Below are 129,993 nucleotides of genomic sequence, written 5' to 3'. Positions count from 1 at the left end.
GAGGCAAAATCACAACTGACTGCAAACCACTGCTCTAGACAATAGTTCCCATCCAGAGATTTTTCTTCACTATGGTCTTGAATTGGACTATTTCGTGGATCCTGTGTTTGTCCCTTTTGTGATTTACTCCTATATTAGTCCATTTTCACACTGCTATAAAGAACTACCTGAGACTGGGTAATTTATGAATCGAAAAGGTTTTATTAACTCACGGTTCTATAGGCTTAATAGGAAGCATGACTGAGGGGCCTCAGGAAACTTACAATCATGGCGAAGGTGAAGGGGAATTAAGCACGTCTTAGCATGGTGGGGCAGGAAACAGAGTGAGAGAGCAAAGTGGGAAGTGCCACACACTTTTAAACCATCAAATCTCATGATAACGCACTATCACAAGAACAGCAAGAGGGAAATCCACCCCCATGATTCAGTCACCTTCAACCAGTCTCCTCCTCCAATTAGAGATGAGATTTGGGTGGGGACACAAATCCCAACCATGTCATTCCACCCCTGGCCTCTCCCAAATCTCATGTCCTTCTCACATTGCAAAATACAATCATCCTTTCTCAACAGTCCCCCAGCCTTAACTCATTTCAGTATTAACTCAAAAATCCACAGTCCAAAATCTCATCTGAGTCAAGGTAAGTCCCTTCTACCTATGAGCCTGTAAAATAAAAAACAAGGTAATTACTTTCAAGATACAATGTGGGTATAGGCATCGGGTAAATGCTTCCATTCTAAATAGAAGAAAGTGGCCAAAACAAAGGGGCTACTGGCCCCTTGCAAGTTTGAAACCCATTAGGACAGTCATTAAATCTTAAAGCTCCAAAATAATCTCCTTTGACTCCATATCACATCCAGAGCATGCTGATGCAAAAAGTGGGCTCCGAAGGCTTTGGGCAGCTCCACCTCTGTGGCTCCGCAGGGTACAGGATATGGCTGCTTTCACGGACTGGTGTTGAGTGACTGAGGCTTTTCCAGGTGCAGGATGCAAGCTGTAAGTGGATCTACCATTCTGGGGTCTAGAAGATGGTGGCCCTCTTCTCACAGCTCCACTAGGCAATGCCCCAGTGGGGAGTCTGTGTGAGGCCTCTGACCCAACATTTTCCCTCCACACTGCCCTAGCAGAGGTTCTCCATGAGGGCTCCAGTCCTGCAGCAGACTCCTGTCTAGTCATCCAGACGTTTCCATACATCCTCTAAAATCTAGGCAGAGACTTCCAAAGCTCAACTCTTGCCTTACATGCACCTGCAGGCCCAACATCATTTGGAAGCCTCCAAGGTTTGGGGCTTGCACCCTCTGAAGCAATGGCCCAAGCTGTACCTTGGCCCCTTTTAGCCACAACTGGAGCTGGAGCAGCTGAGATGCACGGCGCCATGTCCCAAGCCTGCAGAGAGCGGTAGGGCACTGGGTCTGGTCTATGAAACCATTTTTCCCTCTAGGTCTTTGGGCCTGTGATGGAACAGGCTGCTGTGAAGGTCCCTGAAGTGTCCTGGAAACATTTTCCCCATTGTCTTGTCTATTAACATTCAGCTCCACTTTAGTTATGCAAATTTCTGCAGCAGGTTTGAATTTCTCCCCAGAAAATGGGTTTTTCTTTTCTACTGCATGACCAGGCTACAAATTTTTCAAACTTTTGTACTCTGCTTCCCTTTTAAATACAAGTTCCAATTTCAGACCATCTCTTTCATCATGCATATGAGCATACACTTTTAGAAATAGCCAGGTCACACCTTGAATACTTTGCTGCTTAGAAATTTCTTTTGCTAGATACCCTAAATCATCTGTCTTAAGTTGAAAGCTCCACAGATCTCTAGGGCAGGGACAAAATTCTCTTTGCTAAAACATAGCAAGGGTGACCTTTGCTCCAGCTCCCAATATGTTCCTCATCTCCATCTGAAACTACCTCGGCCTGGACTTCATTGCCCATATCACTAACAGCTTGTTGGTCAAAACCATTCAACAAATCTCCAGGAAGTTCCAAACTTTCCCACATCTTCCAGTCTTCTTCTAAGCACTCTAAACTACTCCAGCTGCTGCCTGTTACCCAGTTCCAAAGTCACTCCCACATTTTCAGGTATCGTTATGGCAGTACACCACTTCTCATACCAATTTTCTGTATTAGTCACTTTCACACTGCTATAAAGAACTACTTGAGACTGGGTAATTTATGAAGAAAAGAGATTTAATTGACTCACAGTTCTGCAGGCTTAACAGGAAGCAAGACTGGAAGGCCTCAAGAAACTTACAATAATGGCGGAAGGTGAAGGAGAAGCAGGCACATCTTATTATGGTATATCTGGAGAGTGAGAGAGAGAATGAAGGGGGAAGTGTCACACACTTTTAAACCATCAGATTTTGTGAGAGCTCACTATCATGAGAACAGCAAGGGGGAAGTCCACCCCCATGATCCAGTCACCTCCCACCAAGCACATTCTCCAATTTGACATGAGATTTGGGCAGGACACAAGTCAAAATCATATCAACTCCCTTGATTCATTGGAACACATCATCAAAGAACTTTCTTAGCCTAGACATATGGTAAATAGATTTTCTGTCACCTTTATTCTCACTAACACTTTCTTGGTAGTTTGGATTGGCATAGAATTCTAGGTTGAAATGATTTTCTTCAGGATTATGAAGTCATTGTTCCGTTGTCCTTTAACGCCTGTCAGATTTTTTTTGTTTATTCTGTCATAATTTTTAGTCTTCTAGTTTTTTTTTCTCCCATTTATTTATTTTATTGCATTTTAGGTTTTGGGGTACATGTGAAGAACATGCAAAATTGTTGCATAGGTACACACATGGCAGTGAGATTTGCTGCCTTCCTCCCCATCACCTACATCTGGCATTTCTCCCCTTGCTATCTCTCCCCAGCTCCCCACCCCCACCGTCCCTCCCCTATTTCCCCCCAACTGACCCCAGTGTGTAGTGCTCCCCTCCCTGTGTCCATGTGTTCTCATTGTTCAACACCCGCCTATGAGTGAGAACATGCTGTGTTTGATCTTCTGCTCTTCTGTCAGTTTGCTGAGAAGGATGGTTTCCAGGTTCATCCATGTCCCTACAAAGGACACAAACTCATTATTTTTGATGGCTGCATAATATTCCATGGTGTATATGTGTCACATTTTCCCTGTCCAGTCTATCATTGATGGGCATTTGGGTTGGTTCCAGGTCTTTGCTATTGTAAACAGTGCTGCAATGAACATTCGTGTGCATGTGTCCTTATAGTAGAACGATTTGTAATCCTTTGGATATATACCCAGTAATGAGATTGCTGGGTCAAATGGAATTTCTATTTCTAGGTCCTTGAGGAATCACCACACTGTCTTCCACAATGGTTGAACTAATTTACACTCCCACCAACAGTGCAAAAGTGTTCCTATTTCTCCACATCCTCTCCAGCATCTGTTGTCTACAGATTTTTTAATGATCGCCATTCTAACTGGTGTGAGATGGTATCTCAATGTAGTTTTTATTTGCATTTCTCTGATGACCAGTGATGATGAGCATTTTTTCATATGTTTGTTGGCCTCATGTATGTCTTCTTTTGTAAAGTGTCTGTTCATATCCTTTGCCCACTTTTGAATGGGCTTGTTAGTTTTTTTCTTGTACATCTGTTTTAGTTCTTTGTAAATTCTGGATATCAGCCCTTTGTCAGATGGGTAAACTGCAAAAATTTTTTCCCATTCTGTTGCTTGCCAATTCACTCTAATGACTGTTTCTTTTGCTGTGCAGAAGCTGTGGAGTTTGATTAGGTCCCATTTGTCTATTTTGGCTTTTGTTGTCAATGCTTTTGGTGTTTTGGTCATGAAGTCCTTGCCTACGCCTATGTCCTGAATGGTTTTGCCTAGATTTTCTTCTAGGGTTTTTATGGTGTTAGGTCTTATGTTTAAGTCTTTAATCCATCTGGAGTTAATTTTAGTGTAAGGTGTCAGGAAGGGGTCCAGTTTCTGCTTTCTGCACATGGCTAGCCAGCTTTCCCAACACCATTTATTGAACAGGGAATCCTTTCCCCATTGCTTGTTTTTGTCTGGTTTGTCAAAGATCAGATGGTTGTAGATATGTCGTGTTGCCTCTGAGACTTCTGTTCTGTTCCATTGGTCTATATCTCTGTTTTGGTACTAGTACCATGCTGTTCTGATTACTGTAGCCTTGTAGTATAGTTTGAAGTCCGGTAGTGTGATGCCTCCCGCTTTGTTCTTTTTGCTTAGAATTGACTTGGCTATGCGGGCTCTCTTTTGATTCCATATGAAGTTTAAGGTGGTTTTTTCCAGTTCTGCGAAGAAGGTCATTTGTAGCTTGATGGGGATAGCATTGAATCTGTAAATTACTTTGGGCAGTATGGCCATTTTCACGATATTGATTCTTCCTAACCATGAACATGGAATGTTTCTCCATCTGTTTGTGTCCTCTCTTATTTCGTTGAGCAGTGGCTTGTAGTTCTCCTTGAAGAGGTCCTTTACGTTCCTTGTTAGTTGTACTCCTAGGTATTTTATTCTCTTTGTGGCAATTGTGAATGGAAGTTTGTTCTTGATTTGGCTCTCTTTAAGTCTGTTATTGGTGTATAGGAATGCATGTGATTTTTGCACATTGATTTTGTGTCCTGAGACTTTGCTGAACTTGCTTATCAGTTTCAGGAGATTTGGGGCTGAGACGATGGGGTCTTCTAGATATACAATCATGTTGTCTGCAAATAGAGACAATTTGACTTCCTCCTTTCCTATTTGAATGCCCTTTATTTCTTTTTCTTGCCTGATTGCTCTGGCTAGAACTTCTAATACTATATTAAATAGCAGTGGTGAGAGAGGGCATCCTTGTCTAGTGCCACATTTCAAGGGGAATGCTTCCAGTTTTTGCCCATTCAGTATGATATTGGCTGTTGGTTTGTCGTAAATAGCTTTTATTATTTTGAGATACGTTCCACCAATACCTAGCTTATTGAGGGTTTTTAGCATAAAGGGCTGTTGAATTTTATCAAAGGCCTTCTCTGCATCAATTGAGATAATCATGTGGTTTTTGTCTTTGGTTCTGTTTATGTGGTGAATTATGTTTATAGACTTGCGTATGTTGAACCAGCCTTGCATCCCCGGGATGAAGCCTACTTGATCATGGTGGATAAGCTTTTTGATGTGGTGTTGCAATCAGCTTGTCAGTATTTTATTGAAGATTTTTGCATCTATGTTCATCATGGATATTGGCCTGAAGTTTTCTTTTCTTGTTGAGTCTCTGCCGGGTTTTGGAATCAGGATGATGTTGGTGTCATAAAATGATTTGGGAAGAATTCCCTCTTTTTGTATTGTTTGGAATAGTTTCAGAAGAAATGGTACCAGCTCCTCTTTGTATGTCTGGTAGAATTCAGCTATGAACCCATCTGGACCTGGGCTTTATTTAGGTGGTAAGCTCTTAATTGCTGCCTCAACTTCAGACCTCGTTATGGGTCTGTTCAGGGTTTCGGCTTCTTCCTGGTTTAGGCTTGGGAGGAGGCAAGTGTCCAGGAATTTATCGATTTCTTCCAGGTTTATTAGTTTGTGTGCATAGAGTTGTTTGTAATAATCTCTGATGATGGTTTGAATTTCTGTGGAATCTCTGGTGAGATCCCCTTTATTGTTTTTTATTGCATCAATTTGGTTATTCTCTCTTTTCTTTTTTATTAATCCGGCTAGTGGTCTGTCTATTTTGTTGATCTTTTCAAAAAACCAGCTCCTGGATTTATTGATTTTTTGAAGGGTTTTTTGTGTCTCTATATCCTTCAGTTCTGCTCTGATCTTAGCTATTTCTTATCTTCCGCTAGACTTTGAGTTTTTTTGACCTTGCTCCTCTAGCTCTTTCAGTTTTGATGATAGGGTATCAATTTTTGATCTCTCCTTGCTTCTCATGTGGGCACTTACTGCTATATATTTTCCACTAGAGACTGCTTTAAATGTGTCCCAGAGATTCTGGTATGTTGTGTCTTCATTCTTGTTGGTTTCGAAGAACATCTTTATTTCTGTCTTCATTTCAATGTTTATCCAGTCAACATTCAAGAGCAAGTTGTTCAGTTTCCATGAAGCTGTGCAGTTCTGGGTTAGTTTTTGAATTCTGAGTTCTAACTTGATTGCACTGTGGTCTGAGAGACTGTTTGTTATGATTTCCATTTTTTTGCATTTGCTGAGGAGTGATTTACTCCCAATTATGTGGTCAATTTTAGAGTAGGTGTGATGTGGTGCTGAGAAGAATGTATATTCTGTGGATTTGGGGTGGAGAGTTCTGTAAATGTCTATCAGGTTTGCTTGGTCCAGGTCTGAGTTCAAGTCCTGGATATCCTTGTTAATTTTCTGTCTGGTTGATCTGTCTAATATTGACAATGGGGTGTTAAAGTCTCCCACTATAATTGTGTGGGAGTCTAAGTCTCTTTGTAAGTCATTAAGAACTTGCCTTATGTATCTGGGTGCTCCTGTATTGGGTGTGTATATATTTAGGATCGTTAGCTCTTCTTGTTGCATTGATCCTTTTACCATTATGTGATGTCCCTCTTTGTCTCTTATGATTTTGTTGCTTTAAAGTCTAGTTTATCAGAGATGAGAATTGCAACTCCTGCTTTTTTTTTGCTCTCCATTTGCTTGGTAAATCTTCCTCTATCCCTTTATTTTGAGCCTTTGTGTATCCTTGCATGTGAGATGGGTTTCCTGGATACAGCACACCGATGGGTTTTGTCTTTTTATCCAACTTGCCAGTCTGTGTCTTTTGATTGGGGCATTTAGTCCATTTACATTTAGGGTTAATATTGTTATGTGCGAATTTGATACTGCCATTTTGGTGCTAGCTGGGTGTTTTGCCCTTTAGTTGAGCTGGTACTTGTTGTTCCTTTATATGTGTAGAGCCTTTTTCAGGAGCTCTTGTAGAGCTGGCCTGGTGGTGACAAAATCTCTGAGTACTTGCATGTTTCCAAAGGATTTTATTTTTCCTTCACTTATGAAGCTTATTCTGGCTGGATAGGAGATTCTGGGTTGAAAGTTCTTTTCTTTAAGGATGTTGAATATTGGCCCCCACTTTCTTCTGGCTTGTAGGGTTTCTGCTGAGAGATCTGCTGTGAGTCTGATGGGCTTCCCTTTGTGGGTAACCCGACCTTTCTCTCTGGCTGCCCTTAGTATTTTCTCCTTCATTTCAACCCTGGTGAATCTGACAATTATGTGCCTTAGCGTTGCTCTTCTTGACGAATATCTTTGTGGTGTTCTCTGTATTTCCTGGACTTGAATGTTTGCCTGCCTTGCTAGGTTGGGGAAGTTTTCCTGGATGATATCCTGAAGAGTATTTTCCAGCTTGGATTCATTCTCTTCGTCGCATTCAGGTACACCTATCAAGCGTAGATTAGGTCTTTTCACATAGTCCCACATTTCTTGGAGATTTTGTTCATTCCTTTTTACCCTTTTTTCTCCAGTCTTGCCTTCCCGTTTTATTTCATTGAGTTGATCTTCGACCTCTGATATCCTTTCTTCTGCTTGGTCAATTCGGCTGTTGATACTTGTGCATGCTTTGCGAAGTTCTCGTGTTGCATTTTTCAGCTCCATCAATTCACTTACATTCCTTTCTATTTTGTCCATTCTCGTTAGCATTTCGTCAAATCTTTTTTCAAGGTTCTTAGTTTCTTTGCATTTGGTTAGAACATGTTCTTTAAGTTCACAAAAGTTTCTTACTACCCACCTTCTGAAGTCTGATTCTGTCATTTCATCACACTCGTTCTCCCTCCAACCTTGTTCCCTTGCTGGTGAGGAGTTGTGATCCCTTGTAGGAGGAGAGGTGTTCTGGTTTCAGGTGTTTTCATCCTTTTTGCGCTGGTTTCTTCCCATCTTTAAGGATTTATCCACCTGTCGACTTTGTAGTTGCTGGCTTTCAGATTGGGTCTCAAATCTTTCAGATTGACGTTCTGTTTGTTGATGATGAGGTTATTTCTGTTTCTTGGTTTTCCTTCTGACAGTCTGGCCCTTCTGCTGTAGGTCTGCTGAGGTTCACTCCAGGCCCTGCTTGCCTGGGGTTCACCTGCAGCAGCTGCTGAACAGTAAGGGTTGTTACCAGTTTTCTTCTTCTGCTATCTTTGTCCCAGAAGGATACTCGCTTAGTGTCAATCTGATCTCTCCTTTATGAGGTGTCTCTTTGGGTATATAGGGGTCAGGGAGCTGCTTGAGGAGACAGTCTATTCTTTATAGGAGCTCAAATGGTGAGCTGTGAGCTCTGTTGTTGTTCATTCAGAGCTGCTGGGCAGGTACATTTAGGTCTGCTGTAGCAGAACTCATAAACTGCTTTTTGCTCCCAGGTGCTCTGTCCCAGGGATTTAGGGCTTTATTTATGAGTTTCTGTTATGCTGCTGCCTTCTTTTTTTTTTCCTTCAGACCTGCCCTGCCCAGCAAGGAGGCAGCCTAGTCACTGTCTGCCTGTAGAGGCTTTGCTGAGCTGCTGTGGGCTCCGCCCAGCTGCTGAGTGAACTTCCCTGCAGTCCTGTTTATATGGGTGTAGTTAGAACTGCTTTGGCGATGGTGGCCCGCCTCTGTTGAGGCGGAGTCTCTCTGCTGTGGCGGGTTGCCTTGGCAATGGCAGACTGCCTCAGCAATGGTGCGTTGCCTTGGCAACGGTGGGCTGCCTCAGCATTGGTCTACTATCTCCGTCGTGGCGGGCTGCCTCGGTAATGGTGGACGCCCCTCCCCCACAGAGCTGGACCGCCCCGGGTTCAGCTGCGCTTGCTGTGAAAGTCTCAATCCAGAGTTTCTGATTGCTGTTCTTTTGTGGGGGTGGGACCAGCCGAGCCTGATCGCCTGGCTCCCTGCCTCAGAACCTTTTTTAAGTTGGTGTTCCAGTCGCCTGTTGAAGAGGCACTGGGGTTTGTTTGTTTTCCCTTGTGGCCACTCACTGCACTGGCTTAAACAGAGGCACTGAGGTTTGTGGCGGTTTTTTTTTTGTTTTTTTTTTTTTTGCCCTGGAATCTACTGTCCTGGTTCTCTGCTCAGTCCCCTTTTTAAACAGATGAATGGGCGACTTCCCGTGGCTCCAATCGCCAGCAAAAGGGCACCCGGACTGGTGTATTTTGTACGGAGAACCGCAGCTCCGGGGCGCCAACAAAGCAGCCGCGCGGGGCAAAGCAGCGGCGCCGGCCGAAACAGCCGCGCTGGCGACCTGTGGAGCTCCTCCGCCTGGGAATTTCCTAGTCTGTGGTCAATAAAAATGCTGCGTCCACTCACCCTCTGCGCTTTCACTGGGAGCTGCAATCCTGAGCTGTTCCTAAACGGCCATCTTGGATCCTCCCCCTAGTCTTCTAGTTTTTAATGATATCTTAAAATTTTACAACGTTTCTACAGTTGTAAGTTTTTGTTTGTTTATTTGTTTAAATTTAGTATGATGAGCTTTCAAAGGACACTTCCAATCTGGAATCTTGTGTCCTATTTTGGGAAATTGTCTTGTATCACTTGTTTGTAGTTTCTTCCCTTCTGTTTCCTCTGCTGCCTCTGTAACACCTATTATCTGGATACTGGGCATTTTTGATTGATTCCCTATTTTTCATGGGCTTGACTAGTGTAAATCAATTATGGTTATCTTCTTCCTCTTGCTAGTGATTGGTTTAGGAACCTAGGCTTAAGCCAATCAGAGGTGGACAATCCTAAAGTTATATTAATAAGTTGAGGGGTAAACAGCAAGCAATGGAGACCCCAGTGAGACTGAATGAAGGATTTTTAGCTTTAGCTTGGAGGAGAGGCTGTATCTCTCCTTCTCATTGGATGCAAATAAGCATGCATATAGTAATTACTGCAGACAGCTTCCTTAAAACCATAAAAAAAAAAAACAAAAAACTAGGATGAATGGGACTTTTTAGATGGCAGAAAAACGGCCCAAAGAACCTGTGTTGTTCGTGAGATTATCTAGTTGCTGAATCAACTAACCTTGCGGCATGCATTAGGTCTGGATGTCCTATATATAAGATAATACATTATATTTTATTGTTTAAGCCAAGTTGTGGCAAGATTTTCTGTTAACAGACAGTCAAAGCACTCTGACAAATCAACCCAAATGCCCATCAATGATAGACTAAATAAAGAAAATGTGGTACCTGTATACCATACAATACTATGTAGCCATAAAAAGAAACAAGATTATGTCCTTTGCAGGGACATGGATAGAGCTGGAAGCCATTATCCTCAGTACTCTAATGCAGGAATGGAAAACCAAAAACCGCTTGTTCTCACTTATAAGTGGAAGCCGAACAATGAGAACACATGGACTCAGGGAGGGGAACAACATACAATGCGGCCTGTCAGTGGGGTGGGGGGAGAGTGCATCAGGATAAATAGCTAATGCATGTGTGCAGCAAACCACCATGGCACATATTTACCTATGTAACAAACCACCATGGCACACGTTTATCTATGTAACCAACCTACACATCCTACACATGTATCCTGGAACTTAAAATTTAATTTAATTTAATTTAAAAAAACACTCTGATACCAATATTTATACACTTTCCCTTTAGTTTAATCCTTGCATAAAGAAATTAAATTGAAACCTTATGAAACCAAGCATGTATCTCCAGGGTTCATGATCTTTTGTCTGGAAAGTTGGAAAAAATAAATGTCTCACTCCTGAATCCTTTACCCTATGACCTGAGATAATTCTCTCTGGTCAGTAACATTTTTTTTTTTTTTTTCTGAATCAGGGAGGAACTGGAATGTCCATTTTTATGGAGTGATTATTAAGTGCTAGGCATTTTGCCAGAGGCTTTAACCACTCTGTGCCAATTATATAGGTGAGGAAACTGAGGATTGAAGAGGTAAAGTAATTTGCTCAAAGTCACTAACTAGGAAGTGGCAGAGTTGGGATTCAAACCAAAGGAGTCTGTGTCAAAGCTGGTGCCCTTAATTAGGGTACTATACTGTCTCTTTCCTTTTCCTTCACTCACACCATTAGGTGCAAATCTCTCTCTGAGTTTCCTTTTTCCTCAGGGAATTATCGCATATCCCACTGATTATATCACATCTGAGATTTCTCTCCTTCAAGCAAAGTTCTTAACTGTACTCTCCTTTCTGCCTTGACATCCAGAATCACTCAGGCTCCACAATCTAATGGGAGAAGGAAGAACATCCGACATGTATTTCTGGCCAATTTAGCTTATTCTGCACATAGCAATACAGTTCACTAATGTTTGAGTATCTTTCCTCTGCAACTTTCCCAAAATAAATAAAAGGTATTTACAAAGTCATGCAACTAAAATTTGTCATTACAGGGTGTTTCTCGAGGGGCATATTGGAGTATCTCTCAACCACCCCTTCTACTGGCCATCCACTTGGATTATTCCCGAAGAGAAATTGTTTTCCTAGGTGCAGAAAAAGCTTTTAACATCATCTCGTGAAACATATTTTTGATTAAGTAAAGGGACTTCCCCACTGTGTGGCAAGAAGACTTCTCCAGTAGTTCTTACAATATGTTCTTCAAAATCATGCTGAGTGCATCAATAGAATCAAGGATAAAAACCACACAGTCATCTCAAAAGACCCAGAAAAAGTATTTGAAAAAATTCAATACCCTTTTCATGACAAACACACTCAACAAACTAGGAATAGAACAGAACTTCCTCACCCTGATAAAGGGCATCTATGAAAACCACACATCATCAATGGTGAAAGACTGAAAGCTTTTCTAGGATCAGGAACAAGACATTTCTATTCAACATTTGCTGAAGGTTCTAGTTAGGACAATTAGGCAAGAAAATGAAATAAAAGGCACCTAGATTAGAAAAAAAGAATAAGCAAAATTATCTTTATTTACAGGTGACATGATCTAGTATATAGAAGATCCTAAGGCATCCACAAAAATATCTATTAGAACTAATAGTTCAGCAATGTTGTAGCATACATGATTAATATACAAAAATCAATTGTACTTCTATACACTAGCAATAAATCCAAAATCAAATTAAGAAAGTAATTTTATTTACAGTAGCATCAAGAATAACATACTTACAAACAGGTTTAACAAAACAAGTGCCAAACATATACTCTGAAAACTATAAAACATTGTCAAAAGAAATTAAATAAGACCTAAATAAATGGAAAGATATTCCATATTCATGGATTGGAAGACTTAATATTGCTAAGAGGACAATAACCCCCAAATTAATGTATATATTTAATGCAATTCCTATCAAAAATTTCAGCTGGATTTTTTTTTCTGTAGAAATTGACAAGCTCTTAAGTGTTTTCTCAAACTACTAGGAAAAAAATTTTTTTGACAAGTGTATCCTAAAATTCATATGGAAATGCAATAGTCAACATAGCCAAAGCAATCTTGAAAGAGAAGAACAAAGTTGGAGGACTCACACTTCCTGATGTCAAAACTTACTACAAAGCTGCAATACACAAGACAGCATGGAACTGGCAAAAGAATAGACATGTAGATCAATGGGATAGAATTGACAGTCCAGAGGTAACCCTCATATTTATAGTCAATTGATTTTTTTATAACAGTGTTAAAGACCATTAAATGGGGGAAAGAAGAGCCTTTTAAGCAACTGGTGCACAACTGGGTATACGCCTGTTGGACAATGAATATATGCAGGCAAAATAATAAATTTGGGTCTATACCTCAAACCATATACTAAAATTAACTCAAAATGGATCAGTGAGCTAAATATAAGAGCTAACACAATAAAATTCTTGGAAGAAAACAGGAATAAATTTTCAAGACCTTGGGCCAGGTGCAGTGGCTCATGCTTGTAATCTCAGCACTTTGGGAGGCCAAGGTGGGTGGGCTGCTTGAGCTCACCAATTCAAGAGCAGCCTGGGAAACATGGTGAAACCCTGTCCCTACAAAAAATATAAAAATTAGCCAGGCGTGGTGGTGCATTCCTGTAGTCCCAGCTACTTGCAAGCTGAGGTGGGAGGATGGCTTGAACCCGGGAAGCAGAGGTTGTAGTGAGCCAAGATTGCAGCACTACACTTCAGCCTAGGTGACAGAGCAAGACTTAATCTCAGAAAAAGTGGGAAGACAACCCACAGAATGGGAGAAAAAGTTTGCAAATCATAAGTCTGATAAGGGACTTGTATCTAGATCATGTAAAGAACTCTTACAATTCAACAATAAAAAGACAAATGCCCAATTCAAAAATGGACAAAGGATCTGAATAGACATTTCTTCAAAAAAGAGATACACATGGCCAATAAGCACATAGAAAGATGTTCAACATCATTAACCATCAGGTAAATGCAAAGCAAAATCACAATGGGATACTAGTTCACACCCACAGGATAACTGTAATTAAAAAGTCAGATAATAATAAGTGTTGATGAGAATGTAGAGAAATTGGAACTCTCATAGACTGCTGATGGGAATGTAAAGTGATGCAGCCACTTTGAAAACACCTTGGCAATTTCTTGAAATGTTAAACATGGAGGACCACATGACCCAGCAATTCTACTCCTAGTTATATACTCAAGAGAAATGAAAAAATATGTCCACACAAAAAATTTTTATTTCATTTTTATTTTTATAACATCAACTTTTATTTTACATTGGGGGTTACATGTACAGGTTTATTACTTGGGTATATTACATGTTGCTGGGGTTTGGGATATAATTGATCCTGTCACCCAGGTACTGAGCATAGTATCTAATAGTTTTTCAACCCTTCCCCCCATCGAGTAGTCACCAGTGTCTATTTTTGCCATTTTCATGTCCATGAGTACCAAATGTTCAGCTCCCACTTATAAGCGAGAACATGTGCTATTTGTTTTTCTGCCTTTGCATTAGTTATCTTAGGGTAATGGCCTCCAGCTGCATTCATGTTGCTGCAAAGGACATGATTTCACTTTTTTATGGCTGTATAGTATTCCATGGCCACTTGTACATGAATTTTCATAGCACCATTATTCATAATAGCCCAAAAGTGGAAACAGCCCAAAAGCCCATCTACTGATTAATGGATAAATAAATGTGGTATATCAACACAATAGAATATTATTCAGTCATAAAAAGGAATAAAATACTGATACATGCCACAAAATGGATAAACTTTTAAAATATTGTCTTAAATGAAAGAAAGCAGTCAAAAAGGACCACAGATTGTATGATTCCACTTATGTGAAACTTCCAGAGTAGGTAAATCTGTAGACAGAAAGCTGTAAACAGAAAGCAAATTAATAGTTGCTAGGAGCCAGAAGTGGGTGCGGGAGGGAGTGACCAGTAATGAATATAAGGCTTCCTTTTTTTCTTCTTTTTTTGAGACAGAGTCTCACTCTGTTGCCCAGGCTGGAGTGTGCAGTAATGCGATCTTGGCTCATTGCAACCTCTGCATCCCAGGTTCTAGTGATTCACCTGCCTCAGCCTCCTGAGTAGCCAGAACTACAGGTGCCTGCCACCATGCAAGGCTAATTTTTATTTTAGTAGAGACGGGATTTCAGCATGTTGACCAGGCTGGTCTCAAATTCTTGACCTCAAGTGATCCACCTGCCTTGGCTTCCCAAAGTGCTGGGATTACAGGCATAAGCAACTGTGCTGAGGCTTCCTTTTAGAGTGACAAAAATGGCATTTAAATCCATGAGAATGGGCTGAACATGATGGCTCAGGTTTGTAATCCTAGCACTATGGGAGTCTGAGGTGGGCAAATCACTTGAGCCCAGGAGTTCGAGACCAGCATGGACAATATGGTGAAGCCCCATATCTACAAAAAATAAAAACAAAAACAAAAACTAGCCCGATGTAGTGGCGCATGTCTATAGCCTTAGCTCCTTGAGAAGCTGGGGTGGGAGGATCTCTTGAGCCTGGGGGGCAGAGGTTGCAGTGAGCTGGGATGGTGCCACTGCACTCCAGCCTGAGAGATAGAGTAAGACCCTATCACAAAAATAAATAAATAAATGCAATACATTCGTGAGAATGGATGAGATCACCCAGTGAAAGAATGTAGTGAAAAGAGAAGGGAATGGGGTAGATCACTGAAGATTACTAATATTTAAACATAAGGTAAAGGACGAACAGGTAGCAAAGAAGAATGAGGAGTGGCTAACAAATTAGGAGGAAAATCAAAAGGTTATGGTGTCAAGAAAGGCAAAAGGAAAGTGTATTTCAAAATGAAAGGAATGGTCAACAATGCTGAATGCTGCTGGGAGTGTGAATAAAATGAGGGCAGATAAGTGCCTATTCAATTTGGCAACATGTAGGTCATTGGTGACAATAACTGTTTTGGTGAAATGATAGGGGGTGAAGGTCTGACTGAAATGGACTGAGAATTTAATGGGACAGCAGGAAATGGAGAAAACATATGTTGACAAATTTATATATGAGAAGCTGGTAATATAGAGGAACAAATAGATGGGATGGATGTTGGAGGTAGATACATCGTGGTCAAGGAATGGTGTTCATTTTTTAAGATTAGCGTAGTATAGCTTGCTTGAACTCTGATGGAAGTGATCCAAAGGAGAGGGAGAGATTGCTATTGCAGAAGAGAAAGAAGATAACCGAAGGAACAGATTCCTTGAGGAGAAAAAGAGGGATGGGATTCGGAGCACAATGGAGGAACTCTTGAGCTTTGTGTTTAAGGGGTTTTAAGATCCATTCTCATGGATCCAACTTAAAGTGAAACCAATCAGCTCAGTTGTATGATATTCTCCTGCACTATTCGGCAGTTTGGGTGCCGGATTCAAAAACACAAATTACAAAGTTCATGTAAGGTTGGAGCTTTGCCAGTAGAGTAAAATGGAGAAGTGGGCAAGGGAGTTGAGTGTGTATTTGCAAGGGTGAAACATGGATTCAGAATGGTTAAGTAAACAGATAATTGACAGAATGGGAGAAAATATTTGCAAACTAGGCATCCAACAAGGGTCTAATAACCAGAATCTATTATATACAGCAGTTAAACAATTCAACAGGCCCAGAGTGGTGGCTCCCGCCTGTAATCACAGAACTTTGGGAGGCTGAGACAGGCATTCAAGAGCACAGGAGTTTGAGACCAGCAAGGGCAACATGGTGAAAACCCATCTCTACAAAAAATATAAAAAATTAGCCAGATGTGGTGGCACGCACCTGTATGCCCAGCTACTCAGAAGGCTGGGGTAAGAGGATCACTTGACCCTGGGAGGCTGAAGATGCAGGGAACCATGATTATGCTGCTGCACTCCAGCCTGGGTGACAGAGTGAGACCCCATCTCAAAAAAGAAAAAAAAGTTCAACAAGCAAAAACCAAATAACTCCATTTAAAAATGAACAAAAGACATGAACAGACACTTTCTCATCACCAACAGTGAGAAATTTGACTCCTGTTATCCACAATATGTCATATTCACTTCTATGAGTTCTTGTTATGTTGCCCTGGCAGGTCTTGAACTCCTGGGGTCAAGCTATCATCCCACCTCTGCCTCTTTAAATGCTGAGATTACAGGCGTGAGCCACCGCACCTGGCTGCAGTCTCTTCTTAGGTGAATTTATCTGCTGTCTTAGTTCCAGTGTGCATGCTCATGACATCCACATCTATGTCTTTAGTTCTTACCTCTCTTCTGAGCAACTCATTCACATATCTGTCTTCTCAACAATTCTACTTTGCTGTTCCATATACTACTCAAACTCAATGTGTCCACAATTGATCTATCTTTCCCCACCCCCATTTCTTTTTAAAATTCTACTTATCTTATTTTTATTGTTTCCCATCCCCATTTATTCTGAAAGTCTGCTCCTCTGTTTGCATTCCCTATCCCAATTAGTGGCACCACTGTACTCCAGTGCCCAATCAGAAAACTAACTCTTCACTTTTCACTTATTTATTTATTTATTTATTTTCAGACAGAGTCTCACTCTATCTCCCAGGCTGGAGTGCAGTGGTGTGATTTCCGCTCACTTTAACTCCTGCCTCTTGGGTTCAGTGATTCTTGTGCCTCAGCCTCCCAAGTAGCTGGGATTACACGCGTGTGCCACCATGTCTGGCTAATTCTCGTATTTTTAGTAGAGACAGGGTTTTGCCATGTTCACCAGGCTGGTCTTGAACTCCTGACCTCAAGTGATCCACCCACCTTAGCCTCCCAAAATGCTGGGATTATAGACATGAGCCACCGCGCCCGGCTTCCCTCACTTATTATGTTGCAAAATTCTATTCAACTTTTCAAATTTCTTTCAAATGTATGTTCTCCTTTTTATCTCTTGCTTAGTGCGTTTCTCAACAGCTTTCCTGCTTCATTCGCATTCCTTTCAAATTCACCCTTCCCACAGCTGAGTAATTTTTTAAATACAAATTTCATGATGCCATTTTCCTATTTAAAACCATTCGAAGATTCTGGATAATGTTCATACTCATTGAAATTTCATAATTCTGTCCATAGTTACTGGATAATGCCCATACTTTTGGAATGGCATATAGAAATAGAACCTTTGTGATCTATCCTTTGAATACTTTACTACCTTTTCTCTTCATTTCACTCCATACTCAGCCTATGTTCGTACAATATTATCAGAAGTTATTACATTCTCTTTGGCCTTTGTGTTGCTGGGCATGCTGTGCTTTCTTTCTGAAATGCCCTTCTTCCCTCGGATAACTGCTACTCTACTTCTAGAACTCATCTTTCCCTGACCGCCCTCCTGCTACTTTCATGGCCTATTATGACACCATCCTACATGTTCTGTAGCAGCTTGTATTGACATCTCAGTATTTCATCACACTTTATTGCAATTGTCTGTTTACTTATCTTTTCTGTACTAAAATATGGGCTCCTTGAAGATAGGGATCCAACATATATTGAACAATTAAACTTCAGAAAAATGAGTTTGATTTATGTAAGGCATCCATGAGAACCAATCAAATTGCTTTGGAGTCACAAGCTTATATCTTGTTTTATTACATATGTATACATTAAAAATTCTTTGAAATGAAAGATTGATACATTGTCATATTTTTGATATACTGTATTTTCTAATCCTCTGATTCTGTCCATCTGCACTCCATTTTCACTCCTTGAAGCTTTTATTTCCTTAGAAAGAAAGTCCCTTCTAAATTATTATCATCAGTGAACAGTTAAGTATTTGTTCATAGTCGCATATAACTGAATTCTTCATCTTCCCCTTGAAAATGTGTCAGAAATTAGAGACTCTAAGGGCTGAAAAAGAACCTTATTGTTCTAATTTTTAGTGTTTCACAAACTGATAGTTCATCAAAAGGAGCCTGTAAATACATAGATTTTCAGGCCCCACCCCAGAGATACAATACTTTGCAACCTGAGACCAGTATTTCTAAATTTCCCCTGGTAAGTTCAAATGAACACCTGATTTTTAGAAACCTCAGCCAATCTAGCCATCCTGCCAGGGCTTACATGCCCTAAATAGCAGTACAGTCAGCCTTCTATATCGGTAGTTTCCACATCAGTGGATTCAACGAACCACAGATCAAAAACATTTGAGGGCCAGATACAGTGGCTTACGCCTATAATCCCAGCACTTTGGGAGGCCGAGGCAGGAGGATCACTTCATCCCAGGAGTTCAAGACCAGCCTGGACAACATAGGATGACCCTATCTCTATTAAAAAATATATTTGAAAAAAAATTGTGTCTGTACTGAACATGTACAGAATTTCCGTGTCATTATTCCCTAAACAGTGCAGTGTAACAATGATTTATATAGCATTTACATTGTATTAGTTATTATAAGCAATCTAAGGATGATTCAAAGTATACAGAAGGATGTAAGTCAGTTATATACAAATACTACACCATTTTATATCAAAGATTTGAACATCCACAGATTTTGGTACCTGCAGGAGGCCCTAGAACCAATCCTCCACGATACCTGAGGGACAACTGTATAGCATATGCAATTCTTCTCAAACTTTAATGTGGAATTTCATTTAGTAGGCCTGAGAAAGGGCCAGATATTCTGCATTTATGGGAAACTCTCCCATGATAGGGTGCTGGTGGTCCTTGGATCACATTTTGAATAGTAAAGGCATTAAAAGCATACAACAGTGGAGTAAGAAAAACCTGGGATTAAATCCTACTTCCTCCAATTAGTAGATGTTCAGTCTTTACTTCATTTGTCTCATCCTCAGTTTCCTCATTTCTTTTTTTGTTTTGTTTTGTTATTTTTAAAATTTTTTTGTTGAGACAGGACCTTCCTAAGTTGCCCAGGCAAGTCTCCAACTCCTGGGCTCAAGCAATCCTCCTGCCTCAGCCTCCCAAAATGCTGGAATTACAGGCGGCAGCCACCATGCCCAGATGCTTTTCCCATTTCTAAAACTGATACAATAGTGCCTCATCTAGCGGTCAAAATATATAAAATGACACACACATATTCTTCTGAAAATTATAGCAATTCAAACAAAGTGAACTCTCTCTTCATCTTGATTATCCAGACTAGTTTGTAAGAGATGTCTTTACAATACTGTCTCTTTTTTCTTTTTTTCTTTCTATACTTTAAGTTCTGGGGTACATGTACAGAACATGCAGGTTTGCTACATAGGTATACATGTGCCATGGTGGTTTGCTGCATCTATTGCTCCATCATCTACCTTAGGCAATTGTGTCTTTTAATATAGGAATATGTCTGTGCTGTGTCTTTTAATACAGGAATAAGTCTCTTTTTATTTAGGTCTTTAAATGAGATAATGCTTTAAAAGCACTTAGCATGGTTCCTAGAACATCACAGGTGCTCAGTACATGGTAGCAGGTAACGTTTTTTTTTTTTTTTTTGAGACAGGTGTCACTCTGCCGCCCGGGTACCGGAGTGTAATGGCATGATCTCAGCTCACTACAACCACTCGGGCTCAAGCAATTCTCCCACCTCAGACTCCAAAGTAGCCGGGACTACAGATATTCACAACCACGCCTGGCTAATTTTTTGTGTTTTTACTAGAGACTGGGTTTTGCCGTGTTTCCCAGGTTGGTTTTGAACTCCTGGGCTTAAGTGGTACACCCGCCTTGACCTCCCAAAGTTCTGGGATTATAGGCATGAGCCACCATGCCTGGCTTCAACCCTACCTATGAATCACTTCCCCTGGAAACAGAGGCATGGATGCAGCCACACTCGTCAGAAGATGACCTGTAATTGCTGCTCAGGGTCCAACATTGGAGTGTGATTGCAAGCCCATCTGTCCCCTAACCTATCTTTGCTGGTCTGCCCTTGTGCCACATGCCTCTCGGAGGGAGCCAGGGATGAAGCAGTATATGTGCATGGAAATTTGCAGGTTGAGCAGTTATGTCCAAAAAGGCACCTTCAAAATATGCATGTGGCTCCCAGGTGCCCCCCTCATCCTCTACCATCTGCCCATTGTTATGGGAGTCCCTGTGCTCCTCAATCTGGGGTGTGAGCCCCCCAGAGTATGTGACAATATGCTGGCAAACACAAAAAGCCAGTTACATTGTGGCCCATACTCCTCACACATTTGAATTTTTCTGCAAGATTTTGGAGGAAAATATCATTCTGATGACAAATTAAATATTTTTGTCTGAAAGTATCATGTGAAGAATGCAAACATTGAATGCCTTTTGAAGAATACATCTGCCTCAATCTGCCCATCTTGGCCTCCCAAAGTGTTGAGATTACAGGTGTAAACCACAGTGCCTGGCATCCTCTGAATTACTTTAAAGCAAATGCTAGACACACGTATAATTTCCTCCATGAAATCTTCAGTGGGTATCTTTAAAAGATGAGGCCCCTCCCTCTTTTTTCTTACTCTCCCTCATTCTCTCCTTATAACCATTTTACTATTATTTTCACCTAAAATTAACACAAAATCTTTAATATAGTCAAATATCCAATCAGCATTCAAAATCCCCAATTGTCATAAACATCTTTTCTAGGTTGGGTTGAAAAATGTGTATGTCAATTGGGGATTTTTGAATCAAGAAAAGATGTTATCAATATTATTACTGATCACATTATCATTATAACCTTTGCCAAAGAAACTTCTAGCCTATACATGGACCTCTAGTGACACGGAGCTTGCTGGCTTCCATGGCAGCTCATTTTAATATTTGGATAGCATGACTATGATGACTATGAGGTTTTCATTCAACATAAAAAATATTTTGTCTCCCTATATCTCCCATCCATTGGGTGTTACACAGAACAAATCTGCTCCGTCCACTGCATGACAGCCTATATTAGTTTCTTGTGACTGCCATAGTAAAGTACCACAAACTTAAAACAACAGAAATTAATTATCTCACAGTTCTAGAGGCTGGGCTGGAAGTCTGAAATCAAGGTATCAGCAGGACTATGTTCCCTCTGAATGCTATAAAGGAGAATCCTTCCTTACCTCTTCCAGTTTAGGGGGGTGCTCCCATTCTTTGGCCTGTGGCAGTATAATTCTAATTTCTGTCCCCATCTTTACATGGCTGTCTTCCCTCTACGTCTGTGTCCCAATTTCTTTCATGAAGACACCAGTCATACTGGCGTAAAGGACCACCCTATTCCAATATGACCTCATATTAACTAATTATACCTGCAAAGACCCGATTGTCAAATAAAGTCACATTCTGAGGTTCTGGGAGTTAAGACATCAGCATATTTTGCAGGTGGCACACAATTCCACTCATAACATAGCCCTTCAGATATTTGAAAAAAAAACCATCAAACACCTCACAGTCTTCCCTTATCCTGGCTAAACCTTCCCTGTTCCTTCAGCCATTTTTTTTTTTTTTTTTTTTTGAGACAGGATCTCACTCTGTTGCCCAAGCTGAGTGCAGTAGCATGATCATGACTCAGTATAGCCTTGAACTCCCAGGCTCAAGTGATTCTCCCACCTCAGCCTCCCAAGTGGCTGGGACTATAGGCACGTCCAGTTACTTTTATTATTATTTGCAGAGCAGCTTGGGTCTCACTGTGTTGCCCAGGCTGCTCTCAAACTCCTGGGCTCAAGCAATCCTCCCACCTTGGCCTCCAAAAATGCTGGGATTAGAGGCCTGAGCCACTATACCCAGCCCCTTCAACCATTTCTGAGGTTTAGCTTTATTTTTTCTAAATCAGTGCTATTTATTGAATAATTCAACTTACCTGTTATTCAGTTGCAGTTTGGCCATGCAGAATGGATCCACACTATTTCCTCCCTGGATTTGTATACTCTATTTCTATTACTGCTGCCTAAGTTTGAATTCGTGTAGTGTCTGTATCTCCTCTTCCTTCCATTCCCCTCACCTCAGGCCAAGTTAGGTGGCCATTTTCTGTGGTTTTGCTTTACCTCTATCATTGCACTTACCACACTATGTAATAATTACTTGTGTGAAAAAGAATTAAGATTGTTCTAAGTCAACTAAATGAGGAAATAATGTATGGTGGTCATAAAATAGCTGATTCATTAAGCATTAATTGAATTCTCTCTATGTGCCAGGCATTGTGCATAACACTGTGGGTACAGCTTTGGATAAGGTGTAGTTGCTGCTCTCAGGAACTCATAGTCTAGTGAGGGATAGAGACATAAGAACAGGCAAGAAAAATACAGAAGTATAAGTGCTGTGATAAAGTCAAGTTTAGAATGTCTCAACTGGGCATGGTGGCTCACACCTGTAATCCCAGCACTTTGGGAGTCTGAGGTGGTAGAATCGCTTGAGCAGGGGAGTTCCAGACCAGCCTGGGCAACATAATGAGACTCTGTCTCTACAAATCATAATTTAAAAAATTAGGTGGGTGTGGTGGCGCATGCCTGTAGTTCCACCTACTCAGGAGGCTGAGACAGGAGGGTCTCCTGAGCCCAGAAGTTTGAGGCTGCAGTGAGCTAGATTGTACCACTGCACTCCAGGCTGGGTAACAGAGGGAGACCCCATCTCCCAATCCCCCAAAAACGGATGCCTTGAAAGCATAAAAGAGTGATACCTATGGGGTCATGTTAAGGAAATGGGGCATGTTAAGGGAAGCCTTCTTGGAGGAGATGGTGCCTGGGCTCAATCTGAGAGGATAACAAGAAGTCAGCCAGGCAAAGTGGGAGTAAATGGTAAGGGTTGGGATGAGCCTCAGTGCAGAAGCTATGGCATAAAGAAAGGCACAGAAGTACCTGTATGGAGAATTGCAATGTTGCATGCAGTTTGGAATTGTGAAAACAGTTGTGAGTGAACTAGTGTAACCACCCAGCAGATTCTCCCTGCTCACTGCACAAACAAAATCAATTCACGGAGCCCATGGCATTACAGTGAAGAAAGTTTAATTGATGAGAGGCCAGCTATGCCACCTGGAAGACAGAGTTATTATCTAAATCAACCTCACCGAAAACTCAGATCTTAGGAGTTCTCAAAGGTAGTTTGGGGAAGGGGGTGGGAGTGGCTGGACAGTGGGTGCTTACTGTTGGTTGGTTGGGGATGCAATCATATGGGTGTGGGAAATGGTCCTCTTGCAACTTGAGACACTTCCCTGTGGGGTCACAGGAGCAGTTGGGGGTTCAGGTGGAGCCATCCGTGGTCAGAGCTGCAAAACACCTGAAAAGATATCTCAAAAAACCTACAATAGTGGTGTTGTCTGCAGGAATAATTAGGGAAGTTGCATACCTTGTGACACCTGAAATAATGACTTGCAATCGTTTATGTCTACACCTTAGTGGAATTTAAGCTCCTCTATCCTCCTAAACTATTGGTCTCTCATTAACTTTACAAAGGTGGTTGGCTGAGTTTTGGAGAAGTGCTATTATCATTTAAACTATAAACTAAATGTTTCCCAAAGTTAGCTTGGCCCAAGTCCAGAAGTAATTAAGGGCAACTTGAAGGTCAAGATGGGGATTGGCCAGATCAGATGTCTTCCACTATCATAATTTTCAAAACATTATAATTTTTGCAAAGGCAGTTTCAATAGTAGCTGGCAAGTTTGAGATTTATATGGTCCTGATGTAGTTTGGACTCCATCTTGTAGGCAATGAGGTGTTACATGATCATGTTTTCATTTAAAAATTCTGGTGGCTAGTGGCCGGGCGTGGTGGCTCACGCCTGTAATCCCAGCACTTTGGGAGGCCGAGGCGGGTGGATCACGAGGTCAAGAGATCAAGACCATCCTGGCCAACATGGTGAAATCCCGTCTCTACTAAAAAGATACAAAAATTAGCTGGGCATGGTGGCGTGCACCTGTAGTCTCCGCTACTTGGGAGGCTGAGGCAGGAGAATTGCTTGAACCCGGAAGGCGGAGGTTGCAGTGAGCCGAGATCGCGCCACTGCACTACAGCCTGGCGTCTGGCGACAGAGCAAGACTCTGTCTCAAAAAAAAAAAAAAAAAAATCTGGTGGCTGTCTGGAGAATTGGATAGGATCAAAACAAGAGGCAGAGAGGCCAGCTAAGAGTAGGTCATGGCTAGTTGGTGTGTGATGAGTTGAGAAATATTTGAGAAATAAAAATCACTAAATTTGCATCAGTATTTAGATATGGGGCGAGTGAGAGAGGTGAGGAGGCAAACATGACTTTCAGGATTCTAGTGTGGGGGTGACTGAGTGATGTTATTGAGACTGGGAATATAAGAAAAGGAATAAATTTGAGGAAGATACAATGAGTTTGGTTTTGGACATGTTAAACTTGAAGTGCCTGTGTGACTTTTTAAGCTTGGAGTAAAGTTCTGGCCTGGAGTTATAGACTGAGGTGTCATCAAGATGAGGATAAAAATGGAAACATTCACATTTTAGGGGCTGATAAAGGAGGGGGATCACATGAAGGACAAAGTAAGAACAGGAAGATGTTCAGGGAACTAGGAAAGTGAAGTGTCATGGAAATCAATAAAGAAAGCATTAAACTTAACAGTATTAAATAACAAAGAATGTTCTAGTAAGAAATGGGCTTGAGAAATGCAAATCAAAACCACAATGAGATACCATCTCATGCCAATCAAAATGGCATTTATTAAAAAGTCAAGAAACAGCAGATGCTGACAGGTTGCAGAAAATAAAGGAATGCTTTTGCACTGTTGGTGGGGATGTAAATTAGTTCACCCACGGTGGTAGACAGTGTGGTGATTCGTCAAAGATCTAGATGCAGAAATACCATTTGACCCAGAAATTCCATTACTGGGTATATACCCAGAGGAATACAAATCATTCTATTATAAAGATGCATGCATATGTATGTTTATTGCAGCAAAAAACAATAGCAAAGACATGGAATCAACCCAAATTCCCATCAACAACACACTAGATAAAGAAAATGTGATACATAAACTCCATGGAATACTATGCAGCCATAAAAAAGAACAAGATCATATCCTTTGCAGGGACATGGATGGAGCTGGAAGTCATCCTCAGCAAACTAATGCAGGAACAGAAAACCAAACACCACCTGTTCTTGCTTATAAGTGGGAGCTGAACAATGAGAACACATGGTGGTGGGGGGAACAACACACACTGGGGCCTGTTGGGCAGGGGGCAGCCAGGGGAGAGCATCAGGAAGAATAGCTAATGGGAACCGGGCTTAATACTTAGGTGATAGTTTGATCTCTATCAAACTATCATGCAGCAAACCACCATGGCACACATTTGCCTATATAACAAACCTGCACCTCCTGCACATGTACCCCAGAACTTAAAAGTTGAAGAAAAAGAAAAAAAAAAGGTTGCAGGAAAGATTTTGTTTAATGCTTTGCTAAAATCCAAAGAAATGTGATTCTATTCCCATTTCCTTGTTCCCCCTATCTATTAACCCCATCAAAGAAAGAAATTAGTTTAGTCTGACTCATTCTTAGTAATATTGTCTCCCTTTAGTAATCTGAGTGTCTTGGAATTTTTATTAAATTGTCAAATATTTATTGAGCACTTATTATATGCCAAACATTCTTCTAGGCTGTGTTCTAGGGTCCTCAGTAAACAAGACAAAATTTCTGCTCTTGTGGAGCTTATAATTGAGATGTAGTATAGCACAATGCTTATGAGCCTGGGCCGAAATCCTGCAGTCACCGCTGGCTAACCTATGTGGTTGTGAATAAATTAGTTAATCTCTCTGCCTTTGTTTCCTCATCTATAAAATGGGGAGATTAAGGATTATTGTCAGGAGGTTATTATTAAAATGAAAAGAGTTAATATATAAAGTGCTTAAAACAATGCCAGGCACATATTAAGAGATTAATAAATGTTAGTTATTATTCTGGTTTGTGTGTGGGAAGGAAACAAGTCAATAAACAAGAAAATATCAGTTAGTGATATGTGCAGTGGTGATAATTATAACTGGAATATTCGAAAGGAGCTAAATGTGTAATTGCTTTAGATTGGGTGATATAATCTGAGAAAATGATGTTTGAGCTGAATTCTGAACAAAAAAGATTATTCATGTGAGGGTCCTGGCAAAGCACACTCCAGATGGAACAGCTATGGCCCTTAAGCCAAATCTGGTCCACAGCCTGTTTTTGAAAATAAAGTTTCATTGTTTATGTATTGTCTATGGCTGCTTTTGCACTCAACAACAGAGCTAAGTAGTTGGGACAGAGATCATACGGCCCACAAAACCTAAAATATTTACTATTGGCTTATTACAGAAAATGTTTGCTGATTCCTGCTCTATGCAAAGAGAATAGCAAATGCAAAAGCCCTAGGCAAGGATGAGCACAGACGGATCAAGGAAGAGAAAGAAGCCCTGTAATGGGTAAGAGGACAAGTACTATGAAACTTGTCTCAAATCAACATTAAGCCCACTGCACTGGTCTTTAGTTTGTAGAATTCACCTTTCCCCTTTTGAAAGCTGCTCATTTGTAGTCTGGGGATCTGATACTGATACCTCTCCCAGTTGTATCTTGGAAGTAACTAACTTGTTTTTTATTTCATAGGCGGAAGGGACTAGCCTTATCCCAGATGAGACTTTGGACTTTTGAGTGAATGCTGGAAAGAGTTAAAACTTTGTGGACTGATGGGAAGGCATCATTGATTGTATTTTGTAATGTGAGAAGGATATGAGATTTGGGTGGGGTCAGGGGCAGAATAATATGGTTTGGATCTGGGCCCCACCCAAATCTTGTATCACATTGTATTCCCCAATATTGGCAGTGGGGCCTGGTGAAAGGTGATTGGATTATGAGAGTGGATCCTTCATGAATACTTCATTGTCATCGCTCCAATTGCACTGCCCTGGAGATAATGAGTTCTCATGAGATCTGGTCCTTTAAAAGTGTGTGGCACCTCCCTCTTCACTCTGTCTTCCTCCTGCATCCAACCATGTGAGATGCTTCACTTCCCTTTTGCCTTTTGCCATGATTGTAAGTTTTCTGAGGCCAAGCGGATGCCAGCATCATGCTTCCTTACAGACTGGGGAACTGTAGGCCAATTAAACCTCTTTTCTTTATAAATTATCCAGTCTTGGGTATTTCTTTGTAGCAGTGCCAAAATAGCCTAATACACGGGGCATGGCATTTCTTCATACTGGGGACATATTTATTTTAAACCGCTCTCTCTTAAGCAGCCTGTAGGGCTTGTTCACAAGTAGTTTTAGAACAATGTCCCATTGATGAGTCCATGGCAAAAGTGCTTTTCTTCTCACCATCCTGTTAAAAGCCCTGGTTAGAAAAGCCTTTGGTCAACCTCTGGATTTCAGACAACTAGCTTCTTCTTTTGAAAGCAGTATGAAGGTCTCCTGCAGATCCTCTTGCACAACAAAATCATACTTCTGTAGTTTTCCTTCTGGAACAGACTGGGCTCTGTGGTGCTGTCCGTAGAAAGTATCTGGAGCCGTTCTTCTGACACCCGCCAAACATTATTAGCAGGAAAAAGCAGCCCATGAGCTAGCTGTCCCTTTCATACTGCAGGTCTGTGGTGCGGTGAGCCTGCTTCAGATTAATTCGATTAAAAGACCTCAAGCTGTATCTGTCAAATGTCTTTTTTTCCTATGGGCCAGATTTATTTTGCTAATAGGATCAACATATGTTATATACAAACGTAATCATTAAATAATTATAAACAAGTAGTTTCATGACATACTCCCAGCCAATTTTGCATCTCTTGCCAGATACAAAACATCTACTTTTCATAAATTTACAGTGAGTAATTTGCATAAAACCAGTGAAAGTCGGGGATATTTTCAAAGCAGCTGCTTATGTGATATGATTAGCAAAATCTCCCCTCCTCACTCCATCATCCCCACCCACACACGCTATTAGTCATTCCTTTGAATTAATACATTGAAGGCCTGTGTTAAAATTAAAATATTATCTGCTAATAGGGAGACAAATGAAGCTATTAACAGTTAGCTAAAATAGGTTGATTAAATTCCTTAATCATTTAGTAAGGTCTTTTGTGAAAAGGATCCAGAAGCAGTTAAGTTTTGACAAGGGAAAGGAAAGGTCCAGAACATGGGCTGCAGCTTGAGAGGGAAGATGGGGTTTGGGAGCTCAGTATAGAGCGCTGGAAAGCCAGAAACTAGTTTGAAAGCATTGGCAGCTCAGGTGAAAGGGAGACTGATAACAAGTGAAGGCTAAGATGATTTCTAATTGATGGTAAAGGTCATTAAAAGCAAATCTCCTTTACTGTCTGTTTTGCTAAGAGCCAGCTAGCTTTGTTCAGGTATGCCCATGATGAAAGAGATCACTTCTTCACATTTTTAGAAAATTTTCCAGCTCTCTGTGGGGATCACATAAAGTAAGATGGAAGAATTCTTAGAGATCAATTGACTTCTGACTCAACTTTGGGTTCAACTTCTTTTTGGAGCCATACCTTGAAACATTTTTTTCAAACTACAAAGGAAAGTGCCATTGCAGAATATTCAAAGTTACTAAATAAATAGAATCAAAATGGAAACATCCTTTCACACGCTCACCCCAGTTCCAGGCCCACACTATTTACAGGATGCTCCTTACAGATTCTTTTCTTTTCTTTTTTTGAGGCCAAATCCTGCTCTGTTGCCCAAGCTGGAGTGCAGTGGTGCAATGGTGCAATCTTGGCTCACTGCAGCCTCTGTCTCCTGGGTTCAGATGATTCTTGGGCCTCAGCCTCCCCAAATAGCTGGGATTACAGTCACCCACCACCATGCCCAGCTAGTTTTTGTATTTATAGTGGGGACAAGGTTTCTCTGTGTTGGCCAGGCTGGTCTGGAACTCCTGGCCTCAAGTGACCTGCCTGTCTCAGACTCCCAAAGTGCTGAGATTACAGGAGTGAGCCACTGTGCCTGGTCCTTACAGGTTATTTTCTCTGCATTTGCCAGCATATAGATATGTTTTTTTTTTTTAATTTTTTTTGTAAAAATAGAAGAAGATGGGTTCTCACTATGTTGCCCGAGCTAGTCTCAAACTTCTGTGCTCAAGTGATACTTCCACCTTGGCCTGTGAAAGTGCAAGGATTACAGGCATGGGCCACTGTGTCCAGCCTATATGCAATATCTGTTTCTTACACAAATAGAATAATCTATAGACCTCCTTTTAATTTTTGTTCTGTAGACCTCCTCCTTTTAATTTTTGTTTTTAAATTTGTTCTATAGTGGTAAATATACATAGAATAAGATTTACGTTTTATTTTTTCGTGAGACAGGGTCTAGCTCTGCCACTAGGCTGGAATGCAGTGGCGCGATCTCAACTTACTGCAACCTCCAACTCCTTGGTTCAAGCGATTTTCCTGCCTCAGCCTCCTGAGTAGCTGGGATTACAGGAATGCACCACCATGCTCAGCTGATTTTTATATTTTTAGTAGAGACGGGGTTTCACAATGTTGGCCAGGATGGTCTCGATCTCCTGACCTCATGATCTGCCCGCCTCAGCCTCCCAAAGTGCTGGGATTACAGGAGTGAGCCACCATGTCTGACCAAGATTTACCATTTTAACCATTTTTGAATGTAAAATTCAGTGGCATTAAGTACATTCACAATGTTGTATAACACTATTTTCAGAATGTGTTCATCATCCCAAATAGAAATTCTGTATTCTTTAAGTAATAATTCCTCATTTCCTCTCCCCTCAGTTCCTGGTAATCTCCATTTTACTTTCTGTGTTTATGCTCCTTGCTCGTAATTGTCTTTGAAAAGGCGATACATGAATATTACAAAAACTCAAGCAATACAAAAGAGCATATGCAATGTTAAATACTTCCTCCTATGCTTGACCCCCAAACAACCAATGTAATCAGTTTCTTAGGTATCTTTCAAAAGAGTCTATGATCATATAAGCATTCATAGACATGTGCCTCCCTGCTTTTCTACACGACTAGTAGGAAATCATACACAGTTCTCCACTTTGCTTTCTTCATGTCACAATATCTGAGATTGTTATATATATATGCATATCAAATATAAGCATATATATAATTATTTTAATGACTATCTTTTTTATTTATTCGCTTTTCTATTAGTCTGGGATCAGCAGACTTCTGAGTCATTAACTTAAAAAAATTTTTTTTTGTGCCAAAAACCACATAACATAAACTTCATCCTTCCAACAATTTTCAAGTGTACAGTACAATATTGTCAACCACATGCACATTGTTGTGCAACAGATCCCCAGAACATCCCCCTCATCCTGCATGACTGAAATTCCACACCCACTGAACAACTCTTTCGTTTTCCCTCCTCACAGTCCCTGACAACCAGCATTCTACTTTCTGTTTCTATGAGTTGACTATTTTAGACAGTCATATAAGTAGAATCATGGAGTATTTGTCTTTTTGTGACTGGCTTATTTCACTTAGCATAATGTCCTCAAGTTTCATCAACTTCGTAACACGTGACAGGATTTCCTTCTTTTTTGAAGCTGAGTAATATTCCCTTGTGTATATATACCATATTTTCTTAATCCATTCATCCCTTGATGGACATTAAAGTTGCTTCTACCTCTTGAATGATACTGTTATAAGCATGGGTTTGCCAGTATCTTTTTGAGATCCTGTGTTCTATTTGCTTGGATATATATCTAGAAGTGAGACTGTTTAATCATATAGTAGTTCTATTTAATTTTTGATGAACCTCCATACTATTTTCCATAGCAGCTACACCAGTTTACGTTCCCCTGTAGTGGCTGTACCATTTTACAATGGTGTGCAAGGGTTCCAATTTCTCCACAACCTTTTAACACCTTACTATTTTCTGTTCTAATTTTATTTTTTGTAGACACATGTTCTCTTCATGTTACCCGGGCTGATCTGTAACTCCTGGCCTCAAGTGACTCTCTTGCCTCAGCATCCCCTCCTGAGTAGCTGGGATTATGAATGTGAGCCAGACTTTGCCGTATTTTCTGCTTTCTTTCTTTCTTTCTCTCTTTTTTGATAGTGACCATCCTAGTGGATGTGAGGTGATATCTCATTGTGGTTTGATTTGCATTTCCATGACGATTAGTGATGTTGATCATCTTTGCATATGCCTGTTGGCCACTTGCATATTTTCTTTGGAGAAATATCTATTCAAGTATTTTGTCTATTTTTAAGAGGTATTTTTTTTTTAATTGAGCTATAGAAGTTCTTTATACATTCTGGATATTAGCACCTTATGCAATATATGGTTTGCAAATATTTCCTTCCGTTTTGTAGGTTGCTTTTTCACTCTGTTGATTGTGTCTTTTCCCCTGCAGATGTCTGAAAGTTTTATGGTCCCATTTACCTATTTTTGCTTTTGTTGCCTGTGCTTTAGGTGTCACTCATTAACTTTTACTTCTCTTAGGGGCCAGACTTTCATTAGGGTAGCCGGGTTGTGATTTTTGCCTTGGTTTCCACCTCAGTGCTCTCTAGCACATGAACAGAAGTATTGACTGATTACTATTGGTTCCCTGAAGGGATACACCAAGAGCTACCTCAATTTTTCTGGACTTGTTACTATGCACAATAATGGGAGGTAGCGGTGTGTGTGTGTGTGTGTATGTGTGTGTGTGTGTGTGTGTGTGTATTGGGGTGGGTCCTCCCATTTTCTCATTTCTTTTTTTTTTTTCTTTTTTTGAGATTGAGTTTCGCTCTTGTTACCCAGGCTGGAGTGCAATGGCGCATCTCGGCTCACCGCAACCTCCGCCTCCTGGGTTCAGGCAATTCTCCTGCCTCAGCCTCCTGAGTAGCTGGGATTACAGGCACACACCACCATGCCCAGCTAATTTTTTGTATTTTTAGTAGAGATGGCGTTTCACCATGTTGACCAGGATGGTCTCGATCTCTTGACCTCGTGATCCACCCGCCTCGGCCTCCCAAAGTGCTGAGATTACAGGCGTTAGCCACCGTGCCCGGCCCCCATTTTCTCATTTCTTTCCTTTTCTCCCTTTTTGCTCCAAGTTAGAAACAGAGTCTTTTCTGGGGCTTCCTGCTCTTTCCCTCTCCCATCTGTCTTTTGAGTAGGACCGTGATCTCTGAGCCAATGACAGGTCAGCAAACAGGCTGACTCCAGACCAATGGGAGAATCCTGGATTCCAAATGGACCAATTAGCTTATTAGGGACCTGGAATACCTAGATAGCTAGCATCTGCCTCATTGTCCTTGTGGTAATGACCCTCTTGTTTTACTGGTAAACAATTTGAAGGTACAAGAGAAATCCTACTTTTTTTTCTTTTGATGGTTTTAATCCACCTCCACAACTTCTGCCCGAGGCCAATAAAACACAGCCATTCTCCCTTTGTAAAAAGAAAGAGGGGTTGGGTTTCCTTCAATTGTCTGCTCTTTTCTGTCTCCTCCACTATTTTTGTTTTACTCTGTAGTTAACTTTGCATAGAGCAGCTTCACCAGGAGGATCTGTGCGGTGGACCCGGGCACTTTCTTCTTACTACCGGTTGCAAAGGCCTCTTCCTTGTTGTAACCCGGGGGTTTGTGGGGCCGGGGGACTCGGGGAGTGGCGGGTGGGAGAAGAGTTTAACCATAGTCTTCCTTTTGCATTTCACACACGTTCTGCTCTCTCTGTTGCTCTGTCTGTCACACACACACACACACACACACACACACAGGCACGCTCGCGCGCACATACACACACACAACACACACACACGCACACACACATACACAAACACACACACCCGCCCGGGTCCCTCTCGGTGTGTCTTCCTTCAAGATGACAGGGCGCTGGAGAAAAGGCTGCTGGAATCAGCTGGTAGGTACAGTAGTAACCCGAGCCCCACCCACCGGCTGCCTTTGCTTGCTCAGGTTTCTCCGGTCACTCCTGCCGGGGAGAAGACATGTAAACGTGCCTCCAGAGGAGGGGCTGGGGGAGCTGGGAGTGGCGGGGGTGGCGGAAGGTGAGCCTGGGAAGGTGGCGGAGCGCCGCTTCAGTTGGGGCCCTTCCCAGTGCTCCCTTGGGGTGACAGCCCCAGCCCCGTTTGCCCCCACTCCACCTCCCCTTTGGAAGGGTTTGCCTTTTTTTTTCCTCTGCGGCGGCGGAAATGACACTGTGGTGCTGCCGTGGTGTCATGGTGCTGCCCCTGGACTGAGGGGCGAAAACTCTTTAAGTTTAGCTCGGGAGACCCAGCCGCGGTAGCATTGCGGCCGCCGTGCTGTCCCCTGCGGGGCGCGCGGGCTGGCGGATCCCGACTGCTACGCGGCGTCGGCGACGGTAGCAGCAGCGGCGGCAAAGGCGGGCGGCGGCCTAGAGTGGTGGCGGCGGCGGCGGCGGCGACCGGGGCCCGGGAGCTCTCGCAGGAGCCCGAGCCAGCCCGCTGCGGAGGCAGACGAGCGCCCAGCGCCCTCGGGCGCGCGGAGGAGATGGCTGGCACCTGGGAACGCTATGGGTAAAACGCGCCCTCTCGCCGCGGCCCTGGGGGTCAAGCGTCGTCGCCCTCGCAGGGCTCGGCCCCGGCTCTGGCCGTTCTTCAGGTGCCGCCGGGGCCCGGGGTTGGCCGAGGGCTCTCGGGCTCGGCGGGGCAGGGTGATGGGGCCCGCGAGGCTCGAGACCGCGACGGGGCCCCCAGCCCAGCTCCGGCTCACAGTCATGCTCTTGGGGCCCGGGCTCCTGCCACAGCCCTCCTGGGACGGAGTTTGCACTCTGGGGTGCAGGGCGGGGGCGGCCGAGGCCTCCTGCGCAGCCGGGCCGGGCCGTGCGCGGGCAGTCGAGCGACTCCCCGGGCGCCTGGGCGCGAGTCTGGGAAAGGGCACTGCCGCCTTCCCACGCTCCCGCAGCCAGCAGCCTCCTCGGCCCAGGCGTCGCCCCTTGGCCGGCCGTCTGCCGGGCGGTGCTGTCGTAGCAGCCGGCGTGGCTGCGGACGCCCTGCCGGCGGGGAGGCCCGGTGAAACTTAATCCCTTTTCTGCCAGGGTAGTGATCCTCGAGTCTCCGTCTGGATGGTTCCTTATTTCTGGCCTAGCTGTGAAACCAGCTTTGTGGGGAAGAGGGAAAACTTACATATGTCCACAGGACAGACTGCTACGCAACCAGGGAGAGGTGGGGATTTTCCATTCCTGCCTTGTAAGAATTAAGTAAATAACGGCGGAGTACATTTACAGAAACATTATAGGTGATGATAAGGTTTAGGTTACTTAGCACTTCGTGTGTTGCACATTATTTTTCAGAGATGTTTACAACGACCCTAGGAAATTGAAATCCTAGGGTCGTTGTACTCTTTACTTTCTCTCTCTCTTCCACAGTCCCCTACCCGTTTTCATGATCACTTACCTTCCTATGTCACAGCACTTACTTGCCTACCCAAATTCCCCACCAGGGGCCCTTGGATCCCAGCCTTTCACCCTCAACCTGTGCACTCCCAGCCTCCCAGCCATGCAACCTCTCACTTCTCAACCACTTTGCCTTTTTGAGATTTCTGAGTGTAGGGCAGGTAGATGGTGATGCTTGTGTGTCTCTGAAGAGGAGCCCTTAAAAAGGAGTATATTGGAAACTAAATAGAGAAGTACTGTGTGGGGGTTGATCCCTCTGATTCTCAAGTTGGGCCAGAAGGGCTGCCTTTAACCCCATTCTGCTGCCTCCCAGTATAATCAGTTCTCTGGCAATATTCCAATAGAAGGAAATTGCTGAATAGGGAGTTCTCCTCTCCTATTTTGCTTCTGTTTGGGGAGTGGTTTCATTCTACCCCAGATGGTTAGCTTCCCCTACTCCACCCCCGACCCTCACATCCCCCTGTCTACTTCCTCTCATGACTGTACTGATGGATAAACTGTCTTTGCTATTTTTATATATTCCTGCTCAATCAATGAACTTAACATGGATATATAATGTGAGATTTCTCCTGATTGTTCCTCACAACTTGATTTGTGTGGTTGATATGGTTTGGATATTTATCTCTGCTCAAATCTTATGTCCAAAAGTAATCCCCACTGCTGGAGGTGGGACCTGGTGGGAGGTGATTGGATCATGGGAGCAGATTTCTCATGAATGGTTTAACATCATCACCTTGGTTGACTGTGAATCCTCGTGATAGTGAGTAATCTCTCCTGAGATCTGGTCGTTTAAAAGCGTGTGGCACTTCCCCCCAACTCTCTTTCTCCCTTGCTTCTGCTCACACCATGTGAGAACCTCCTGCTCCCCATTCACCTCCCTCCATGATTATAAGCTTCCTGAGTCCTTCCCAGAAGCAGATGCTGGCATCACACTTCCTGTACAGCCTGAAGAGCCACGAACCAATTAAACATCTTTTCTTTCTTTCTTTCTTTCTTTTTTTTTTTTTTGAGACAGGGTTTTGTTTTGTTACCCAGGCTCTGGACTGCAGTGGCATGTTCACAGCTCACTGCATCCTCTACCTCTCGGGCTTAAGTGATTCTTTTACCTTAGCATCTCCAGTGGTTGGAATCACAAGTGCATGCCACCACACCCAGCCAATTTTTCTATTTTTTTGTAGAGATGAGGTTTTGCCGTGTTGCCCAGGTTGATCTCGGACTCCTGAGGTCAAGTGATCTGAAAGCCTTGCCAAGTACTGGGATTACAGGCGAGAGCCACAGTGCCCGACCTACCTCTTTTACTTATAAATTACCCAGTCTCGGGTATTTCTTGAAGGCAGTGCAAGAATAGCTAATGCAGTGGCTAAAACACAGGTCCAGGAGTCAAGAAGATCGGCATTCATCCCAAATCTGATGTTACATTGGCTTATGGCTTTCAGACATTCCTATGACTTTTCTTTCATAGTTGGTGCACTTGTGTAAAAACTGTAATATTGTGTACTGGGTATTGTTAGTCTTGACTTGGTCCTTTGAAGATGAAAGGGTTCTGTAAACCCTCAGCATTATACTTTTTTTTCTTTAAGACAAAGTCTCACTTTGTCGCCCAGGCTGGAATGCAGTGGCTTGCTCATGGCTTGCTGCAGTCTTGACCTCTCTGGCTCAAGCAATCCTCCCATCTCAGCTTCCCTAGCTGGGGCTACAGGCACACACTACCACACCTGGCTAATTAAAAAAATTTTTTTTTAGACAGGATTCACCATGTTGCCCAGTCTGGTCTCAAACTCCTAAGCTTAAGGGATTCACCTGCCAAGGCCAAGTGTTGGGATTACAGTTGGGAGCCACCAGAAAGTAAAGGAAATGCTTTCTTTACCCTTTTACCTTCTAAAGTAGGAATCTTAGCTTCCTGAAAACCTTACTTTAGCATTATTAGCCCCCCCACTGCCCAGAGCCAAATCTTATCATTATAATTAGGTCCTAAATCTGTTTTTTCTCCAATACATGTACAACTGAATGAAAACATACAGAGTAATGGTGATCATTTAAGTTGAGGCTTGAATCATATCTAATGCACTCTAACCTAACAATCTGAGTCAGACTTACTTGAAGACATAACCTCACCCATATTTAGCCTATATGGGGGCAGTTTGTTAGTTTCTAATGAAAAGTGGCATAAATAATTTGGGGCATGGCTATATAAGCATGATTAGCACCTAGTAGCAGAGCCAACAATATTTATTTAGCACCTATAATGGTGCAGCAGAGAACCTCTGCTGATTGAGCTGAGGCCCCAGATTTAGCCCAGTATTTTGGCCTCCTGCTACTTCCAGGCCAAACTCCATACTTGCAGCTCCAGGATTAGGTTAGGGAGGGGCTGCGAAGGACAGAGGTAGAGGCTAGGGACATGAAAGGGTGGCTGTGTCCCTCTTATTTGTTTTCATGACTACTAGAATTCTCATCTGGTATGTTGTATCTTTCAAGACTACCTCTGGGAAGTACTCCTGTAAATCAGAGTGACTTGGTTGCTTTATGAACATATCACCTGAACAGTGCAAATTGATTTAGATAAAATTGATTTAGTTAATCCCTCCCCTAAGAGCAGGGCAACTTGCTCCAACTTGTAGATCCTAAAGTAGTGCCAGTGGGGTCTCAAAATTGCATTCAAATATTGCTCTAGGTAGTGAGCCTGTCCCTTCCTTCATCCCTCCTCCCATTAAATCTGCTGACAACACAATAATTGACATGGGATCTACACAAGCAGTATGTCTGTCTTTATCACTCGCAAACCTCATTGGCTTGGTGAAGAGGACAGAATGTTGTCTTCTCATTATATCCTGTAGAACTCAAGTTCTGTCTTTTCCAACAGGGACATAGAGCCCTTAAAAGGGTGAAGACAGGGCTGTGGGCACAGAATATGTCTCAAATAGCTGCTCTTGGAAGTACCTGCTTGGCCTTGTGTGTCTGTAATTAGATCTTTATGAATATTGATAATATCCCTGCTGTTGGGCCATGGAGCTCGGCTCCTAGTGGAGGCCAGGGGGTGCTTCATTTCCATTTAGCATTAAGTTTTTATTCTCTCTTAGGCACAAAGGTAAGAATGAGGATCTGTGTTCATGAAGCACTCCTTACTTAGTAAGCAGGGTGTATTGACTTACAACATTGCATCATCAAAAATATGAGATGTAACATGTTGATACTGGATATACAACAGTTTAGGATAATTCAAAATTGTTCACATTTTGATGAATGAGATTTTGGTACCAAGGTGGAATATTGCACTAACAAACATCTGTATTTCGGGTCTCAAAAAAATATTGTGTTCATCACTAAGCAGTGTACAGAAGAGACTAGAAAAGTGTTTCTCAACCAATGTGTTGCGTCATGCTAGCAAGTGAGAAGACCAGATGAGTGGTGTTGAGACAAGAAATTCCAGCTGTAATTATCTTCTTGTGAAGACGGTAATCTACTTTTTATTTCCCTACTCATCCAAGGATCAATATATTAAATGTGTTCCTTTCTTAGAAGGGGACATAATTGGAAAAAAATATGAAATATTAAACAAAATAATAAATATGTTCCCTTCTCCACTTTCATATATTAAAACTCTGCTAAGAGTTTTCTGTGGGCTCAGGTAGTCTGTGGCTATTTTTGTTTGCTTCTCTTTCTGTCTTCCCCTTCTTTATGGCCACAGGCAGATATAATACTTTTGATGATGAATCTCCCAGCTTCTGAGTTTTCTTTTAGAAATCCTATAAATTATGAAGACTACTAGATAGCATAAGATGTTTAAAGTATGGGTGGTGGAGGGATTTTGAGTAATGTGTCAACATCCCATCATCCTCTTTTCCATGTAAGGTTCACCTGAATACACTCTAGGATGCTGGCTCAGCCTAAGTGGGTTGGCAAAGTATCATTTGTAAGCGTTATCTTACTTGGGTTCTGATCTCCCTGCAGAGCTCTGGCTGGGCTTTGTCTAAGCTTCTTTCCCGTAGGTCAGACTCCTCTGGTCGATGAACAGCATCCCCAGTCTCTGGATCATCCTCTTACAGAGAGCAGACAATCTGATAAACCCATTATACAATCTGAAATTGTCCTGAAACATGAAATCTCAGTATTTCCAATTTGCCTGGATAGGAGCATAATGTAGGGACATGGCAGACAATGCTAATTCATGACAGTGAAGTGTCTTAATATATAGAGCACAGAGATAGAAAAATGGTTTACAGTCCAGAATCCTCGATCACTTTTTCTATAGCCCTTTGTTCAGTGTTGCTAGGATCCATGTGGTTCCCAGGGAAGTAGAAGCTTGATTTCAAATGGGCCTCTGTTCTCTGTCGCTTGTTTCTAACCTGAACTTGGGATCCTCTCAGCCTAACATTTAACATGTCCTATATACATATATTGCCAATTTTATTGTGTAGATGACTGCCTATCCAGGTGAACCACTGAACGTTAAAAAAAAAATTACAAAGATTTCGTTGGGTAACAGAGGTTAGGAAAAGCAATCCTAGAGGAGATGGAAAGCTGTACCAGTAGCTGTAGGTAAATTAAGTTTGTTCTCCATTTGTTTCTCAGCCTTGCAACTGCCAGTGTAATCAAGATAAAGGTGTTATGAATTATATTTAGGATTCCTGTCAATTATCATGTGTTACTTTGGCAAATTCATTTGTTGGTTACTTGGATTAATCTTTTGTGTCTGTAGCAGATTTAGGACTTTCAGTTTTGCTATTTTGATACTCATTTTAATGTTTATATGATGACTGTATTGTATAAAATACCCAATGTTTGGATTTAAGAGCTAATTATTGAAAAGAACAAACATTAATTTCATGTACTATAAAGTATTAGGTAGGCTTTAATAACCTATTAGACAGGAGCTGGCTCTGGTGCTCTCTGCCAGTCGGTAATCAGCCTCCAGTACTGAGCTCTCCCTGTGCGGGAGGAAAGCTTAAGAGAAGAGAAGAGAGACAGCCCTTCACTTGGAGAGGGGTGGGGATCCCAGTCTAAAAGGGAAGACATGAACATAAGAAGTACCACAATCAATCCCATGATCTGCCAGAAGTCTTGTGGAGGAGTGTGATTGTCTACCATTATGTCAACCATATGTTTGGGATGAATTTCCAAACGTTTTTGGCTTTTCTTAATAACTTGCTTTTTATATATAATCTGTGAATGTATGATGAGAATACCTGTATTTTTAAAGTAAATTGATACTTTTATTTTATTCTTATCTGATCCTCACAAGACCCCGTGAGATGGGCAGGACAGGTATTTTTCATTTGATAGATGAAAAAGCTGTGGCTCAAAGAGTTTAAATGTACCTAGGATTGCTCAGTTAATTTGGTTTAGATCCAGGACTACAACAGGCTCTGTTATGAGGGTCAAATGAGATAGTGGCTTTGAAATAATTTGAAAAGTATAAAGTAATATACAAATGTAAGGTGACTATTATTAATTATGATTACTGACCACCTAGCCTCTTTTGTCTACGTTTCTATTTTCAGTTCTTATCCTACAGAGTGTGAATTTGATGCATTGGCTGCCTTCTGTGTTCCAAAATGGTCTGTTTTGAGCTTCAAGTCGTTCTTTTCTAATCATGGTGTTCTTGGATTTGGATTTTGGTTTCTTTTTCAGTCCCCAAATATGTTTTCATTAGTTTATATTCCCATGGGACTCCCCTCCTCTTTAGCTGTCCTCCGGAACATCCATTATATCTTTTTTGAGTTACAACAGGCAAAACCACTGTATTTGAGCACCTTGGCTCAGCCAAGGTAAAGTAATGCATTTTGTTTATTTCCAGCTCCTGTGGCTATGATGTCCATCACTTGTTAGCCTTCCTAGTCACACTAATAAATTAGAGTTGTGTTTTTAGGTGCTAGTTTATAATGATCCCAGGTGTCTTTTTTTGTGGTATCAGATAGCAAGAGCTCTATAATAATAGGATGTCAGAGCTGGAAAGCATCTTAAAGAGATCATCTGGTGATTCTAGTTTAGCTTGAACATTTTACAGTTGAGGAAACATCAGACTAGCCCAGTATTCATTTGCTCGTTCCCCCAAGGCAGGGAGACAGTTTATAGTACTTTAAGGAAGAACTCATGGGACATTAATTTTAATATCCTGAAGAACGTTTATTTTATATTAATTTGTTGGGTTTTTTTAAACCTACAGCTCAGCTCAATTCTTAATCTATGGCCCAGAGATCAGGCTTGGTTCCACACTCATGGATCTTCTGTGAAGGGGATACTGTAACTCCTCGGGAAAGTAGTGAGAGCCCAGAGCCATGCTCTGCAGACCTGGAAGAAAAAAGAACTAGATAGAATAGTAGTTGTTAATTATGCCCAAGTAACATTCGAAATAATAGAATTATGCAAAGTACAGGTTACGACTTCTCTCTTAATCAGAGTTAGCTAAAGGCTAGATTTGGAGGACAAAGCTGAAATCAGTCTTTTATTTCATAAGTGTAGGATGCATTGTTTTTATGTTTTTTAAAAAAATTTAATTTTACAAATTAATTTTTATTTTTATTTATTTATTTTGAGACAAAGTCTCACTCTGTCACCCAAGATGGAATACAGTGGCACAATCACACTCACTGCAGCCTTGACCTGCTGGGCTCATGCAATCCTCCCACCTCAGCCTCACAAGTAGCTGGGACTACAGGTGCACGTCACCACACCCTGCTAATTTTTGTATATTTGTAGAGATGGGGTCTTGCCCTGTTGCCCAGCCTGGTCTTGAATTCCTAGGCTCAAGCAATCTGCCTGCCTCTGCCTCCCAAAATGCTGGGATTACAGGTGTGAGCCATCATGCCACACCCATTACTTTTTATTTTGATCACTTTCATTGGAACTCCTTTTGTGTTTCTACCCAGTTACACATCCTAATGATACTTCTTCTAGTTTATGCTCCTCGACTTCTTTTTTCAGAGGTTTTACCCTATAGCAGAGTGCAAGGTGAAGAAAAGCCACACAGAAACAATTAAACATACTTATTTGACTATATATGGCAGTAACTAAATGATTTGGAAGGGAACTAATCAGGGTGTGTGGATGTGGGCATTTGTTTCTTAATATGGCAATTGGTTCTGCCCTCTCAGGCATTTCATCAATGCATTTTTATGACAAATCGTAAAAACTTTCACGATTACCTGTCATTGAGTCACACCTTATCAGATTCACATCTTGTCTTCATCTCTAGCATAGTCTCTAACTCTGCATAGGTTAGTGATTCACAAACTTTTTGAAATTGCAACAGTTTGCCATTGTTTAATTTTTGTCATGCCACTTCCTCCTGCTAAAAGTATTTCATGATAATGGGAGTCAAATACTTTTCAAGAGTCACTTATATACTTTTTAAAGTGAATAAAAACTGGGAGCTGAGAACTTTGTGACACTCATGGATCACTAGAGATATCCCAGGGTATTGCAAAACCTAAACAGGGAATCACTGACCTAGAAAAACAATTGAAAGGAACAAGCAATCCAATAGAGTTTATAAATACTACATAACCACACAGTTGGTAGTATAGTATAATGATTAACTGTTTACATCGAGTCAGACAGACCTGGGATTGAATCTCTTCTTTAAAAAATTGAGATGTAATTCACATACCATAATATTCACTATTTTAAAATATATAATTCAGTGTTTTTTTGTTTCTTCAGTGGTTTTGATATATATCACATTTTGTTTATCCTTTCATCAATTGATGGACATTTGGGCTGTTCCCTTTTGGCTACTATGAAGACAGCTGCTATGAACATTTGTATACAAGTTTTTGAGTGAACACATTTTCAGCTCTTTTGGGTATATACCTAGGAGTGGAATTGTATGGTAACTCTACATTTAGCCTTTTGAGGAACTGTCGAACTATTTCCCAAAAGCAGCTGCACCATTTTTTATTTCCACTTGCAATGTATGAGGGTTCTAACTTCTCCAAATCCTGGCTGACATGTGCTGTTTTCCAGTTTTTGTTTGTTTTGTTTTATTATATTATAGCCATCTTAGTGTGAAGTAGTATCTCAATGTAGTTTTGATCTGCATTTTCCTACTGGCTAATTATGTTGAGCACCTTTTCATGTGATTATTGGCCATTTGAATACCATCTTAGGAAAAATATCTACTGAAATCCTTTGCCCACTTTTAAATTGAGCTACTTACCTTTTTTATTGTTGAGTTGTAGGAGTACATTTCTAGAGACTAGACCCAAATCAGATATATTAATATTATTTGCGGATATTTTCTCCTAGTCTGTGGGTTGTCTTTTTACTTCGTTGATGGTGCTATTTGCAGCATTCAAGTTTTAAATTTTAATAAAGTACCGTTTATGTATATTTTCTTTGGTTGCTTATGCTTTTGGTGTCATCTGAGAAACTGTTGCCTGCCTAACCTAAGTTCACAAAGATTTATGCCTATCTTTCCTTCCAAGTGTTTTATAGTTTCAGCTCTTACATTTAGGTCATTGATCTGTTATGACTTAATTTTTGTATATGATATGAGAAAGGACTCCAGCTTCATCCTTTTGCATGTGGATATCCAGTTGTCCAAGCAACATTTGTTGAAAAGAGTATTCTTTTTCCATCAAATGGTCTTCGAACCTTTGTTGAAAATCAGTTTACCATGGAGATACATATAGATTTATTTCTGAAGTTTTATCCTAAGTTTGGCTCTTAGTTTTGCTACTTAGAAATAAGTGTGACCTTGGACAAATTACTTTTTTTTTCTTTTTTTTGTGACAGAGTCTCACTCTATTGCCAGGCTGGAGTGCGGTGGTGCGATCTTGGCTCACTGCAACCTCTGCCTCCCGGGTTCAAGCGATTCCCCTGCCTCAACCTTCCCAATAGCTGGGACTACAGGCGCACGCCACCACACCTGGCTAACTTTTTGTATTTTAGTAGAGATGAGGTTTTACCATGTTGGCCAGGATGGTCTTGATCTCTTTACTTCATGATCCACCCACCTCAGCCTCCCAAAGTGGTGTGATTACAGGCGTGAGCCACCACGCCCTGCCTACTTTTTTTTTTTTTTTTTTTTTTTTTTTTGTATTTTTAGTAGAGACAGGGTTTCACCATGTTGACCAGGATGGTCTCGATCTCTTGACCTCGTGATTCACCCGCCTCGGCCTCCCAAAGTGCTGGGATTACAGGCTTGAGCCACCGCGCCCGGCCTTTTTTTTTTTTTAATTATTTTTTTTAACAATGATAGTACCTACATTTTAGAGAGTTGTTGTGAAAAGTAAGTGAGACAGTGCACATAAAGGGTATTGTAAAGGTGCTTAGATAATAAGAAAGGTAGGAAAAATGGGGGATAATTGAAAGGATTCTAAAATATTAGGAGTACCCAGAAAAAGAAAGCCTCATAAATTAGAGATGATTGAACATGTTTGAAGAAATTCATAAAAGTATTCAGTTCCCGAAAATTGGCCAAAACAATTACTATATGATAATTAAAAATCAAACAGATTAGAAACAGTATAGAAAAGTTCTAATAAGCAACAGAGAGTACCTTATAATATTCTTTATAGAGGTGAAATCAACTAATGTACTAATCAACTAGAGTACTAATCAACTAGAGTACTAATAATTGGCTTTTTTTCTGTTAAAGATTCTTGAGAATCTTTTGAAAGCTATGGCAACCTTTTCCCCAGGGGAAAAAAAAAAAACAAAAAAAACATGTATATATGACATAAAAACCACATTCTGCAAACAGTTCTAGGAAGTTCAGAAGTCCCTGGTTAATAAATCGTATTTTGATCTTACCCAAGGTGATCCTGACCCATAGCATGCTTTCCCAGGCTTAATTTCAGAGTGAGGTTCAAGTGTCACACTAACTTGGAAACAAATTTTAGAGTTCCAGGCAAAATTTAAGAGCTTTTCCTCTGTGCAGGACAATATATATGGCACCCTCTTAAACCTTAGGAAAGCTTTGGTACTCTAATTGTTCTATATAGGTTTCAACACACATAGGCATGGCTTTCAGCAGTACTTCTGACTAAGCCAGGTAGCTTCCGACACAGACATTGAGGAATGCAGGCATACAGTTCTAGAAGAGATAGTAATAGAAGTGCAGTGTGAGGTGGAGATAGGCCTAGAAGACAGAGATATGATTCTGGAAGGAACTCAGAATGAAATAGGCGGATTCAGAGAAAGTCAGAGAGACTGAGGGAGATAAAAATAGAAGTGGAAACATGCTGTTTAGAAATCCTCTTGTAAATAGTCAAGATAAACCTCAGTGAAGGAGGTGAGATGAATGAAATAAAAGTGTAGGGAAAAGAGCACAGGCATTGGCGTTATACTGACCTGTGCTCTGGGTCTGTATGTTCTTGGTTGATTTATTTAATGACTCTAAGCCCCAGTTTCCTAACTGTAAGGTGGATAGAGTAATAGTAACTTCCTCATAAGTTTCCTGAAAGAATTAGTGAAATAATGTGTACAGTGTTGAACATAGTAGTCAGAATACAGGAGGTGCTCAATGAATGCTAGTTAATCTTACTCCTAGTTTAAGTGATACTTCATTAACTATTATTGAATATAGTTTGTGTGAAGCACAAACTTGTGCTATGAATGAAAATATAAAATAGTTGCTACCCTTAAGGAGAAGGAAGAGTTAGATGGAGATACAGCTATGTAAGTGAAATAAAACAGAATATTCCAGAAGCCACCAGTGGTTGAGGTGATAAAAACGTATAGATGAGAGACCTCTTAGATTTCTAGGCTTGGATGATAATATTCACCAGATAGGGAAAATCAGAAGAGGAGCAGGAGTCTTTTGTTTGTTTTGTTTTCTGGAGTTGGGGGGAGCACAGCAAGTTCATTTATAGTCATGTTGAATTTGAGTATCTGAGGAATATATCAAATGGAGCTATCTAAGGCAATATTCGTGCTGTCAGTAGAAGTTGGAATCTTCATCTCTCAAGTCTCTTCCAATACTAAGATTCAATGATGTGTGTACATTTTAGTTGTTGACTTTTTCCTCTGTATAGGTGAACGTTGATAGATGTTATAAGCTACAAAATACTGACCAACAGCTTTCAAGCACCTGTTAATTCTAGAAGAAAAATACTATGTATCACTTTTTTAAAAAGTGACTGTATAAAGGTCTGAACCTGCTAAACCAACTGACAGAGTGATTTACAAAAAGATTCTTCACTCTTATAGCCCCATTTCATATAGATTTTCATTAAATAGGTAGTTGAGTGCATTTAAAAGGTTTGATTTAGAAACAGCTTTTAGGTATACATATATTGTACTTAGGCATAAAATATAATTGTACTCAGTATTTATGTATCCTGTGAAGTATACAGATATCACTAACAAATTACAATATCTGAACAAATATCAATGGCAAAGTGAAATTTTGAAGCCCTGATGAGAGTCTCCAATGATGACAAGATGATGAACAAAAGATACTCAAAAGCAAAAATTACTTTTTTTGGGCTCTGTGCCATGGCTCACTCCTGTAATCCCAGCACTTTGTGAGGCTGAGGTGGGTGGATCACTTGAACCCAGGAGTTCAAGACTAGCTTGGGCTACATGGCAAAACCACGTCTCTACAAAATAAATAAATCAATAAAAATTAACAGGACTTGGTGGCATGCTCCTGGAGTTGCAGGAGGATTGCCTGAGCCCAGCAGGTGAACATTGCAGTTAGCCAAGATTGTACCACTGCACTCCACCCTGAGCAACAGAGGGACACCTTGTCCAAAAAAAAAAAAAAAAAAAAGAAAAAGAAAAAGCAAGAAAGATACGCTTTTTCTTTCCTATACACAGGTTTAACATTTTCAGTCAATAAGATATGTTTTATATTTTTCCTTAGTTAAGGCCAACTTATAATATTTATCTGTGTGTATTTTAATTAATGGAAGACCCAAGGCAATTAAGAATTAAGTACCTGTGTGTTCAGAACAGAAATGCCTGTGGGAGAATAGATAAATTTACCAACAGGTTGGTTTCTTGTCAGTTGGGTGACATCTTTTACTCACTGATGCACACTAAATTGAAGGTTATGAGATCTGAAAATTTCTGGCACTTTGCTAATTTCTATCTAGATCTTGATTTGCATCCTGCTATGCTTTAGAAAGTATGAAAATACACATGGGCGATGAGCTTCATAGCAGGTTTGTGCTAGTTCAGCAGGTGTTTAGTAATAAAACCAAACTGAAGACACAAGGCAATATGACTTTATCATTGATCAGCAACTATTGCTGAGTAAGTTGAAAAGTCTGAAATCATTCCTCATTCAGCTTGATGAAATGAAGGGGTTTCTAAAGGTGAGGGAAGAAGATGACAGTGAAAAGTATCATCTTTTGTCTTGAGTAACTCAGTTTACTAGGAATGGAATGGAACAGAAATTTCCATGTGTGATAATAAGAAGTAATTGAAGTTCAGACTCTGAGGAAAAACTTATCCAGTACCAGAATCTTCATTTTCCTAAAGCTCTCTCTTTTTAATGCAGGCTCTCGGAATGGAATCATTTCAGAAAGTAGAGAGTTACTTTATGGCATTGTTTTCTTTACACCGGATGTGACATAGAAGCAGCCCCTACAGTTTACCTTGAAGTGAAATAGAGAACAATATTGGAGAATAGAGATTGGGAATTTTGCAGGGCCTCAGCCTCATTTTAGCCTGGGAAAGAGATGTCAGTGGAGAATATGTGAGAGAATGATCCATGCCAATATTGTGAGCTGAAATGGTAATGCTAATCAGTCTACCAGGATTCAGAGGTGACCATTTGATTTTATCTATTAGTGCATGAAAATAAACACAGGCATTTTTCTAAAACAAGGTTTGAAGGGGGAAAAAGTCTTCCTGATTAATTCCCAAATTGCTTTCCTATTGCTTAAGCATCCCTGGGGAATCCAGCATGTAAACGCTCCCATTGGTTAGTGCATAATTATGTTATATCCATTTTCCTTTGGAAATGCATAATGACTCTTGCTTTGTATTTCTTGCAGGTGAAAGCCCAGCCTCTGTGGTTCTTAATGCCTCAGGAGGATTATTTTCACTAAAGATGGAAACACTGGAGTCTGAATTGACCTGTCCAATCTGCCTAGAGTTGTTTGAAGACCCCCTTCTGCTCCCTTGTGCTCACAGCCTCTGCTTCAGCTGTGCCCATCGCATCTTGGTCTCAAGCTGCAGCTCTGGTGAATCCATTGAACCCATTACTGCTTTCCAGTGTCCTACCTGCAGGTATGTTATCTCGCTGAACCACCGGGGCCTGGATGGCCTCAAGAGGAATGTGACCCTGCAGAACATTATTGATCGCTTCCAGAAAGCTTCAGTCAGTGGGCCCAATTCCCCTAGTGAGAGCCGCCGGGAAAGGACTTACAGACCCAGCACCGCCATGTCTAGTGAGCGAATTGCTTGCCAATTCTGTGAGCAGGACCCGCCAAGGGATGCAGTAAAAACATGCATCACCTGTGAGGTCTCCTACTGTGACCGGTGCCTGCGGGCCACGCACCCCAACAAGAAACCTTTCACCAGCCACCGCCTGGTGGAACCAGTGCCAGACACACATCTCCGAGGGATCACCTGCCTGGACCATGAGAATGAGAAAGTGAACATGTACTGTGTATCTGATGACCAATTGATCTGTGCCTTATGCAAACTGGTGGGTCGTCACCGAGACCATCAGGTCGCATCCCTGAATGATCGATTTGAGAAACTCAAGGTAAGGGATCTGGGGAACAGCCCTTACACAACTTTGTCTCATAATAGAGTTATGCAGTTAGTAAGTTCTCTAATAAAACGGGTGACTTTTCCTATATGACAAGTGAGTTAACTTTAAGTTGTTCTCATGAGGATTAACCTGCTCACCTGCAAGTTCTCCCTGGAACCTGTCTCATCTGTTGCATAAACATGCTTGCATTCATACACTTTTGGCTAACTTTTGTGGAGTCAGCTCATGGCCTGCGACACCAGTAGTTCATCCAGGGAAACAGCACCCTCTCTCCTCTGTCAGTGACATATTGCTTATTATATATCTTTGCTATGATCTTTCCACCTCTTCTTTTAAGTATGTGAGTACTTGTGTAGGTGTTCTACAATTAGCATATGTCTCGATTTGCATATGTAGGTATATGGCAATGGGAAGGCAGGGTGTGTCTCTGTGTAGGTGTGGGTGGAGGTGTCTGAGTGTATCGAGGTAGCTGAGAGATTTTTGTGGAGGACAGTAGTGTATGTTTGTGTTTATGTACTCAATACACTAAAGAAACAAAAGTTTCACATTGGCCATTACAAATTGCCATTAAGCATTTAACACAGGGCCAATTCTAACCCTGCCTTTAAAAAAAAAAAACAAAACAAAGAACTGAAGAAACTTCAGTATACCATGAAATCGGGAGGGATAATTAAATATCTGAACTAAAAATTTAAACTGAAAGCAATAAATATTTAATCCACTATCAAATTTTGTGACAGTGCTTGCTATTATAGGCTACAGACTGAAGCATTTGTTTATAGTTCCTACCTTACAAGTTCCTAGTTTTTTATGTGTGTTCTGTGGACAGAGTTTTCTGAAGTCATTGTGTCACATAATATTTATGTAGAAGTCTAAGTGCCCATTTAAAAAAGTCCTCCTGCCTTACACTGATGATCCAGCAAATTGTTTTATTCCCATTGCTTGCCTGTTATGTGGTATAATTTCTTTTAAGAAGTGAGCTATTTAGCGGCTATTCTAGAAAAATAAAATGTTTAAATGGATAGTAAAATTGCCACTCCAAATAGAACCTGAGTACATAAGCCAAGCTAGAAGAAAGGCCTAGATTGGATAATTTGTGGTAAAATTTCTTTTAAGAAGCCAGCTACTTAGCAGCTATTCTAGAAAATACAATGGTCTGTGCCTCTTTTGGTTATTATTTATATCAGATCTGTATAAATGTGTACAAAATTCAATTTTTTTATTTCACTCAAGGTGATACTCTTATTCATATCAAGGCTGCAGAGGGCAATAATCTTGTTGACTTCAATTTTTAGAATCATAAAATGTTAGGCCTTTGACTTGGTCTAGTCAAGGCACTATACTTTAAAGTTGTATAAACAGATCTTGATAGATTAAGTGATTAGGTCAAAATCAAAGAAATGATTAGTAATGGGAAAGCTAGAACTGGAACTCAGCCTCTAGACTGAGTTAACTATCCTTTGCACTGTAGCCGGCTGCCACTTTGTTTTGGATCTAAGTTTTCCCCATGAAATGTGATTTGAAACTTAACTTTATGCTTCTGCAACTGTACATTTCATGGTCATAGATAAGTGATTAATGACATCAAAGAAGGGACAGATTGTTTAAACTTACAGCCATATAATGACAAAAGATAGGAGTGGGGCTATAGGAAGAGTGGGGGATGTGACGAGGACAGAACAATCTTTGCCAAATATTTGCAGGTGTTGGGACTATAATAAGTCATTGGCCTTGAGAAATATTCCAAACAGAAAAATCTGTGTCCATATGCACTGTTGAGATAACAAAAAGACTGGCTAGTGTAAGCTTGTATCTACAGAAAACTAGCTATTTGAAAACATCCGAAAACATGAAAACATTGGATGATTGATTAGATATTTGGCATCATGAAGCTACAGCCCTCATCTCCAGGGATGGATGGAACATGGACATATTTTACCAAAACATACTTTAGTCTGTGACTAATCAGTAATTTTTGGAGAAAGAAAGCTAGATTTTGAATAGTTCCCCTTTAATATTTTAGGAAATGTGCAGAAAATTCTGATTATAAATTAAGTGGAAACTATTTTTGCTCATTTTTGGAAGGAGAGTGGAAACATATGAATCATTCCCAACCTTGTGGTTCGTTATGTTGTCTGGAACATCTTGGAGTTTTGGGAGGGTGAGAGAGGTACTGCTTGTGCGTGCATGTTGTGGGGGTGGAGGGGTCACTTTGGTTTGGTGCCAAGTATAAAAGGATATTATTTCTCCATGTTAAGCAGAGAGGAAGTCTGGCTTTTAGTGTCACATACACTCACTTCTTTGGGTTAATTTTAAATTGGAAAACCATTTAGGATTACCCCCTTAATCTGCTTGATTCTTCCCCAAGGGAGAAAGCTGGCCAGCAGGAGCTATGCGAGACACTGCCTGAGTATATTCCCCTAGCCCTTGCCCTGAGAGCACAGGAGTCTTGTAGGAGATAGCACCCATACTATCATTATTTCCTTGTATCTATAGCCAGTAGCTGATATAGTGTTTATTTTTACTTTTTGGTTCTTGAACTTCACTGTTGACATTTGTAACTACTTTTTATATACGAACCTCCCTGATTAGGATTAGTGGCTTCTAATATTTATTTGTTCAATAAAGAATAAACAAACCATTATGTTGTAGATGAAAGGTCAGAATAAACAGAAACTAGCCTGTCTTTTTAACATGTACTCAAAATGGATTAGAGGGCTTGGGGTACTTAGCAGAGTTTCATGATCTCATTTAGTTGTCTAATCTACCAATAGGATTGAGATGCAGGACACTTGTCTTTCAGCAGGCTATCAGTAGTTCAATTAATTATTCAATTTTAAAGAATATCTTTATTCATTACAGTTATTGAAGTAGTAAGGCCTATCTGAGTAATTATTTTCTCCATCACCTCTCACTTTTCACACCCTAGTCCCAATATATATCTTAGTTTATGATATATGGGACCTTTCTATAAAACGGCTTCACATTTTAGAATTTTCATTATCACATGAGTTTCTATACTTATAAAAGATTGTTGTTATTGTTTTAATAAATTTTGGCTTCATAAAAAGAGGTCAAATTTCGGTGACTGTCTATTGCTGATATACTTCAATGTTCTACGTTCTGTACAACTTCTTTCTTATGCTGCCCATGTATTTTCCCCTCTACTCCTCTCAAACGTGTTACCTTCATCTACCCAGGTGAGCCTCTTAATCACCTGCAAAACATACCATTCTCTTTTCTGATTCTTAACTCTCACTAGTGTTCTTCTCTTGGCCTGTTTACAAATCCTCCCTATTCTTTTTTTTTTTTTTGAGATGGAGTTTTGCTGTTGTGGCCCTGGCTGGAGTGCAGTGGTGCAATCTTGGCTCACCCCAACCTCAGCCTCCCGGATTCAAGCGATTCTCCTGCCTCGGCCTCCTGAGTAGCTGGGATTACAGGCATGCGCCACCATGCCCAGCTAATTTTGTGTTTTTAGTTGAGATGGGGTTTCTCTATGTTGGTCAGGCGGCTGGTCTCGAACTCCTGACCTCAGGTGATTCACCTGTCTCGGCCTCCCAAAGTGCTGGGATTACAGGCGTGAGCCACCGTGCCTGGCATAAATCCTACCTATTCTTCAATGCATAATTCAAACCCCATAAGACCACTCCAAAACATCACAGCTACATCATAATCTCCTTCAGGTCAGAAATAATGTCTTTTATTTCTTTGATATTCTCCTTAGTATCTTGTACACATAGTATTTGCTCAAGAAATCTAAATGAATTAAGTTTTCATAATGGATTTGCAGGAAATATACCAGTATCTATAGCTTGCTTTAAATCTCATCTTAGAAGATATAAATCTGTCTTGCCATAATGTATACCCTGAAAGTCTGAAAAAAGATCTCCTGTGAACTACTGACAATATTCAAAACCAGAGTGCTAGTAAAAGTAAGGCATGTCCTTAATTTTAAGTGCCTATTCATTTTGATCACTGGATTTTCCAACTGCCTAACCCTATGGTGACATCTGTATAAATCACATGTGATTATTATAATTCTCTTTGAGAGTGATGTCTTCACATTCCATGCCCACAGCCTGCCAAAAATATAGCTGATGAAAACCAGGGGGAGTAAAGGAATTTCCTGAAAGGAATAAATAAGCATATTTTCTTTTTCTCATTTCATTTCCACAAATTCATTACTACAAATAATTCTTAAATGCAGTTACATTTACATATCAGGGATCTTGTTATGAAATATTACCCAGCACTGGAGTATGCCTTTTATCATGGGAAAGTAACACACACACACACACGAAGCAAGACTGGAAAAGAGAAAGCTAAAGGTTGCCAGACAAAGAGAAGGGACATATGAGACTTGGAGGATGTTCAAAGGAAAGCCACATTGAGAATTAAAAGGTTGGAAAATATAATATTCTAGAATCTTATCACAGTTGATTACTTGTCCTTCTTCCTACTCAGTCACTCTGTCATCCACCCACCCATTCTCATTCTCACTCGGTCACCCCCTTCTCTCAGTCATTTATCTACTTATCCACTTGACACCCACTACTGTCTGCCAAGACAGATACCCTCTCAACCAGTGTACTAATGGGCATATGACTGTTTCTCAACCAGCATAAGTATAAATATGAGAGAAAGAAACCGAAATATAAGAGACTGGGTTGAGTGTATATTTGCATACACATGTATGCATCACTATACATGAGTGTGTATACTCCTGCATAAATATGTGGCTGAGAATGACTCTGTGCCTGTGTATGAAAGTATATCTATAAAATGTGTGTCATTGTATGTGAAGATGAGAGAGTGTGTAAATCTTCTGATAAGTTGGGTAGGAGGGGGCTGTGAGTGTAAGGCAAGCTTTCTGTTGCCACCCTAGGGAGAGTTAGAACCTCAGTAGAACCCATCCTGAGGCTAGGGATCAGTCTAATAAATGAGCCAGATCAAAGTCATGATAAGAAAAATCTTCAGTGGAGGCCAGGGTGGGTTACTATAGGTGAGGGAAAAGAAAAATGTTGTTTCTCACTCTCAGTCAGGTACTAAATCACAGTAGCTAAATATAATAAGAGCAAAACTTTTGAGACCAGATTAATGCTCTCTAAGGTCTGGTGCTGATGGCAGTGAACATGTGAATATGGGGTTGGGGACAGTATCTGACAGGTTTCTCAGCTAAACCAGCTTTCAACTCATGCTCATAAAATTATTCTTGCTTGTAGATCTTCCTTCTCTGTGGTCTCTTAAGTGTTCCAGACTTGCTCCCATCACATATAATATGTATAAATCTGTACATGTTTCATGTGTGTATGTGGATAAAATAAATTTTATTTCATCTCTACTCAAACTGTGCTTTAAGACTCATTTGAACCCCTATTCTTTTCTCTGTAAGATTTATATTGATTTCTGTCTCTGAACTCATTTATTATTAACAGGCCCCTGTGTTGGAAGATGTTTTCCATTGTTTCTTTGGTTTGAGAGCAAGTTTAGCAAGTAGATACTCCTATTATCTGTACTCTTATCTTTCTGTTTTTCTGTTATTTCTTTTGACTCAAGTTTTCTCTTCACCAGCATTTGAAAGGAGCTAACAGTCATTTGTTTGAGAACAATTTACAAAATGTTGACTCAGAGATTGTTATTGGGTGGATGGAAATCCTCTCTGTTATTGTTGGGCAAAGAAACATATTACAGAAATATAATATAGTTGAGCAAAGATTAAGGAAACAAGAATTACTGAACCCAAAGAAGTGAGGTTTAAAGGGAAATATGTGATAATGGTCTTCAAGTTCATGAAAGGTTGATATAATGAGGTAATGCCTTGTTCTTTGTCTCACATGAAGCTAGAACTGACAATGACTTAAACTATAGCATCAGGGATTTAGGCTAGGGAATTCATTCATTTATTTAACAGACAATTAATGAACATTCACCTTGTTTACTGAACACTTTGACCACTGTGGTAGGAGCTGGGACACAGGAAATAAGGCACAGTCCCAGTCCTAAAGGGACTTTGGGCTTAGCAGGGGAAATAGACAAGTAAATGAAAAATTCCAATTCAGTATGGTAAGTGCTATGACAGAGGTTTGCACAGGATGCTCTGAAGCACAGAGGAGGGATCAGGGAAAGGATATAATTGAACTTAAAAACAGGGAATCATGAGTGAATTTGTTGGAGAAGAAGGACCAAATGGGAGAGACTCCATGCAGAAAGAATGGACAAAACTTGGTGAATGACTATCGTGGTTATAGACAAGAGAATGAATTAAAAAGGACTGTTGAGGCAGAGATGTCTTGAAGGATGCTGGAATTGAGGAGGACAAAATTGAAATTAGGAAGGGGTGGCAGTTTTTTTTGGATGCATTGACTTTAATTTGGGTTTGATGTGATTGTGGGTCATTCAACAATCATTCATTCATCAAACATTTCTTGAACATCTATTAGGTGACAGGCACCAGGAGATAGGTGTTCGGGGTACAATGATTAAGACAGCACAGTCTCAGTCCTGATGGAGCTCTCAGGTTAGTGTGGGGAGGCAGATAATTAAGGACACAGTTACAAGATAGTGTGATAAGTGCTATGTCAGTGGAAGAACAGGGGTTGTTACAGAGCATAGGAGGAATAGCAAGATAGAATTTGAGTGAGTTATCGAACTCCGTTAGGGGACAGGAGTTGGGGCAGGAAAGGAGAATGCTCTAGTCAGGAGAAAAGAGTTTGTTGAAACATCTGGAAGACAGAGAGCATACCTGAAAGGGAAAGTGTCCTAGAAGGGGTTAAAATTCAGGCTTTTCCAGTGGCAGAATGATTGAGGCTGGAGAAATAGATTTGGGAATCCTCAGCATGCTGGTAGAGCCATGCAGTAGTGAGCTGAGCAAGGGCCAAGGATTGAGTCTTCCAGAACACTCATGGTCTAGAAATTAGGCATGAAGTAATAGCAGTTGAAAGAGAAAGGGGGATGTGTGTGAAAGGCAGGAAGTGAAGAGCAATAGCGCAAGTGGAATGCAACCCGGAGTCCTCCAGGAAAGTAGAGTTGGCTTTGGCTCACTAGTCTGAGTATTATCAAAATACACACTAGATTTAAGTTGTTAGTACAGGTTTGCTTTTAGAATATCCAAATAATAATGTATGCATTTGAGCTAAAGATGTAATCATGCTATGCACCTGAAGCAGGTTGGGGGGTTGGGAGGGAAGAAACGAATATGGGAGGGTTTAGTTAGCATTTCTGATAAGGGGAGTGGGGGAGATATGGTGGGTCTTGGCTGGAAGATCGCAGAACCTTTTGAAAAGATGGCAACTCTTTCACCTGACTGGAGGATTGGGTTATTTGTAACAAACCTCAAGTACAGTAGACCTATGTGATATACATCCAGTATATCACCTTCATCTCATTCCGAGACGTAGCCTGTGTCTATACAACAGCAAATAAATGTTTATGGAAAGAATAAATTCTGGCATAAGGATGTGGGCTTCAGTTTGTGAACCAGATGGCGTGTTCTGTTGTTGAGAGGCCATATGTAATTGATACATAAAGTGACAGACTGAGCAAAAGCAAAGTAAGTATTTTAAGACAAGCAGTTAAAAAAAGAAAGCAGACTGTGACCCTAAAAGCATGAGAAGATTCTGGCTTCTGGCTTTTGGAAGAGCTGGAAATGTTGGTGTACAGACAGGATGTCAAAAAAGAGCATGTCAAAGAATAGTAATGGGGTCATTGGCTCAGATTATTTTTAAAGATGAAGTTGTCTTCTGTCAATCAGGAAGATTCAGGTTTGGGGTGAATTGGCCTTTCTGCCCTATTTCACTTCTCCCCTTCCTATGCTCACCCCAAGGCTCAATTCCCACATAAAAGCAGTCAGGATGCTGTTTAGGTTTAGATAATGTTCCCCTGGTACCTTTTTGAAAGCAAGAGAGAATACAGACATTCTATGACAGTGCCATGCTTCAATGGAAATTATATGCTTCAATAGAACTAATATAGATTACACCCCCTTGTAGGCTTCGGTACTTACTGTGTCAGGTTGGTGTGTGTAAGTGTGCTCATATATGTGTGAATACATATGCCTTCATGGAGTATGACAAATGGAAATCATGGTCTGGTTTGTGCCATAACGGGGTAATCTGCCTCTCTTTCATAAAGAGGTGGTGTTTTGATATATGACTAGGTTTCTTGAGGGAGCCAATGAGAAAGTTACCTGAAATAATCTGTGTCTAGAGAAGTGACAAAAAGAAAAAAACAACCAGCAATTATTTGAGAGGGTTCAAGAAGCCGTTTCTGTTAGTGGGATTTTGTCTGGAAGAAGAATAGCCTGTGCCCAGCTTTCTCAGATGGCAAAACATTTTCCTCTTTGGGAAAGGAATACGAGAGCACAAAGAGGCCTAATCTATACAACACAAATGAAGTAAAACTTGGGTAAAAATGGAATCAGTGCAGACTGCCAATTTAGCTAACTGAGGCATTTTAAAATCTGTTATGCAAATCAGCCAAATTTTTCCCTTACTTTGTGCTGTTCAGACACATGTACAATTTTGTGTGAGCTAGCATGACGTAGTCATCTGGAGGTGAAGAAGGTCTCACAGTTTCATAAACTAAAATGGCTTCTGTGACATCCCTAAAAGGGAAGCACACAAGGACCCAGAGGTAACCTCCTGCAGCAGGAAATGGGAGCTTCATCCTGCCCCCTGGCTGCCAACCTCCTGTCCTGTTTCCTACCAGCAGATATCTCCATTCCAATCTCCCCTGCCACTTTGGCTCTTTAGCTGTCACGGTTCAACTATCATGAGAAAGTTGCACTAACTGGCTTGAACATAGGGAACCTGGCCCAGTCATTAACTACATTGTACAAGAGAAGAGCAAAACAAACCAATTTTTCAAAACTGAACAACGAAGAGACATGTTTACTTTAATATAAAGAGATTTTACACACACACACACACATACACACACACAAACCCTCTTTGTTTACTCAGCCAGAGTACAGACAAGATAATTATTTGGCCAAATCAATCAAATAATTCAAACCTAGAGTGGCCCAGAATTTTTTGTTCTAAATGATTCGTCAGTGCTAGGCATGATACGGAAAGAGTGACTTCCTTAGACTGCATAATCACTTCAATTCTCTGCTTCCCTTTGCATATGTTCATTATTGAGAATCAATTTCAATTTGAGAGGAGGCTTTAATTCCTTGTAAATGAATAGGAAATGAGTAAGTAAATGTTCGGTGTTTTCCTCAAATTATGTCTCATAATGTAAGAAAACAGTGGCAAAAAGCCATCAACAGATGGTGTTTTCATTAGCCAAAGATTTATCTTTCAGAGCATTTTCATATTAATGAAGTAAGGTTGAAATTAGAGTCATCTTGTCAGTTCTAGCTCTGTGTTGTTAAAATGTGCTGGCATTCTGCAAATTGCTAGGGGGCCAGAGCAAACTAACCATTTGCCATAATTTTGTGATAGTAACACAAGGCCCATAGTCTAACCAGACCCCAAATTATGTGTTCAGTCCTAATTTTTGTTTTCGGTGGCTTTATAGAAGCCGCGAGTCTCAGTTCAGGGCCACAAAAGAGAAACACATAGCAAAGATTTTAGTCCTGCTCTGTACTGTGAATTATTTATGAGATATCAGTTTCGTGACCAGTGTTGCAGTGGTTGCAGGTACTTGTTAAAAACGTTCTCCCCATGGAATCCCATGTTTGAATGGAAATGCATTACAGTTGGAAATGCAAATTTCTGATATTGTATTTGCTCAGTGTTCATCAATCTACATTATATTTGCCTAATATATCAATATATTCATTTATGATACATGGAATTTCCATTGATAAGAATTTGGGTCACTACTATAGGAAATCATTAGCTGGGTTCACTACCAATTCCCACTGTCTAACTCAAGCTAGACCCTTTCATCACACTACAGTGCTATTGTATTCTCCTTATGGCCAAACTTTTGAAGAGGAGGTTAGACTTACAGCCTCTACCTTGTTACTACACCATATTCTAACCTCATGATTTCACATATGCTTCCAAAACCCTACAGAAACACCTTTTCAAAAGGTCATCTGTGACCCTCTAATTACCAAATCCACATGCCTTTTATCAATCCTCATATTTCTTGCATTCTCCGCATATTTGACAGTGACAAATCCTGTTTTGAAACATGTTTCTTTCAATTATCCTCAGTTTGGCCCTACAGGCTTGAATATTGCAGCCTTCTTTTAAGCAGTGTCCCTGCCCTCTGGGCTTTCCTATTTCAATCAGCCCCACGTATTGCTAGGTTAATCTCCTAAATGCAGCCCTGATTATGCCATCACCTTGTTTAACAGCCTTTGGTAAACTCTCAGTGCTCCAAAAAAAAAAAAAAAAAAAAAAAAAAAGAAAGAAAAAAAGTACAAACTTCTCTCATTTAGGCACTTAAGACCTTTATAACAGGACTTTGGTCTCCATTTCCAACTGCGTCCCCTACTACTGTCTTTCTACCCTCTGTTCTAGCCTAACAAAACTACTGTTCCCTGAACATGCCATATATTTTATTTATTTCTACGTTTTTTTTGAGAAGGAGTTTCACTCTTTTTGCCTAGGCTGGAGTGCAACCTTTGCCTCCGGGGTTCAAGCAATCTGCCTGCCTCAGCCTCCCAAAGTGCTGGGATTACAGGCATGAACTGCTGTGCCTGACTGATGTCCTCTTGATAGAGTCAGGCTTTGCATTTTGAAACCTTGCCCCTCTTGTGGGTGAAGCCTTGGTAGCAAAGAAGGAAAGCTGTGAGATACAATCCTAGATTTTGATGAATTCCTCACTCAAAATACTATTTTTTCCTGAAGGATCCTACTGATAAATATAAAATACTATAAGCAAAAACAAAAAAAAAATCATGAAACACTGGGGCAAATCTGTGACTGAGGGCTGGATACCTGGGTACCAGGCCTAGCTTTGCATATGCCAATAATATGACTGTGCAAAATACTTTAACTCCACTTTGAAGCTTGGTACTCCCATTTGTAAAATACTGACATTTTCTACTTTGTGGCATTGTTATGGTTTTTAAATAGTATATATGAAATTGCCTGGCATAGTATCTGGCAATAATTCAATAATTACAGATGGTCTCTAACTTACCGTAGTTCAACTTAGATTTTTCAACTTTACAGTGGTGTGAAAGTGATATGTGTTCAGTATGCTTCTCGACTTATGTTGGGGTTACATCTGGATAAGCCCATCATAAGTTGAAAATTTCTTCCATTAAAAATGCCCTCTCTTGGACGTAACTGCATCATAAGTTGAGGAACAAGTGTAATAGTTTTCTTAGTCTACTCATCCATAAAATAAAATAATAATATCTGTTCTTCATATGCTGTGGAATTACTACAAGGGCAAAATGAGATATTGCCTATAAAATACTTTGAAAAGTTAAAGATACTATCTAAGACATTAGGTTTCTTTAATGTCAATAAATTCCTACATCCACAAAGTCATGAATGTTATATTTTCCCCAATAATTAGCAAATGTGCAGCATTTTAATTTGTACCTAAATTAGTTGTTGGCCCATGGCAGATGCCAAATGAATTCTCTGAAATATTTGTCTACTGACTAACAAATTTTCACATGACATTGGTTCTTAAGCTCACTGTTCTTTTTTCCTCTCTTCTCTGTTTCCCTCTGGATTCATACTCTCTGCGATGACAGCAAACTCTGGAGATGAACCTCACCAACCTGGTTAAGCGCAACAGTGAACTAGAAAATCAAATGGCCAAACTAATACAGATCTGTCAGCAAGTTGAGGTACGTAACAGAAATATTTGTGATTGTTCAGAGGACCTGGACTGGGTGACCCTTTGGGGGGACTTCAGTTTTGTCAGAGTGTAGCCCAGTCATTTGGAATGAAGGATTGAATGGCAGTTCTAGAAAGTCTCATTCCTTTAGGATGCTTGTTCCAAAAAAAGTGTCAGAAACCTACGGTTTAAAAAGAATAGAAAGATGGTGGTGATGGATTGGGGAGATAATAGTTCAAGGGTCAACCTATTCTCCTTTCCAAACAGCAGGCAGTATGAGAATCAGACATGAAGTGTGCTTCATCCATCATGAAACTGGACATTATCACTCCTTAAAGAGATTACTGGGGTGTCATAGGGAAGTTGGGAATCCTGGGTGCTTGGGGATAGGGTGAGGTTCATTCAGCACGATATTGTTCCTGTAACAATATTATCAGGACCGCTTCTCCTCTTTCTAGCCCCTCCCCATGGTCCTATCTATACCATGCACCCCACCTGGTCCTCACTCATTACCTTTCCACTTATTCTTGTCATCAACAAATCATATCTATCTTAAAGTTGTAAATTATAAAGTGCCGTCTAATTGTGAGGTTTAAATCAATTGTCATCTACATCAAATCTTAGAGCAGAGCTTAGAAGAGGAGTTGACCTCTTCTTAAGTGGACATAATATAATAAAGATGTTATTTCTCTTTCTCAAGAGGATGAAACTTATACCATTTTGTTTTGTGTTGATTTTGTTGAAGAGCTGATGGTAGGGCTTCAAGTGTAAACAGGGCTGGGCAAAATATTACAGGATTCCTCATGGGCAGTGGTTGTATAAAAATGTTTAATTCTATTTAGAGCCTGATAGTCTTGTTCTAATCTTACTTGCATGACAGATAAATGTAACAGTTCGAGTTTATTTTATTTGAATTTTATTAAGATCTCATCTCTTAATCAAATCTATGGATTCCTATTTAAGAGACTGTGGAGAATCTTCTTGTAAGGCAAAGAATCCTCTTATTGTATGAGTAAACTTCTGACCCCCAATCATTTGGATTCATAAATTATTGAGTTTCTTCAACTAGAGTGTACTTGTATGATGATCATAACATAGAAATTTAATCCCTTTTGGGCACTCCATTTGTAGAAGTGAGTGGTGCTGTATGTAAGGTCCATAGAGTATTGGTTAAACTCAGATGTGAGACTATAAAATGAAGTGGGGGATTAGGGGAGAAGCATAAGGAATGAAAAGAAAGAACACTAGAGTGTGATTTGGAAAATTGTGTTTTAGACTTGGCTCTTCCATGAACTGGTGTTATGAATGTAAGTCATTTAGCTTCTCAATTTCAGTGTTCTTACCTATAAAATGAGGAGTTGAACTGATGACCTTTGACTCCTTTCTAGATATCACAGGTCATGATGCTGTGAATGGCTACTTTTTAGTCTGTTCTTTTTCTCTCCTGGCTCATTCTTTCCAAGAAGGGAGGAACAAAATATAAAGTATTTCAAAGTGGCTTTCAGCTAACTGGAATCCCCTATGTTCCACTCTGTCAAAGTTTCTCATTATGCTTTTAGATTACAGTATAAGAAATCCACACTGGCAAAGGGACAAGGGAGCATTGTAAGCAGGAGACAAGATAACAGATCCCTTGATTTAGAATTTGCATGATTGAAGGTAGAGTAACAGCTAATAGTGAATAAAATGTGGTTAGAAATTATAATCACCTTCCTTGTTCTCATGAAAAAGACTGTTAAGTACAGAACAAGTTGTAGTGAAAATAGCAAAGTAAGCAGTTTATTTTCATTGCTTATTCACTTTAAGATCTCTCTAAGGACTCATCTTCCCACTCTGAAGAGCTTATCACCCTGGCCAGCCTCACCCAAACATAGCCTATTCTAACCTCTCCCAGCCCATCCTGCCAATCAAACCTTTATGTTCAGGGCCCTACTCTTTTTTTAAAGTGGCAAGTCTCATAAAACAATCCATCATTGTGTTAATAGGGAAGGCCTCACTTTGGCTTTTTAGGTAACAGGCTGTGTTTTAACAGTGCCTTCCTGAAGTTGTTATTCTTTCCTGAGTCTTAACGAGGTGACACTAGTGCTGCCACATGTAAATGCAGTAAGAGGAAAGAGTACCCCATAAAGTAGATATTCAAGAAGCATTCTTTTATGGATGCTTGTTAAACCCCATCATGTAGGCCACTGTTGGCTCTGGCTACACAAAAGGCCAACTTTTACTAATCCTTTTTTATGCCTGACATTGTACCAGGTACAAAGAAAACAGCATAGGCACAGTATCTACCCTCTAAGGGCTTACATGTTACAAAAATCTACCCTAATATGGATATACCTGTGCAAGAAATACAGACAATTGAATAAAAACATTAATTGAGAACTGGGAAAGAGTAGTGAGATACTGTTGAGAGTGAGAATGTGTTTTGGGATTTAACTTCATAGTCTATTGAGTTTAAGATTCTCTGTTTGATGACAGGGACCCTATAGGATGACTTATGGAAGACCATTTCTGTCTTCTGTGATGTCATCCATTCTGAAAGGTTAGGGATGTGCCCTTAACTTCCTCTTTTTTTTGAGATGGAGTCTCGCTTTGTTGCCCAGGCTGGAGTGCAGTGGCACGATCTTGGCTCACTACAACCTCCGCCTCCCAGGTTCAAGAGATTCTCTTGTCTCAGCCTCCCAAGTAGCTGGGATTATGGGCGCATGCCACCATGCCCGGCTAATTTTTTGTATTTTAGTAGAGACGGGTTTTCGCCGTGTTTCCCAGGCTAGTCCCGAACTCCTGAGCTCAGGCAGTCCACCTGTCTTGGCCTCCCAAAGTGCTAGGATTACAGGTGTGAGCCACGGCGCCAGGCCAGCTTACTCTTAATAATAGGGTGAATCCAGGTTACTTATTATCCTCATTCCACACAGAGCCTGTGTCTCCAGAAGCCTCCAGGACAAGCCTCAGGATTAGAAATCGAGTTAATAAAGGGACTTGAGACTTCATAAATGCTTATAAATACTGTATAAAACGAAATGTATGGTAGAATACTCTCTGTCATGGGAGCCAGATACTGATGAGTGATTTGGAATTTTTTCATTTTATGTAATCCAGATTCATATATGGGGAATGACTATATTCTCAGTGTATACCAGGCATTTCACATTGGGCGGGGGTGGAGGATACCAGCTAAGGCACTTCTGAGAAAACTGGAATAGGGTATTTTCCTGTCAAACCTGTTCCCCTTCTTTATTGTCTGCAAATGTTTTTGTCACAGATTGACTTTTCATAAAGGGGCCATAAATACTGCTTCCCTATTGTGGTTCTTTCTCCCTGTTCTCTATTCTCCTCAGAAAGTAAACAAAACTGCAGTCTTCCTATTATAACAGAAACAGAGATTAAGATCACCACAGATTTGTTAGCTGACTTCTGTCATAATGCAGCTTGTTATAGTTGCTGCTGAAGGTTTCAGAATTCAGTAGATGCGTAGTTGGAAAATGTTTTCTGTTGGGGCTGGAGAGCATGGGAAGGAGGTAGAGGCAGCTCTAAGACTCCCTTTAATCTAATTAAGGAAGGGTATGCTTTGACCTTGCTACTATAGCGACTTGATCCCTATATATAGTTCTTTGTCCTAGCTCATCAGGCATCCTTTGTTTACATTTCCAAAGGAAACCTCTGTATAATGCATAGCCAAGGGAAAATGTATACCAACAGATGAATACTTCCTTTTCGCTTGCAATACTCCATGGTTCTGTGAATAATAGGCATTCTAAAACATAATGAGAGGCAAATATAGTTAAATACTTAGTAATCAGTTGGTCAACAGCATTTATTGAGCATACACTGTGTACTCAGTGTGCTGGGCAATTTGGGGGCTACAAAAGAAATATATGTGTTTGATGACCTCCAGGAACTTTTGGTGTAGTTGGGGAAAACACAGTATGTAGTGAGAAAGAGTATTTATAAAGCAGAATGCTGTACAGAAAGTACAATTGAATGTAGTATAGTCCTTTCAATTTTATTTATTTTGTCTTATTCTTAGCTTTTAGGCCACTGACCAAATTAAAACACTTTCCTGGATATTTTCTGTGCCACCTTTTTTTTCTTTCCAGAACTGCTGTGATACAATGGGTTAATCCATCCTAGAAGCTTCATGGGCAGGTTGATTTCTTTCTGGCTCTTCTCAATCCTTTTAAGGAGCTGGATGACACTGCTCTTTAGCATTAGGAGAAAGAAGAAAGAAAGGAGATGAGTTGGAAGTGAGGAAGAGGTTTCCCTTAGTTTGGGGAACTTCAGCTTTCTGTCTTGCTGCTAGGTCTTAGCTTCATTCACTTCTTAAAGTCTTTCTCTTTGGAGTTCAAACTTTAGATGGGTTAATATTCTCTTCTTTCTGCTCCTATTGCTTATTGGAAGGATATTTGGTTTGGGAAGAGCAAGAATCTTGGAGTCTATGTAATAGATGTCTTGCTGCTTCTCCAAGCATAAAATATAAATATTTTATAATAAATTTATTTAAAAAACACTGCTATGGGTGATTTCAGTAGATCCTTAAATATTTTAAAGTAGTTGAGCCAATAGAAGGAATGATACTAAATCATTAAAGCACAAATATGTTTGTTGGTGGAGCCCTCTTTAAGGAGCAGTCAGTGAGATTAGCATAGTTGGAAAATTTAATGGAGAAAATTCATTTTAACCAGATGTTGAAGGAGAAAAAAAAGCTACTCCCTCTGGAGAGACAGAAAGCAGAGGTATTAGTAGAGGTGTAAATCAGCACATTTTATGGGGAAAATGGTGCCGTAAGGACTGGATGTATAGAGATAAGTAGGATATGATATGGCACCTGTCCTCAAGAAACACACAGACTGGCTGCGCACCTGATAGGTAAAATGGCAAATAGAATGTGGTGATAATTACTTTAATGAATGTAAATGCATGATGACGAATTGGCATGGAGGAAGAAACACTTAGGCCTGCCTGAGAAACTTAGGAAAGGCTACAGAATGGAGATAAAAATTGAGTTATCTTGAAATAAGAGTAGAATTTTGCCAATAAAAATGAGATAAGGGAGTGAAGGGGACCACATGCGAGAACACAGAAGGGTGATCAGCATGGAGACATTCAGGGAACCATCAGAAGTTTAGTTTGGCCAGAATGTAAGACATGCGATTGCGAGAGGTAAGTATGGAGAAGTAAGTAGCTTGGGCCTGGATAAAGAAGAGCCTTGTAGACCATGTATAGGTGTTTCCACTTTAACCTGAGAAGTCTGGGGAGCCATGAAAGGATTTTAAGCAGGTGAATAACTGAATAAAATCTACATTTAAGAAGGATTGCTATGGCTGGAGTGTGGAGCAAATGTCAAGGGTCCAGGGTAAAAAGTGAGGGCAAAGAGATGGGTTAGACTTTTACTGATCCAAGGCGAGATGAAGGCCCAGCTTGAGACAGTGGTGGTAGGATTAGGGAAGATGGGACAATTTCAAAACATTTCTAGGAGGTAGATCAGTATTAATTTGTGATCAGTTAATGGGTGAAGGAGTGAGGGAGAAGAAATACTACGATGTTCCACAGGGTTCTGGTTTAGATGACCAAATGTGTCTATGGCCTTTAACTAGGTTAGGAAATATAAAAGGAGTTCTTTTTAGACCTGCAAGGTTTATTGTGCTCTGGGTCAGAAAGGCAGGTAGGAAATGTCCAGTAGAAAGCTGGATAGCTGGATTTAGAGGTCAAGAGAGAGGTCTGGTCAAAGGATATACTTGGAAGTCATTAGCAGCCTCGTAGCACTTAAAGCCATGGAGAATGTATAGATTGAAAAGAGGGCCTGGGACAGATCTCTAGCCCAACTGTTTGTCACTCACAATACAATAACCAATTGACTTTCCAAAAATAAATAGACTGTGGTGCTTTTGATGAGATTACTGAAGAATGCTGTGCATTTTGAAAATTAAATATCAAAAGTAAATTATTCATTTGTGGAAAAAAAAATCTAAGGTTTACACGTTATTATCTTAAAGACTACAATAATAAGTAGCCCTTACTGAGGATTTCCTCTGTTCCAGCTGAGTGCCTAATATGTGTTAACTCATTTGATCCTCACAACAGCTCTGTGAGATAGACACTGTTAATACTCCTACTTTACAAATAAACAGGGATAAAGAAATATTTAAGTGTTTTGCCAAGGTCATGCCACTGGTAGATAAGAGAGTGGGGATTTGAGTACAGGCACTTTAGCTCCAGAGCCTGTGCCCCTGACCACTCCATAACGCTTCATTTTGAAAGACCAAGGTACACACCACTTGGATGTCTCTTGTTCATCACCGGTGGTTCCTGGACCCATTGTGAGGATGACTTGTAGTGAGGAAGCGGGGGTGTGAGACAGGGATGTGAATTCTGAAGGAGAGCAAAGGAGAAACAGAAACAGCAGTCAAGAAATGAGGAAAACCAACAAAAACAGAGGATCAAAATATCAGAGGAAGGAAAGGCCTTCAAAATGTGGAAGATTTGATGAGTCCGTTGAAGCAGAGACATAGAAGAAGATTTCATTAGTGATCTTTGAGGGAGAAGGTTCTGTGCAAGTATGAAGATGGAACATAAACTGAAGGAGGTCAAGGAGAAAGTAAATTATAAGGAAATGCAAGTCTGAGTGTGGTGGCTCATGCCTGTAATTCCAGCACTTTGGGAGGCCAAGGCGGGTGGATCACCTTGGGTCAGGAGTTCTAGACCAGCCTGGCCGATATGGTGAAACTCCTTTTCTACCAAAAATACAAAAATTAGCCAGACGTGGTGGTAGACACCTGTAATCCCAGCTACACGGGCAGCTAAGTCAGGAGACGGAGGTTGCAGTGAGCCAAGATCATGCCATTGCACTCCAGCTTGGGTGATAAGAGTAAAACTCCGTCACACACACACACACACACACACACACACACACACAGAGAGAGAGAGAGAGAGAGAGAGAGAGAGAGAAAGAAATGCAGATTGCAAGAAGTTTGATCACAAAGATGAAGCAAGAAATAGGGTGGTAGTTATTATCCTTTCAAAGGGCAGAAAAGTCAGACTCATAAATGCTCTGGTTACGTATTATTCTGCTACTGATGAGTTAACAATAGGAATCAGTAGATCCACTGCCTTCATCCACATATGCTTCACTTCCCTTCCTGACTTGGTATCCAGCTTCGTCTCCAACCCAGGACACTGTAGCCTCAGTTTCTACAGCTTGCCTCTCCCAAAAATGGTATGTAGGTCCTGGGAGGCAGTGTGCTACGACAGCTTTGGAGTTGGACAGACAGGAGTCATGTTAGCTGTGCAGCCTTGAAGACATAATTTTTCTGAGCCTCAGTTTCACCATCTATAAAACTTGAACTAATAGTACCTTGAAGGGAAAGGCAATACATGTAAAGTACCTGCTACTGTGCCTGGCATATATAGTCAAAGCTCAATAAAGGGTGGTGGTGGTAGTACTAGTCATAGTAGCAGGACGAGGAGAAGGAGGGAGAGACCAAGAAAGAGGAAGATAAGGAGTAATAGAAGGAACAGTGGCTGGTAGTAAATTACTGCTAGTAATTACTAATAGTAATTTACTACTAGTAGTAGTAATTTTGGACACTAAACATTTTGCCAGAGATTCCTAGCTCTGACCTCAGGACTTCCAAAGCCTTTTATCACTACCTCTGAGAGTAGGGAGAACAATCATTCCCAAATACTCATAACCAATTTCAAAATTTACATATATTAACTAGAACTTTTTTTGCAAAGAGAGAGGTAATGAAATTGCAGCAGCAAAAGTGTTCAGTATCTCAGCCATGTGACTCTACGTAGCCCACCAGTAACTCTGCAAAAGTGATAGACTAAAAAGGGTTATTGTGCTTACTAAGCTGCTAGTTTGTAGTTACTAACTTAAACAAATTTTATTTAGTAAGGAAACATTCACTGCCCTTCTGCAAGAATATCCAAAAGATTCTTTGTGTTGATACTTAAGTAAATTTGCCCACGTTCCTGCCCAAATTCTTCTGGATTACTGCCTTTAAGCAAAGGCAAAAGGAAAGTTTTAAGGAGGGTCACATGCTTTCATCTCTAGTAGTTTTAAAAAGAGAGAGAGTTCTATAAGATTTTTGTATTTGTGATTTAAGATTTTTATTAGCAAAAATATTCTGTGAATACTTTTGTGACAGATGGAAGAGTAAGGAGAGCAGACTTAAGAGCTCCTGAGAAAGATTTGGATTACTAGTGTCTTGTGAAAATATAATATGTAGTTTGAAATCACTGTGGAATTATACGTGGAGAAAACTGTTTCCACGAAAAATGGAAAATAAATGCAGTGATCCAGTCAGTCTATTCATTTATGCCATTTATACATTCAATAATATTAAGTATATAACAATTGACATTTAATATAGATAAGAAACCTAAGTTAACTGTGCAGTCCTATGTGTGGACATAGCCTGTGTTTATACTAGAAAAGAAAGTGCTTTATAGTTTTTGAGACACCTAATGCATTCAATCCTTTCTCAAAAATACTTTGTGATCATTTTTCATATATGCCAGTAAAGTAACATTTTTGAGGTCATTAAATGTTACAGTTGAACTATTTGGAGGGTATGAACACATGACAGGGTTTAATGATAAAATTAGTTAGGATTAATATTGTTTTCCTCTCCCTCCTCCCTCACATCTGTAGGGCAGGTAAGCTTTCAGGTTTGGTCATGTCTTCATAACCGAAACAGTTCACATAGGAATGCACTTTCATCCCACTTTTGCACTTTTCCTTTAGCACAGTGAAACTCGCAGTCCCATTTCCCACCTGCTGTTTTCCTCCTCTAGTTCTCATTTCTGTGTTCAAATTCCTGGTTACTCACTAAATGACCAGAACACTTGATTAATTCTGGCCCCTCTTGTTTGTTCCACTATTTTCACAATCCACCCAAGTTCCCCATTTCCAATGTGCTCTTGGAAAGTTAATGGAATCCTAATAATTCAGCTAAAGCCCTATCAAGCTTATATACCTTTAAATGTTTCCAGTTCCACTTCTACCTCTAATCCCTCCTTCCATCAACCCAACCAAAACCAAGCAAATTTTTAAAAAACCCGAACTTCAAACCAAACGACCATCACCACAACAGATAGACACACAGCCATTGAGATGTCCTTACTGTTTCTGCCTGTCTAGAGGAGTCCAGCTGTGTGGTATGGTAAGCAAAGATTGGGAGGAAAAGAATCTTATTTGAATAATTTTTTCTTGGCGCTGTGCCAGAGACGACATTTCTAATCTCACTTTGTGTTTATGACAACCGTGTGATACAGCCGGCTAATATATTCCCATTTTGCAACTGAGGAACTTGAGGGCCAGAGATACTAGATGCCTTACTCAAGGTCACACATACATAAGCTGGGATGCAGTTCTACATTTCTCTGACTCCAAAGTCCATGTTCTTTCCATTGCACTGTGCAGTCTAGTGGAAACGTTGTTGGTTTACTTGCCACTGATTCTTTTGTGCTCCAACAGGTAGGAGACAGCTCCAGAAAACCCTTTGTTTTTTTCCACTAAATAGCTCTGCCTCTAGAAAAACATACAGTCTATTTTGGGACCTGGCGTTCCTGAATCCGTGGTAAGCCTCTTATGTACTCCTGCCATTGGCCTACCTTTGATAGCCCAGAGCAGCTCTCCATATTCTGACAGCTCTTCATGGGGCACAGAGGAGAGAGAGTTGCCTAGAGTTGGCAGAAGGAATCAGTAGTGCCCACAATTAGGCATTTACTTGCTCAGATTATTTTTGTGCCACAGAGGGGTGAAAATAAGGCGGGCAGCTTCAGGTATCAACATTGTCCTCAGCCATAGCGTTTACGCTGGGTCTCATATTTCCTTGCTGAGACTTCTGGGATAGGTCCTCATTCTAGGGCTGTGAATGACCATGGTTCAGGGTAAAAGTAGTCTCCATGAGACACAGGTTTTCTTAACAGTTACGAAGAGTTTGACAGTAAAGATGTATTCTCAAAAGTATACTGAATGTTCCCACATTTAAACCAGGCTATAAATAACAAACATAATACCACAATGACTGCAAATATATAGATTTCCTCAAAAAAGAGTGAAGGCATTGCTACCCTTAATGGTGTCTTTTGATGGAATTATTACTCGGAGGTAAATATACAGCCAGGAAATCAGCTATTTACTACCTCAAGACGGAAAGAGAAGCCAGCACCTCTGTCTATTCCCACTACCTCTCCTCTCACCTAAGTCAAATCTTAAATCCAAGTTTACCCTATCTCAGCCAGTTCTAATAACTCTTAATTACTACTAAGATCTTTAAGTACATTAGCTCATTTAATTCACAAAAGAATCCAATGAAGTATGTATGATTCTCATTCTCATTTTACAGATGGGGAAACTGAGGCACAAAGGGGTAACTTAGTTGTATAAAGTCACAGGTGGCAAATTAGGAGTTTGCATCAAGTTTTACTCAGTTCTATGCTCTTAATGACTATGCTGTATTAAAAATGACGGGCAAAACTAACAACCCATGGCTCCATGTGCGATGTTTTGCAAGTTGCTGATTATTGTGCTTATGGTCTGAATAAGGACAGATATCCAGTATTATGTGAGCGTGTGTCCATGTGGGAATGATGTGGTGTGATACGAGAGCAGTATTTGGGCAAGCCTTTCTTTGTGATGATAATCCCTCCAGAGCATGTATGCTAATGCCTCTGCACGTGCTATGCATCTGTCTATCTATTTCATAGATGGCTGTGCCTGGCTGTTCATCTCTTATGTGTGTGTGGGGAGGGAGTTGTATGTGTAAAGAGGATATCTGTGGAAAAAAGGATATATGCCCAGTGACAGAATTAGTGTTTAAACTGGGTCATGAGGATTGCTTTGACCTCTGTTTTTTTTCCCCCACTCAAAAGATTCTTTTCAGTCCTTTGATGTTTTCCCCATATGAGGGAGAAACTGGGACACAACTGGAGGATGTTGCCTTTTGTTTTCTCTGATTAGAAACACTGACCCTTCTGTTGAGAGAAGGTTTTCCTCCTCTTCTCCTCCATATCCCAAACCTGTTCCAGCTTCTGCTTAATAACATCAAAGGCACAAAACAATTATTGGCTTTGGAATAATTTCTAAACCAATAAAACTCTAGCTAAAAATGTATTGTACCAACGCTAGTCGCACGGAACTACACAGTTCTACCCTGAGCACCCCCACCCCAATCTATATGTAGGTAGTTTTGCACTGGCATAGAACAGCAGGTTTACGAATATCCAAAGATGTCTTAGAAAAATCTCAGGTGCAGGGGCAAACCCAGTACATGAGGAGGATTAGAGAAGATGATGAGCAACCTAGGCAGGGAAGGATAACAATGATATGTGAAAAGGAAGGAGAAACAATCACAAATGCCAGTTTACTCTATAGTGCACATACAATGAAATTCCTGCCAAATTTGTGGTGTGTTCTAGCATCTGAAGAGCTTTGAATCTTCTAGCACCCTGGGGCTATTCTGGGATTCCAATTGCCACCCACTCAACAGCCAAGAAATTAAAACCATTTCAGGAGGATTCCATTGGCTTTAGAATGAAATGGAATTTATATTATATTGGTAGCTCAGAGAGAACACATATTTAAGAAGTAAAAATCTGATATCACAGATGAATAGGCAAATTGCATATAGTCTGCATGCCAGAGAGTAAAATTAAACACCTTCATGCTTTCGCACTCCATTTCTGTCAAAAACAGGATATTGGCAGCAAACCATCTGAAAAAAAAAATGCAACACTGACCTACAGTGAGTACTGCCAAACCCCATGCTAACCCAGTGACACATCATTAGCTCAGAAGTTGAAAGCAAATTGTGTTCCTAAGGGTTTGGTGTTTTTTATTTATTGTCTTTTAAAAAAAGCACTCTTATAAAACCTCTGTCACTTTTTCCTCTGTGGACCTTTATAAAAATGTATTAAGCTCCACTGTGGGTTTAACATAGTGTTATGTAATACAGAGGAATATAGTAGCAAGTGTGTAAGTCACTAACCTTGTCTTCAAGGACTTTATAGTCTAGTTGGGAAAGCAGAAATAACAGTATGAAGCAATGCCAAGCAATATAAAATAATTTAGCACTAAACTGTGTGACAATAACTGTAAGTGCTGTAGTAGTTCAGGAGAGAGATTGAAGAAGGCTAACATCATTAACATATACTGTTAATTAACACTCAATATGCTCCAGGTATCATGCCAGGTGCTTTACATGTATTATCTCATTTAATCCTCTCAGCTACCTCTGAGACAGGCACTATTATCATGCCTCTTTTTCAGATGAGGAAACTCAGATAGCTAAGTAATTTATCCAAGGGGAGTGTATAGATGAGACTAGAGAGGCATGGAGAGACCTGATTGCAAAAGACCTTAAAAGCCATGCCAAGAAGTTTGGAATTTATCCTAAGGTCAAAAGGAAACCAATTGAAATTTAGTATGAAGCCAACTGAAATTTAGTATGAAGCCATTTTAAGTATATGTGTAGTGTGTTTTTTAAAAGATTATACTGCCCCTCTGGTGGGTTAAGAACACATTGGGAAAATAAATGATTGGAGACAGAGGGACCAATTAGGGGACTGTAGTAGCACCGTGCTTGGCACATAGTAGGCACTCAATGTATATTTGTTGGATGTATATATTAATTCAGGGAAGGTATTTTGGTGGACAGATCTAGTGAATTATAAGAGAAGATGATAGAAAGGGATAGATTTGAATTATATTTATCAATATAAATATATATGCAATGTGATGATTAATTGGATGTGGGGAATAAGAAAGAGAAGCTAAGAATAAAGCCCTGGGTTTCTGAGGAGTCAGTGATACCCTTCATTCATTTAGGGAACATTCGAGAAGAATCAGATTTAATGGAACAGGATGTGGGAAAGAGATAAGATCAGTTTTGTTAACACTGAGTTCGTAGTGCCTGTAGTTAATGCAAATTAAATATCCAGTAAGCAGTTAGGTATATAGTTCTAAATTTCAGGAGAGAGACTTAGGATAGAGATAAATATAACTAAGGCAAATGGGGATCTTTTTGAGGTGACGGAATTGTTCTAAAATTAGATTGTGGTAATGGTTACAAAATTCTGTAAATGTACCAAAATTATTGAATTGTCCACTTAAATGGGTGAATTTTTTGGCATGGAGATTATATATCAATAAAGCTCTTAAAATTAAGCAAGGTACTGGCACATAGATAGTAATTGAAGCCTTAGAAATGGATGAGGTCACCTAAGTCAGTGTGCTAGAACTCTCAGAATACTGACATGTAAGGGACAGCCAAAGGAGTTGGAATAATCAGAAGGACAACTAGGAAAATCTGTGTCATGGAAGTCGAAAGAAGAAAGTTTTTTCAGAAGAAGTGAAGAGATGATCTTTTAAATAATGATATGAAAGACTTAAATATTTTTAACTGTCACTGGGAAGGAGTGGAACTGGAAGAGAGGTTGAGTGAAGGATAGGGAAGAAGATGGATCAAATGAGGGCCCCAAGAAAGCAGAAAAGGATGGAATGCAAAGCCTCCAGCAGAGGACTGATAAACTTTCTAGAGAGAGATATCACCTCTTCGTAATAGGAGAAAGGAAAGATGATTTTTTTTTATTGTTTTTGTGAGAATTTAAAAGAATTCCCTAGGATAAGTTTTATTTTCTCTGTGAAGAAAGAAGTAAAATCATTTGCTACGATTTTACTATGAGTGAGAAAAGAGGTGGTAGGGTTGAAGCTTTGAGGACGGTAGAGATGTGTACTGCAGAGATGTAGAAAGAGCTGTTAGGAGAAGCACAGAATTAATAAGAAACTTCATATTTTCAGTGGTTTTATTTTTTATATTTTAAGTCTTTAATGTACCTGGAATTTATTTTAGAATATGAGATTGTGAAATGTGTTTTGGGGCATGCAGTTGTGTTTCCTTCCAGATAGATAACATTATGCTAAGCCCGTTTATTAAAAGAACAGTCCTTTTCCTGTTGAGTGGATATGCTACCATTGCCATATATTGGATTTCCATATGTACTTGCATCTATTCTAGACACTATTCTGTTCCATTGATTTAATTTTCCATTCTTATGCCAATACCATACTATTTTGATTATACTGACTTTTTGGTAATATCTGATATTTCTTAAGTATTCTTAGATATTTGTTTCTCCATATGCTTACATATTTGTGTCTCCATATGAGCTGTAAAATAATTTTGTGTAGTTACAAAATACACTCAATTTGGATTGTATCATTAAATTACAGTTGTGTACTAATTTCTGGGAGAAAGACATTTCTATGATATGTCTTCCCATCCAGAATGATGGTATATCTCTGCATTTTTTCAGGTTTTATTTTTGGGACCATCCCTTTAATATTTGATCGTTTTCTTCAAATAGATACAGTATTTTTTTGTTGTTGTTGTTAAGTTGATTTCTAAGTACTTTGTAGTCTTGTCCGTGTTGTGAATGGGCTACTTTTCAGTTTCCATTTTTAAAAGCATATGGAGAAAAGCTTTTGATTTTATGCATTTTCTTGTATATAATAATCTTACCATATTGGGAATCTTATATTTTAAAAAACTAGAGTATCAGGTTTATCTAAGGCAACTATGTTTCCTTTACCAATATTTATAACAATTATTTCATGTTATTTCTCTTGCCTCAGCTAAAACACTTAAAACACTGTGATGATATCAGGCATGCTTGCCTGATTCATAATGTTACTGGAAAGGGCCTTCACATTTCACCATTTAGTATGAAGTTTGCTATTTGTTTTTACTATGTTTGAGTGCTGTCTTTTATTTAGAATTTTCACTTGGACCAGCTGCTGATTTTGTTTAAAAACCTTTTTAGAATATATTAATATAACCCTATATCTTGACATTATCTCTAATCTTGAATCATTGTTTTATTTTTGGAATAAACAGTGTTCGGTTATGATATTTTATTCTTTGTTGCCCTGCTGCTTTTATTAAGAATTTTTCTCTATATATTCAGAACCGAAATCAATCTATGGCCTTATTTCTGATATCATTTTTAGATTTCTGATATTGTAGAATTATACTAGATTTAATAAATGCATTTGAGATCTTTTTGTCTTTCTCTGTGGTCTTCAATAGTTTAAGTTTACGGAACTCAGCTCTAAAACCATCTGGACTTGAACCCTTAAAAAAATTATAGCTCGTTAATCACCCTCCCACTCTGGTCTAAAGTTATTAGACTCTTGAGGTTTCATTACTTTTTCTTGGGTAAAAGCATTTAATAGATTTTAAAATCATGTGTTATACATTGCATATGATATTCGCTTATAATTAATATCTATCTGATGGTGTACTGGTGCTGGTTTGCCAATTGTGTGCACTTCCCCCCCATATTTTGGTTTAGTGGCTATATATTGGTAGCTTAAAATCCACTAAAGTGTAAGTTTTCACACCATGGAAATCAGCAAGCACTACAAATTGTGGCTGTTTTTTGAGAGCCAATTGTTAAATGATTACCAGCATACTATTGTCTATAAGTGTATCTGCTTTTCCGTGTTAGTATTGTATTTTTGATTTATTTTCTCCCTTTTTCCTTAATATGTAATTTCAAAGAAGCAGCTTTTGATTTTAATTAATTATCCCTTGTAAGGTAATTTCATTTTGATTTTATTAATTTGAGCTTTTTAAAAGTGAATTTCCTCCTTCTATTTACTTTTATTTTATTGTCCTTTTCTAGCTTCTCGAATTGAGTGAATTCATGTATTTTCCATTTTTATATATTTTCCTGAGTAGAGCTTTAACTGTATCCCATGTATTTTGGTATTTAGTGTGTGATCTTCCATTATTTTCTATAAAATTAACAACTTTAGTTTCATTTTCCTCTTTTATTACAAGGTTATTTAGGTGTATTGAAGCAGAAAATTTCCCTGACCCCTTTGCTGGCAGGAAATGGAGTGCATGGGTGTTAGAATTAGCCGCTTCAGTGCCGGCAGGGGCAAACTCCACTTGCTTGGTCCCACTGTGTTCCACGCCTCGCAAGAGGTGGGGAGCACAGGTGAGCAGGTGAAGGAACTGGGGCAAGTGCTTTTGGGTGCTGACAGAAGCAAAAGCCCATGCTTCCCCACAGCAGAATCTAGGGGGGTGCCCATGTCCCCTGAAGTCCCAGAAAGAGTGTTACATTTCGTGCTGTTTTACCTTTGCTGTCTATGGATGGCTTAAGTGTTAACAGCTCAGTGGAGGGTCAGGGTGACAGCCTTTTGAACTCACGCTTGAGTTCTTGTTCGACATCCAGGAGGAATAAGGTCACATGAACAAATTGGAGATGGTAAATGTGGGGAATTTTATTGCCAATGAAAGTGGCTCTCAGCGGGAAGGGGAGCTGAAAAGGGAACACAGTGGGAAGACTGTCTTCCCCCAGAGTCTGGCTGTCCCTGCCCAGACTCTTCTTTGAAGCAACACCATCAAGCCGTTCGTCTGAAGTCAAGTTGCTTCTCTCCAACTTCCAACCATAGTCTCCAATGTCCAACTGCTTCTCCTCTTCTCTCTGCCGGTGAAGCCTGGGGTTTTTATGGGCACAGGATGAGGAACAGGGCAGGCCATGGGTGGTTTTGGAAAAGGCAGCATTCAAGCGGGAAAACAGTAATACATATTCTCATTTTGGGCTGCGGTTCTAGGCTTGAGGGTGAGACCGTCGCCAGTGACCTGCCCTCTTCTGCCCAAATTTCCCTGCCTCCTGTCCCTGTCATTTCCCTCCTCTGAAGAGACACATCTAACTGCTGTTAGAATATGGAAGATTATGGTTTTAGCTACTTCCTGCTGACAGAGAGTGTGGGTATAGGGAGAACAACAGTCAGATTCTTCCCTGAAGTCTACCTAAGGGTTCCTGGCAAAAGAGAGCCATTGTCCGAGGCTCTGGTTGCCTGATTGTTTGGAGTTTGATGGCCTCTAGGCGAGAAGAAACAAGTTTTGTTTTACAAGGTTAAGTATGCATGGATCAAATATATGTATTATACAAAGAGGAGTTAAAAGGAGAGAATCTAATGCCAAAGATTACAGAAATAAGTGAAATATAGTAATCATTCTGAAAACAACATTATACCCCATGGTATAGAACAGAATGAAGGTTAAAAACAACAAGCATAAGCAAGACTATAAAGAGGCTATCCATAGAAGATTCATTATTAATACTTGTCTTTTGTGAGTTTTAGCTTGAGGTCCCCAATCTCTTCACATTGGTACTTTGGGTGCTCTTCTGGGTTGATGCAGGTAACTCTGTTAGCTTTCCAGGCCTTTACTCAGGTATAGTGAATCCAAGGATCTATTCCAGTGACTTTCAGTGCGACAGGAATAGAAAGAAGTACAATTCCTATCAATCTATGTTTGTAGAGGGAGAAAGGGAAGGAAGTACCATTAACAGTACTAGGTCCCCTGGGTTGAACAGAGGTGGCCCTTATTCATGGGATTGGCCTTCAAATTGTTTCAGTTCCTTTTGAAAATGGGCCAAAGAAGTTATATGTTTAATCAAGTCAGAGGTTTTTTGGTGTAGCAAGAAATCATTGGTGAGAAAAGGCCGTCCATACATCATTTCAAAGAGACTCAAATCTAGCTTTGAAGGGGTGTTTCTAACACATAGTAGGGCTATGGGGAGAAGGGTAGTCCAGGGGCAACGAGTCTCCTGAGACAGTTTCTGAGGTGCCTTTTGATAATATTATTAGTCTTTTCTACCTTTCCTGAGGACTGTGGTCTCCAAGCACAATGAAGATGGTACTGTATGCTTAGTGCCTTTGAGACCCTCTGGATGACCGCTTCCTTGAACGAGGGGCCATTATCACTCTGTAGATACTTAAGGAGTCCAAAGCAAGAAATTATCTCATTAATTAGTACTTTTATCACCTCACAGGCTTTTTCTGTCTGACATGGAATTGCTTCTACTTAATGAAAGTATCTATCCATACTAGGAGATACTGGATGGCTCTTGCCTTTGACATATGGGGGAAATCCACTTGCTAGTCTTCTCCTGGGTAGCCTTCTGCCCTTTGGATTCCTGGGGGAAAGAAGCCGTTGATTAAGGGGATTATTTTTAAGGCAGGTCTTGTAAGCATTAACGACCTGTTTAACTATATCAGGTTTTTACCTGAGAACAATTTCTGGGCCAATTGATAGGTTTTGTCCTTACCTAGGTGGAAGTCTTGGTGAAGGATTTTAAGAACTTTCCATTCGTCAGCAGCCTATAGATGAAGCTTGCTGTCCTCCAGTTGTAGCCATCCTTAGGACTGAAAGATGTATCCCTGAAAGGTTGCCCATTCTATTTCCACAGGAGAATATTGACATTTTATTTCTCTTATGGGGTCCTCTCAGATCAGTGGGGCTTCCAGTAGATCAGAAATCTGGGGTCCTCTTGCTGATGATTTAGCTGCTTGGTCTGCCAACCTATTTTGATTTTGCTTGGCTACTTCATCCGTCCCTTTTTGGTGGCCTTTACAGTGTATTACTGCCACTTCACATGGGAGAAAAACCGAGGATAATAGTCTATTAATTTCCTGATGGTATTTAATGGGACACCCATTATCTGTAAGGAAGTTTATCTCTTTCCAGATATCAGTGCAAATGTTGACTGTTTTTCCTTTACTTAATTTGAATGCCCTTGTGGGGGCAATTAGTCTGGCTAATTGAGCACTTGTCCCTGAGGAGAGAGACTGGCTCGTAACAATATCATTCAGAGTAACTATTGCATACCCTGCTTTATGGATTCCTTGTTCTACAAAAGAACTTCTGTCTGTAAAGGGGATCCAGTTTGGGTTCTCTAAGGGGGCTTCCTTGAGATCCTCTCTGGTCGCATTGGTGTGTACTACTATCTGTTCACGATCATGTTCAAGCTCCCGAAGGTGGCTGGATTTAGGGAGGGTTAGGGCCCTTAATTTAACTTCAGATCCCTTTAATAGTAGAGCTTGATACACGAGGAGGCAGTTGTCTGTTAGTCAGAGATTCCGCTTAGAAGACAGCAGTCTTGCCACATTATGTAGAGTACAAACAGTTAAGTTATTCCCCATGGTTAACTTAGTAGCCTCTGATACCAGCAAGGCTACGCTGCATTTGCCTGGAGGCAGGCTGGCCATCCTTTGGCTACCAAATCAAGCTCCTTACTTAGGTAGACTACAGGCTGCTGGGCTGGTCTGAGCTTGTGTTAGAACTCCTAGGGCCATTCTCTTTGTTTCTGACACACAAAGATTAAATGTCTTCCCTATGTGGAGACTACGGGCTGGTGCCTAAGGCAAGGTTTGTTTTAGTTGGTCAGAGAATTTTCTAGTCTCTATTTCCCAAATTAGAGAGTTTTAGCTGCATGCGTCTCCTTTATTGGGTGATATAAGGGACAAACTATTTCACCATACCCAGTTATCCATCGTCTGCAGAATCCTGTAATGACTAAGAATCCCCTCAGTTGCTTGAGGGTTTTGGGGAGGGGAAAGGAGGAGATGGACTTAATACTTTCTTTGCCCAATGCCCTGGTCCCCTCTGACAAGATCAGGCCAAGGTACTTCACTGAAGTCTGACAGAGCTGAGCTTTAGATTTTGAAACCTTATGTCCTCTATTAGCCAGAAAATTAAGAAGAGCCTTACTGCCCTCCTGAGAGGTTTCCTCAGTTGGAGTGCAGAGGAGAATGTCATCTATATATTGTAAAACTTTAACCTGACGATAAAGAAACCGGAGAGGTCTCTTGACAATGCCTGCCCAAACAAGTGGGGGCTGTCCCAGAATCCCTGAGGTAACACTGTCCAGGTTAACTGGGCAGTTTGGTTAGAGGGATCCTCAAATGCAAACAAATATTGGGAGTCACGTGTAACGGTATGCGAAGAAGGCATCCTTTAGGTCCAGGACTCCAGGACTGTGAACCATTTAGTTCCCTCAGGTATTTGAGGCAGCAGGGTATACAGATTGGAAACCATTGGATGTAATGGAACTACAGCTTCATTAACGAGGTGGGGGTCCTGAACTACTCTCCATTCCCCATTGGATTTTTGTACTCCCAATATTGGGGTATTACAAGGGCTGTTGTAGGGTTTAAGGAGATCCTGCAATGTTGAGTTATCAATGATGGCTTCTAGTCCTTTCTGGTTTCAGGGGATTTTGTTTCTGGTTAGGAAAGGAGGTGGGATCCTTAAGGTGGACCTGGACCAGTATTATGGTTGTGGCTTGGCCAGTTTCCCTTGAATTGGCCAAGCTTCTGGGTTAATATCAGTTTTCACTAGGGGGAGACAAAGAGTTTGTCTGGGGGTCATCAGGATGGTGGTCCCCATAGCATCCAGAATATACCTGTCCAACAGAGGAGTTGGACAAAATTAGAGAGGCACGAGTGAACAAGACGTCTCCTTAACTACAACTAAGGGGTTGGAAAAAATACTGGATTAAGGGCCTTTCTGAGACACCCCTCACATTCGTGCTAAGAGAGGAGACGGGGCCTGGATTGGCGAGGAGTACCCAGAGACCAAACCCCGTGTCCAAAAGGAAGTCCACTTTCCTCCCTTTGATTTCCAGAATAACCCAGGGCTCCTGGATGGTAATGGCGGTCTGGAGCTGGGGAGAAGAGCCCAGGAACCAATCAGTTCTGCTGGACCATTTGGGAGATTAGCTCTGGACCTGGTGACCAGCTTCCCTGGGGACAGTCTGCCTTCCAGTGGTTCCCACTGCAGATTGGACTAGGTTGAGGTGGCTTTCTCCTGCTGCCTTAGCAATCCTTTTTTTTTTTTTTTTTTTTTTTTGAGACAGAGTCTCGCTCTGTCACCAGGCTAGAGTGCAGTGATGTGATCTTGGCTCACTGCAACCTCTGCCTCATGTGTTCAAGCAATTCTCCTGCCTCAGCCTCCCAAGTAGCTTGGACTACAGGTACGTGCCACCACATCCAGCTAATTTTTGTACTTTTTTTTTTTTTTAGTAGAGACAGGGTTTCACCATTCTGGCCAGGATGGTCTCGATTTCTTGACCTCGAGATCCACCTGCCTTGGCCTCCCAAAGTGCTAGGATTACAGGCATAAGCCACCATGCCCAGCCCTTGACAATCCTTTCGAAAATGCCCTAGTATACTAGATCTATGGCAGTTAACAGATGCACCTCAGGAATTCTGGGGTTTGTGGGTTCGCATGGTGGCCATTAAAGCCTCTGCCCCTTTCCTGGATTTTTCCCTCTCCCCTGAGCCTTCCTATCTCTATTACAAAAGACCAAGGTGGCCACTTTTGGGAGATTTACTAAAGTAATATCTGGTCCCAGGGCCTGTTTCTGCAGTTTCCTCCTAACATCAGGAACTTCCTGAGTAACAAATTTATCTTTTAGGATTAGTTGTCCCTCAACAGAACTGGCAGATAGAGAGGTGTGTTTTACCAAGGGCCCTGTTAGCCTCTCCAGGAAGGCAGTAGGATTCTCATCAAATCCCTGGTCTATCATGAGTAGCTTGGTTTAACTGAGAGACTTAGTTCTGGTCCTACGTAAGCCCTCCATTATGTGCACCTGAAAGTGTCTCCTCTTCCACTCTCCCATCTCAATATTGGGATCCCATTTATGGACATCCAATGGTACTACTTCTCTTCCAGTCTGATAAAGTTTGACCCCCTCCCTGACGTGATGTGCGATACTAAGCTTATCCCCAAATCCCTCTGTCAGCTGCAGAGTGGCCTGCTTCTCAGTGTTAGGGTTTGATTCAAAAGTAACATAATGTCATTCCAGGAGAGTTCAAATACTTGGGTTAAATTCTGGAAAGCCTTTATATAACTGTCAAGGTCATCTGAAAACTTGGCAAGATCACCCTTAATCTGCCTTAAGTCCTGTAGAGAGAAGGGGACTTGGACCTTACTGGGGTCTCACCAGGCATCTGTTGGAGGGGCAAGCATGAGACTGGGGCTTCTCCAGGGTGAAGATTTCTAGGAGGGGGCAAGTGAGAGAGAGAAGCTGGATAGGGAGGACCGTGTGGACCCGGAGCAGCAGGGCCAAAGGTAGCTGGCTCTCCTGCTGGAGGTGCCTCTGGGCTTCATTTCTTCAGTTCCCTGGGATTGCCCCTTGCAATCCTGGATGGCAAACAGGAGGGCTGGACCAATCCTATACTGTCAGCAAAGGTCTGGATTACCTGCAAGGTAATGAAAGTCTGCACATACGGCCTCAGACCATTTGTCCTCACGTTAACTGGAAAGGTCCAACTACACGATGGTATTGAAATGAATGGTTCCTTCCTGAGGCCAAGCCAGTCCTTCCTGCAGTTCATATTTTGGCCAAACCTTTGTGCAGAGGGCTATGAGGTGTTTTACCTCCAGAGTATGAGGGTCAAAGCAGTCCCAGTGATTCAGGATACACTCCAGAGGAGTATAGACTGGGGGTTGTGAAGATAGCTGGCTACCCATTCTGAAAGACAGGGAAATAGGTATCCCTCATTTCCCTTCCTTCTTTCAGTAAAAACTTGAGATATGAGGGAGACAAAAAGCAAGCCTCCTCTTTTTCTCTTCCGTCTTTTAATCCCCAAGACCTGGCAACCTTAGATGGATGCCACCCACATGTGCCATTGCAGCCTGCACTCAAGAAACAAGGAGGGCCTAGAGAATAGGAATTGTCTAAACTCACCTATGCCTCCATCACCCCTACTGTCAGCAACCTTTGAGTTTCCAGGGCCTTATCTATGCCATGGAGCATGGCCTCCTTCCATGAAACAGAAGCTTAATCAGCAAGAATTGGTCCTACCCATTTATACTGTGCCTGTTGCCTCACTTAGGATTCCTCACATCTGGTTTTCCTTTCTAGGGCTTTAACCCAAAGTTTAAAATTGAATTTGGGGCAAAAAGGTGTATCAGGGGTATATGGATTCATTTAGATTAAGTCCATGATGGGCCCTGCCAGACTTGCAGTAATCAGCCAGTGGGGCCACTCCTCCGTTGCTACCCTATCGTAAGTAGAGGGCTGAGGTAGTAAAAGAACCCTCTTAACGTAGAAAAAGAAAGAGAAAAGCAGCTGAAGAGAGGTAGAAGAACCCCTTGCTCTATGCAAATAGGTTCCTCTAATCACTGTATTCCTTCCCCAGTTTGGACTGAACTGAATTCCTCAGCCAGAGGAGGAAAGGTTCTGTGGGAGGGGATGGTGAGTGGGAAATGCTGGCCGGCTGGCCGTGTGGGATCCCTAGTTCCCAAGACTGCCCTGGGGCCCTGGCGGCAGCTGTGGTTTTCTCCTGCCTCCCATGGCTGTTGGATGTGGCACGTGCTTTGGATATGCCCAAGTGCCCCAGCCAGGAGGGGAGTGGGTGGGTAGGGAACCTGCTGTGTGCCACGCGTGTCTGCAGCTGTTGGGGTGGGAGTGGGGATGGCACCTCTAAGAACAAATGGAAATCACATTGTTCTGAATTGCATGGGCCAAATGTTCATTCTACTTAATAACATTTCTGCAGTTTGCAGCAATACTCTTGACATTATAAAAGAAGCAATAGGAGCCATTTCAAACCGTGAAAGAAGAAAGGAAAGATACCACCGAAAAACCTGAGCATCTTGGTGGACCAGGGACAGGGTCCAGTTCAGGGGTCTTCCAGCAACACTGCGGAGTGGCATTGCCTTCAGTGCCCCAGGACTTTATTCTGGTCCCACGCCATGGCTAGACCTCCGTGAAGGGAAACAGAGCCTTTTATCCAAAAGAGAGAGATGGCAGGGTTGCATCCTGTCCCCTGCAAGTGGCATAGCTCGGAGGAAAGTCTGAGGAGAAGACACAGATCTGCATTTTTGCATCTACTCATCCTGGCGTATCCCAGACAAGACCCTAAAATCAAGCAGGAAATTTTCCTGACCCCTTTGCAGGCAAGAACTCCAGTGCAAGGCTGCTAGAACTAGCCAGCTACTTCAGTGCTAGCAGGGATGGAGTCCACTTGCTTGGTCCCACTGCCTTCCACCCATCACAGGAAGAGGAGTGCAGGTGAGCAGGTGCAGGAGCCGGGGTTAATGCTTTTGGGCACTGGCAGGAGCAAAACTTCGTGAGGCTCTGCAGCAGCGTCTACGGAGGTGCCATGATCCCTGAAGCCCCAGAAAGAGTGTGACAGTCAGCGCTCTTTTTGCTTCGCCATCCACGGATTGCTTAAGTGTTAACAGGTCGGTGGAGGGTCAGCGTGACAGCCTTTTGCACCTGCACCCGAGTTCTTGTCTAGCGTCCAGGAGAAATGAGGTCACATGAACAAATTGGTGATGGTAAATGTGGGGGATTTTATTGCCAGTGAAAGTGGCTCTCAGCGAGAAGAGGAGCTGAAAAGAAGACAGCAGGAAGATCGTCTTCCCCCGGAAGTCCAGCCATCCCCGGCCAGACTCCTCTCTGAAGCAATGCTGTCAAGCCGTCCTTCTGAAGTCAAGCTGGTTCTCTCCAACATCCAACCATAGTCTCAGATGTCCAGCTGCTTCTCCTTTTCTCTTCTCTCTGCTGGCGGATCCTGGGTTTTTTATGCGCACAGGATGGGAGGCGGGGTGGGCCATGGGTGGTTTTGGAAAAGGCAGCATTCAAGCAGGAAAATAGGAATGGATGTTTCTCACTTTGGGTTCTAGTTCCAGGCTTCAGGGTGGGATGCTTGCTGGGAATCGACTCTCTTCTGCCCAAAATTTCCCTGCCTCCTGTCATTAGCAATATGTTTCTTAATTTTCAACTGGTTAAGGATTTGGGAGTTCATCTTTATGTTATTTTATTCTTATTTTACAAGATAATGATCAGAGATGGTAAACTATAAACTTTTTGTTTATGATCAATTTTAAATGTTCTATGAATAAAAGGGAAGAAAGTATTGTTCTGTAGGATGCAACGTTTACATGTAACTATTATATTGATATATTGATAGTTTTTTTTCTATAGCCTTGCTTATTTTTGTTTTGACTTGTTTTGTTAGTTTCACACTAAAACTGTAACCATCCAGTGGTTTCCTCTTGTCTGCTGCCCAGATAGATATGACTTATCAAGGCAGAGGAATTGGCAATAGAGAGAATTTAACTGACACGAGGCGGGCCATGCCTCTCAGAATTTGGAGGCTAGGGTTTTTATTTGTTTTTATTTATTTTTTTCTTTCTTTGAGACAGGTTCTGGCTCTTTCATCCAGGTTGGAGTGCAGTGACATGATCTCAACTCACTGCAACCTTGACCTCCCTGGCTCAGGTCAGTCTCCCACCTGAGACTCCTGAGTAGCTGGGACTACAAACACATGTTGCCATGTCTGGCTAATTTTTATATTTTTTGTAGAGATAGGATTTCACCATATTGCCAAGGCTGGTCTCAAATTCCTAGACTCAAGTAATCTACTCACCTCAGCCTCCCAAAGTGCTGAGATTACTAGAGTGAGCCACTGTGGCCAGCTTAGGGTTTTCCAAAGGTAGTTTGAAGGAAGGGGTGGGAGTGGCTAGTCATTGCCATTGGGAAGTGGTCTTCTTGCATGCTGAGTCACTTCTGGGTGGGAGCATATGAGTGGTTGGCAGGTACAGGTGGAACCATCCATGGTCAGATCTACAAAAAACCTGAAGAGATATCTCAAAAGGCCAATCTTAGGTTCTACAATAGTGATGTTATCTGCAGGAGTAATTGGGGAAATTGCATATCTTGTGAACTCTGGAATAATGGCAGGTAATCATTTATGTCTACACCTTAGCAGAATTCAGGCTCCTCTATCCTCCAAGCATGGTGGTCTCTCATTAGCTTCACAAAGGTAGAGTTTTGGAGAAGGCTGCTAGAACTAGCCAGCTACTTCAGTGCTAGAAGGGATGGAGTCCACTTGCTTGGTTCCACTGCCTTCCACCCATCACAGGAAGAGGAGTGCAGGCGAGCAGGTGCAGGAGCACCTATTATCATTTAAACTGTAAACTAAATGTCTCCTAAAGTTAGCCTGGCCTAAGCCCAGGAATAGTTAAGGGCAGCTTGAGGGCCAGAGGCAAGATGGGGGTTGGCCAGATCAGATCTCCATCACTCCCATCGTTTTCTCACTGTTACAAGTTTTGCAAAGGCGATTTCAAAATTGTGTCTTTTTTCTATCTTTTCCCTTTCTATTTTTAAGGATATTTGTTTCCTAGAAGTGAAATTGACAGTTTAAAGCCACATTTTTCAATGTATTGACACATATTGTCAACAGTCTCTATTTGCCAAGGCAATTTATACTCCCAACCAGAAATGTACAAGGGGACAGATTTTCTTTACCATGCTGTTAAGAGTGCTACTGAATTCAGTCACCTACACTTAGCCTTTTTGGTCATCTCTCGGAGAAAGATTGTTGGATGCTGGGCAGTACTTGAGAGCAGGAGCTCCCACTGGGTTAGTGTTAGGGCTGACAAAATTGATGGATATCATCCAGTGGGCATAGTATCCTGTTACAAATAAGACTGTTGAACTTTTGGAATGTGGGTTACTTCAATACAGAAAGAGGTTACAGAAATCATAAGCACTTTTGATTTAGCAGTTAAATGTCCCCATGTTCGATTTAAGTAATTCTCTCCACAGTTTCTGCTATCCCTCCATCCTCTAGATTTCTCACTCTCTTTGTTCTGCCCAGTGATGAACTTTTCTTCTCTCTGGTATCTCCTTTGAAACTTGTTTTCTGAGATACTGAAATTTACAATGCTGTATGAATGAACAGTAATCACTGTACAGGTATCTTTCTTTTCATAAAGGGCATACATTCCTGAAAGTAGAATTTTAAGCATGGATGGGGTGTATAGCACCAATGGGGTCTTCTATTTCTTGGATAGGAAACAGCACTCATTAATTATTCATTAGAAATATGGTTTGAAAACATGGTCTTCAAACACCACATGTTCTCACTCATAAGCGGGTGTTGAACAATGAGAACACATGGGCACAGGGAGTGGAACATCACACACTGGGGTCTGTTGGTGGGGTAGGGGGCTAGGGGAGGGACAGCAGGGGGTGGGAGGTTGGGGAGGGATAACATTGGGAGAAATGCCTGATGTAGGTGACAGGGGATGGAGGCAGCAAACCACCATGGCATGTACCTACGCAACAACACTACAAGATCTGCACATGTACCCCAGAACTCAAAGTATAATTAAAAAAAAAAGTGAAACATAAATCTAAGAGTAAAAAAAAAAAAAAGAAATATACATGGCCTTTGAAAAATCAGTATTAAATTCCTCTTCATAAAGTACCTGATTCAAACAAATCAACTGTAAAAGTATACCTTTTCATATAATCAGGACAATTTAAATACAAAACAAGCATTAGATGAATGATATTAAGGCATTATTTTATTCATTTTGATTCTGCAATAAGATATTGTTTTGTTTTTGAGATGCAAACCAAAGTATTAGGAGTGAAATAACATAATGTCTTGGATTTGCTTTAAAATGCCTCAGCAGAAAAAGGAGGGAGTAGATCAGATAAATATAGAAAAATGTTGATGGCTTTTGAAGGGGGATGGACACATGGGGTTTCATCATATTCTCTAGTTTTAAATATGCTCAATTTCACAACAAAAATGTCTAAAATTGCAGTAGTAACATATTTTCACTGCATCCAGTTTTTTAAAAGGCCAAAATGCATAAAGCAATAATTTTAAAGTTTTCCCTGTTCTCTTTTCAGTCAGTCTACGGCATAGCTTATTTTTATACCAAATCCATTTTTATCAAAGTCCTATATCCCCATTCTTAGGACTAGCCTAGTTTTCTTCCATGCCCAATTTATCTTCCTTTTCGTTACATAGTTTGAAGCTCCTCAGTGAGGAGAATGTGACGACAGGGAAAGATCCAGGTGTAAGAGCTCAACCATATTACTGTCTAAAGACAGTCTATGGGAAAGTGGCTGCTAAGGAGATTCTTTATTAGAAAATATATTTGGAATCTGGTGCTGAGGATGTGAGATCTGAACTCAGTAAGAGATCATAGACCTGAATTGCTACAATATATTCAGAACAAAGTAACTGAATAAGTTAGCTCACTATCTAAATAAGGACAAACTAGACTTTTAGATTCCAGATGATATTAAGAAGAATGATCTATCCAGATTTTGCAGAATGAAGTCACTTCTGAGTAAAACTTAAGTCTTTAAATTATTTAGAAACATTTTATGTACATACATATACACAAGCTATAAGTTCGAAATCTACCACAAATAGCCAAGAAAATATCGTGCAAGTATCAGTTGTAAATGATAAACTCTGAAGAATTGAAATGCCAGCCATCTCACAGTAAGATGAGTAAGTAGAGACATAAATCAAAACCTGAATTTCAGCTTTTTGGGAAAGAAGTACCAGACCAGGATAGAAGCTTGAAGTTGGAGAGGAGTGGGAATGGAAATCAGCATTTATTTAATTCCTACCATGTTCCAGGTAGCGAGCTAAGACCTTTGTCTCTGGTATCTCATTTGATTCTCACACCCGCTTGTGAGGTAGGTAACACTGTTTCTATTTTACCAGTCAGAAAGATAGCTCAGAGATGTTAAGTGACTTCTCTGAAGTCATTTGGCTTGTAAGTGTCAAAGCAGGAATTCAGATTCAGGCCAGCTTGGCTTAAAATCCAGAGTATTTTCCACTCTACTCTGTTGCCTGAGTAGAAATGGGAACTTAGCACAGGAAAATCTTCAAAAAAAGCGGAAGGTGGTTTTCCTCAAAAATAAAAAAGCTTTAGCTACGAAGAGAACAAAAAAACAGGGTAGATTAGAATGGAACATGGCAGAAGCCATGCCTTGGCCCTGGAGTTAGGATGCAAAGTTTGGGTTGTAACTCTGTCACTTGTTGGCTTATATGACTTTGATAATTTACTTTACCCCTCTAGAACTCAGTTTCCTCATCCATAAAATGCAGATAGTAGTGTGTACCTTATCTAAAAAGATTGTTGTGAAGATCAAATATAGAGATCAAATAAATCTGAAAGCACTTTACAGGCCAACCCATAACAACTATACAGGTATAATAACTATACAATATAATTGATTATTTATTTTATTAGCACTAACAATGTATTAAGATGGTCAGATTTTTGGAATTTCCCAGCAGGTTGAGATTCCTTCCTGTTTGTTTTATAATTAATTTATTCCTTTCTCTTTCTTTCTTTCTCTTTTCTTCCTTCCTTCCTTTTTCTCTCTTCTTTCTTTCTTTTTTTCTTTCTTTCTTTCTCTCTCTCTGTCTTTCGTTCTTTTTCTTTCTTGTCTCACTTTGTCACCCAGGCTGGAATGCAGTGGCACGATCTTGACTCGCTGCAACCTCCGCCTCTCAGGTTCAAGTGATTCTCCTGCCTCAGACTCCTGAGTAGCTGAGATTACGGGCATGAGCCACCACACCTGGCTAATTTTTGTATTTTTAGTAGAGATGGGGTTTCACAACATTGGCCAGGCTGGTCTAAAACTCCTGACCTCATGTGATCTGTCCACCTTGGCCTCCTAAAGTGCTGGGATTATAGGCGTGAGCTACTGCGCCCGACCCATCCTATTCAGAACCTCCGACTCCCTTGGGTTTTTCCACATAGAAACCCCTTCATTTATTTCTTGGCTCATGAGGTAGTTAAGACCCCTGGAAATATGTTCTCAAAACCTCTTTGTTGCCCAGTCACAGATTTCAGCGTTGGGTATTATTCTGAGGATTCCCTTCCCTCTGATGCTTGCATACAAAATTCCTCTGGTTCTTGTCCTTGAGGTTGTTTCCTGGTACTTCTCTGTCTTATTTCCCTACTCCCTTAGCTTGGAAGCAATATAGGCTCTTCTTCAGCTGTTTTCACTCTTCTACTTGGGCCCTTGCCTCTTTAGTGGCCTGGAAGCAGATTGTTTTCTGTCTGCCTGGAATCAGACTTTTTCCCTTTGTTCATCCAAAGTTCCCTGTCTCAAAAAGAATTACTTCTTTTTCCGAACAATGCCCTTTTCGACCTTAGCCATAAGAGTTTAAATTTCCCTGGACCTCCCAGTAGAGATTCCTTGCTCTGTATATGTATAGGGAGTATCAGGATGGTGAATCTATCTCTCAGAAACAAATGTCTTGGGAGGAGTGCTTATGTCAGACTTGAGTACAGAGAATGGCTAAAAGCTCCCCACAATCTAATCTGAGGCCTAAGAAGGCAGAAACCTTCGCTGACTTGCCTTGTTCTCCTCCCCTTCCATAATTCCATGGTGGTGAAGGCAGTGAAAAGGACAACTTTGGAAAAAGCCCTGGACTAGGAATCAGGAAACCTGGTTTCTGGTGCTGGCTCTATCACCCGCTAGTCACATGAACTTGGGCAGAGCAGCGTGTGCAGACCTCTATTAGATTGCCTGCCCTTCCATGAAGGAAAGTCTTGGTTACAGGTTGTTTTCTTGGTTGGATTAGAGGCTTCCTAAAGGTAGCAGCCGTGGCCATGCCACAATCATTTTGGAAACTGCAGGTTCTAACTGGCCTCTCTGCCCCATCCTGTTCCACTCCTATCCATTTTCCACATTGCTGTAGGAATGAACTTTGTAAAATGCAAAATCTGTCATGTCATTCTCTACCACAAACCCTTTAATGGTTCCCCATTGCCTTTAAGACCCATTATGATCTGGATCCTACCTATCTCTCTAGCATGGTCTCCCAGCCCTTTTTGCTGTCTTGGTCTTCTCTGCTGTGACTCTCCCCTTTCTCTAGCTGACTCATTTCTTAAAAGTATCACATCCTTAGGAAGCTTCCCTTGACCATCTAAAGTCCCCATTTGACAACTGTTGGTTAAGTCTCCGTCTTATAAGCACCCAAAGATTATTCTTATTATGTGATAAACCTCTTTTGTAGCACTCTTCAAACAAGTAACTGCTCAGTATTTGCTTCCCTGTTCATTATAAGATTCACAAGATTATGACAGAGGGCTTATCTATCTTGTGTATTGCTAAGTGCTTACTAGAATGCCTAGCACATAATAACAGTAAAATTTTTTCAATGGTAGTATGAAATAACCTGTATGGTATCCATATAAATGAGTGTTGACTGCTTCAAGAATTGGGCGAATCTTTCATGGTAATCCATAATCTTTGGTCTGTCTATAATCTTTGATGTTCTTATGGATTTCTGAAAAGTAGTGCTATCATTGAAACATCTCCCATAAACATTATAGAACAGTAAAACAGTTAATATCCTTTTTATCTTGTAATATAATATTACACAGATCTTCTCATGTCATGTAAAAAACATGATCCTTGTCGGTGTCTCTTTTTACTGCTAGAATATGAAGCTATGAATTTGGTATATTAGCTGAAATATTGCTAGAATGTTTTTGTTTCCTTAATGTCTCAAGTTAACAATCTGCTATTTGATCCTTTAACCTGTCTTAAAAGGCATACATATGTCTCATTATTATTTAAAGAAATTGGGTATTTAATTTGAGAATATATCAATATTTTAACTTTTTAATTGATTCTATTTTTAACATGAAAATAAATCAATTTAAAACTTTTTAAAAAGAACAATTGAGTAGATATATTTTATCTTGTTTTTGGAGGAATGTCAATATTGTGAAGCACTGTTCCAAATCCCTTTAAGCAGAATATGAGTTGACTTATTGATAGTAGTATGCTCACTTGGAGACAGCAAGTAGAAAGAGAAGTGATAGAGTTGAGTCTGTCTGGATCTGTTTTATTACTGAACTTCATTTTATTCATCTAAAAAATAGGATGATAGTGTGTACTTTGAAGAGTTGTTCTGAAAGTTGAAAATAATATATTTAAAATACTAGCACATCTAGTGATGCCCTTTTGCTATCTGTACTTGGTATGCTGTTCATTCCACAAATATTTAAGTGTATTTTTGCCTTGGGCCAGAAACTGGGAACATAATGATGGAGATGGCACCTGTCCTCACAGAACTTCAATTTTCCGTCTGTGGGAGTACTGCTCGGCTCAGGCTTCACCTTCTTCAGGAAGCCATCACCCATGCTTTAAGCCTTTCTCCCAGACTCCCTCCTCTGGTTCAGGTGTTCCTCCTCTGTGTCCTCAGAGTAACCTGTGCATACTTTCATCATAGCACTTCTACATACCTATTTGTCTCCCCACCAGACTAAGCTCTCAGGTCCAGTACGGTGCCTTATTCTCTTTTTATACCCAGCACATGGCCTGGTACACTAATAGGCACTGAGAAAGGATATTTGGATAAACAGTGCCCCCTGGTGGCCTGATGTTGTAAGTACACTCTTTTATGCATCAGAAGGATCAGTAAAGCCCATGTGAGTAAGCACCTAGGAAAGGCAACTTTTTCTTTCTTTTAACGCAGGGAAAGGAAATATTTCAGAATATGTGGTCTCCTAGGATCTCCTAGGTCTCCTAGAGATGTTTTTATTCAAACTTCTCTCCAAATCTTTCATAATTCAGAAAATAATATTTAAATGATGCAACAAATAAAACTATTTTGAGTGTACAAAAAGAAAATGAAAGAGAAATTTGTCTCATGTAATAAAGCAATGTAACATGGTATACTATACAATTCTTTATAATACCTTTATTTCAGAGCCTACACACATTTATTCATTCAACAAATATTTACTGAGCATCTACTGTGTGACAAGCACCATTCTAGGTGTTAGGGATATAGCAGTGAACAAAACAAAGTGCTTAAATGTAAGGAGCTTACATTCTAACGGGAGGAGACACACAGTGAACAAACATTTGTATTAGGGACTTAAGTGTTATGGATAAAAATAAACTAGGTTACACAGTGGGGTGAGTGTGTGTGTGTGTGTGAGAGAGAGAGAGAGAGAGAGAGAGAGAGAGGGAGAGGGAGATGATGCCATTTGAGCAAAGGCCTGAAGATGTATTAGAACTTCAGAAAACGACAGAAACGTTGGTTGACCAGGCCTGCCTAAAACATTATGGGACTTTTAGAGTTTTCTTTCTTTTTTCAAATAAGTTTAATCTTACATAAAAGATGCTAAAGTGAGACAGAGAGTTCCCACATATTATTTAACTAACCTTCCCCAATGTTAACATCTTACATAATCACATAATTATCAGAACTAGGAAACTGTCATTGGTACAATAATTCTATCAAGCAAACTTATTTGATTTTCGCCAGGTTTTGCATGCACTCAAATTTGTTTTTTTAGGGGATGGATAGTTTTATTAATCTTATTACATTAATAGATTGTTGTAATCACCACTGAAATTAGGACAGTATTGTTTTATCATCCCCCGAAACTCATTTGTGCCGCTTCTTTATAGGCACATCTGTCCCCCAGCAACCACTGATATGTTCATCATTACTATAATTTTCTCTTTTCTAGAACGCCATGTAAATGTAATCATATAGTATGTAAAATACTGTGATTTGCTTATGTCACTCATCATAATGCCCCTGAGAACCATTCAATTTGTTGTGTATATCAATAGTTTTTGATTTTTTATTGCTAAATAGTATTCTACTATGTGGATGTTTTGCAATTTGTTTATATGTGCCCACAGTGAAGAGCATTTCAGTTCTTTTCAGTTTTTTGCTAATAGAAACAAAACTATTATGACCATTCATGTAAGGTTTTTGTGTGGACATAAATGTTCATATTTCTAGGGTAAATATACAAGGATGAGAGCTAGAGAGTTTTATTTCTTCAGAAGGATTTATAAGCTAGTGCCATGCTTCACAAAACAAGCATTAGATTGCAAAGAACACTGGGTAGGACTCAGAAAATCTGGCTCAAGCCTTGCCCTGTCAGTTAGTAGCATATGATGTTGGATGAGTCTCTCCCCTCTCTAGGCCCCATGTTAAGTCTCTTAAGTGATGGAGTAGGATGTATTTCTTCAGTCTTTTTCACATCTAATTACATGGTTCCAATGAGATAGAAAGGCGGTTTCTGCCTCATTTTACACAAAATTTATAGCTATGTACATAAAATACCACATGTAAAACCTATCTGTTTCTTCCATGTTCTAGACAGTTAGAACATGTTTTTCTTCCATGTTCTAAACAGTTACCTTGGCCGGGTGTGGTGGCTTATGCCTGTAGGCGGTGGACCACCTGAGGTCAGGTGTTTGAGACCAGGCTGGCCAAACTTGTTTCTACTAAAAATACAAAAATTAGCTGGGAGTGGTGGTGCCTGTTTACGGTCTCAGCTACTGGGTTGGGGTTGGGGGTGCTGAGGCAGGAGAATTGCTTGAACCTGGGAGGTGGAGGTTGCAGTGAGCTGAGATCGTGCCACTGCACTTTAGCCTGGATGACTCCATCACAAAAAAATAAAAAATAAACAGTTACCTTGCATAAAAGAGAATATGGGGAAGACAGTAACTAAGCCTCAGGTTTTAAAGGTTTGGTTGTCTGATCCCTGAGGAGAAAGGACTCCAAAATCAACACAGAATTGCCACATAATGCCATTCCTAAGACATGTATATGGAGCAGATTGTCCTCACTCTCTGTATCCATTATTTTTATTAGACTTAGGATAAACTAAACACAGAATATATGTGTGTATATGTGTGTGTGTGTGTGTGTGCGTGTGTATGGGGGGGTGGAGAGAGAGAGAGACAGATCCTTAAAGCGTGATCTGGGTTAACATCTTAGCTTTGATGCTGACACAGCAAATGCTATGTCTGTTTCATGAACATTGTGTTTTCTTGAATGTATTATTTTAAGAAAGTAATGAATTCTTTGCAGCTCAGTAAGGTGACAAAGCTGTTCATAACAATTTCTTGAGAATTCATCAAATGTACAATTTACCTCTCACTTTTCCTTCTCATCTCCTTTGCACAGAAAGTGACTGCTTATTAAATAAAGCCCATGTCAGCCTCTTTTTTCTGTTAACTGAGTCTGAGAAGGTGGGATAGTGATCACCTGAGTGGTCCTGGGCAATAATGGGAAGGGGAAGTTTGTTGTGCCCCCTTCCATTTCTTCATGTACTGTGTCTGCCTTCTCTCTTCACCTTGTTCTCAACGAAGATGTCAATTAACAATCCTTAAGGTGTTAACTATAGTGCTGAGATCCTGACATTTTATCGAAGCACATTCAGAGACTCAAAATGACAGCACAGCTCTCCATAATATATCTCCAACCCCTGTTTCTAGCCTTATTTCCCTCCATTGCATCTGTCAGACTGATCTGCTTTAACCAAACACGTTTTCTATTTTCCTGCCTATGCATTTGTTCATGCTATTCATATCATTCTCTCTGCCTAAACTTGTCTCCACTTAAGATCCATTTCTACCTCCCCAAGTATTGCTCATCCTTGAAGACCAGCTCAGCTACATGAAATTTTATCTAATCCTCTGATTGTCCTTTTCCAAATTTTCTCTTTTCCAATGATCTCATCACCTTTAATTGCATTCTATTATATTACTTGTTTTGCTGGTCCTTAAATTGTAATTAGTTGCATTCACATTCATACTCTCTACTAGACTGTAAATGCCTTGAGGGCAGAAGCCAAGTCTTTTTCATCTTTATATCCCACTCATGGAACCCAGCACTATGCTGGATAAATGTGGGATATAATGTGGTATGTGGGAGACACTCAATAAATGTTTGTTGAAATAAAAAGTTCCCCAAATGATCTTTAATGCCAGAATTTCACAATATTCTGGCAGAAGGGAAATCTATTTGGGAAGATGATTTCAGGGAATAAACTAGGTTGGCATTTACTGTGTAGAGTGGAGAGCACTGAGATAGAGAAGCTAGTGAGGAATTCCTTGCCATATAATAATAATAATAATTAATATTATTGCATTTCCTTGAGTCTGGGTATATGGGATTGTCTACTATTTAATATGTCTTGTTCCATCTGAACAGGAAATCTCAGTGCCTTCTGAACTCTGGTGCAATGCTCTGCAGGGCTGATGGATGTGACTAAGCTGAGGGAAAAGTTATTGTGGGAGTGGGTTGGAGAGAAGGCTGATGAACTCTAAACTCAGGAATAAAATACCTATAGAATGAGCAATGGGAGATCTCTCCTGCCACCTCCTCCCCCACCAAAAAAAAAAAAAAAAATCCTAACTATCAAATAAGCTCTCTGAAAGAAAATAAGGGTAAAAAGGTCTAGCACATTTACATTTCAATACAGAAGAGAAACAACTGCCAAAATAACTTCTTGCAGTTTCTTAAATCTTTGCAACTTACATCTTTTGCGAACTCTCACCTATTTATTTTCTCCTATTGAACAGTGGTCAAATCCTTCCAAAAGGGGCCTTATGTGTTTGTGTTAAGGATAGGTGGAAATTGGGGAAGACTAGGCTTTATTCTACAGTCTATCTTTGGGCTGGGAGGTAATAGGGCAGGATGGGCAGTTGGAAAGAAATACGCAAGTCAAATTTTTGCTGCCTTTGGGAAGAAAGTAAAAGAGCAAAGAGCAGAGAGGAGGACCTGGAAACTTACTAGGGAGCCCGTGTTGCCTAGTGCTTAAGGCTTGGAAGATTGAGGCTGAGATTCTTAGTCATAAACATCACAAACTGCCTCCCAAAAGTCTTTTTGGGGTGGGTGGATTTATACAAGTAGGTTGCCAAGATTGACCTAATGGGATTTTCAAGGAGGATAGATTTTTTTCACAAACACAAAGCCATTTAGACAAACCCACTACCTAACACAAAGAGCAAATGTCAAATAAAGAGCTAGGGTCTTCCACAAACCAACCAGACAAGTATGCTTATCAAATTAACTCAGTTATTTTCAATTAAGCGTTAATAAGCAAGTGAAATACCTCAATGTATTATGTTTTCAAACAAAGAAAATACCAGGGGCTTTCAAATGCCTTCCAAGCAATTTGAGTTGTTTTAGTCACATCAGGAAGACCAGTTTTCCCTGAAGTATTTTCTTTCAGAAAACACTTAAGGACTGTGCTCTTCTGGGCTGCTTCCTGACATGAATAGATTTGAATGTCATTTGCTTTACTTTTAATTTGGAATTTTCCCTCTTCAGCCAACTTTTCACTCTACTAATTGTGCCTGGTTTTACCTCCCCTGATGAGACTGTCCAAGAAACATTCCCACCCTAGCTCCCTCACTTCACATTACAATTTCTCTACAAAATATACTTACGGGAACATATTTTCTAATGTTTGGCATTCTTATTTTGATTTTATTACTGTACTAAATCAGTCAGTAAATGTTTGTTGTAAGGCTTTGTACCAGTTATAATGGGAGAGACAAAGTAATTTAAAATCCTTCCTCAAGGAACTTGCTGTCTAATTGAAGATATGTAAGCAAAGGAGTGCTTCTCATATTTGATATTTCCTTTCTATTTTTGGTATTCTCCTTGGCTAGGCCCTGTCCACATTACAATAGCCTCCTAAATCATCCTCAGGTTTGCTATTACCCTCCATCAAATCAATCCCTGTTCATCTTCTTAAATAAGTTCACTGTGCCACTTCTCACCCCACCTTACCTCTCCTCTCCTCAAAAATACTTTTAAAGATACCATATTGCCTAAAAATAAAGTTCAATCTCATTTGCTTGGCTGGAAATTTCTCTCCTTCACACCTTTTAAATCTGAGTGTTATTCTATCTTTAAGGTTTAATTCAAGTTCCATTTCATCCATGCATCTTTCCTCCAATTACCCACCAAAAGTAATCTTTCCTTTTAATTTCTGTAGATTAGAGTCTACATCACCCATTCAGTATTTAACTTATGCTACCTTGACTGGTTTCTTTCATCTGTATATTTATTCCCCATCCAGACTGCAAATTTTTTTAGGGCAGGGCCTTAGGATAATACCTTGCATAGAAAAGATGCTTGATATATGTTTGGTAATGAAGACAGATGATTTTTCCTGAGTTCAGAGTAGAGGAAGGATTATGAGGATGGGTGGCAAAGGGAATATTTTGGAGGTAGGGAGATTAGTTAAGGAGGTTTTTGCAGCAAGAGTCCTATCACAATAGGTGGTAAGGGCTTCAACCTATTGGTTCATTGGTTCAGATTTTCACTATATTACCAAAGAACTTTGTTTAAGGGTAATCAAGTGAAGCAGTGTGAGTGGAGAAGGAACAAAGAAACCTGTAACTGTTTGTGATCAATTAGTTGTAAACACTACTGCATTTGGACCAGCCACCGAGGAAATTTAGCAAGATTAAAAAGGAAAGGAGAGAAGGACTTTGGGACTGCTATGAATTTATGTGGGGGACAAAGGAGAAGTAGCAGTCAGAGTTTACTGAACCTAACTGCCATAATGATAGTCGCATTGACCCAAAAATAGGAAATCAGAGGTGGACGCCAGATCTGGACAGAAGACGATAAGTTTGTTTTTAGATGTACTGACTTTAGGGTAACTTGAGTAACAAAGTGGACATGTCTAATAAACAGTAAAATATACCTTTTTCACATTTAATTCAATCCAACAAATAATTACAAAACATCCACTATGTGCCAGTCATGATACTGGAGATAGGTATAATCACATAAGACACAATTCTTGCCCTCCAGAACTCATGATAGAGTGAGGAAGACAGACTAATATGATAAAATATAGGAAATGGTATGATTGAACTATATATAGAGTACTTTGAGAATATAAATAGGGGATCAATTGCATGTGTCCAAGCAAGCGAGAAAAATTACAGAAGTGATGATCTTTGAGAAGGACCTTAAAAGATAAGAAGAAATGTGTTCAATAAACAGATAGGGAAATGACTTTCCAAGTAAAATGATAGTCTCAGGCAAAGGCACAGGACATGAAAGTGCATGGCATTCTAGGGGAACAACAAGGAGTCTGAAATGACTAATGAGAAAGGGATCACAGAATAAAGATGGATGATTTGAAAGAGATTATGATTCTCAGAAATTGAAGAAAAGGGTGTTGTTACACTCAACTGGAGAGCAGCATATGTGTAAGGTTAAAGGTGTCATTTCTAGTGTTGAACTCTCTGAGCCCAAATCTCATCTCTGCTACTTACTGTGCAACCTTAAGTAAGTCATTTAATCTCTCTGTGCTTAGTTTTCCTCATCTGTCAAATGCAAAAAGAAGGTACCTACTTCAGGACTATTTTGAGGATTGAGAGAGCCAATGTATTTAAAATAATTAGAGCAATGCCCAGCATATAGTAAGTGTTATGTAAAGGCTAGTCCAAGGATTACATTATAAGAAACAAGGTACTACATCATTGTGTACTGCACCAGTAGCCACCTAAAAAAGAAATTATAAATGAAAAGTGCCTAAATTTCTAGATACTGTAAGCAAGGACCCAGGGAAAATTAAATGAATCTCTTAGGCTCAGATAAAGGAGTTCTGTGAGCTGATAGGATATCTTCCTTGGAAAGATAGATCCAATTTAGGGAAAGGGTAAAGTGTCTGAGAAAAAATAAGTAGAATGGCTAGAGTGCCATTCAGAATAAGTAGAAGCCCCCATTGTGGCACCGCCTTAGAAAATGGAAAAAAGCAACATAAGATTGTCACTCACCAACAAACATATTTTATTTCAGCTAAGTAGGAAACAGAAAATTAGCCATCAGGGAGCTTCAAGGATGAGAGAGAAGGCAATTTGGTCCAGTGACAGTTATTTTGCTCAGGTTGTAGCATATGGAGGAACCATCTGAAGAGGGATAGCAATGGGAAATGCAGCCCTACTTTGCTAATGAAGCACATCTAGCCCCTTGAGTTTTGATGCTCTCAAGTAACCCATTGTCTATTCCTCAGCCTTCTAGAGCTCTGCTCGAGTGATCCTTGAATATTCTCTTGGAATGCTTGTGCTTCCCTGTGTGACTGCTCTGTGTGCTGCTGAAATGGAACTGAACCTCGCCCGCCCACCCAGCCAGCCCAGGGGTTTCACTTGACAGAACTCGGTTTGAATTCTGGTTTTACCGCTTACTAGTTGTGTGATTTTTGAGCAAGTCACTAAAATTCTAAATCTCAGTTTCCCCATCTGTAAAATGGGAATAAAAATGGTTCCTATATTGTAAAATTGTTATGATAATTACATGAAATAATTTACCTATGAAGTGCTTTGTAAGTTAAGTACTAAAAAGATGTTAGTTCCTTTCTCCCTATTTTCCCATTGTACTTGGGCAGCTCCCAAATCCCCTGCTCTCATTGTAGCCATCTAGCGTCGATAATAATAAAGATGAGGAGAAGGAGAAACCAATCCATCAAAAGACAATGAAGAATAGTGGTTGTTTTTTTTTCCAACCCTGACTTTGCAGTAAAGATGTTTTGATGTAGCCAGTATCCCAAAATAGGAAAGGTATTCAGATACTGGACAGTCCAAGGTGAGAAATATCCACTAAAACATGACAACTACATGAAAAATATATACACATGAATATATTTAATAATATATTTAATGTGAAAAATTAGAAGGGAACAAGGAAAACTGAAAACATTTTTGTTAGCACAATATATTGTTGTAATGTTATCTTAATATTGTGCCTGTGAGGAGGATACTCTTTTCTTGACATACATAAATCTCCTTACCCTCTTTCCAAAAGAACAGCAGGAGGACAGGGTACTGGAGTAAAGGGAAATGTTCAGTGGGAATAACATGCCCCCATCTCATCTGTCCTTCTGCCCAGCCTTCCATTAACCATCATGATCTACCAGAGGCCTGGAGAGCTTCCTATCTGTGGTGCTTCAATGCCCTTGCATCATTAATATCATCATCTCTACCCTTCTTCTAGGAGTGGATCTTATGAGGGAGGTATGGAAGAAGTTGTGCATGCTTAGCTGTCAGTCCGAACCTTTTAGAGCCAGCAGTAGACAAAGGCAACAATCACTGTATAATACTCTGAACTTTCTTGGCAGGTGAATACTGCTATGCATGAGGCAAAACTTATGGAAGAATGTGATGAGTTGGTAGAGATCATCCAGCAGAGGAAGCAAATGATTGCTGTCAAAATCAAAGAGACAAAGGTAAAGCACAGCACTTCAATGAAGCCAAGAAGAGTTGACTTTACAAATATGAAAGTTTGATCCAGATGATTCCGGTTTGATCATGAAAGCAAGAAGAAATGAGATTATCAAGGGAGAGGCAAAGAAGTGATGTTTGGCCTACTGCTCTGAATCCAGTGAAAATGATGGCCATTCTGGGGTGTTACAAATTTTCTATATCTTGGCCTGGTTTATGTGGGTGTATGTGTATGCAAAAGTTCACTGAGTTGTACACTGTTGCCTGTTATAACTCAATGCAAAAGAAAAAAGTAATAGTAGAAATGTGAGCCAGGATTATGGACCGTGAATGACAGGATGAGGACTTTGGGCTTAATCTGAAAAGTGTTGGGCAGCCATTCTAGTTTCTTATGAAGGGAGAAAGACTGATTGATATAGCAGAGGTATGCAGGGTAGATCAGAATGGGATGATACCAAAGTTAGGGTAGCAAGTTATGAGACTTAAGGAATGATGCTTTGTAAGAGTTGATAAAGACCTAAACCAGAGTAGTGGCAGCACAAATGGGAGGAAAGAAGACAACAGGCATTGCTAGAAAGGAAATGATAGGAATCATTGAACTTTTAAATATAAAAGATGAAGGAGAGAGAGCGAAGACTTGTAAGATATTCAGCTTTCTAGTCTAGGAACTGAAGAATCATGATCATAAGGGTCAGGTGTGAGCCTCCATACAGCTATATGGTTTTAGGCTTGTTGGCCTGCTGGTCGGTGTTAGTGGTTATAAGTTCATGCTGTGTGTATAATGTGAGATGTTTTGAGAGCCTAGAGTGATCACTAATGCTTTATGCCATGCTGGGTGGTTCCAGCTTATCCAGGAACTAAAGTTTTCAAGAATACAGATTTGTGAACACACAGGTATGCATAAAGACACTTAGAGAAATATATATGTAGAAATGTAGATACTCATAAAGAAAAAGATGGTACTTTTTAGTAAACATGTATGTGAAAATATATTGACAACAAAATGTAAACAAACAAAAATGTAAACAATGATAATCTCTAGGTGGTAGTGTTTATTTTATTCTTTTTATTTTCTGAATTTTCCATAATGGGCATGCGTTGCTTTTATAACCAGAAAAATTAATGTTATTAATACAAAGAGGAGGTAGATAACCGAGAACATATGACTGTGTTGCAGCCTAAGTATGCAAGCTTAGGAGACAAGAGAAGGAGGGGCTGGCACAAGAGACACAGTGGGTAGGGTGAGAAGGTGAGTGGTTAGTACAGGGACCACGGAATATTAATAAGCCTTATTTTTAGAATCATTGCAGCATATCTCCTTCATATTTTTTTATTGTTTTTAATTAAGCAATGAATGTTTTATCTTACTTTTTTTCTTTTACTAATTCCTTAAAGGTTATGAAACTGAGAAAGTTGGCACAGCAGGTTGCTAATTGCCGCCAGTGTCTTGAACGGTCAACAGTCCTCATCAACCAAGCTGAGCATATCCTGAAAGAAAATGACCAGGCACGGTTTCTACAGTCTGCAAAAAATATTGCTGAGAGGTCAGTTCCTTATCTTCTTTTGAAATACCTGCTCTTGTGAAAAAAGGCCAGTTTAAAGTCACTTAAAGTTCAGGTGCGTATGTAACAGCTGCCACCTGAAGATTTTACCAGTTAACTAGTTATTGAGCCTCAGTGGTAAATTACCCTGTGGATTTCTGGACCCTTGTCTCTGTCTTTGTAGCCTATCAGATCTTTTAAGGCACAGTCAAGTACTATCCCTAGCTACTGCCATAGCTCCCTGCTGCTCACTCAGCACATGCACTTTCTATCATGGTGTTGGTATAAGGGCAGAGAAACTTTTAGCTATATTGATACGTGAGTGCTCTTCTTAGTCTTCATGCAGTTTCTATTGCTTTCATTTAATTATTCTGCACATAAATCCTTTATGGCAGTAATTTTTAGGCTTTTATTTAATCACTCACCTCTTTCTGAATTAGATGAGAGTCATGAACCTTCTTCCAGAGGAAAAACAATGCATTTAATATATATACACAGAATTTTCTGTACAATTTCAGAGGACCCAAAGATCCATAGACCACTGGCAGAAATCCATGGTCAAAAGTGAAACATTATTCACTGTAGTCACCAAGGCTTCAAGGGGCTACAGAGGCTCATTAGGCCATATTTGACCTCCATATATCTCCTTCTCAGTCACTGAAGACCTGGGCTCCAGGCTCATAGTCTTCCTCCCATTGCCTCTGTCATCATTTTGGGTGACTTCAGCAACAACCACATGGCTGACTCATCTAATGCTTTAGCCATCTAGCCTCCTTAACACCCCCTCCAACAGTGACTCTCACCTCAGAGCTCCATCTCATCTATCCATTTTCATGGACCACATGCTGATCCTCACCATCACTCAGAATTGCACTGAAATCATAACTTCAAACACCCCATTTCCTAACTATAACCTCTACTTAACAACTGTTTGTTTCTTATTTTTGTTTTGTTTTGTTTGAGACAGAGTCTCCTTCTATTGCCCAGGCTACAGTGCAGTGGTGCAATCTTGGCTCACTGCAACCTCCCTCTCCCAGATTCAAGCAATTCTCCTGACTCAGCTTCCGAAGTAGCTCGGATTATAGGCAAGCACCACCATGCCTGGTTAATTTTTGTATTTTTAGTAGGGATAGGGTTTCACCATGTTGGCCAGGCTGGTCTTGAACTCCTGGCCTCAAGTAATATGCCCGCCTCAGCCTCCTGAAGTGTTGGGATTATAGGCGTGAGCCAACGCCCCCAGCCAACAACTCTTTTTTTCTTCAAATACATATATACTTCAAGTTCATTGAGTTGGCTAAGCCCTGACTCCTATAGTTTCTTCCTACCTACCAGCTATTTCCTGCCTTCACTTCTTTCTTTAGCCTATTTAGGCTCTGTGATTTCTCACTTCAGGTACTGTACTCTCTTTTCAGTATTCTCAATCTCCTTGCCCCATTATCCTTTTAGCATACCAACCTGATAAAATCCCAACCCTGAATCAGTCCCACCTTTTCCATTCCTATATTTGAATTGCAGCATCCTACTGGAGAAAATCACATAACGAAAGAGGTCGGTACTACTGCATCACAAATTTATGGCTTCTAGATCTCACCTGCGCCTTCAGTGCTGACCTGAAATCCTTCTGCATTGCTTTGGTTGGCTTTCTTTTTAACTTGTCATCATAATGGCTATTTCAAATCTTTTGTACTTATCTCAAAATTCCAACTCTGCCAATTTTCTGCTTGTGATCAGTAAGTGCCTTCCTATTTATTTTACAAAGAATAATAAGTGTGAAATAATAAATTCAACTTCTCACATCAAACTGCTGAACACATTTGGGTCCACATCCATTACTTCTGCCTTCCTTCTGGATAAAATGGAAGAGATATCTTTTCATTTGTGCTTTGGCCAAATGCCCTCTTTTTTCCATAACTTTAATTTATCCCTCTCTATAGTTGAATTCACATCCATTTTAAACCCACTCATGTCTCTCCTACCTAAAACCAACCAATCAACCAACCAAACAAAAAACAAAAAATCCCATGACTTTCCTCTACTTCATATCCCCTCCAGTCATCACCCTGTCCCTCTCCTTCCTGCACAGCAAACTTCTTAAATGACTTTACATTTCTTCGCCACTAATTTACTCTTATGAAATATTTAAAATGTATTTATATCAAAGTAATACCTTGCACAAACTAGGAAAGTAAAATATTACTATAGTCATATTGTAAGAAATAGCAATCTCCTCCTCATTCTGAATGTCTGCTATCTGATAACACTGTTATCAATAGAGTGCTTACTTTGTACTGGGCATTATTTTAAGCCTTTATAAGTATTAACTCACTTAATCCTTACAACTTTATGAGGTAGATACTACTTTTATCCCCATTTTATAAAGAGAATAATGTTCAGAGAGGTTAAATGACTTGCTTACAATTGTCCAAGTAGTAAAGGGCAGAGGCAAGATTCAAATTTAGGGAGTCTAGTGCCACAGTCTACATTTTTACAGCAAAGCCAAGCAATTTCAACTCTATCAGGTGTTTTTATCGGCATGACCTTACATTTCTAAATAACATCCTTACATTAGTAGTATTAATTTTTTTTCAACTTTAGACATTATCAATTAACTTCTGCAAATTTGGACATTTTTTTTCTGCCATTACTTCTACAAATATTTTTTATGCCACTTATTTCCTCTCTATTGGGGATTCCACTGCATGTATTTTTGGCTGCCTGAAATTGTCCTATAGCTCACTGATGCTCTATTTTTGTTTTTCAGTCTTTTTTTTTTTTTTTTGCCATTGTGAAAACACATGAAAGTGTGTTTCATTTTGGATAGCTTCTATTAATATATCTTCAAGTTCACTAGCCTTTTCTTCTGTGATACCTAATTGGCTGTTAACACCTCCAGTGTATTTTTCATCTTAGATGTTATAGCTTTCATCTCTAGAAGTTTGATTTGGGTCTTTAAAAAAATGTATTCCATATCTCAAGATATTCAGGCTGGGTGTGGTGGCTCACACCTTTAACCCCAGCACTCTGGGAGGCTGAGGTGGGAGGATTGCTTGAGACCAGCCTGGACAACATAGTGAGATTCCATCTCCACTAAAAATGAAAAAATAGCTGCATGTGGTGACATATACCTGTAGTCCTAGCTACTTGGGAGGCTGAGGCAAGATGATCTTCTGAGCCCAGGAGTTCAAGGGTACAGTGACCCATGACGGTGCCACTGCACTCTAGCCTGAACAACAGAAAAAGCCCTTGATTCTAAAAACAAAAAAAGATATTTAATCTTTCCTCTAGCTTTCTGAACATATGGAATACAGCTATAATAACTGATTTTATGTCCTCGCTTTCTAATTCTAATACCCGTGTCATATCTGGGTCAATTTCGATTGGTTGCCTTTTCTTCTTATTATGGATTCTATTTTCTTGATTTTTTTGCCTATCAGGTAATTTTTTACTGGATGTCAGACTTTGTTAATTTTCTCTTTTGGGATGCTGTATATTTTTTTATTCCTATAAATATTCTCAAACTTTGTTTTGAGACACAGTTAAGTTACTTGAAAACAGCTTGATCCTTTCAAGTCTTGATTTTCAGATTTGATAGGTGAGATCAGAGCAATGTTTAGTCTAGAGACAATTTTTTCCCCACTACTGAGGCAAACCCTTCTGAGAACTCTATCCAACGTCCTGTGAGTCATGAGATTTTCCAGTTTAGCTGGTAGGAACAGACACTATTGCTAGCCCTATGTGAGCACCAGGGATTTTTCCCTCTTATCTTTCTGGGTGGCTCTTTCCCTAGCATTGTGTAGTTTCCTCGCATGCATTTGTTGACCAGTATTCTGTTGAATACTACAGGGAAACTCTCTGAAGGTCTCTAGAATTCTCTCTACAGCTTTTTCCTCTCTGATACTATGTCCTGTGAACGCCAGCCAAATTCATCCACTTGGATCCTCAGCTCTGTCTCCTTAATTTTAGGGAATTCATGGGGCTCTGCTTGGATTTTCCCTTCCTGTACCACTTTATTCCCTTAAGTTTTCCAAACAACCTCTCTTGTAGTTTCTTAAGAAAGAGTACATGGGAAGTAAATTTTCAAGAACTTTTTGCCTAAAAATATTTTAAGTTCATTTTCACACTTGATAGGTTGGAAATAAATTTTAAAATCCAGAAACTTGAAAAAAGTTAATATTACTTCTAATTGACAAATAATAGTTGTATACATTAATGGGGTGCAATGTGATGTTTTGATATGTGCATACAATGTGGAATGACTAATTGAAGCAATTAACATATCCATTACCTCACTTACCATTTTTTTGTGTTCAGCCATTGAGATTTACTCTTTTAGCTATTTTGAAACATACAATATATTATTATTGATTATAGTCACACTGCTGTACAATAGATTCAGAAGCGTATTCCTCCTAACTGAAACTTTATACTATTTGATCAACAACTCCGCATTCCCTCCTGCTCCTATCAGCCTCTGGCAACACCATTCTACTCTCTACTTCTATGAGTTTGACTTTCTCAGATTCCACCTATGTGTGAGATAGTATGGTATTTGTCTTTCTGTGCCTGGCTTATTTTACTTAGAATATGTCCTCCAGGTTCATTTATGCTGTTGCAGATAACAGGATTTATTCTCTTTTTCGTGACTGAATAGTATTTCACTATGTATCTATACCATGTTTTCTTTATCCATTCATCCATTGATAGAAACTTAGGTAGATTCCGTATCTTGGCTATTCTGAATAATGCTTCAGTGAACATGGGAATGCGAGTATTTCTTTGACATATTGATTTCAACTTCTTTGGATATATACTCAATAGTGGGATTGCTGGATCCTACAGTAGTTGTATTTTTAGTTTTTTGAGGAAGCTCCATACCGTTTGTCATAATGGCTGACGAATTTACATTCCCATTAACAGTGTATAAGGGTTCCCTTTTCTCTACATCCTCACCAACACTTGTCTTTCCTCTTCTTAATAATAGCCATTACAATCTAGAAGCTTTAAAGATCTTATCTTTAACCCAGTTTTTCTGAAATTTCACCGAGATTTGCCTTGGTTGTGGACCTCTCCCTTCCCCTCCTCCTCCTCGTCTCTTTCTTTCTTTTATGGAGTCTTGCTCTGTCACCCAGACCAGAGTGCAGCAGCACGATGTCAGCTCACTGCAACCTCTGCCTCCCAGATTCAAGTGATTCTCCTGCCTCAGCCTCCCAAGTAGCTGGGACTACAGGTGCGCGCCACTACGCCCAGCTAATTTTGGTATTTTTAGTAGAGATGAGGTTTCACCATGTTGGCCAGGCTGTTCTCAAACTCCTAAACTCAAGTGATCTGCTCACCTTGGCCTCCCAAAGTGCTGGGATTACAGGTGTGAGCCACCGTGCCTGGCAGGTTGTGGACTTTTTATCATTCATTTTTGCTGGGCACTCTGTCTTTCTAATCTAAAGACTGGTGACCTCTAGTTCTGAGAAGTGTTCTTGTATTATTTGCTAATAATTTCCTCCCCTTTATTCTTTCTTTTCTTTGTTTATGGACTCTAATTAGTGAACTGTTGGGCATCGTAGACTTTTTTGTCTAATTTTATCTTTTCCATTTTCTATGACTTTGTCTTCTGGTTTTACTAAGATATTTCCTTAATTTTTCATTAAATCCTTTTATTGAAATTTTAATTTCAGCATTCCTATTTTTATTCACAAGAGCTCATCCTTGATCCTTGTTTCTTTTTTAGAATTCTGTTTTTGCTTTGTGGATACAAACTATTTGGTTTTCTTCCTGAGAGAATTATTTTAAAAAGTTTGCCTCTAAACCCTGCATTGTCTGGGTTTCTTCCCAGTTCCTTTTCTACGTTAGTTTAAGTTGCAGTCTTTTCCTAAATATCTGGTAAACTTATGGCTGTGTATTTGAATTTAAGCACTAAAAGATGACTGGAAACTCTTAATGGATGGGAATAATTTATTGCTTAGTGAACTTTGCTGTAGGATTATAAGGCAAGTGCCAACTTTTTACTGAGGGACTCTCAAGTGTCAGTTTTGTAGGTCTTTTCTCTCGGGTCAGTTTCCCTTGGATGGAAACCTCCAATCTCCTGCTTTTGGTTGGTGGGGCGGCAGTGTGGAGGGTATAAGCCTGGCTGCCAGCATTCTGGGAGCCAAGGAGGGAAGGGAGCTGAGAGTTTTAAGACTGCCTTTAGTATAATATCAAAGCTTCACAGAAAGTAAACCTCACATATCCTGCCAGAATGAGGGAAGGGTGGTCTCTGGTTTAGTGTGCGTGGATCTGGGGATCTAGTTGTTCCTCATGCAAACTTTCAACTTTCTGTGTTGATGTTGTTGGCTTCCTGATCTAGCTTTCTCTGGTCTGTTGTTGGTTACCACACATTCATCCCTTTCTAGCTTCCAAACATTTGTTGACAATCTTTTACTTGTTGGCATCTCTTTTCCATTCTCTTTGTCTTTGTGGGTTTATGACATTTCATTCTTTGACTGTTATTTCAGTGAGATTTCATGAAAGCAAAAATAAAACATATATTCAAACCACTATGTTTAATAATCTCTACTCTTCAACCCTCTGAAATGTTTTCTTCCACTACCACACCATTGACAGTGTTCTTTTTAAGTTCACTAAATATGATAGACACCCCTTTGTTTCATCTTACTTGATCTCTTAATAGCATTTGTCCTCCTGATCATTTTTACTTGAAATTTCTCTGCCTTTAGCTTCCATGAACACTCCTGGTTTTCTTTCTATCTGGTTATTCTTGTTTTGTTTTGCCTTTGTGAGCAATTTTTCCTTGACCTATTCTTTTAATGCTGTTGTTCTTTGTGATTCTGTCTTAGGTTATTCTCTTCTCTCATTATAGAGTCTCCTTACTGCAAACTCATTGGTTCCTAGGGCTTCAATTACCATCTAGATGGTTATGATTCCCAACTCTCTATCTGAATCTTCTTTTCACAGGCTCAAGTATAACCTGAGGTGTACGTGGAATAGATGGCTATCTATGTAGTATGACTTGAGAATCATCTACCCAACTTCAGTACTGGTCTCACACAGGGTCTGAAATTCTCCTCCACCATTATGCACTGTATTGTGTTAAGGCACCATGACTTCAGTTAAAACGAAATTTTAGCTGGGAAAGGTATGCCTTTCTCCTTACAAATGACACCTTATAATATTTGTAATAAAGACCAGGGCCTTGAGAGACTGCCACAAGATAGCTAATGTTGTCTTTTGCTTAAATAAAAAAACACAGACAGTCAGATACACACACACACACACACACATATCCCACCATGTCACTTGTAACCCATTCTTAACCTTTCAGCCACCGTTAACATTTAGGAATATAGTATTCCAACATTTCTATTTAGATGTATTTCACAAGCATGATATCATGCTACATAAACTATATCATACTCTACATTTGAAACAATATATCACAAACTTTTCTTTATGGCATTGGATATTATTATAAAACCTGATTTCCAATGGCTTCATGTTATTTTGTCTTTTGATATGTAGTACATTACTTAACTTAGTCTCCATTGTTAGACAGTTAGGCTACATATGGTGTGTTGAGTGCCCTTGTAGTTGTATCTTGGTATACATCTCAATTATTTCCATAATAAAAAAATTCTATGAAATAGAACTGTGGTGTCAAAGATTTATATTTTAAACTATTTTGAAATTTAATGCTAAATTGGCCTTCTAAATATGTCTCAATTTCAATCCTAATACAAATATGTAGGCATTATTGAATATAGGTATAAAAGCTCCTATGCTGTCATTTGTTTGTAATTTAAATGCTATCTCATTTTAATTTACATTTCTTTGATTTCTCATATAGTTAGACTTTTTAATATATTTCTTGGCCATTTGTTTTCATGCATTGTGAATTAACCTTTTTTGTTTTATTTGCCTATATTCATGCTCATTCCAAGAAACTTTAAAATCTGGTTTATTGCCTCCAATTTGGCCCCTTTCCAATCCCTCCACTGAAACCATAGTACTCTTCCTGAAACATGAATTTCAGCATATTACTTCCCCACCTAAAATGCTTAGTGACTACCATCATTCTTAGGATAAAATCCAACATTTGTAACATGACCTACAAGGTCCTGCCTGACTATCTCATTCTGCAGGCTTCAAGCAAGAGAGAACACACACACATCCACATAGTCTTTGCTTAGTTAATTCTTACTCATTATGTAGGTCATTGGTTAAAATTGACTTCCTCAGGGGAGATTTCCCTTAGATCCCAAGTCTTTTCAGATAACTCCTGTGTACACTCTACTCCCTTTGTAGCAGCAGTTCTATTGCCCATGTATTGTCTTTCTCCTCCATAATGTCTGAGCTCTTGAGGGCAAGAACCACAACAAACTTGTTCACCTTGTGTATCTCCAGTACCCAGTACAGTATCTGGCACATTAGTTTTGCTTAGTAAATATTGGATAGATGGATGGAGGAAATAAAGAAGATTGGAAAGGCCAGAAAGAAATTCCATGAGCTAATTTTCTGGATTAACTGTTACAGGTTATTGTCTCCTTATTCACCAAATCATGGAAGACTGGCTATTCAATGTGAGACCTAATGATTGTATTGAGCTAGTCTTTCATTTGGCCTGCAGCTTATCCCTGAAACATCTCTATTTTCAGAAACAAGAGATATAGTTGGTAGATGTGTAGCAGGGTATATGTACATGAGGATATGTATTTTTCAGTTCTTCATTCCCTTTACAACTAGTTCACTATAAAAGTTTCCTCTCTGGTCGTCCTACATTCAACGCCTTTTCTCTCTCCTCTAACCTACATATTGTTGCCAAGTAATTTTTTCTTTCCACACCATCATTTACATGTTCAAGGATCTTCATTGGTTCTAATTTAGAAGATCTGGCACAGAACTAAAACATGTAGAGTTTTGCAAAATTCCTCCAGATAATTCTGATGTGTAATGATGGCTAAGAATTGCTGAAGTATGTAAAATATACCTCAATTTTCTGAAGAAAAGAACAGTCTAAATGGTTAAGGGTATAGAATTTAGAATTAGATGGATATGGGCTCAATTATATTTCTGACTCTTACTGGTTGTGTGATCTTGCACAAGTTACTTAGCATTTCAATGTGTCAACTTTCTCATTTGCAAAATGAAAATAACATCTACTACATAGGGTTATGGTAAAGAGTAAATTAGATAATGTATGTAAAGTGAATGCACAGTGCATTGTATATACTAAGCACTCAACAAATGTTAGCAGTTATTTTGTTGTTAGTCATTCAATTGTTCATTCATCAATTATTCTTTCACTATGTGTTAAACGCTGTGTTAGGGGCTAGGAAGATATTAAGGGGTACAAAAATATGAACCCTGCTCTTGAGACTCTTAGAATTAGTTGGGAAGATAAAACTATCATAGCACTATACAATTGGAGGATAATAAAGTGAAATATAAATATTATAAACGATCACATAGGCTGGGCACAGTGGCTCATGCTTTTAATCCCAGCACTTTGGGAGGCTGAGGTGGATGGATCACGTGAGGTCAAGAGTTTGAGGCCAGCCTAACCAGCATGGCGAAATCCCGCCTCCACTAAAAATATAAAAATTACTTGGGCTTGCTGGCGGGCGCCTGTAAGCCCAGCTAGGGAGGCTGAGACATGAGAATCGCTTGAACCTGGAAGGGGGTCGGGGAGGTGGAGATTGCAGTGAGCTGAGATGGCACCACTGCACTCCAGCCTGGGTGACAGAGCAAGACTCCGTCTCAAAAAAAAAAAAAAATCACATAAAGGATATATTTAGGGAAGGTGTTAACCTAGCATGCTGGCTTGCTGACTAGCATAAACAAAAAAGAAAAATATCTTTCAAAGTGTTCTTACCAAGCCTTTAAAGGTCAAGTTTTGATGCTGCCTGCCAGATGGAAAATGATGCAGAGGAGAAAACATCCTATATTTACTTCTCAAAATTAAGACCGGATGGGGGAGTGTGTTTGAGGGGTGAACATATGTGAATAAATATGGTATAACTCTTCATTGGTTCCTGATGATTAAAATTTAAATGGTTTCCATTGGAAAGGCACAGATACGGTATTTTCACTTAATAAATCAAGCCTTGCAAGTCATTTATTTTCACCTTGTTAAACCAGAAATCAAACACTGGATGAAGGTTGCAACCTATTTTGATGTATATTGATGTACTTTTCTCTTTTTCAGGGTCGCTATGGCAACTGCATCTTCTCAAGTTCTGATTCCAGACATCAATTTTAATGATGCCTTTGAAAACTTTGCTTTAGATTTTTCCAGAGAAAAGAAACTGCTTGAGGGGCTAGATTATTTAACAGGTGTGAAAATACTGTGCTTTCCTTCCAATTTTTTTTTTCTGGTATGCTTTTACTTAAAAATAATTTGAAAAGGACAATATAATGAAAATGTTTTATAATTTTTAAAATGATGCATGTAAATTTTCAGACAAAACATATTTTAGTTCATGTAACAGAAAAAAAGATGATTTATGATTTGTTAACTATTTCTAGGGTCAGAATGGGTATACCATCTATACTTAAGAGTAAAACACAAGAAATTGCTGATAGATTTGTCCTTATAAATCTAAAAGCAATGTATTGTTTCTTGTTATGAGAGTAAACCCAAATGGTTTTAGGGACGGTTAGGAATTAGCAGATCAGGAAGAAAAATGTAAGAAATATATATATATATATATAATCTAAATCTATATATAGAGAGAGATTTATGTCTAAAATATATATAATAAAACTCATTCTGAAATTAAAAATAACAGTAAGTTGAAGACCATTTGTTAAGAAAACCATATAATCACTTTAATGTCTACATAAGTGTTTATACAGGTGATTAGACAGCTCGGGCAATCATCACAAAAATTTAGGTTTAGGTTTATAGCTTTGCCTAAAATATTTTCATTGTAGCAAAAGTGGTTTTAGAGAGCTTGAGGTCTCAGCATTTTGCTTCATGTTGTATGTTTCATGCAATCCAAAGCTTCTATATTAAGAAAACCACCTCTTCAAGACATGTTGGGTTAGGCAGGAAGAGTACAATTGTAAAATTCCAGAAGAGGCTGTGCTTTCCTTATTTTCTTTTCCACCTTTCCTTACAGCCCCAAACCCACCATCTATCCGAGAAGAACTCTGTACTGCCTCCCATGACACCATTACAGTCCACTGGATCTCGGATGATGAGTTCAGCATCAGCTCCTATGAGCTTCAGTACACCATATTCACTGGCCAGGCTAACTTCATCAGTAAGTCATGGTGTAGTTGGGGCCTGTGGCCAGAGATAAGGAAATGTAAGGAAGCAGTAAGCTGCTCAAGATTGGCCGGGGCGCCACGAGGCAAGTGTTTGTAAGACATGTTAGGTTGTTTAGTATAGTGTTTCATAGACAGTGTAAGCTTCCCAGGGCGTTACAAAGACGTTACTGATGGGTAACAAGCAAGTTGTATATTTCCTTGCTGGGCAGTTACTGGGGCCATTCCCATTCACTTATGTAGCCCTTAGCCTTTCCTCGATTAATCCATGTCATTCCACTTTCCCAAGGAGAGTACCACTTGGTACTTGTTCCAGGGTAGTTAAGCCACCATCATTGCTGGTTCTGTGTGTGTGAACATCTCTCTCCTTGACTCTTCTACCACTTCATTATCATGGTAAAATACATTACGTTCAAAGACTTTTCCTTTACCAAACGCACCTATATTAGTGAATATGGTGACAAGCCTCCTGCCTCTGTCGCTCTTCCCTTTACTTCTTCTTTTCCACCGAGAATTATGCTAAATATGAAAACATGTCAGTGTGCCACAAAATAAAAGAAGTTAACAAAGTTGTTGTTTAGCTCACATGTTATGGTTTCGTCTTCTGGTGAACTGGAGCAAGACAAAGCGGAGCAGGAACTTCACTCAATGCAGTCAAGAGGGGATGAGCTGAAAGTTCCCCTCAATGCCCTGGGTTGTAGGCGGGTGGAAACGGAAACAAAAGCAAAATTAAAGCTGGATTCAAGACTGGAACAGATTTCCAACCTAAAATACCATTGCCATAGCTGCAAATTAGTATTTTATCTTTTTGTTCCTGCTTTTGTGTCTGACTTCACAGGCCGACATGAGAGTAGTTTTTCTAAGTAAACCCTTCAAATAGGCTTCCTTTTCCTGTTTTGTGACAAATCTGGGGCAGAATTCTGTTTTGTAACAAGTTGGGGTGGGGAGATGAGAGGACATTTGGGGATCAAACTCTAAAAAACACTTGCCTCGTGCAGCTCCAACCTAAGCCACTTGACCCATGTAGCTATGTTCCTGGGTATTTCTTCAGGTTGTGAAGACACAAATTCTAATGCTTCACCAATTTACTTGTCTTTCCTACTCTGGAAAGTCTTAGCGCCAACAACTGTGCTGCTTTTTTCTGATATGGGGAAAGCAGTCATCTCCCAGGAATTAAGAAGTCTGAGAAGTGACAAAGATCTAAAGGTTGTCACCTCTGTTGTCAAGGTTATATAGTCCTTTGTAAAGAAAAGCTTAAAGGATAATTCTTAACAGTGATAGGCTCATAGCATCTTAGAATGGGAATGGACCTTAGAAGTCATCTAGTCTTCTTCCCTCCTGCCAGACATTCAGTAGATAATCATCCTGTCTCTGCTTGAACATTTCTAGTGATGGGTAGCTCACTTCTAACAAAACAGCCCATTTGATTTTTGTACAGTTATAAATAATGGCCAGTGCTTCCTTATAAGAGGCTTAACTCTTGCTTTTAATAAATAATAACAACAATAATAATTTGCATGTGTATTATGCTTTGCCATTTACAAATGCTCCCATACATTATCTCATTTAGTCCTCATGGGTGCTTACTTAGCTTTATGAAATAGGTGATATTAACTCTATTTTATAGATAAAGAAACTGGAGCTCAAGTTGAGTGAGTTGCCCAAGGTCACAGAACTACAAAATGATGGAGTCAACGTTGCAGCTTGAGCCTGTCAAACTTCAAAGTTTAATGCTCCTTGAAGTAAACCACAGCAACCAGTTAGTCCAAGTTCTGACCTTTTGTGTGTCATTACCAACCTAATCCATCTTTCACATAACATCGCTTCAGATAATTTTAGTTAGTTCCTATGTCCTTCTAAATTTTATCTTTTCCAGGCTAGGAATCCTCCTTTCTTTCAATTGCTCCTCATATGGCATGGTTTCAGATCTTTTGTCATCCTAGTATCATTTTTGTAGACACACTCTTGTATATCACTGTGCTTTATAAAATGTTCTGTCAATGAAGTGAATGCAGTACTCCAAAAGTGGTCTGACCACCACAGAGGATAGCTGGATTATTTTTCTTGTGCATTAACTGATGCTCCCTTGCCCTGTACATTTTTTTTCAGCAGTGACTTTGACTACTGACTATTTACTGAGCATATGGTCAACTGAATTTTCTATGCATTCCAAATCGTATTCTTATACAATTGAATGTCTAAAACAGAAACACAAAGCCTTGAATTTATCTCTATCTAGTACATTTTATCTGGTTAGTTCTGACACTTCATTTCAGCATGCTAAAATCCTTTGGGATCCAGATTCTACCTTCAAATATTCTTGCTTTCCCTCACAGCCTGCCTTCTATTTCTTCCTCTAGTTATTGATAGAAAAGTTTGTTAGAACAAGGACAAGGGCAGAGACCTGAAGCAAAATTTTGGATGGCAATGAGAAACCATTTTACTAGGAATATAAGTATTTTTGAAGATTCAGTATCCCAATCCTACCTGCCAATCTGGCCTGCTACAGTTGACTGAACCTCCGTTTTGGGAGCTACTTTCCTTTGACGTTTTTTCACATTTTCTTTATCCAGAAATTCCATTCATGTTGGTGAGGATTATTGCCCCCTCACCTTTTCTTTCGGCTTTCTTTCTTGATTTTTAACTTTCTTTCCACCTCTTCTAAGATTTGAAATGATCACAACCAATAAAGTTTCAGATTATGCTATTAGGTGAATGAGAATTCCAACAGATATTTGAGTGTGTTTGTCTTCTGATTGCTGTATTATCTCTCCTCTGTTTTAATTTTGTGTTTTGCATTGCAAAAGCATTAGCCATAAACTCTGTCTAGCCAGCAGACTATAACATACTACCAGAAAGACATAACTTCTGTTTCCCCACATTTTCACTCTCATGCGAATACTCTCCACCACACATTTACACTCAGGTTCAGGGACTTCCATATTGTAATTTTTCTGTTTTGAACAAGAAGTATACTTCCACTGCCATAATTCAATCATAAGTCTCATCTTACTAAATCTCAGTAATACCTAGAGGATCATATATTTATCTTTTTAAATTTAGAAATGATTTCAAAATTACAGAAAACTTGCAAGTCTAGCACAAAAAACACCCATTTACTCTTAACCCAAATTCACCTACTGTTAATATTTATCCCATTTCCTTTAGCATTTGCTGACATTCCCTGTTTTTTGGAACCATTTTAGAGCAAATTGCATATATCATGATCTTTCACCTCTGAATTCTTTGGTGTATATTTCCTAAGAATAAGAAAATTCTCTTACATAACCACAGTACAATTACCAACTTTAAGAAATTTAACATTGATGCAATACTTTATCTAAACTACCATTCATATTCCAGTTTTTGACATTTGACCAAATAATATTCTTTATGACATATAAAGAGCCCAATATTGTCCGTCATAGTTTAGGGTCAGGTATTACATTTAATTGTCATATCTCTTTAGCCTCTTTTAATCTGGAACATTTGCTCAGCTTTTCTTTGTCTTTAATAACATTGACATTTTACAAAAAGTGTTTCTTTAAGTCTTTATTATACTTCATTATACTCTTCCTTATTTTGATTATTTTTCTGAAGTTTTCTCATGATTATATTCAGCAGTACAGTTCTTTCTTAGCATATAATATCTGGAGGCACATGATGTCCACTTGCCTTCATTGGTGATTCTAATTTTGATCACCTAGTAAAGATGTTGTCTGATTTATTCACTGTAGTAACTACTTTTTCTTTTGCCACTAATAATCAATCTGTGTGGTATACTTTAAAACCATAAAAATATCCTGCTTCTTCATCAAACCATCTCATCTACCCCTACCCTTGTTTATTATCAGTTGATGATTATTGCCTGAGTCAATCATTAATATGATGATTGCAAAATGATGATTTTCTAGTTGAGTGCTCCCTCCCACATTTTCAAGTTAGCACTTGGCGTTCTATTATAAGCAAGAGCCCCACTCTCCATTTCCTCCCACTTGTTTATTTATCAGTATGGACTGATGAATTCTCATTTTTAATTGTTTATAATTCTTTACTGCCCTTACTTGAGTTGGTGTTCAAATTGTCCAGATTTAGCCACTAGGAGCCTTTCAAGGTGATTCCTGGGTCCTTATGATATTACCACATCATTTTCTTGAGCACTTCCCTACTTTTTGGCATAACAAAATATTCTAGGCTCATTTTGACCTTATTCTGTCCCAGCCTTGAAATCGGCCATTTTTTGCCAAGGTACCCTGGTTTCTCTTAGTGGGACAATATTAGAGACCAAGACCTGAGTGCTAGATATGCTAGATATACACACAGTCATCCATGTATGTAAGCATATGCACACACATATATATGCATATATCCTTCATATATGTATAGTTTAGGCATCATGAGTTTGCATCAATACCTTCAATTCCAGCCCATCCCCATAGGTTCTTTTCTGCCTTTCTCCATTCTGTATTTGTATGCTCCTTCTTCCACAGTATGAACCCTGGCTCCCAACATCAACACATGTGCTCATTTGCTCAATCTCGTAATATATATCAAAAATAGTTTCTGAATTGCTTTGTCATGCCACTGCAAAAACAAACTGGTTAACAATACTTCAGGATTTGTTTGAGTTTCTCCTCCCACCCCCACCACGTTGTGCTGTTCATCTGAAATGTAGTTGAGTTTGTTTCAGTTTGCCTTCAGTTTTAGTCCCCAGCTTTCCCATCTGTATTGATTTAATTTTAATTTTTTGAATTTGAAAAACAATGTGTTTCCCAAAGAGAATGCTATACAAAAAGGTACATTCAGAGAAATGTCATTTCCTCCCATATCCTTTTAATCCTATTCCTCCACCCCCACCCCTTGCAGGTAACCAACTTCATGAATTTTTGATTTATCTTTCCTGTTTTTATTGTTGTTGCTTTGTAAATTCAAACAAATATATGCATGTTTTCTTATTTTTCTTTCTCTCAAAAAAGTAGTGTACTGCATATATACTACATGTACATATTTTGGAATTGGAATTTGTTTTTTTTCAATTGATGATATTTCCTTGAAATCACTCTATGTCAGTTCATAGAGATATTTCCCTCATTCTTTTTTCACAACTGCATAGTACTTCATTGTGAAGTTTGTCTTTGTATTGTTGGGTGTGTATCTGGAAGATCATATATTTTCCTCTTTGCATTAAGATTTTGTGTGCAGCTTATGATTCATACTATGTATTGGTAACATAGGCAATTCATACTATGTATTGGTAACATAGACAAGGCCTCAAACATTGCTCCTAGCCTTTTAATCCATACTGTCTTTTCATTATAATCACTGGGCACCTCCACCAATTCTTATTCTTCTTTCTCCAGCATATCTGTTTGCCCTCCATTATGTTTCTTTTTCTAATTTTAATTTAGTCTCTTCAATTTCCCCTCAGATTAATTATAAACCCTTTTGATCAGATCTCTTGCAAAACACTCATGATTTACTACTTTCGGTTTTCAACCTTACTAAATCTTGTACTAGAGTTGTATAGAAATGACTGAATTCACTGTTTATTTTCCTTGCCCTTCCCTTTCTACCCTCCAGTAGAACTGTGGCTAAAAAGTGGTAAACTAACTGAAAAGAAGATAACAGTAGAGAGAAGTCTAGATAATCCACAAACTAGAATGTTGGTTTTCCTTTTGCTGAAAGCTTACCAAATATATGTTTTAATTATGTACATTTCTCCTGTTTAAGAACATGTTTGCAGTCTAAAAACTATCAAAAGCAGAAGCCTAGTTCTTTTATCCCTTCCTCTACTTGGAAGGGAGGAAGATTCCAGATAACGATATGTTTTTGGCCAGGCGCAGTGGCTCATGCCTGTAATCCCAGCACTTTGGGAGGCCAAGGCGGGCAGATCACGAAGTCAAGAAATCGAGACCATCCTGGCCAACATGGTGAAACCCCGTCTCTACTACAAATACAAAAATTAGTTGGATGTGGTGGTGCATGCCTGTAGTCCCTGCTACTCGGGAGGCTGAGGCAGGAGAATCACTTGACTCCGGGAGGTAGAGATTGCAGTGAGCTGAGATTGCAACACTGCATTCCAGCCTGGGCAACAGAGCAAGACGCCATCTCAAAAACAAACAAACAAAAATTCCAAATGTTCCTGGACCACCCATCCTAAAATGAAAATGGGAATCATGCAACAGAGTGTGTTGTGTAAAAGTGGGAAGATGATAGCATGTTTTGGTTATCATGTCATCTCTTTGGCTTCCCTATGGCACTGTGGAGCCAAGCTAGTTTTGGAAGTAAGGTTGAGGAAGGAGTAGGAGAGTGGAATGGTAAGCCTTGAGAGCCTCACTACCTTGCCAAGACAAAGGAACATTGTTGTTTGCCCCATGAACTGTGACATAGTAGAGACAACACTGGGCTAGCATTTAAAAAAATACCAGGGTTCTACTCTCAGCACCATCACTGACTATCTGTGGCCTTGGACAAGTCACTTTTCTTCTCTCAATCCAAGTTTCACATTTGCAAAATAAGGGAAATATAATATCTAGGTGTCCCTTTGGCTGAGTTTCCGTGTTTCCGTGCTCTGCACAGAATTGCTCCATCCATGTAAGACCAGTCTCAGCTCTCAGAGGAGTGGACGTTTGGAGTAAATATCCAGAGACTCCATAAGAGTGATGATTCTGTGAATCTATATAGTGGCCATTCCTGTGTTATCTGGCAAAAAATTAAAATAATCTAGCTTTTGCTAGTAGTTGCATTCAATTTCCAGAAGCAAGGAGCCTGGCCTAAGCCTAGTTCTGTGGGAGTAATGAAATAATGGAATCATAAGCCCTGGTTCATCTCATTTTGCCTTCTAAGACTCAAAAGGAAACAAAATAAGTTCACATTTGAGGGAGTGGCTTATGATGAATTTTCAGTGTGTTTTTCATTCTGTCTCTCTTACCTGCCGGTTAATGTCCTTGTCTTTCCCCATTTTACAGGCCTGTATAATTCAGTAGATAGCTGGATGATTGTGCCCAACATTAAACAGAACCATTACACAGTGCATGGACTCCAGAGCGGGACTCGCTATATCTTCATCGTTAAAGCCATAAACCAAGCAGGCAGTCGGAACAGTGAACCTACCCGACTAAAAACAAACAGTACGTTGTCGTGATTTCAAAAGGAAAGATCAATTTTCTTCTCCGTGCCAGGAGAATACACTTAGGCTGAGAAGGCACCCACAGCAGTGCATGAAAAGCAGTGGCAGTGGGTAGAGGAGCTATACTGCTGAGTTTGTACTTTGGGCAAGGAGTTTGTTGGTGCCCATGGAAGATCTGTGGATACAGAGCTATGCACAAAATGACTGGTAGCTTGGGAGGATGTTAGTGAAGAGTTTTCTCTGAACTCCACTCCTTATGTTTAGGGAACAATTTCATAAAAGAGCATTATTTGTGATAACCTATTAAAATCCTACTGCAGAGAAGCCGTATCTGTTAGGAATGCTTTTGACAGCAAATAACAAAAAGTGCAACTAATTTAGCTTAACAAATAGCATTTGTTAGTTGTTTACATGAATAATATATATCTTCTCTCTCTCACACACACACGTAGGAAGAAGTTTGAAGGTAGGCAGTTCAGGGCTAGTGCAGCCACTCTGAGATGTCATAAAAGATGCAGGCTCCTTCTCCCTTTGTGCATTGGTTTCTTGCCACATGGCTGCAAGATGCCCACTGCAACTTCCAGATGTCATATTTCCTCTCAAGAGGAAAGAGTTGGTACATATAATGGTGGTCCATTTTTTTCTGGAAAACAGAAACTTTCCTAGAAGTTTCCCCTGCTCTGTCTGACTTATACTTCCATCTGCTTCCATGTTATTAGCCACCCCTAGCAGCAAGGGAGGCTGGGAAATTGAATATTTAGCTTTTCCAGCCTCTATAGCATAAGTTAGTAAGAGAGAAAAAGTTGGGAATGGGTAATGTGTTAGCCAACAGTGTCTGTCACAGAAGCATTCTGTATAAGAAATCTCTCGCCATACCTAGCAACTAACAACTGGTCCCTCAGTAACAATGGTTTTGTCATATGGTTATAAATAATTATCTGTTGTGAATGATCTTACACAATGAGTGTTTTCTCTGATCATTGATGATGGAACAGTCACTCTAACAAAATTGCCTAATTAGGTCGTTTTATGGGAGATTGACCTTTATTCTTATTTTATTGAAAACTCTGGCTTCTGGCCTGTTTTCTTAATAAAATTTAAACAGCAGCCAACTTGCACTGAACCAAGAATGATCATCATATCGAGGATACCCTGGCAGTGATGATGCTGGGGGAAAAGGTAGAATTTTAAGATATTTTATTGTGCTTTTTCTTTTTTTCTACTTTTTTTTTTCAGGCCAACCCTTTAAATTAGATCCCAAAATGACTCATAAGAAGTTGAAGATCTCCAATGATGGACTGCAGATGGAGAAGGATGAAAGCTCTCTAAAAAAGAGCCATACCCCAGAGAGGTTTAGTGGCACAGGGTGCTATGGGGCAGCAGGAAATATATTCATTGACAGTGGCTGCCATTACTGGGAGGTGGTCATGGGTTCCTCAACATGGTGAGTGGATCCCATTTTCCTTTTGTTTTCTGTCCTTGGTCATTAGGTTCCTAGGATATTCAATTCTATAGCACAACCATAATACCAGTAAGTCAAGGTTAAAAGGTATGTGATGAAAACCACTCCTAGAAAAATTTGCCAGCTTTTAAATAAAATCATGGAAAATATACTGGGCTAGGAGATGGAAATTGTCACATCACTCTAATTGCTAACTTTTTAAAGCTCTGGTGATATCAGCATTATGAATCTAAATGTAAACTAAGGAATAAACATATATTCTATTTAATATATATTATATATGGTGTCTTACACAACTCAGATCATTCTTAAATGTTTATTTCTCTCTCCTCTCCACTGTCTCATAGGTATGCAATTGGCATTGCCTACAAATCAGCTCCAAAGAATGAATGGATTGGCAAGAATGCCTCCTCATGGGTCTTCTCTCGCTGCAATAGTAACTTTGTGGTGAGACATAACAACAAGGAAATGCTGGTGGATGTGCCCCCACAGTTGAAGCGTCTGGGTGTCCTCCTGGATTATGACAACAACATGCTGTCTTTCTATGACCCAGCTAACTCTCTTCATCTTCATACTTTTGATGTGACCTTCATTCTTCCAGTTTGTCCAACATTTACAATCTGGAACAAATCCCTAATGATCCTGTCTGGCTTGCCTGCCCCAGATTTTATTGATTACCCTGAGCGGCAGGAATGCAACTGCAGGCCCCAAGAATCCCCTTATGTTTCTGGGATGAAAACCTGTCATTAAGTTTCTGGAGAGCATGTAATTCTCTGGCTCTCTAGTTCAGCAGTCCTTCCCCTCCTACACCTAAGTTAGCGCTCAATATATGAGATACAAATAAAGTTGTTTGAAGCATCCAAAATAATTAGATATTGTAGATTTAATTTTTGTGCATTAAAGCTTGTATTTAAATTAATATATTGAGTTTCTCAGCACAAATTATCTGAGTAGTCTGGGTTCAAGCCATTGGAGAAAAATTTAGAAAATGCCTCTGTTGTCATTGGAGAATTAAAAATTCCCAGTGACTTAAGGATATAAATTATATTGGAAGCAATTAGGGTAATTCTAGTTAAATAATGTGGGAAGATGCCCTGAATAAGGGGCTAGCCAGCTAGAAGTGGGGGTGGTCAGCCTTTCTAGTACTGGACAGTTTGGCCATGTAGAATTTTGAACAGTGTCAAATTATCACATATTGTATTTAACTTTTCATGAAAACCTATCTTCAAGGGTTTGTTAGGAAACCCTGAATATGTATATGTAACATACAAAGTGAATATATATATACATCTTATATATATTCACTTGTGTATGTATGTATATGTATATTCACTTTATATATTATGTATACATACACAAAAAAATTTTTTTCCAAACACTAACTTGAACTAGAGCAAAAAAATTTTTAATTTGCTTATTTGAGTGAGAAATATACTGGAAGGGAAAATAAGCTACACAATCCATTTTTGTCCCCTAAAAGAAACATCAAAATCAATCAACATTTCTTTCCTCCCTCTATCCATCATTGCCCTCCTCCCTCTTGTTACACACACATACACATGCAACCATGACACAGATAATGGGACGAGCTCTATTGGATTAGGAAAGATTTGGATATAAGACTGCACAAAAGATGCTGTTGCTGGATAGAAAATTGATCCAGGTAGAAGTGATGCTACCTACGTGAAAATGGCCATCTGAATTGTTAAAAATTCTGTCATAGACTGTTTTAAATGAAAAGTTTTACTATTCCCAAATACATACAGTTATGAGAATTCAGCTTTTAAAAGCTGCACAGTGAAGGCTATTTAGGAACCTGCTTTACTTAATTAGTAAAAACAGAGTGTTATTGAGGCACCAACTATTCGCACATAACTGTACTTATATTTTCAGATCAAACACTTTTGAAGTACTTAAGATCTTCCTGAAAACAGTTTGTTTTGTTAAATAGGATAAATAATCATTCCTTTTGCAATTTTGTTTGGAGTAGTAATTTGCTCAGCCAATCCCTCCACACAAATGCAGATATAAACCTCATCCCAGTCCTAACCAGTATAGTTGAAGGGAACGGAGCCTTGTGGTCTATGATTTTTTTTAATTTCCATTGAAGGGATTGGGGATGTCAGAGAACCAGAGCTTTCTCCTCTACAGGAGTTAAGTTGGCTTCAAGAAGTCTTCTCCTGGGATTTGTGAAAATATTACTGTTGTACAATTACAAAGTGGTAGCTGTAACAACTCCCCAAGATTGGAGGCTTGAAATGTCAAAAGTTTTCCCGTCTTCCTTTCCCCTGGCTTGGTAGATGCTCATTTATTAATTCATTCAATAAAATACTTGATGCCAGGTACCAAAATACTGCCATGGGTGGGCACATATTAATAAAATACCCTACCTGCTGCCAAATGGCTTACTATTCTGTGGAAGAAACAAAGTATATAATCCTCCCCAATTACAATTGTGTATTGTTTGTTCACTAAATGTGGAAGGCAAGACTGATGCAGACACAGAAGGAAGGCTCAAAAATATATATCTAGTGGCAACATTCTGTTTTTGGTTTTAAAGACCATATGTACTTACTGTTAATCAGGAAATGAGCTACCTCAGTAAAATTCATCAGTGCTGGCAAATATCTTGCTGTAGGGGAAAGCTCATAACCTTTGGATTTAAATTATCCTAGTTTCTCTACCATTTATTAGCGGCGTGACCTAGGACAAGTACTTCACTTCTCAGGGCCTCTGTTTCCTCCTCTGTAACATAATGTCTACTTCACAAGGCTGTTTCAAAGGTTAAAAAAAGATAGGATGTGTAAACTCTGTAGCTCAGCGCCTGGCATTTCCTAAGTGTGCCATAAATATTAATCTCTTTCACTACCTCCAGCTCCAATACAGCATAGCAGTGCTGTAAAATGTGTGTCCTTCATTTCTCAGTTACCTTTGTCTCTTCCCTAGGGCCTATCCTCAAATTCTTAACAAAAAAATGATTTTTCCCCTTCATGAAACTTTTCACTAGTTCCCTTAGCACCCAGTGGAAGGTCCCAACCCCTTAGTTTGGCTTTTCATGTCCCTGTTTGCTTACACAGCTTCATCTTTTACCACTTTCCCCCTCACATTGATTAAGCTAGCCAAGTTTAACTGTTTACACAAGTTATTCTCTGGTCCTGCAGCAGAAACCTGATTAAAAATTTTAATGCCCAGAGTAAACAACAGAAATTTCTCTTAAAGGAATAGTGTGAAAATGCTGTAAGTACAGAAAATGCAACCTCCATCCCAGTAGTACAATTTCCTTTACCTTGTCCTTGGCTTTCCAAAACTGTTCATTTAATTTGGTGTCTTTTAGATTTTAGTGCCTGGGGACAAAGCTCTAATTTCCCCTTCCTACTTTCGACTCTATCCTGGACTACCTTTCCTCACCTCTATCTCTCTCAACCAAAAACTCTTTATTCCCTAGACTGGATGATGCATCCCTCTTTGGAGCTCCCATGACACCCCCAACATCCCCCTCTCTCAGCAATAATCACGTTATATAGCAGTGTGGTTTTCAACATGGTCCTCACACCACCTATGTTAGAATCACTTTTCATGTTTATTAAAACAATTGATTTTTGAACCCCACTCCTGACCTAATGCCTGAGAACATAGGCAGGAATTTACATTTTTGACAAGCTCCTCATGATTCTGATGCACATAAAATTTTAATGTATAGTCATCTTCCCTACTAGACTGAACACTTTGAGGGGAAGGACTGTGTCTTTTGTTATTGTTATATTTTTAATACCTGGCACAGTGTCTGGAACATTAGCTTGGCTAATGTTTATTGAATGAATGTATGAATGAAAAAATGAATTATGAAAGTTTCCCTCTTGTACTCTGATCCCCATAGTGATGTTTGTTACTTCCTGGGAAGAAAAGCTTGGTTACTACTCCATTCGAGTTGTATTGATACTATTTTGCAAAGGTAACAAGGCTCCTACATAATAAATGAGCACTGTCCTCCTCAAAAACTCTTTGGCAGTTGTCTTGGGGAATTGTCTTTGGAGCACATGGCACCATTCTTTTCAATAACATTTCAATCTTGTCAAACTTTGTTCTTTGAAAGTGGATTTAAATTTTGATTATAGCCAAAAACCACTCAGAGCTAAGTCTACTCAGTAAAGTGGAGAATTAAACTGGGTTTGGAGTAAGCAATGAAGTTTGACTCTGAAGTCCCAACTTCCGAGTCAAACAGTGAAAAATGGCTTCTAAGATACAACACGGTGACAAAGTATTCAGTGGGGGTGTGATGGACCCCAGATATTTATTTTAGATAACTTGGCTTTTATAGAATCCTGGCAATGCCATGGACCTTAAGAGAAGTAATTGGCTACCTCTAGCTAAACCCAGTTGGACAAAGAGAATAGGACCTGTGTTTAACATTTTCAAAGAAGGTGACTCTATAAACTTTTGTTGTTGTTGCTCTACTTGATCTGTTCTCCACAACCTTTTCTGCCAGAAGATTATTTTATGTCTGCAATTTATGCTTGTTTCCACTTTTTATATTGTCTTATTGAAGAAAGCACAAAAAAATCAAACTAAAGTTAAGCCTGTTTAGAGAATATGAAAGAAATTTTGATGCCACATTGAGGTTGTGGCTACTTGTAAGTAAGGGTAACTGCATCTGGATGTGTTTTTATTATACAATTCTACATGAATCTTTGGATGCAGTGAAATTCAGATTGCAGCAAAATCACGTATACATTCTTTTCAGCTAAAACACACTAGGTGAATTTTCTAAACTTCCATGGTTTACATATTAATATATGACTACCAAGATGGAGCAATCCATGGATGGACTTTTGAATAAAATCAAATATTTGATACCGCTTCCTTCAAGGAATGAAGAATGTCAGGCAGGTAGGTAAGAACCACTCCTACATTTATTTCTAGCTCCTGAAGCCAACTGCAGCCTTGGAGCCATGGGCTGTATTTGACTGTATATTACAGGTTGGCCAGACTGATTGCCATCAGGTCAGGCAAAACTGCCTTTTATGGTGTAGTCTGCCAGCTTCAGACATATGCTGTGTTGTTGTTATTGGCTAGACTATTTATTAGACTATTGTTGGACTATTTTTTATCAAATGCTTTACCCCACGCCTGTTTGTATTGGGAGCTCTGGACCAATAGTGTCTCTCCTAGTGACAGAAATATGAACATCTGTGGATTACACAGCCTCATCCTTCTCTACAATATCCCAGCCCATCCGAAATGCTATATTATGAATTAAATAAATATATATGTATTCATGAATTCTTGGTTGTCTCTTGCTGGAGTTTAATTGGGGTAAGACTAAAAGAAAGATGGCCACAAATTCTCCTGGAATTGGGTAAGTGACTAGGGGAAACCAAGGATTATATAATAGGTAGTGATCTGGAGAGAAAGGACCCAGGGAGTCTGGAGCTCAAAATCCAGTCAAAAAGACTTTGATTTCCGGAGCACGATATAGTCAGGAAGACCAAAGAAATGAAGGTATAAGATTCAAAGAAACATGACACATTCAGTTTTAGAGATTGGAGCAGAGGGTGAAAATTAAAGACCAAATAAAATCCCAGTGCTGGAACCCATTGATTAAGATTAGGATAGGACCAGAAGCAAGTGAGCTGATTTACTGTTAAAACATGTGGCCTGCAGGAGGAGACTGGGAGGGTTAGGAGGTCCCTCAGGGCTGGAATTGAGCATATTTTAATCATATTTGTAGCGGCACTAAGACTAAAGGGATCATGTGAAGTGAATAAAGCAGGACAGTCAAGGGCAGCAGCTAGAGAAGTGACTTGAAACAGGTCATCAGACCAGGGGCCTATAAGAACTACAGCCCAAAGGCAAGAGGAGTAAAATATTAAAGGAGAAAAGAATTTGGAACATTGTGTGTTTAGTGGTTTAATTGAAGAGCAACCTAGGCAAATATCAAATATGGGATTATTACCCATAGCTAAGATTTTAATATATTTTTTTGTGTCTGACGATGTTTGGAAAGGCCATCTTCATTTAATGTGCCAGGACAAAACAGATACAGGATTCTTGATGTTTCCCTACCTGAAAAAATAGAGTTGGTCTCAGAGTTTCAGTGAATCTGAGCCTGTAGTTGGGAGGGAGGTGATCTCAGTTGTGATGGTTAGCAGTAACAGAGATCAAATAGGTTGTTACAAGGTTACTAGAAATGTATATAGCATGATAGCTAATGAGAATGACTCTCCTCTACAATGAATTTCCAAGAATAGAACATCAAGGTGGTTTTCCTCTACTGTTGGGCACAATACACAAATTACAATTGTGACTGATCTTGCCAGGTCATTCAAGCAGTTATTAACCACTAGTTATGTTCCTAGTACTCTTCTCATTTCTGTGGGGAGATATTAAGATGAAAAATATTCCTAACATTTATAATGGAGTACCCATCAATACTGCTTCTCAGATACTTTTACATCTATGAACTCAATGAATTACTAGTGGTAGTTGACAAAGGGAGCATTTAGTAGAGACACCAGAGTGCAAGTGGAAGCTCTTACCAAGATCTAGCATGGAAACTTGTACATAGTAGGTGCTTCATAAATGCTGGTTGAATAGAATTAGAATCTGATAAGCAGAATCACAAGTAGGCCACTTCATACATTGTGAAGTTACGTGAACTTACCAGCACCATGTGTATAAAACCTCTGAGGCACATATTCCTTGTCCAGGATTCCCATGACTGCTTCTTGCCATCGTTCCTTAAGGCCAGGCTCTTTTAAAGGCAACAATTAGAAGAATTAATAAATTAGCTACCAATAATGTGCTAATGGAGGAATATGGGAAAAATTCACATAGAAAACAAGACAGTTTTACTCAGAAAACAAGAACTATTAAGAAGAACCTTCTAGGGAAAATGTTTTTGTTGTCTGACTTTGGACTGACAAGTTGGGGAGGGCAAGCTTCAGATGTCCCAGTTTAGGAGGGTCAGCTGACAATGTCCTGGCAGGCTAAGCCCCTGCCAGGGGAAATATTTTGGACCAAGAGGACTCTTTCAAAGGGGATATAGATGTCAACTGCGTCTCAAAGCACAATGCCTGTGATCCTTCTAGAGCACAAGGGCTGGCCTTGTACACAGAATACAAAGTGGATCTGCTACTCTTCCAGCCAGATTAAAAGTCCCAGAAAATCGAATTTGGGTTTATTTTTCCTTTGATGTATAGTGATAAGAAAAAGCTACTATGATCAACACCTCTGTGTTCAACATAACTCCCTCAGTGATAAGGGAGGGTCATGAGATGGCCCAGAAATGTGAAATTCACAGGAAGCAGCTGCCAAGCACATATGGCAAGTCCACGTCCTGACTGACTTAGTAGGTAAAGATAAAATGAATCACTTTTACATTCAAACAGTTTATTATTTACACAGTGAAAGAAAAAGCAGTCAAAGATTCCAGCTCTGAATAGTCCTTGTCCCAAACAACCAAAAGGATGACACTGAAACACAAAGGACCAGAAGACTGCCAAGTGAGTTGTGGGATACCTCATTGCTAAGAAGCCAATTATAGACTGCGGCTAAGTGGCTTTATAGTCTGTAGCTCTATTCCGAGGGAAGTGGGTCAGGAAGTCTTGTACCTTATCAGAACCCAGGAGGTGGGAGGCGATGAAAAACTATCTCATGAAGCTTTCCAAGAGAGATAAGGAGGCAAGTGGGAAATGATCTTGAAGCAGCTCTTCTAAGGCCTCCCATCCCTTGTGCTCTGGAAGGATCACAGGCATTCTGCCAAGACCCAGATTAGCTGTGGTTCAAGCCTTTGCCTGAGGGACCATTGTAGATATTGCCAGGTGGCTAGGGTGCCAGGATAAAGCTATGCTCATACAGAGGTTAGCTGAAGGTCCAGGTAACTTCCTCAGGGGGAAGCAAAAGGAAGTAAAGTCAGGGTCTTTTGAAGTACCTCTTCTCTTCCTCCCTTCTGCTGAGCTTCCATTCATGTCCTTTCATTCTTCTCAGCATTTTGGGAGTTGGGGTGGGGATGGAGCAGAGATTAATTAATTAGGATATAAAATAATTAGGATATAAAATAAATTCAGGCTCTGAAAGATTCAGTACCAAGGCCAGA

The 129,993-nt window shown here is 39.9% G+C and overlaps 1 protein-coding gene across 4 annotated transcripts; it reads left to right on the top strand.

Moving 5' to 3' along the window:
* The first annotated feature begins 32,784 nt into the window (after positions 1-32,784).
* On the top strand, positions 32,785-127,178 carry MID2 (midline 2). 4 transcript variants are annotated; one of them, XM_032250893.1, is made up of 10 exons: positions 32,785-32,901; positions 47,361-48,076; positions 59,757-59,852; positions 100,408-100,515; positions 101,906-102,054; positions 112,244-112,371; positions 113,160-113,393; positions 120,276-120,437; positions 121,673-121,880; positions 122,246-127,178. In XM_032250893.1, exons 2-10 carry the CDS (start codon positions 47,417-47,419, stop codon positions 122,646-122,648), a joined length of 2,148 nt encoding a protein of 715 aa, XP_032106784.1. In that variant the 5' UTR covers positions 32,785-32,901; positions 47,361-47,416; the 3' UTR covers positions 122,649-127,178. The 4 variants fall into 4 exon arrangements, with proteins under 4 accessions (XP_032106784.1, XP_032106782.1, XP_032106781.1 ...); XM_032250891.1 differs by lacking the exon at positions 32,785-32,901 and adding an exon at positions 32,959-33,535 and having other exon boundaries at positions 113,160-113,303; XM_032250890.1 differs by lacking the exon at positions 32,785-32,901 and adding an exon at positions 32,959-33,535.
* The last annotated feature ends 2,815 nt before the right edge of the window (positions 127,179-129,993 follow it).

This window comes from Sapajus apella, unplaced genomic scaffold (genome assembly GCF_009761245.1).
Source record: "Sapajus apella isolate SASKATOON/1434 unplaced genomic scaffold, GSC_monkey_1.0 scaffold73, whole genome shotgun sequence".
Classification (NCBI taxonomy): Eukaryota; Metazoa; Chordata; class Mammalia; order Primates; family Cebidae; genus Sapajus; species Sapajus apella.
Note: the sequence above shows the minus strand (reverse complement) of the source record. Positions and strands in the feature narration are given on the sequence as shown.

Bases quoted from the DNA above. Each gene is read 5' to 3' on its own strand.
- MID2 (XM_032250890.1), top strand. The intron at 48,077-59,756 runs GTAAGGGATCTG...CTGCGATGACAG, and splicing joins ATCGATTTGAGAAACTCAAG to CAAACTCTGGAGATGAACCT. The intron at 112,372-113,159 runs GTGTGAAAATAC...CTTTCCTTACAG, and splicing joins GGGGCTAGATTATTTAACAG to CCCCAAACCCACCATCTATC.